The sequence below is a fragment of the Ipomoea nil genome, unplaced genomic scaffold, assembly GCF_001879475.1.
Source record: "Ipomoea nil cultivar Tokyo-kokei standard unplaced genomic scaffold, Asagao_1.1 scaffold1317, whole genome shotgun sequence".
Lineage (NCBI taxonomy): Eukaryota > Viridiplantae > Streptophyta > Magnoliopsida > Solanales > Convolvulaceae > Ipomoea > Ipomoea nil.
The window spans coordinates 3,354,187-3,498,365 of record NW_017617745.1 but is presented as its reverse complement, the minus strand read 5'-3'; the positions used below and the strand labels follow the sequence as shown (position 1 = coordinate 3,498,365).

The 144,179-nt window shown below is 39.5% G+C and overlaps 6 protein-coding genes, 3 long non-coding RNA genes and 1 pseudogene across 10 annotated transcripts in view; 6 read left to right on the top strand and 4 right to left on the bottom strand.

The window, feature by feature from the left end:
* LOC109185379 overlaps positions 1 to 19,834 on the bottom strand; it is a 23,532-nt gene extending 3,698 nt beyond the window's left edge. Inside the window, exons 1-2 of the long non-coding RNA XR_002054973.1 lie at positions 19,753 to 19,834; positions 10,247 to 10,254 (exon numbers count right to left, since the gene is read on the bottom strand). This is a non-coding gene — a long non-coding RNA (uncharacterized LOC109185379). The remainder of the gene's footprint in view (positions 1 to 10,246; positions 10,255 to 19,752) is intronic.
* On the bottom strand, positions 10,714 to 13,901 carry LOC109185378 (S-norcoclaurine synthase 1-like). The gene is made up of 4 exons (XM_019335375.1): positions 13,535 to 13,901; positions 12,884 to 13,128; positions 11,967 to 12,291; positions 10,714 to 11,077 (listed from the first exon to the last, which is right to left on the bottom strand). Exons 1-4 carry the CDS (start codon positions 13,778 to 13,780, stop codon positions 10,835 to 10,837), a joined length of 1,059 nt encoding a protein of 352 aa, XP_019190920.1. The 5' UTR covers positions 13,781 to 13,901; the 3' UTR covers positions 10,714 to 10,834.
* A 21,245-nt stretch (positions 19,835 to 41,079) lies between the features above and the next one.
* LOC109185324 lies at positions 41,080 to 41,475 on the top strand. The gene is made up of 2 exons (XR_002054963.1): positions 41,080 to 41,163; positions 41,253 to 41,475. It is a non-coding gene; the product is annotated as an uncharacterized LOC109185324 (long non-coding RNA).
* Positions 41,476 to 51,933: 10,458 nt separating this feature from the next.
* LOC109185382 (type I inositol polyphosphate 5-phosphatase 2) lies at positions 51,934 to 55,385 on the bottom strand. Of its 2 annotated transcripts, none has more exons than XM_019335379.1 (9): positions 55,098 to 55,385; positions 54,908 to 55,007; positions 54,612 to 54,798; positions 54,404 to 54,508; positions 53,335 to 54,166; positions 53,045 to 53,238; positions 52,677 to 52,934; positions 52,364 to 52,586; positions 51,934 to 52,276 (listed from the first exon to the last, which is right to left on the bottom strand). In XM_019335379.1, exons 1-8 carry the CDS (start codon positions 55,131 to 55,133, stop codon positions 52,385 to 52,387), a joined length of 1,914 nt encoding a protein of 637 aa, XP_019190924.1. In that variant the 5' UTR covers positions 55,134 to 55,385; the 3' UTR covers positions 51,934 to 52,276; positions 52,364 to 52,384. The 2 variants fall into 2 exon arrangements, with proteins under 2 accessions (XP_019190924.1, XP_019190925.1); XM_019335380.1 differs by having other exon boundaries at positions 51,934 to 52,278; positions 52,372 to 52,586.
* Positions 55,386 to 74,044: 18,659 nt separating this feature from the next.
* LOC109185255 lies at positions 74,045 to 74,853 on the bottom strand (annotated as a pseudogene).
* A 32,388-nt stretch (positions 74,854 to 107,241) lies between these two features.
* Positions 107,242 to 107,777, top strand: LOC109185315 (E3 ubiquitin-protein ligase RHF2A-like). Its single transcript, XM_019335291.1, has 3 exons — positions 107,242 to 107,434; positions 107,521 to 107,567; positions 107,743 to 107,777. Exons 1-3 carry the CDS (start codon positions 107,276 to 107,278, stop codon positions 107,759 to 107,761), a joined length of 225 nt encoding a protein of 74 aa, XP_019190836.1. The 5' UTR covers positions 107,242 to 107,275; the 3' UTR covers positions 107,762 to 107,777.
* A 324-nt stretch (positions 107,778 to 108,101) lies between these two features.
* Positions 108,102 to 108,498, top strand: LOC109185317. Its single transcript, XR_002054960.1, has 2 exons — positions 108,102 to 108,223; positions 108,310 to 108,498. It is a non-coding gene; the product is annotated as an uncharacterized LOC109185317 (long non-coding RNA).
* Positions 108,499 to 112,481: 3,983 nt separating this feature from the next.
* Positions 112,482 to 113,276, top strand: LOC109185254 (uncharacterized mitochondrial protein AtMg00810-like). Its single transcript, XM_019335236.1, has one exon. It carries the CDS (start codon positions 112,482 to 112,484, stop codon positions 113,274 to 113,276), a length of 795 nt encoding a protein of 264 aa, XP_019190781.1.
* A 19,081-nt stretch (positions 113,277 to 132,357) lies between these two features.
* On the top strand, positions 132,358 to 133,317 carry LOC109185253. Its single transcript, XM_019335235.1, has one exon. The coding sequence runs from the start codon at positions 132,358 to 132,360 to the stop codon at positions 133,315 to 133,317; it is 960 nt and encodes a 319-aa protein (XP_019190780.1).
* A 24-nt stretch (positions 133,318 to 133,341) lies between these two features.
* On the top strand, positions 133,342 to 134,745 carry LOC109185252. Its single transcript, XM_019335234.1, has one exon. It carries the CDS (start codon positions 133,342 to 133,344, stop codon positions 134,743 to 134,745), a length of 1,404 nt encoding a protein of 467 aa, XP_019190779.1.
* Positions 134,746 to 144,179: the final 9,434 nt, after the last annotated feature.

The following is a 144,179-nucleotide window of genomic DNA, read 5'->3' as shown; positions in this document are numbered from 1 at the left end:
CCTTGGATTTCTTTGAGAGTTATCATTTTGTGAAAAGGACAACAGTCAATCTACCTGATGGGAAACAAGCAGACGTTACACATGCAGGGCACATAAAACTGAGGAATACTCTCTCTCTGAAAAATGCATTGCATATACCCTCTTTTCAAATTTAATATCATATCTGTTAACATGCTTCTTCGAGATTCTCCTTATGAACTGATTTTTAATTCTCATTGGTGTCTTCTACGAGGAAACCATGGGAAGGCAATTGTTTTTGCTAAAGAAGGGAATGACTTATATCTGCTGCTTGAGACACTAGAAGTTCAAACACCTAATCATAAACATTTTGCTATGCCTTGTAGTATTGAAGTTTGGCACCAAAGACTAGGTCATTTTCCTTTGAATAAGATGCATCTGCTTAATGATGTTCATATTTCTCATTCCAAGAAAACAGCATGTGATGTTTGCCATTTTGCAAAACATAAGAGATCACCTTTCCCTTTAAGTAATACAATGTCCAAAGCCTGTTTTGAATTGATTCATGTTGATATTTGGGGGCCTTTTGTGGCTCAATCTTTGGGAAGGGAAAGCTATTTTCTAATAATTGTAGATGACCATTCACGATATACATGGATTCACTTGATGAGAAATAAATCTGAAACACAAAGCCTAATTAAAATGTTTCAAAGGATGGTTCATACACAATTTGGCCTCATAATCAAGACCATTCGAAGCGACAATGGACTGGAATTCAATATGAGGGAATTTTTTGCCGAGAATGGAATAATCCACCAGAAGACTTGCGTCAACACACCACAACAAAATGCAGTGGTTGAACGCAAACACCAACATATATTAAATGTGGCCAGGGCTCTGAGGTTCCAAGCTAGCTTCTCACTGGAATTTTGGGGACAATGTGTTCTGCATGCAACCTTTCTCATCAATCGCCTTCCGTCACCCGTTACTGAGTGGTCAAACCCCTACAAGAGATTATATGGAAAAGAACCAGATCTTAATGTCATCAAGGTCCTTGGTTGCTTGTGCTATGCTTCTACCTTATCTCAATCAAGACACAAAATAGATCCTTGAAGCAAAAAATGTATTTTCATTGGAATACCTGGAAACATAAAGGGCTATATATTATATGATTTACATGATAATTCTACCTTTATCTCACGAGATGTGATTTTCTATGAAGGACAATTTCCCTTTGCAGAGAAGGAGTGCCAACTTGCTGCGAATAACTACCCACCAGCTGATCCCCCTCTGCCTATAATTCCCACATCCAACGATGATGAGTTCAGTTTTCAAGAATCTGGCAATATCCAATCCTAGGCAGCTAAAGATCCAATGGATATTAGAGAGCCCTCAAACAATAGTCCATTATGTCACTCTCATTCCATGCAAGCTAACCTTGGAGATAATCCCCTCCATGTACCAATGGATAATATAGTTGATGAACCAATGGAGTTTGCAGTGCATGAATAAACTGACGAAGGCAGCCCTATGAATGTCAGCTCTCTAGTCAACGCTAGCAGCTCCACGCACTCTATCCAAGGTGGCAGCATTGATAATATAAGTGTGCATCACTCTGCTTTTCCCATGCAACCCAAAAGATCCATAAGGAAACGCCACATGCCAAGTCATCTATAAAATTATTATTGTGAGTCTATCGTGATGAACAAAACCACTCCTCATCTTCTATCAAAGGTCATATCATATGATAGTCTTAAACCACCACACAAAATATTTTCAATGGCTATTACTGCTATCAGTGAACCACAGACTTACTCCCAAGCTATTAAGCACAAATGCTGGAAGGAAGCCATGGATGCAGAGATAGATACACTATAGCAAAATCAAACTTGGGAGTTAACCGATCTTCCTCCCGGTAAGCACCCCATAGGGTGTAAGTGGGTTTACAAAACCAAGCTGAAAGCATATGGAACTATAGAATGACACAAAGCAAGATTGGTTGCAAAAGGCTATACTCAACAGCTCGGGATAGACTATTTGGAAACATTTTCTCCAGTAGCAAGGATCACAACCATCCGTACCTTTCTTACAGTAGCAATCTCCAAGTCTTGGCATATTCACCAAATGGACATCAACAATGCTTCCTCAATGGGGACCTCAATGAAGAAGTATACATGGTACTACCCCCGGGTTTTGAGAGTGAAAAACCCAACCAAGTCTGTCGGCTGCTAAGATCCTTATATGGCCTCAAACAAGCCAGTAGGCAATGGAATGCAAAGCTAAGTGCTGCATTGTGCAATATCGGGTTCACACAGTCCAAGACGGATCCATCCCTATTCACAAAAGGGAATGCCAATGATTTTATTGCTTTGCTCGTTTATGTCGATGACATTCTAGTCACGAGTGTCAGATTAGACTTAATGCAAGAGCTGAAATCTTTTTTGGACAACACCTTCAAAATCAAAGTCCTAGGAGCTCTTAGTTACTTCCTGGGAATTGAAGCAAAGACAACTGAGAAGGGGCTAAACCTATGTTAGCGAAAGTACGCACTGGAAATTCTGGAAGAAACTGGCTTCCTTGGATGCAAACCTGCAAGCACGCCAATTGTGCAAAATCTAAAACTCAACCATGATGGTAAACCTTTTGCTGATTCTAGTAGTTACAAAAGGTTTGTAGGCAAGTTGCTGTACTTAACAGCCACAAGACCTGACATTTCATATGCCACCCAACAATTAAGCCAATTTGTGGATGCTCCTACAGATCAACACTTAGCTTCTGCACATCGAGTGTTGAGGTATATTAAGAGCTCACCTGGTCAAGGTCCATTATGTCCCACAAATATGGGGATGCAGCTAAAAGTGTTTTCGGATTCGGACTGGGCATCATGCAGTGAGACAAGAAGATCAATAATAGGCTACTGTGTATTTCATAGACCAGCCTTAATCTCATGGAGGTCTAAAAAGCAAGTCACAGTATCCAGATCATCTTCGGAGGCCGAATACCGTGCCATGGCTACCACAGTTTGTGAGGTACAATGGCTCACAACTCTTCTTCAAGATTTACAAGTAAAGTTGGATAGACCGGCTACTATGTATTGTGATAGCAAATTCGCGATAGCCATTGCCGAGAATCATGTGTTTCACGAACGCACTAAGCACATCGACATTGACTTTCACATTGTTCGGGAGAAGATAAATCAAGGACTAATCAAGTTGCTACCTGTGTCATCCTCAAACCAAGTAGAGGACGATTTCACCAAGCCATTACCAGTCTCCTTATTTTGCTATTTCAAGTCTAAGCTAGCCATACAAGACTTGCATGCTCCAACTTACGGGGGGGGGGGGGGGGGGGGGGGTATTAAGCAACAACGAATAGGGGAACTTATGTAATATCCCTTGTAAGGGCATTCTTGTAAAACCCCTCCCTTGATTAGTTGTAACAGACCTTACCGTCACATTCCTTCCATATATCCATCATGTAATATCCAGTGAATATTACCAAGAATAATGAGATACAGTTTTCCTCTCTCTACATTTCTTTACAATCGCTTTGCTTCATACCGCACCGCCGCTCTTCAACAACAGCAAATGTCATCACTAACCGAGTGCAATTTACTTTCATTATGAATCCTGGGTTCATTTGAAAGGCAAGCACAAATTGCCCAAACATTTTAAACGGGAAGGACTGTGAATATAGATGTGTAGTAGGGGAGAGTGTGAAGGTTGTCGTGTAAATGTATGTCTATATATACCTAAAAATTGTGATAGATGCACAACAAACAATAAGCACGTCGGCGTAGAACCGAGAAACTGAATAGGCATAGGTAATACCAATCGTTTTCCAAGAACGACATTTAATACGGATCAAAATTAAAACACCAATGAGATTAAATATAGTAATAAAAAAGACCAAATAGGATTAGATTTCTAATTAATGTGAATGATTAGAATTGATAAATAAATATAATAATTACTTTCAACCAATCACAAAAAAAAAAAAAAATCAAAAAATTAGTAATGGTTACAAGCTACACGTTTTATAAAACCAAAGTTTTGGAAACCCAAATCTCTCAAGCCACATTAAATCTAAATTGCAAGAGCTGAAACTTCATCCCTAAATAAAAGGAAAAATAAAACAAAACTAAATCTAAATTGCTTAGGCGGGAAAACTCACAAATTTGATTGGCCGAAAAGTTATGGCTTTATTATATAGAAGGATTGTCTAAAAAACAAGCCATAATTTTTACTATTTGAAATATTTTACCTTTTGAAGACTGTGGATCTCTCGTGTGCCTTAAGCGTTGAGGTATTACTTGATAGGCAGGATACAAAAATCGTCTCTGTCACACCCGACATTGTAAGTTTTACTCATTTTTTAAAAAAACAAGTTCAGAAAAGCTTATAAAAGTATTTCGAGGATTTATTGTCAATGCATGCATGCTAGTGGTTCATAATCAATTATATTAAGTAGAAATAGACTCATCATTAACTTAATTCCAACATTATTCAACAAGGCTCCAAATATTAAGTTTTTACTGAGGGAAGGGAAAAACAACACATTCTGTAAAAAAAAAATAAATAAATAAAAATAAATAAATAAAAATAAAAAAATTCCAAAATATAACATAAGCTCTACTGTCCATCTACTTCTTACCTCGGAAACACTAGAGTTTCCCATAAATACTTGCTCTCCTTCGGATGCTAGCTCGAACACCTTGAATAGATCTTTACTTGAACAGAAGTGGCGAGAAGCTCCAGTGTCTACCACTCACTCTTCTGGATCTCCTATGATGTTAGCCTTAGTTATCACAGCAACAATTACTCATATACCCATTGGCTTGATGTTTGGATTCTTCATTACCAAACTCCTGTGTGTTTTGATTGGAGATCCCTTTGTGAAAGAAACACTGAGCAACACAGTGTCATTGTTTCTCGCAAACAAAGCATCCGCCTCATTTCCTTTTTTTTCTGTGTTTTTTCGTTCTTGAAACAATTGTTATTATTGTTGGATCTCAAATTCTTTTTGTTGTTTTTTGTTCTGAACACCAACATTTGCCATGTCACTAGTTTTTATTAGACTATGTTATTAATATATATTTAATTATGCAACATTATGTTAGTGATCTAGTCTCTAGCCTATTAGATAGCTCTCTCTCTATGAGAGTATTAATGTAATCATAATTCTGTAACTGAATGAATTATCTTTTCCATTCTCATCTGGTATCAGTTAGCCAGTAGGGATCTGACGATTGTTCTCTCTCCTCTCTTCGATCGATCCTTTCGACAATGTCGTACAGTTCCGAACGTACACTCACGACCAACACCACTTTTCCATTATCATCGTTTTTACAATGTTAGCATTTAAAGGTGTAGAGATATAACAGACCTATTTCGTTGTCGTATTGATTCTTCGATGTTGATAGAATTCACTAGTTGCTCCATGGTTTACTCTTTTGTTTCATGTTTCAGCTTATTTTGAAACTCTGACCAAGATTTAGGCAATTTTTCTATTAGAGCATCAACAGAAAGTTAGCATTCACCTATGAGCCTTTCAGCCACCATGTCTGCTACTAAATTTTCATAATTGTGAACTTGTTCCACTGTTGACTTGGAATCTATCATCCTAAAATTCAGCCAACGTCCAACTACGTACTTTCTTCTCCCAGCACCATACTTTTTGTACAGTAAGTGCCATATCGTTTTGGCAAACTAATGTACAGAAAATATGTCAAACAGACTGATGTAGTATGGTGGCCTGAATAACTTTGTTGTCTTTCTAGTACTTCGTACAAGCCTCATGAGACTGTGCAAGTGTTATCGTTGCAGGAGACTTTGGATCAGGAATTGCATCAATGATGGTGACCTGGGTATCTGCAGGAGGCTGCTGTTGAGGTTCAGACGAGACCTGATACTTGGAAGGATCATCAGATAGTACGTAATCCAGTTCTAGTGCCTCAAAGTGCATGATCATTTTCGAAGAACATTTGTGGTAGTTTGGACCGTCTAGTAGGGCAACCTTGGTGAGATCGACGATAGACTTGCCTGCTGAAGTCGAGATTGTTGACGAATGAAACCGGAAAAATTTACTGTAACACCCCCTTTTTCTAAACTTTAAAGCCTCGATTTAAGTAGTCTAAAAAGACAAAAACAAGGAAATAACGATAAACTAGGATATATAAAAATCCAAAGTCAACAACTAAAGGAGAGTGTCACTGCCACAGTTACCCATCCTCGAGTAACTGCACATGCTAAAGCTACTAACAAACTAGAATCAAAGCTCAATACATCAACAGTAAGGGGTATGCGAACCCCGGTGTCTACGCACCAACCAAAAGAAGGTAGTCTAGCTACATCAATATCTAACATCAATCACCAAAAAGGGAAAAAAGGATAACCAAGGCTAGCATTTACTAAGCTCTAGAGCTACACACTACTACAACGAATGCGTGCTCTCATCATGCATCAAGTCCACCTGAAAGGGGTTATAAAAAAAAAAAAAAAAAGGAAGATAACCCGTTAGCTTAAAAATGCTAAGTATAAACCACTCAACCCTGTAAAGTGAATATAGATATAGGTTTGGAAAATAAATAGTTTTACACTTATAACACGTTAAGCCAAACAAGATCATAGATGTAAGACAAATAGTTTCACATGTATACAGACACACACACACACACACATTTCACAATAATAATGCTTGTCTATAGGCAATAAACTCACATGCAAATATCATCCACATTCAAACACTTATGCAATTCATACTCAAATATACATACTTATTACACATTAGCAAGATATGAATCAAGTTTGATTTAATAGATCAAGGAATAGGTAAAGTGACGTGCCATCAAGGGAGTAACCAAAGCCAAGCAAGAATGTAACACATCACATTATGCATATCATTGGAAATCAAGTGGCATGACAACTTAACAATCAATTATGAACCAATGGAACACATGGTGAAACTAGTACTTGGCATGAATTCAATATTATACACTCTTTTCAAGTAACCTTCCGGGAATTCTCAACCGGATCTCATCACCACACTTTAATATACACTTCCTGGAATTCTCAACTGGATCTCATCACAATACTTTGATACACACTTTCGGGAATTCTCAACCGGATCTCATAACATATCTCAAGGAAGCCTCCGGGAATTCTCAACCGGAATAATCATAACACTTTAGTACACACTTCCGAGAATTCTCAACCGGATTCATCGCAACATATATCAAGAAAACCCTCTAGGAATTCTCGACCGGATTTACCATAACGTAAATCATGTAACCTTCCGAGAATTCTCAACCGGGTTCATCACAACATATTTCGAGTAACCTTCCGGGAATTCTCAACCGGGCACATCACGATATATTTCAAGTAACCTTCTGGGAATTCTCAACTGGGTACATCACGACATATTTTAAGTAACATTTCGAGAATTCTCAACCGGGTTCATCACATCATATCTCAAGTAACCTTTCGGGAATTCTCAACCGGCTTTCATTTCATCACAACATCTCATAGGCATAGAATACACATAGTTAGTAAACATAGTCACAATATGAGAAATGATGTGTAATGATTTATGCACAAATGATCATGTAATCATGTCAACTTGATTTATAATGCAACTATTCAATACAATTTGGGCATTTAAACAAATCCATCAACAACTCATACTTTAATGTCAAATCAACATATTACTCAACCTTCTTAATTATAAGTACTCAAGAAATACTTAGGAAGAAGTCATAAATCATGCTTACTTTGAAAAGTCGATTTTACTCATAAATCAACTAGGCACATTTCATGCAAACATGTCGTCACGGTCCCAAGTCTCTGAGCCTCAAGGGCTCACGAGTCACGGACCGGAACGAACTTGACATTGGGCTGACCTTCAAGGGCCCGACACCTAAACAAACCCAACACCATGACATGGTTCAATGATGATGTCAACATATACTCAGAATTCACAAACCAATGTGCTCAAATACTTAGAAAAATCATATCTCGTGCTTTGGTTGAAAATGGGTTTTACTCACAAATCAAATAGACACATTTCATACTGGCATGTCGTTACGAGCCCGAGTCTCCGAGCCTCACGAGCCCACGATTCCCGGTATGAAACAACAAAATGGGCTGAGCCTCAAACGGCCCGACCCTCCCAGAATGACCTGGCGGGGCTAGGTAGCGGACCATGAGAGGCCCCGCCACTTGGCTTCGCCAAGTCATGGCCCTGAGTGGCGGATCCTCTCAGGGATCGCCACTTGGGTCCGCTGGGCAACGATGCTTACCAACGGATCCCTCCGGGGTCCGTTGGTAAGCCCCACAAGGTCAAAACAGAACTCTAGGCAATGAGCTCAGGAAATTGCATCAAATGAACACAATCCCATTTTCAGATTTCAAAACACCTTCAACACTTCTCCAAACAACCAAGAACAACAAGATAACAATACCAATACATAAAAACACATAAACATGCATTCTTAATCATTAATAAGAGCATCCACTATAGTGTTTTTTTTTGGAGCATTTTCAGAATGAATTCTTCCCATTAAAGGAACATAGTTGATGTGGGGAGGAGAAAATGCAAAAAGAATTCATCTGTGCGCGTTTGGTGCACAGCAAGTCCACAGCACGCGCCCGGCTGCGCGTCAGGCGCGCCGAACAGCGCGCCAAACATACTTTTGTTTTTAATTTTTTTCATTTTAAAAAGTCAATTTTGATTTTTTTTCTCTCCCCTCCCACATTCTCTTTCCTAATCACTCTTACATTCTCCCATCTAATATCCCCATTGATAAGGATGCTCTAAGCATCAAAACACCAATAACACAATAACCCAATAGTTTTACAAAAATAATAATATAAGCTTCAAATATCTATATTAACAAATATATACAAAATACATAATTATATATATACATTTTCCCCAAAAATAAAGTATAACATTTTCCAACACACACACACACACACACACACACACACACACACACACACACACACACACACACACACACACACACACACATATATATATATATATATATATATATATATATATATATATATATATATATATATAAAATTCTAGAAATAGATTTTTCTTGGCAAGTCATAGATTTTAGTCGTTTAAACCCTTTCCCAAAATATTTATGATTTTCTTTATAAATATACTTTTAAATATAAATAATCTTCCAAACCAAAATAAAGATTTATTTAATCCAAAATAATTTCTTAAAGGTTGAAGTTGTTCAATTGGAAAAGGATGTTGGCCAAAGGAATCAATCCCGGGCCCTAACACGTACACACTAATACTCAAACTAATGAGCCACTCCGAACCATTATGATAAAACTCATGTAGTTCCATTACTAAGGTCCGTGGCTTTACAGAACTAGCACTGCCTCACGAGGCAGTGTTCTTCCTCCCTTAACAACATCATAATAGATACACCAAAATCCCACAAAGATCACATAGCATCACAACAACAAATAACATACATTTCATCATTCTAAATACACAATATATATACACACATTAACAACTATAGCACATAACTTAGGGCATAATAATAGATTTGGGAATCCATGGATTATACCTTGGGCAATCTTTTTCTAGCCAAATCCATTCCTAAACTCATCTCTAACTTTATCTTCTTCAACCATCTCCATTTCTCAAGCAAGCCACCACAACAACCCAAACAAACACATCTAGCTTAGATAACCTCATCTTAAAACAAGCTAACCAAAGGGAATGGGAGGAGAGAAGGAGAGAAGATATCTTACCAAGTCTTGAACCTAGGGTTTTGGAAGATGAAGATGATAGAGAGAGGAAGAAAGATACGAGAAATTAAGGATGTTTAAGTAGTAGGGCTCAAAACCCTAGGGAAAGCTGATGGAATTTTCGGTCAAGTGAGGTTAATTTGGTCATTTCGTGATTAAAATCTCGGGTTATAATTTTGGATCAAGTTATGATAAAAATATGTTTCTAAATTTTTAGGAATAAACTCGGTTCATTTGTAAGAATATTCCTAGGCCAAAACACTTGAATCAGTTTCACAGGTTTCACTCAGATTGACTTTTTGGGTCAAAACTTGGTACATAAATATACCTAATAAATAGGATTTTTAAAATATAAGAATATTTGGTGTTGGATTATTCGAAATAAGAAATTTAAAAATATTTAATTCATACACCGATTTAAAAAATTGTCGTAGGAGTAAAAATAATTTATTTTGAATTTTATAAAATAGAATTTAAGGAAATATATTTTGGATTGTCACATTTACACTTTTTACTGCTGAGCTTTTGAGGATGACACAACAACGTCGACTAGAAGCTAGAACAACGAAGGTGGTGCCATACTAGGGAACGTGAACAGAAATTGGAAATGGAGAGAAAATAAAACTTTGTGTCGTGTTTAATAAACACTATCTTAAAAGCGTAAATTATGCAACACAGATGCAGAGGGTGAAGAATAAGGAAGCTATAAAATCGAAATTGAAATAATCTATAATTCTCCACACCTCACGCGCATGCAAACCAAACAGGCAAGTTGCCTCGGCACACATAGTTCCCCTGCTTTCCCTCACAAGGTTTTAGAGAACTTAGAAGAATAGTTTATTATAAACGGAGAGAAAGATTGTTGTGAAACAAATGTGGCACAAAAATATGTCAACACGCCTTCTTTATTGAATGCTCTGTCAGGCCGGGGTTCGGGATTTAACTTTTTGGGAGAAGCTACAAACACATTACATAGCATAATTATGTGATTCTTCTTTATTGTTGATGGGTAAAGTTGGTCAAAATACACATCTCAATTAATTGAAAGAAAGTGCGATATTTTATTAAGTTATAACGCCAAATTGAGCTTGAATTCACTGCTGAATTTTCATATGGTGCACTAAGCTTTTGCCATCAAGCTTACTCGAAACAACCAATCTCACATATTCCTCAGAGCTCAGTGTCTTATACTTTGTACCATTCTTCACAAGATCAGACAGGGGACCAACATCTGTCCCTATGTTTGAACTGTGAAATGCAGCTATTGAAAGCCTCTCCTTTTGGCCACTCACAATAGCTCTGTGCTCAATGCTTCTATATTCTCCATTACTCATTATCTGCATTCAATTTTTTTAATTAAAATGTCACAACCCTTTTAAAAGTACTAAAAAAGTTAGCTCTAACATATGTATATGTTCATGGATATCTGAAACTTTTCCATCTTAGGCTAATTACACTTATTATTTTCTGAATCCTGAAAGAGATTGTGGAGTGGTACTTAAACTTGAGGAGTTTTCTCACCTATTATGTTGGACTATAGTGTTTTGGAATGAGCTCTTCCCTTAATTAAGTTTGAATACCTATCATTGATGTTCTTGTTGAAATGTTGATGTATGGGGGAAAAATGGCTATGTGATAAAGGGTTATCCAAATCCTAAGAAAGGGTTCAAATAAGCTATCTAGATCGACTAAAAGGCTATCTGGTGCTCGTGTTAATTAACCACAAGTTTGAACTCCAAACTTAAGGGCCATTCACATCCTCTGTCCTAGGGGGCAAATTATTGTGTACATTTTAATATATTAAAAGTACATTATTTTTGTACTGAAGGTACATTATATCGCGAGATCACTGGTGGAAATTATGGAATTTCCGACCACCTGAAAATGATCTTAAATTAAGTCGAAAGTCTTGTTCCGACCACTTTTGGTATCCGGAAAAAACCTTTGTTGCTATTTCTACCACTTTTTGTTTTCGACTTAATATAAGATCACTTTCAAATGGTCGGAAATTCCATAATTTCCAGCCGTGAATGTGCTTCAATGGCACAATGATCGGAGTGCTTGGTTATTTCTTAGGATCTTACACCTTGCAGGATTCAAATCCGGGCATTTGCTAACCACGGTACGCACACTCAAACTTTCACCATTGAGCTATGTCCTGGTGGCTCGTGTTAATTAATTAACCATGCATTTAGATATAGGGGTCCTTTTTTTCCCCTTATTTACCTCCATGATATCACCAATGTTGATGATAATTGCACCCGGAATAGGTTTAATGGGAACCCATTTAGCATCCTTCTTGATTTGTAATCCTTGAACTTCATTGACTTGAACCAGCAGTGTTAAACCAGTGGCATCAGAGTGGGGAGTTAGGCCAACCACCTTCTCTGCTTGCATACAAGGTGGATAATAGTTCATTCTTATACCTTGGTTTCCATCTTCAAACTTGCTGGTCAGATTACCCTTCTCAATCCCAAGGTTTATTTCAAAGAATCTGAAGAGTCTCATTGCCACTTTCTGCAGCTCTGATGAGTACCTATCCAAGGTTGGCCTGCTCAAAATACACAAATAATAATCTTATTAAAATAAGAAGCAAAGTGTTGTTTCCACTTTTCACATTCCCACTTATAATTCTTTATTTTTTACTATTAGTTTATTAACTTTGAATTTATTATATCATTTTAAAGTCTTTTTGGCGAGTTTTCTTTCACTAAACATCACCTAAAAGTGTGCAACAATTAATTCAAGTGATATTTTGCCAGAATTAAAAGTAGTAAAAAAAATTCAAAATCATTAGACTAATACAGGAAAAAAAATCATATTCTAAGTGAAAAAAGTTATCAGTCAAAAAGTCAAGAAGGAAAAAAACGGAATTGCTTTTAAGTTTGAACCCTAAACTTAAGGATCCTCACCTCTCCTGTCATAAGCTTATGAGAGGATGTAAATTACGGAATGTGTCTCAATGGCACAGTGAGTGATTAGCTGGTATATTTCAAGATTTTACACCTTGTTGGGTTCTTACCCAAACATTTGTTGGCCACCACAATCACACCCAGACTTTCACCACTGAGCTATGTCGGGGCAAAAGGGAATTGCTTTGATGATGTGATGAGTTGAATCTATCAAAGAATTTTGTGAATTACCTAAATGAAGAGGGATTAGTTGGCCAAAACCTCATGTCTCTTCCAGATACAGGGAGAGTAAGGATGAAGAGCATGTCACCCCAATCAAGCTTTTGATCCTCGGACACCACAAAGGCTTGCCCATAACCTTCAATTGTGTTTGGTAGTTGTCCACAGCCCATCTTCTCCTTCAATGGCAGCTTAAAGAATTCCTCCGTCACACACTTCATCTCCTCTATTGCTTCTCCAACACCATGGTTGATCAACTACCATGCATTTTTCCATCATATAAAAAATGAACTCATTATGGGTTCAAATCCCAACTTTCTTGATTCTTTTTCTGGATATACCTAGAAATTTCACCGTCGAACACAGTGGACTAATTCCTCGCTGAATTATAGGCACCCTTTTTGGATGGAACAGCCCCGGCTACTCCATACCTAAAACCAAGGATCGAACCCTTGACCTTTGGTTAAGGATGGATGAGTCCCTTCCACTCAACCACACCTTCCAGATTATTGGCAACCTAAACTGATTTACCTTTCTTGTGATCTTTTGTCAACTAGGATTTACCCTGTGTTCAACTTCAGAAGTGGCTGTGGTTTCCTCGTCACCCAAAAAATAACTTACAAATAAATAAATAATTAACTAAAAGTAGTGTATGATAGTTACCTGAAAGAAGCCCCAATCCTTACAAGCCTGGTGAAGTTTAGCCAATTCCAAGTCATCGGCGTCGAGCTTGCTCAGATCCATAACCGGAATTTGCAAGGATTCATCAGAGCAAACCTCGTCCTGTTCCATCTCCGGTCGGATGTAACGTTGAGGAATGTGTGTGAAGTTGTTGGAAGCTAATTCCTGCACATTTTGAACGGGAAGTGAGCCACCATAATCCTTGTTGTTCCTCACCTGTGTCTTCATTTTTTCAGTCAATACTGGATCCTTAGCCTTGGTCTGAATTTAATGGAATTCTTGTCCCAACACAACTAACATTGGATGGTATATCGCCACGTCATTTTTTGTTAATACCTCAGCTTTTTGAGCACCGTACTCTACCCAAACTATTTGATGGATATTTTAAAAATGGGTTGGGGAGCAGCTCTAGTATATATTGGGTTGAGCAAATCTCAATTTTGGCCTCACGAGTATTAATAAAATGACAGTTTTGGTCTACATATTTAATTCCTACAAATTTTTATTCACTATTATTGTTTTAGTACCAATTTTCATCCACGACTATTGTCTTAGCACAAATTTTCATCCACGACTATTGTTTTAGTGTCAAAATTTGTCACACTGGTCACTATCTGCTTAATATATGCCCGAAATATGAAATTATTAAAGATATTTTCAACTTTTTCAAATTAAAATCTCGATTTGAGCATGAATAAAAGTATTTAAGCCCTAAGATCGATCACAATTCACAGTTCTCATACTCAAATTAAGGTAGGATGAGGAGGAGAACTGCGAATTGGGATCGATCTTAGGGCTTAAATCTTATTATTCATGTTCAAATTGGGATCTTAAGTTAAAAATGATAAAAATACCCTTAATTTTTAGATTTCGGCATGTCTTAAACGAATGATTGACCAGCGTGATGAATTTAACCACTAAAACAATAGTCGTAGATGAAAATTGGTACTGAAATAATAGTCGTGGATAAAATTTGGTAGAAATTAAACATATAGATCAAAACTGTCATTTTACTAATATTCGTGGGACTAAAATTGGTATTTGCTCATATTGGGTTGTTCCTTGTCTTTGTGGATCATCTTCACCTTGTGTTATCATTACATAATTTAATTTATTATTTTCCGAGGTTAAGATATTTTCCTTATGCGTTTTCCTTGCCTTATTCTTTTAATTATTGGATTTGGTTGATTTGGCCCACCCGAGATAATTAATTCCGTCACCATTTATGTTTTTGACAGAAATTAAACATCTACCTTTCTGCTAAAAACAAATCACAAATGAAAATTGTCGTCCACTATACGCTTGGGCATCACATCATTTAATTGTTATTGTGAATTTGTCAAAACATATATTTTAATATGAATTACTATTGGTGGAAAAATTCAAAGATGCATGCTTTGTGATGGAAAATCTAGTCATTCATGACATTTGGAATGCTCTAGTTTTGGGACGGTAAAGCATCTTTGAGTTTTCCGTCAGTGTTCGGCTAATCAGTGTGGGACAAACTACAAACTGATTGCAACATAATATATGGTATCGGAACATATAACGCTTGGGCAATGATATATATGATGATATTTTGTGGGTGACTTGGTCAAATCTTTGGAGATGTCAACACTTGCATATCTATATCTATATCTATATCAACAGGGCCGATCCAGAAATCTTTATCAGTGGGTGCAAAAGATTAAAAATTAATGAGATATTTTGAAAAAAAAAATACTCAGAGAGCAAGTCATAAATATTGTTAATTAGGATGAAAATTTAAAATACATCAAAATGAGAAAAAAATATGAAATATAATTAATTAGATAAACTAATTTAAATAGAAAACATTTTTTTTTGAAGAATAGAAAACATATTATAAAACACTCATATCACTATTAATATTAAAAAAACGAGAAAAAACACAATGTTACAAATAAACATTCCACAAAATATGAAATATAATTAATTAATTAATTAGATAAAATAGTTCGAATAGAAAATATATTATAAATAACTATTAATATTTTTAAAAAATGAGATTAAAAAACACAATGTTACAAATAAAAAATTCAATTAGAATTAATCTCACTATAAATTCATACGATAGGATTTGAACTCCTAACATTTATGGAAAAACCAAATATCTTATCATCTAAGCTAAATCATACTTTGATTAGATTTATGTAAATTTAGCATTTGTAAGTTAACTATGTATACACAAGGGACCTATGCATACATTGATACACTATATATAAATGGGATGGGACTGGGGCAGCTGCCCCATTGTGGCTCCGCCAATGTGTGTGTGTGTGTGTGTGTACATATAGGGAAGGGATCACGTGCATTTGTGGCTTCCCGTGCGGATGTGCGGTGGATCAATGTGCTTGAGGTTTATACTTAATGTGCGTGAGATTTGTACTCAATGTGCCTGAGATTTATACTTCATGTGCGTCATGTTAATATGCGTGAGTTTTGTGCTTAATGTGCGTGAGTATTTCAGAATTACGAGCTCAGAAGGAAGCAGAACAGAAACTCACGCACATTAACGCCCAAGCTTCTTGTTACTTCTTCCTTCAATTTGGCCATGGATTTTGGATTATCAGCTACCTTCAATGCAGTTGAATGTTTATATAAATGACGCATGCACAATAAAATTTGCACAGCAGCTAAGTGTGATTTCTGTTGTATTATTTCCATAATTCTTAACCACCATAGCTCGCCTCCGCATCATCATCATCAGGGAGGGGGCAAATGGCTACTAGGGATGGGGAAGAAGCTGACATCAATATTTTATGCTGCATTTTACACATTCACGCACATTAAGTACAAATCTCAGGCACATTAAGCACAACACTCACGCACATTAATCCATCGTACATCCGCACGGGAAGCATTCAACCGCACGGGAACCTTTCAAAAAAAAAAAAAAAAAAAATATATATATATATATATATATATATATATATATATATATATATATATATATATATATATATATATATATATATATGTGGGTACCTTCTACATGAGATCATGGGAGTGCATCCTAAACATCCAATGAATAAAATCTAATGATCAAGATTTATTGTCAATCCCCAATTAAACAAGGATAGATTTAATAAATAGGGGTGACATAGTAATTTTGTTGCCTTCTTTTAATGAGATTATATTTGCCAGGTAATTCTCTCATTTTTTTTATAGGAATTCTAAGTAGGTATCAAAATAAATCAAAACAAACTGATTTGAAGCACAAAAACCAACGTAGAGGTTGAATAAACAGTTTGTAAACTGGAGATCGTGTCAATGGAAGAAGACAACAATGGGTTTTTTCTTTATTCGCTCCTTGTGTAGATTTATAAAACGCTATTATTGCGCTTTTGGTGTGAGGCTTGTGCGATTGTGTTGGTTTCTACATATGTCGAGCGTGTGCAGCCCAGTGCAACAAAGTTGATGTTGGAAACTAGTGAACGGATTGTGTTGGGGAGGATAGGGTTGTGCAAATTTGGTAACGACCGTGTGCAGAGACATGCAATACGTTGTAGTGGGAAACTAGTGGGTGTGCCTTGTGTGCGAATGTGTACATACATGTGCATTGTAGTGTGTGTGGACTAATGTACACTCAGAACAAAAATAATGTACATCCCCTGAATACAATGTACATTATTTTTGTACTGAATATACATTATTTTACAGTAGACAAAATATGGTCCACACAATAATGATTGGAACGGTAAGACGTTGCACATAGTTTTGTGGACAAAAGCACTATGTTCACGCATAAAAGCAAAAACCATGATGTACACGTGTTCTAAAAAGTTGGTGCAATACACTGTACGGTTGGCAAGTCATAACCAACGTTATGTGAATCCAAAAGTAGCTATAATTTTGTCATGATAGTCATTTTCCTATTCATAAGGAGGAAGTGAGGGGAGGCCGACCTCCAAGGTGGCCCAAAAAGCCCTTAGCCGACCCCACAACACATCCCTTAGGGTGGTACGGGGTCCTCCGGACGGAAGAGCTTAATGGTCCAAGGACGAATGACCTCGACCAAGCGGCTATTACCCTTGGAGTAGTACGAGGTCTGACCTCACGTACCGTTGGACTGAAGAGCTTAATGGTCCAAGGTTGAATGACCTCGACTAAGCGGCTAGTACCCTAGGGACGGTATGAGGTCCGACCTCGCTTACCTTCGGACGGAAGAGTCTTTTGGTCCAAGGTAAAACCTTTCCAAAAAAATGACTAACACCCAAAAAAAAAAGGAAAAAAAAAAAAAAAAAAAAAAGAGGAATCGAGTACATGACGTGCGAAAGCCGACCTCCTTCGGTAAAAACTAGGCCAAGCTCTGAGCTTGACCCGACCTCTTTAGTTAAAAACTAGGCCGAGCTTTGAGCTTGACCCGACCTCCTTAGGTCAAACCTATACTGAACTCCGAGCTCGGCCAGGCTTCCTTATGTCAAAACTAGGTCGACCTTCGAGTTTGACCCGACTTCCTTAGGTCAATCCTAGGCCGAGCTCCGAGCTCGATGCGACCTCCTTAGGTCAAGCCTAAGATAAGCTCTGAGCTCAACCCGACCTCCTTTGGTCAAGGCTAGGTCGAGCTCAGAGTTCGGTCTGACCCCTTGGGTCCAAATCCAAGTTGAGCGTAGGGGACTTGAATCTAGCCACCTCGAGGTAGCCATGCACACGAATCTAGGTAAGGTCCAACCTCCATAATTAAGCTAATTTTGAGCTCATCCCAAGGAGCTCAAGTTAAAGAGCTTAACAGGAATGAAGTCCAAGTTTTTGCGTTTGTTGAGGTTGGACCTCAAGCCTTTAGAGCTCATCTAGAGCGAAGCCCTAGTCTTTGCGTTTGTTTGGGGTTGGACCTCAAGCCTTAGAGCTCATCCCAAAGAGCACAAATTAAAGAGCTCATTTTAAGGAGTTTTAGTTAAAAAGCTCGAGTTAAAGAGCTCATCTCAAGGTGCTCAAGTTAAAGAGTCTGAGTTAAAAAGCTCATCGTGGAGAGCTCAAGTCGAAGAGATCGTCCAAGTAGCTCAAGGTTAAAGAGCTCATCACGAGGAGCCCAAGTTGAAGAGCTCATCAACGGGCTCGGGTTGAGGAGGACAAGTTGAAGAGCTCGACGCATGGAGCTCAAGTGGAAGGGCTCAACACGAAGAACCCAAGCCAAGGAGCTTGGGTTGGGGAGCAAAAGCTCAAGTCCTTGCATCCGTAGAAGTTTGGACCCCAAGCTTTGGATCCCAACCCGAGTAAGGTGTGGAGCTTAGGACCTTTCACTTGTTAGAGGTCGGACTCCAAACTTTGGAGCCCACTCACGCAATACAAAGAGAATAAAACACAATATGTTTAAGGAAAATTATACATATACGCGTGTGACTTTGAGTACTAGAGGAAACCCGGTGCCGGACTTGGCCGACCCGGACATGACTGAAGCCAAGTGCTCGACCATGTGGTCAAGCTCAGCCACCTCGGCCAAGGTCGGCGACTTGGGCCGAGCTCCATGCTCGGCCGAGTGATGAGTCTTCACGTGGACACTGTTTTTGCGGCGTTTGTTGCAGTCCAAGGTAGTTATAACCCACCCCTTTCTTTTATGGGGCGGTTAGGGGCGATTTGGAGTATAAAACACTCTATTATATCTTGTTGAGGGATATCCAATCTTAATCTTCAACCTTGTCTTGTTATTACATAATTTATTCCTTGTAATAGCATTACACTTTACCAATATAATTATTATCTATGGGACTTATCAATATTTATCCCTTCATTACATTACCTTTATCATTATCCTTGTCTTAATCCTATAGTTGTCATATCTATAATTTTATCAGGTTAATTGATTCGGACCCCGGGTCAGGGCTGATTTTTCAATTTTTGTGGCTCCGTTCTGGTAAATAAATGAGGCTCTACCAAAATCACAATCTTTAAAACCAATACCGTAATCTTTTCTAATAATAATAATAATAATAATAATAATAATAATAATAATAAGGTGGTAAAAATAACAACAATAACAACAACAACAACAATAATAATGGTATGCGCAAGCTCGCAATGCAAAAGGATTAAAAAAAAAAAAAAAGATGTCCAAAGCTGGAGCAGCATGCAAGTTTCAAACCTCTGACCTCCAAATGAAAACACAATAAACACACATTACTACCATTTCTCCATGGAACCTTTTAAGTTTAATTGAAAACTTTTAGTTTTTATTTCTAAACTTGCTAGGTAAAATTTAAATATTGAGCCCTCAAAAATTTGGGATCCTATGCTGTAGCCCAGCTTGCATAGCCCAAAATCCAGCCCTGCCCGAGTCAATATAATACATCACATGTATATAAACATTATGTGGAAACCAACCATTCATATAAATATGAATACATAATGTGACACCTTGGAAAATTATCCCTTAAACGGAATTAATTATTTAATTAATTCTAAACTTGCTTTGCAAAATTCCTTCCTAATTCTTTAATCAAATAGTTGGAGAACCTAAATTGACCAAATTCCTTGGTCAATGAATTGTACAGTTGTGCTTTGTGCCTTGTACCAAGTCTTTGAATTCTTCCTAGCTCTAAATTGACTGAAGGGGGACCCACCTTACAACTTTTCAGATTTTTGCCTAAAGACCTTACCCCAACCAAGAGAATCCCCAATCATTCCAACATTTCCATCTCTCTCTACATTTCTCTCCATCTTCTCTCTAAAATCTTAGCTTCTTCCCCAAGCTAAACCAAAACCCTTCCCCAATCTCACCAAGAACCCTTCAAGATTCCAACTTTCATCCATCAAGACCTTAGGAAGGGTAAGGCTTAAGCTTAGCTAGTGTTTTAGTTGGTTTCTCCTTATCTTTATCTAAGTTTTGGTTGTTTGTGTGGTTTTGGTTTGTATTTGGAAGACCTTGTGGAAGAAGAGTTCCAAGAAGAGGATTAGAGGTTGAAGGAAGTATTTCTAGGCTTAAGGAGGTAACTCATGCTCTACAAAATGTATTTTACATTGCTATTGATGATTTCTTGATGACCTATTGGTGTTCTTGATGTTCATGAGTGAAATGATGCATATCCTTCTGTTTATGCATGTTAGAGCTTGTATCTAGGGTTCATAAATGTTATTCCTTTAACTATTCTTGTTGTTCAAGTTCCTTTGTTGTTGAATGAAAGATTTTGGGTGCTTTGGATTAGAACTTAGCATTGGTTGCATTTTTCCCCGAAGGGTTTTTCTCTCCTAGGTGTTGCTGTTCAGGGTCGTCCCTGGCCAGGGCCAGCGCACAGGGCCCCCAAATATTACATACGTAGTACAGTATATATGTGTGTTGTGCCCCCAAATTTTGGGGGTACTTTTATTATAAAAAAAATATTATTTTATATTTATATTTTATATATTAGTGTAGGTGTAATTTATATATAAAGATATCAAGACGGTCTAAAATTTTAAAAAAGGGAAAATGACATTTTTTCCCCCTGTGTTGTTTACTAATAACACATTTCCCCCCTGTGTTGTTTATGTAACCACTTTATCCCCCTCAATTATTTTTGAAGTGGCTATTTTCCCCCCTCTCCGTTAAATAAGTGTTAGGGATGTTAAATATGAGGGTAAAAATGACATTTCACTTATTATTATTATTATTATTATTATTATTATTATTATTATTATTATTACTATTATTATTATTATTATTATTATTATTATTATTATTATTATTATTATTATTATTATTATTATTATTATTATTATTATTATTATTATTATTATTATTATTATTATTATTATTATTATTATTATTATTATTATTATTATTATTAATGAATTTGGTTTGCAATATAACTGTGCATTTTAAGCGTGGAGTACTACAGTATATTAGGGCGTTGGGTGGGACTTATTATTATTATTATTATTATTATTATTATTATTATTATTATTATTATTATTATTATTATTATTATTATTATTATTATTATTATTATTATTATTATTATTAGTAATGAACTTGGTTTGCAATATAACTGTGCATTTTAAGCGTGGAGTACTGCAGTATATTAGGGGTGTTGGGTGGGGTCATTCATTAATAATAATAATAATAATAATAATAATAATAATAATAATAATAATAATAATAATAATAATAATAATAATAATAATAATAATAATAATAATAATAATAATACTAATAATAATAATAATACTAATAATAATAATAATAATAATAATAATAATAATAATAATAATAATAATAATAATAATAATAATAATAATAATAATAATAATAATAATAATAATAATAATAATAATAATAATAAGAAGAAGAAGAAGAAGAAGAAGAAGTGAAATGTCATTTTTACCCTCATATTTAACAACACTAACACTTACTTAACGGAGAGGGAGAAAATAGCCACTTCAAAAGTAATTGAGGGGGATAAAGTGGTTACATAAACAACACAGGGGGAAAATGTGCTATTAGTAAACAACACAGGGGGAAAAGGTGTCATTTTCCCTTTAAAAAATTTATATTCCTAATTCTTAAGAACTTGATTTACGTATAGAGTTATAGTCCTATAACTTATAGGAATTGAGGCCGGCCTATTTGATTATTATAAAAATTATTATATATAAAGAGTAAAAAATGGACATACACGCAAGATTTGTATTTATAATGCAAGAATTCGGTCTCAGTAATCATTAATTTGAAGTGCGTTGTTTGTGCATTTGACATCCTAAATTTTTTTATTCTTCACGATAAAAGGATGAAGGTACGTAAATAATTAAATATTTTAATTCTTTAATTGTATTAAAAAATTTAAAATTATTAATTCAATAACTAACCCTAGCTAGGAATTTTTTTGATTGGTGAATAACAATCTAATTTCTTGTATTTTGATACTACAATTGCAATATCAATTAGTCTTGACTATTTTCATTATTGTTGTTTATGCATAAAGAAGTTTTTTAAAGTTAAAGTTGTTGAAATCTTACTTATGATCAACTATATTGTAAAAAAAGACTCAATGGATTGGTGAATAATTTTGCATCTAAATATGGTTGAAGAAGAAGATGAATGTCACTTTTCAAGTGAAATTTTGAATAATAAATTTTTTATAGACTATTATATATTTTGGTACAATACAATATATCTTTTATATATTTACAATTATACAAAATGGGGGGCCAATGTTAATTTTCGTACTGGACCACAATTTTCTTAAGAACGGCCCTGTTGCTGTTGGATTTTGAGGACGAAAACAACAATGTTGTACGTAACAGTACTTTGAATATGGCTGTATCGCATGAGTGGAAATGGGAATTGTAGGTTACTATGTCATGTTGTAACACTACCCTAAAAACCTTTACGACCAGGGAATCGCAAGTTTTCGACAGGTAAGCACAGAACAACAAAGCTCAGGTGATGTATCAGTTCGGGAAAAAAGGATGCTCACAACGATGGGGAAGGGCAGTTTATATACTGGAAGCTATAACCGCCCAACCCCTCTCAGGCATAGAGACAGTGCGAAAAGAGTGGAGTGTGGACAAGACCAATGCTTTGTTCGCTCACGTTCTGTAGTTTAGAAAGAAGAGCGACAAGGTGATCTGTTATCCCACAAAAATAGGGGTTAAAATTTATAGAGGAGTGCAAAACTTTGACCCCAGCGACGCGCGTGTCGAGCCGAGTGGGCGGCGGTGGCGGCGCGCGCGTGGTTTCCCCTTATTTCCCTCCATAACACTTCAAGCCTTGTCAAAGGAGTTGGTGTTTAAAACGTGAGAAAAGATGGGCTAGCTTTCCAATGTGGGATACTTAGTAAAGACACCTTCTAATGCCTTTGCCTCATTAATGTTCCCAACAATCCCCTACACATTTCATGGGGCAAAGCAATACCCAAGATTACCTGAGCCAGCTCAAGAGCTAATTTCCATGTCAGTGTACGAAACTTGAACTTCCATGAAGTGACATTTAAGTAACTTGTCGCCCGAGAGTGAATCGAATCTTGAACTCGTCGGTTTATTGAGTTTTGAACTTGAATGCACTTATTAACTCTTAAAGAGTCCCTGTTTGGTCTAGCTCAATCTAGACATCAACTCTGTCAAGTCTATCTCGATATAGACCACCCATAGCCGGCTACAGAGTACATACTGTTTTTACAGTTTTCCTTGCAGTAAGTTTTTCTGTGACTTTATTTGGCCACCGAAGTGGTTCATCACGAATTGCTTACCTCATTGGGTTTCAGACCCATCTCCCTTGAAGTATCAAGGATGGCTTTCCTGTTTAAGCTTTTTGTGAAAGGATCTGCAATATTCCTTTCAGATCTCACAAACTCCATTATGATTACCCCATTCAATATTAGCTGCCTTACAGACTCATATCTGACTCTTATGTATCTTCTTTTCCCATTATAGACGCTATTTTGTGCAACACAGATGGCAGTTTGTGAATCACAATGCATAGGAACAGCCGGTGCTGGACACCCCCACAATGGCACGTCTGCCAGTAGGTTTCTCAGCCACTTGGCTTCTTGGCTTGCCAGGTCCAGAGCTATGAATTCGGCTTCCATAGTTGACCTAGGAATGCATGACTGTTTGGTTGATTTCCATGAGATGGCTGCTCCACACAGTGAAAACATATCCACTAGTTGAGCTTACATCCTCACTATCATTTACCCAATTTGCATCACAGAACCCTTCTAGCACTGCTGGGTATCCTTTGTAATTAAGACCCCAGTCCACGGTGCCTCTCAGGTATTGCAATACTCTTCTCAATGCATCCCAATGCGGAGTGCTAGGGTTGTGAGTATAGCGACTGAGTTTATTTACTGCAAATGCAATATCTGGTCTAGTGTAATTCATTAAAAACATTAGACTCTCAATTATTTTTGCGTACTCATCTTGAGACACACTATTCTCTATATTTTTCGGCAGTTTGACACTTAGATCAAAGGGGGTTTTAGCCGGAGTTACTTCATAACTGTCAAACTTCTTCAGAAGTTTCTCTGTATAATGACTTTGTGATAGCAAATAGCCATTACCAGTCTTTGTAACTTTTATTCCCAGAATTACATCGGCTTCCCCTAAGTCCTTCATTTCAAACTTGTTACAAAGAGTTCTTTTAGTCTCATTTATAGCCTCAAGATTTGAGCTAAAAATCAGCATGTCATCTATATATAGACATATTATCACAGTGCTTGACTCTATCTCTTTTGAGTATAAGCATGCATCTGATCTATTAGTAGAATAACCCAAATCTAGCAACGTTTTATGAAATTCTTCATACCATTGTTTAGGGGCTTGTTTTAAGCCATATAGAGACTTCTTAAGTCTGCACACTTTCCCTTCATGTCCTGGATCAACACAGCCAAGAGGTTGTTCCATGTAGATTTCTTCTTCTAGTTAACCATTTAAAAAGGCTGTCTTTACATCCATTTGATGAACTATCAACCTGTGAGAAGAAACCAGAGCAAATAGAACACGAATGGTTGCTATTTTTGTTACTAGTGAGCAGGTATAGAAATAGTCCTCACCGAATTTCTGTGTGTAGCCTTTGTCTACTAGTCTGGCCTTGAATCGTTCGATTGACCCATCTAGTCTCAACTTTCTTTTGAAAATCCATTTATAGCCAATTGGTTTACAACTCTTAGGTCTATTAACCAGTTCCCAAGTGTGGTTAGACTGAATGGAGTTTAGCTCACTTTTAACTACTTCTTTCCACAATGTGGAATCTACTGAGCGCATTGCTCTTCGAAGCTCTTGGGCTCTTCTTCTAGGACTAATTGACATTTGAGCTGATCGCAAAGTTCATTTAGATCTTTCAACTCAGTTACATATGTTAAGAAGTCAAAGCCAAAGCTTTTCTCAACTCTAGGCCTTTTGCTCCTCCTTGGCTCCTCAGAGTTGGTTGGAAAGCGGGGAAATATATTATGCGTATCTTGAAGTCTATCAACAGGTGAATCATTAGCATTCTTTAACGGAAATATGTGTTCAAAGAATATGACATCTCTAGATTCACACATAACACGATTTTCCAAACACATAAATCTGTATGATGCGCTATTTTCGGCATACCCTACAAAAACGACATCTAAAGTTTTAGGTCCTAAGTTGGGCCTTTTGAAGGATGGTAATCCTACTTTGGCCAAGCAGCCCCATACCTTTAGGTATTTGAGATTTGGAGCGTGCCCTTTCCAGAGCTCATAAGGGGTTTTTTCAAACCCTTTGTGCGGGACTCTATTTAAAATATGGTTTGCTGTTAGAACAGCTTCTCCCCGCAAGGAGTCTAGTGCACCAGAACTGATTAACATTGCGTTGATCATTTCTTTGAGTGTTCTATTTTTCCTTTCGGCAATGCCATTCTGTTGCGGGGTATAAGGGGCAGTTACTTCATGAATAATGCCCGAGGATTCACACAGAGATCTCAAAGTATTGGATTCATATTTTCCCCCTCTATCGGAGCGGAGCCATTTAATTTTCTTGTCTAACTGATTTTCTACTTCACTTTTAAAGACTATAAATTTTTCTTTGGCTTCATCTTTTGTTCTTAGTAAATATACTTTTGAGAATCGGGAGAAATCATCAATTGAATGTAATATAATACCGTTTTCCACCTCTACTTTTAGTAGTTTTAAAGTCAGCTAAATCGGTGTGAATTAATTCTAATACAGATGTAACACGAGAATTCACATTTGAAAATGATTTTCTAGCAAATTTTGCTTCAGCACAGATTTCACATTGTGTACATGCATCATTAGACAAATTTGGCAACAAGTTCATGCTTCTCATTCTATTTAAACATTTTGTGCCAACATGTCTTAACCTACCATGCCACATATCTAAAGAAACAGTAATGTAAGCAGAAGAAGAAGCATTGTTATTAATGTTTTGAACATGCCAAGCTGGGATGTGGTTTTCAATACCAATTACATCAGAATGCTTTCTAACTACTGTAACATCTAGTACAAAAAGCCATCCACGCAAGTATCCCTTACCCAAAAAAAATCTATGTCTGGTCATGACCATTCGATCAGACTCGAAAACCAATTTAATTCCGGCCTTATTAAGCAGGCCTACAGAAATCAGGTTTCTACGAAGGGAGGGAACAAAGAGCACATTTTGTAAAATTAATTGTTTCCCAGACCTGAGCATTATTTCTACTTTTCCTCTACCACATACCTAGGATACGCTGGAGTTCCCCATGAACACTTGTTCACCTCCAGTGATTGGCTCGAACTCTTTGAACATGTCTTTATTGTTGCAGAAGTGGCGTGACGCTCCTGTGTCTACGACCCACTCGTCTAGATCTTCCACCGTGTTAGCCTCGGTTATTACTGCTGCTATTTTGTCTGAGTTATCTGCATCTTCCACTATGTGAGCTTGGCTTTTAGGCCCTTCAGTGGATGGCTTTTGAGTGTTATGACTCGTGCTTCCTTTGTGGTGGTAGCATTGGGCAGCACGATGGCCACGTTTACCACAAACGTAACACTCCCCAGAACTTTTCCCCTTTTTCTGAATTTGGCCACTTTTGACACGATTATTGTTGTTGTTGGTTTTGAAATTCTTCCTTTGGTTTCTACTGTTTTCATCAGCTTTAGGCTTGTTAAAGCCTGCATTAGTTTTAACAACATTTGCTTTAAAATTACCTGTAGGGGCTACAGTGCTGTGAACTAGACGGTTCTCTTCTTCAATGTTGAGACTATTGATTAGCTATTGCAAGGTATAGTTGCGTCGATCGTGCTTCATTTTGTTCTTAAAGTCTACCCATGACTCGGGCAGCTTGTCAACTAGTGAATCACACAGGACAACGTCATTGACTTCACCTCCTTTTGCCTTCATGTCTGCAACGAGGTTTTCAAATTTGTGTACCTGACCAACAATTGGTTTGGTATCTGTCATCATGAAGTGCAACCATCGTCCTACTGCATATTTCCTTCTTCCTGCATCGTCACCACCATACTTTTCCTTAAGTAAGTCCCAGACTACCTTTGCTGACTTATGCTTTGAGAACATGTCAAACAAAGGATCTGAGATGCGTTGGAGTATGGCAGTGCGAGCAGTCTTGTTGTCTTTTTCGTTTTTCGCACGAACAGCCTGGGATACTGAGGAAGGCTCTGTTGATGTCGACTTGGGATCCTTGGACATTGCTGTCGAGTTTGGATCAGTAGAGTCGTCAGAAGCCGTTATCTGAGTATCCTTCTGGGCAGATGAGGCTGGGGACTGCTTGTCAGCCACGACGAATTTTGTAGGATCTTCGATTATAACATAATCGACGTCTTTTGATTCCAGTAGCATCACCAGTTTCGCGAACCATCTTTTATAGTTCAGACCTCCAGTTAGAGGTTGAATAGGCGTGACATCAGAGGCGTGATTTGTCTCTTGAGCCATTGTTGAATTCGCAGAGTAAAGATTTTTAATTGTTGGATTTTGAGGACGAAAACAACAATGTTGTATGTAACAGTACTTTGAATATGGCTGTATTGCGTGAGTGGAAATGGGAATTGTAGGTTGCTGTGTTGTGTTGTAACACTACCCTAAAAACCTTTACGACCAGGGAATCGCAAGTTTTCGACAGGTAAGCACAGAACAACAAAGCTCAAGTGATGTATCAGTTCGGAAAAAAAGGATGCTCACAACGATGGGGAAGGGAGGTTTATATATTGGAAGCTATAACCGCCCAGCCCCTCTCAGCCATAGAGACAGTGCGAAAAGAGTGGAGTGTGGACAAGACCAACGCTTTGTTCGCTCACGTTCTGTAGTTTAGAAAGAAGAGCGGACAAGGTGATCTGTTATCCCACAAAAATAGAAACTTTAACCCCACCACACCGCGCATGCGAACCGAGCCGGGCGGGCGGCGACGGTGACGCGCGCGTGGTTTCCCCTTATTTCCCTCCATAACACTTCAAGCCTTGTCAAAGGAGTTGGTGTTTAAAAGGTGAGAAAAGATAGGCTAGCTTTCCAATGAGGGATACTTAGTAAAGACACCTTCTAATGCCTTTGCCTCATTAATGTTCCCAACAGTTGCACCCACGGGCGGAACAGCGAGCGGAGAGCCTACCTCCGTTCCACCCGCGGGAACGAGGTGGATGGTGGCGGGGGGAGCCACAGGTGGCTGCCTCCCCGTGGTTCCACCCGCTGGTACATGTGTATGGGGGTGGCGGGTGGTTGACCACCCACCGTTCTGCCCACTGGTACGTGATGTTTTGGACTCCGTTTTGTTGAATCGTTGTGCAATTGTGTGTCTCATTTAATGTTTCGTATGTCTAGAACGATGTCCTAAGCAACCATGATAGGATTATGAGTCTTGAATCATGTTTAAAGGTCCAACTTTGTGAATCGTTGGATTAATGTGAAGTCTTGATGTTCGTTTGAACCGTTATGTCTATCTTAATTGATGTGCATGCTAGTTATGATGTTGTTGATACTAGTATGTGTTTGTTCATTCGTTCTCAATGAAGATTGGTAACTTGTATTCACCAATCATTGAAATCTTTGGATTGAAGCCTATCGTTATTGTGACATTGTATTGAATGTTCCTTTCATTTCTATCCTTGAAGTCTTTCGATTGAATCTCTTGTTGTGATCTTGTACATATGTTGTACCCTATTGTTGATTCCTTGATTGGGCTATTGATGAGCCTCAATCCTCTATGTCAATGACTATGTGTTATGATTAAAAGCTGGCGAATATGAGCTGCGTGCTCAAAATGATTGGCAGGATACTATCACGTGATACGTATTATTATATTATTATGACATTGCGATGTGTATGAAAAGCTGGCGGAAAAGTAGGCGGGGAGCAATGGCTCCGGAGGGATAAGGTTGGTGGAGTACAGGGTGGCCTGGAGGTACAGGTTGGAACTGTTATAAGGATGAAGTGGTGTAAGGTTGGAACATGGTATAAGGTTGGAAATGGCCATTGGTTGCGATCTTTGACTTTCATTTGCTATGAGCATGTATTCATGTTATCCTTCACGTTATGATGTTACCTTGATTGATATTGATGATCATATGTTTTTGGTGATTTTGTTGTTCTTAACGTTGTATTGACCTCTTGATTTATCGTATGATGGTCGGTTGATTGAGAGTGTTCTATGATGAGTTATACATTGTTTCTACTCCTTGTTTTAAAGCTAAAGTTGCTAAGTTATATCTATGTATTCCAAGTCTCAAATGATTTTCTTATATCTATACTATATTGTACTCAACGAGTAGTGGTGGGTTACTTAGCATTATTCACTAACGGGTGCTACCCCCCTTATGTTTTACAGGTACAGAGTATACCGTTGTGAGCGCGCTAGATGAAGACGTAGTTAGCGTAGCTCTCTCTGTATCCTTTAGTTTAGACTTGTGGCCTGTGAGCCTTAGACTTGTGAATTGTTGAATTATTGTAGGATTTTGATATTTAGTACTTGGTTTCAAGCCTGTGCATCTATAGATTAGATAGATGTGGCATAGCACTTTCCGATTGACTTTTAACTTTCGCAACTTTTAATGCTTAATGTTTAGTTTTATCTCTATCTTTAGGCTTTAATTACCTTTGTTATTGCCTAAAATCAGGGGTGTTACACATAATATATGCCCACATGGGTAGCTCAACTGGTCATAGGGGTGAAGTTTAGGAAGAATGATCAAGGATCGAGTCTCACCAGTGGCAGGGGATCAACAAAACTACAAAAAAAAAAAAAAAAAAAAAAAAAACTGAGCCTCTATCAAGGCTATCACTATCAGAGCCGCCTCTATCAAGGCCATCACTGTAACACCCCGAAATTTTGAAACTTTTAAAACTTATATAACAAAGGTCAATTCTCATTAAATCCCAAAACAGAGTAATACTAAATGTACGAGTGCGGGGTGCTATGCCACATCTGAGCTGGAGAACTCAAATGCACAGGCTAAACTAACTAAATCCTCAATACATCATCATGGCACGCAGGCCTAAAGGAAAACTATCTATCTACTCCAAGTTCTTCTAGCGCGCTCCAGGAGCTAATCATCTGTGCCTGAAAGCCAAATATATCTGTTCAGCGAATGATGCCGGTAACCCACTCCAATGCGTTGAAATACATTATAGATAGATATATGAAAATCATTTTGAAGCAGGAAGATATATTCTTAAGAGACTCTAGTTTTAAAACCAGGAATGGACTCAGCAAATAGGGGTAAGCACAATATTCAATAATAACAGTTAAGGAATCATCATAAAGAATACGCAACTAAGGCCACAATCTATTTCCACATCAATCATATCATCATTCAATCATCATTTGTGACACTCAATCACACTGAGCTGGCGCCACGGGACCAATCGCATGCCCCGAACATGAGGGTTAGTGCATATAGCACTAACACGGCCCCGCATCACCCTACCTCATACCGCAGCATGAAGGGAGTTGATCGCAACCAACCCTATAAAGACCGCTGACGAACTCAACGTCGGACCACAATCCTACACACCGCTGACGCGCCCAGTCAGTGGACTGTGATCCCCTTTACAAGGGGGGACATACGACCCTACACACCGTTGACGGGCACAGTCGGTGCACCGTAGCGGATCAAACCCTACACACCACTGAGAGACTCAGTCGGTGGGCGAAGATCCTCGGAGACTACGACCCTACACACCGCTGGCCCATCACTCGATGGATCGCAGCCAGCCGTAGCCCTACACACTGCCTGATTACTCAGGTCGGTGGACTACAGCCTTCCTCGGGTTTATTGGCCCTACACACCGCCTGGCGCATCCAGTTTGGTGGGTCATCGTACCCGAGGCCCATGTGGACCACAGCCCAAGAAGTGAATCACTGACCGCAACCAGGAGGATGAACCGCAGCTCATAAGTAACCATCAGTGGACCGCAGCCCTATATAATATTTATATACCTAACCGATCGCAACCGGCCTGGTTAACAGTTGGGATGGTTCTCAACCCATCCAACTGCCCGTATAGCCAATTTGATCGCAACCAAATTGGGGAATCATGCATCACATAACACACAATAGCACATAGTAGCACATAATAGCACATTGGGAAGGGGAAGACACACAAATAAGCTTATGTGTGATCATTCACATACTAAGAATAGTCCTAAGGGATTCATACGACTTCCACCTAGGTCAACGGGTTACCGATTCAACTAGCATGCAATCCCTAAGACTCTTTTATCCTACGAACGGTACCCAAAACATCAAACTAGACTCAAGCACGACAAACGGGGTCCATTGGGACACCACGGGGGAATGGGGAACATCAAGCGGGGAAGCCGAAGACCCGGGGTGGGTACGGACCAGCGGGTAGCCGGTGGGTGAGGGTCACCCGCCGGCTGCCCGCCGGAGATCATCGCCCGGGCAGCGGGTTGCCGGCGGGCGAATGCCTGCCCGCTGCCTGGCGGTGATTTTCGGGCAGCGGGTAGGTGGCGGGTACCCCTACCCCCACCTACCCCCCACTGACTCTTTCATCACAATTGCGTCCCGGGATCCTTTGTGGAACTCGAAACCATGCTTAGACACTTTTAAACGCAATTAACGACACCACGTAGGCAATTAATGGATCAGAAGCAAGAATCACATATAGATCATCCTATTACGACTTCTAAACATAAACAACACCCGAACATGTGAATTTCCACCCAAATATATATCAAGAACATTATAACTCAAATTCCCAATCCACCCTAGGGCTCTAATCCCTCCCAAATCATCAAGATCACAATTTATCTTTAACATCAAGAAATACCAAGATTTGTCAAGAATCATCACATCAATATCAATGACCTATTTTCAACATCAAGATCACCAAGATTATCAAGAATACACATAAATCATCTTATCAATCATCAAGAATATATCACAAATAGCATAGAGGAATAAATCAAGACACAAGCATATGGAAGGAGGCCAAGGAAGGAGATTATAGCGAAGAAAATAGGTTTTGTTGAGACATGGGTTACCTCTTAGCCTTAATTAATTTCCTTGCTATGAAGGGTCTTTCTTTAGGATTTCTTCTTTCTTGATTTCTCCTAAGGGAATTCTTGGAACTTCTTGTGTGGTGAGAGATTATTGTGGTGTGAGTTCTAGGTGCGTCCTATGTCCCTATTTATATAATTAAGAGTCCTAATTAGGGTCTAAGTGGCATGGGTTTGCTAATTCTATTTCTTATAGGACTAAGGGATTGGCTTTTAGGGATAAAGGCCCATGGACTATGGTGGACCCCTTTTTGACTAATTAATGGATTTTAATTCCCTTTTTAGGGTGGATGATAAATTAATTAATTTGGTTTAGGGGTCGTAACACGGGGTGTTACAATCACTATCAGAGCTTATAGTAATGTATATAACTGAGCCTCTATCAGAAGCTATGTCAACCTCTATCAAAATTTAAGTCTAATGTAAGTTTTATTTATCAGTTTATGTGTTTATTTATAAAAATAGATATAAAAAAAACTGAGCCTGTATCAAGGCTATCACTATCAGAGCCGCCTCTATCAAGGCCATCACTATCAGAGCTTATAGTGACCTATTTAACTGAGCCTCTATCAGAGCTATGTCAGCCTCTATCAAAACTTAAGTCTAATGTAAGTTTTATTTATCAGTTTATTTGTTTATTTATAAAAATAGATATAACACTTTAATTTAATATATTTAGGAAAATTTTGGTGCTAAAGGACAATAATTTGCAGGCTACCCACATTCTATACCGGTTACGAGGTATTTACATATCATGTTATGAAATCAAGAATAGTCTACCTCAGAGGCTTTGGGAGTACTCTGCGTTCTGCAGAGATTATATCCTTGCCATATCGAGTTATCAGTATAGGAAATTTATAATAATTTATAGGAGTTTTTAAGGATTCATTGAATTTGTCGTATTGTACTTATAATAGAGAAACGAGAAATTACATTCGAGATTTTGGCATCTGCACAACATTTGATTATCTTTATCGTGGTCACAAGGCGGCAAAGCCTCGATCCACTGATAAGGTAAGCACGTAAAAATATAATTAATTAATTACTTAATTAATTTTAATTAACACTATAATTTAAATATTTTACAGTTTTCAAAACATTAATGTGAGAAATTTGTACAACTAGAGACAGCTATAGATGAGAATAAAATACTAACATAAATAAGGAGAAGTCCAATTGTAGGATTGGTATGCAGAGATAATAGTCCAATAGAGGTTCGTGCTGATGTAAATTTATTTATGTGTTTATCTATAACTATTTATTTATATTTATTTATTTTAATATGTTTAGAAAATTTATTAAACTAGTGAAACAATTAAATTGAGAGGACATTTCATATTGATTATGGGATATGCCATTATAGGTGGTATTCCGTGTTGTGAAGGCAAGAACAGCTAGGTTATCTATTGCGCAGCTCAAGGATACGACATGATAGTCCGCGTGTCATGCCTTAGGTAGTAGTTTTTAAATTAGCATATATTGAAACTGCGAAAAGTTCTAATAAGGGTTTAGCTAAGGGAAGAAGGATCATATGGTGAAGAAAAAACCAGCAATTGAGTCAAATGTTTTTTCTATGTTGTTTTTACTTACTTTTCCTCAAAGAAAAACTATAACAAAATTGAGCCTCTATCAGAGCTTATAGTGACGTATGTAAGGTAACTGAGCCTTTATCAGAGCTATGCCAACCTCTATCAAAGCTTAAGTATAATGTAAGTTTTATTTATGTATTTATTTATTACAATAAATATAACACTTTAGTTTAATATATTTATAGTAAAATTTTGGTGCTAGAGAAAATTAGGAGACCATCCACATTCTATACTGATTACGAGGTATGACGTAACCATGTTATGAAATCAATAAAGGATATGGTATTATAGCATACCAGATAGCTGGTTTGCTATGTCTACCTCAAAGGCTTGGCGAGCACTTTGCATTGTGGAGTGATTATATCCCGGCCAAATCTTCACTACAGGAAATTTATATAATTCACAGGAGTTTCTTTAGGATTCACACGAGATTTTAGAAAATTTGCTTTATCATACTTCAAATAGAGGAGTAGGAAATTATATTCAAGATTTTGGCATCTGCACAGCATTAGACTATCCTTATCGTGGTCACAATGAGACAAAGCCTCGATCAACCCAAAAGGTAAGCACGTAAAAATGTAATTAATTAATTATTTAATTAACACTATAATTTAAATTTCAAAACATAAATGCGAAAATTTTTGGCAATTAAAAATTGCTACAGATGAAATTGAAATACTAGATGAAATAAGGAAAGTCCAATTGTAGAATTGGTATGTGGAGATGATAGTCTAGCAAAGTTTCGTGCTGATGTAAATTTATTTATTTATTTATGTATAACAATTAATTTATAACTATTTGTGTTAATATCTTTAGGAAGTTTATGATTATAGTGAAAATATTAAATTTAGAGGATATTGTGTATTGATTATAGTAATTTTTAAATCAGCATATATTGAACACCCGAAAACTCCTAATAAGGGTTTAGTTAGGGGAAGAAGATCATATGGTGAAGAGCAAAACCAGAAATTGAATCAATTTTTGCTTCTATATTATTTTATTTGCTTTTCATCAAACAAAATTACAACAAAACTGAGCCTCTATCAGAGCTTATAGTACGTAGGTAACTGAGTCTCTATCAGAGCTATGGCAGCATCTATCTGAGCTTAAGTCTAATGTAAGTTTTTATTTATCTGTTTATGTATTTTATTTATTAAAATAAATATACCACTTTTGTTTAATATATTTAGGAAATTTTTTTGTACTAAAGGAGAAAAATTTGAGAGCCACCCATTCTATATTGACTACGGGGTATGGCATATCATGTTATGAAATCAATAATAGTTGATGGGTTCATAGGTAACTAAAGGGTATGGCATTATAGCATACCAGTTAGATGTTTTGCTATGTCAACCTCAGAGGCTGGCTTTGGGAGCACTAAGCGTTGTGCAGAGATTATATCCCTACCAAATGGAGTTATCAGTACAGAAAATTTAAGATAATTCATAGGAATTTATTAACAATTCACACAAGATTTTTGAGAATTTATCGTATTGTACTTCAAATAGAGGAGCAAGATATTACATTCGAGTTTCTGGCATCTGCACAACTTTTGACTATTCTTATCATGGTCACAAGCCGGCAAAGCCTCGATGCACCAATAAGGTAAACACGTAAAAATGTAATTAATTAATTATTTATTTAATTTTAATTAACATTATAATTTAAATATTTTTTAATTTTTAAAACATAAATGGGAAAATTTTTGGCAAATAAAAACCGCTGAAAATAAAATACTAGCAGAAATAAGGAGAAGTCCAATTGCAGGATTGGTATACGGAATGATAGTCTAACAGAGCTTTGTGCTGATGTGAATTTATTTATTTATTTATTTTTCTATAACAATTCATTTATAACTATTTGTGTTAATATCTTTAGAAAATTTATGATCCTAGTGAAGGAATTAAATTGAGAAGACATTCCGTATTAATTATGAGATATGCGACTATAGGTGGTAATCCGTGTTTTTAAGTTAACAACAACTGGGTATCTGTTGGGCAGCTCAAGGACACAGCATGATAGCTCGGCGTGCCATGCCTAGGTAGTAGTTTTTAAATCAGCATATATTGAACCTCCGAAAACTCCTTATAAGAGTTTAGTTAGGGGAAAATGATCATATGGTGAAGAGCAAAACCAGAAATTGAATCAATTGTTTCTTCTACATTGTTTTACTTGCTTTTCATCAAACAAAATTACAACAAAACTGAGCCTCTATCAGAGCTTATAGTATGTATATAACTGAGTCTCTATCAGAGCTATGGCAGCATCTATCTAAGCTTAAGTCTAATGTAAATTTTATTTATCTGTTTCTGTATTTTATTTATTAAAATAAATATAACACTTTTTTTTAATATATTTAGTAAATTTTTGGTACTATAGGAGAAGAATTTTGGAGCTACCCACATTCTATATTGATTACGGGGTATGGCATATCATGTCTGGCCTTGTTACGGTAAGATATAATAGGCGTCCTACCAAGTAACGATACCGAGAGGCATCAACAAGAGCCCCATCACAATCAGCACATAGTTTATGATTTTGCTCAATGGGGAAAGCACTTGGGCGAAATGCTTCCAATCCACCCTCAGCTAATATGTCACGCGCATATTTACGTTGGCTTAAAACCAGTCCATGGCGAGTTCAAGCGACCCCAATGCCAAGGAAAAAATTAATGGAACCCAAATCTTTGATTCCAAATTTATCATTAAGGGGAAGGCCTTAAAGGTGTGTATCTTTCCTTTGTCATTGGCAACTAAGAGCACATCATCGACATAAATGAGGGCAGCCACATAACTAGTACCTTGTGAGTATATGAATAAGGAGTGATCAGGATGAGATTGAGTAAAACCCACACTGAGGAGAGCTGTAGTGAATTTATGGTACCAGTTTCGAGATGCTTAGTAGAGACTATATAAAGATTTCTTAAGCTTACATACTCGTGTTTGCAAAGCCTTGGGGAACATGCATGTATACATCTTCATGAAGGTCGCCATGGAGGAAAGCATTATTGACATCAAGTTGTTGAATTTCCCAACCTTTCTTAACTGTTACTGCCAACAAACAGCGAACGGTGACCAATTTCGCAACGGGAGCGAATGTCTCGTGAAAATCTACACCCTCAACTTGGGAAAAGCCTTTGGCAACAAGGCGAGCTTTATAGCGTTTTACCTCCCCATTTAGTTTGAATGTTATTTTGTAGACCCATTTAGAAGCGATGGCCTTCTTCCCGGGTGGTAGGGATACAATTTCCCACGTTCCATTTTGTTCAAGAGCTTGAATGTCCCTTTGCATGGCTTCACGCTAATAGGAATGGCAAACTGCATGAGAAAAGTGCTTAGACTCATCATGATTTGTGATGGCCGTCAAAAAAACACGACGTGAGTTTGAAAATTTATCATAAACAACAAAAGAGGATAACAGATTATACCATGTTGTTAGTAAGACATTTTGACGACTTGTTGAGAGATTGAGGTAACTCAACTTGAAAATGTGCTAAATGAGCAGGTTGACGGCGTTCCCATTGGCTACGACGGGGAGCAAGAATTTCTGTTAGCCGTTGGAGATGAGCTGATTATTTCTAGTGAGCTTGGTGATGCAGAAGCAGTGGGTTGTGGATCATGTGTGGTTTCAAGAGTAGCTAGGGAACTTGGTCCATCCGTCTGTGTGATATCCTCCTTTTGAATGGGTGTGCCTTCTCTACATGTTTCAAAGTTTGCAGGATATTCATCATCAATTATCCTAGGTTGAGAGTGAGTGGTAGAAGTGTGGTTTAGATCAATGGTTTGATTTCTGCAAGGAAAAATATCTTCCAAGAAAACAACATCTCGAGATACAAGAAACTTTTGATCTGTAATGTTATAAAGCTTATATCCTTTATGTCCACCAGGGTCACCAACAAAAATGCATAGGTGACTACGAGCTTGAAATTTATCATTATCATGAAAAGTGCTCATAATCCGCAATTTTACTAAAAATAATTTCAAATGGTGTCTTGTGACTAATTGCTCGGGATGGGAATCTGTTGATAATATAAACTGCAGAAAGAATACATTCTCCCCAAAATTTAATGGGTAGATTGGATTGAAATCGGAATACACGAGCAATTTCAAGTTTTTGTCTGTGTTTGCGTTCTGCTACTCCATTTTGCTGAGGAGTACCCACACAAGAAATTCTACACCATTATCTGTACGAATTTGCTTAACACGTTTACCAAACTGTGTTTCAACCATTTTGCAAAAAGAAATAAGATGGAGTTTAACTTTGAGATTTATATTTTAGTAAATAAACCCAAACACCTCTACTATAGTCATCCACAATTGTGAGAAAATAATGAGTCCACATGAGGACGGTGTACGATAACCACCCCAAATGTCACAATGCACCAATTCAAAACAAGATGTAGTTTTAATGTGACTAACAGGAAATGGTAAACGAGTTTGTTTTGAACGCATGCAAGAGTCACAAAAAGAAATTCTATCACATTATTATTGAAATTAAATAATGTTCAGATTTTCTCACTAGGGGCATGACCCAAACGTCGATGCCAAAGTTTGATGTCCTTAGTCTTAGATTGTGCAGTGGCCGCCATGGTTGGTATCATTGTTGGTTCCAAACAGTATAAGCCGTCACGTAGCCTACCCATTCCAATCAACTTCTTCGAGCGTAAGTCCTGCATGACACAGAAATTGGGAAAGAATATTAATATAGAATTAAAATCTCTAGTTAATTGCACAACAGATAATAAATTGCATTTGAAATCAGGTATGTTTAAAACTCCATTGATTTTAATTCCATTGGGAAAGGTAGCTTGTCCTATATTTTCAATAGGTACTTTGTCACCATTCGGAATGGTCACTGGGTAACTCACTCAACCTTCTTCAATTTTATTTAGACAAAAGAGTTGGATTATTGACAATGTGATCTATGGCTCCAGAATCAATAACCCATGTTTCATCATGCTCTTGCTTACCCGCCATATTGACGGTGGGGTTCGCAGAGCTTTCACCTAATTTTCCAACCTCCGAATTCAGAAGTTGCATTAATTTACTCATTTGGTCTTGTGTTAACTTGGCTAAGGTTCCTTTTCCACTACCAACATGCGCAGCTTTCGGACCCATGGTTTGTCCGCAGTGATTGTTTCTTTCTCACGTTCCTTTGTGCCAATTAGCTGGGTAGCCAATTATTTCAAAACATTGTTCTTCTTTATGCCCAAATTTTCCACAATGACTACAAGTGGGCATATCCATTCGTTTATTCTTATTATATATGGGTTTCCCACGTGATTTTTCAACACGCCGATTTTGCACATGGAAGGCTGTCATCTCTGTTCCATGTTTAGTCATGGAGGAAACAAGCCGTTGTTGTTCATCTTCAAAGACCATGTGATAAGCAACACCAAGGCTTGGTATTTGCCTCGTGCCAAGAATTTGACTCTTCACTATATTAAATTCTTCATCAAGACCCATAAGAAAATCATAGAGTTGCTCCTTTTCACGCAATTCTATGTATTTCTTTGTTAAAATTGCACTTGCAACCTTGACAATTATACATGGGCAAAGGTGTTGTGCAATTCATCTCATCCCACAAGCTTTTAAGCTTGGTATATTATGCTGAAACAGTAGCTTTATCCTGGCGAAGAAGTGTTACTGCCCATCTGATTTCAGAGGCCCATGGCGCACTTTCACTAGTACAAAACAGGGCATAGGAGACTGGCATTTAGCTACTGTTTTTAAAAAACAGTAGTGTGTTCTTAATTCAAAAATTCACGGTGGCAATTTCGTAATAATTGATAGATTATCCACGACTGTTCTTAGCTGTAACGGGAGCAGATTGAAAATTTAAAATAACGCTTTTGGATTTCGCTACTGTTTCTAGTTGAAACAGTGGCGAAATAGAAAAATAAAACACCACCGTTTTTCTTTGAAACGGTGGTGGAAATTATTTTAAAAAAAATAATTAAAATTCTTTTTTATTTCGCCACTGTTACTTCTAGAAACAGTGGCGAAATATCAATTAAAAACCCTAGCTACGTACCCAGCCTGGCCAGGAGCAACGACAAACCACTGTTATGTACCCTAGCATCTCCTCCGATCCGACAAACGCCCGAACACTACACACTCATCTTCAACGGCGAACGCTGCCACAGCCGGCGAACGCCGCCGCAGCCAGCGAACGCCCTTTCCTCCGCCATAGCTGCGGACGCGAACGCCATCTCCAGAGCCCCAGCGACGACCGTCGCCTCCGCCCGCCATAGCCACCGTCTCCGCTCACTGAAAGTGGAAAAAGCAAGCAGGAACAGACAGTTGAGGGGATCAGCAATAAGGTTCCCCCTGAAATCAAATATATTTGGTAAGTCTTCTGATTTCTGATTTCTGATTTTGATTTATATAGTTTAGTTTATTTTTGGTTTGTGTCTGTCTGAAGCATCCATAAACTTGATTTATATAGTTTAGTTTATTTCTGTCTGAAGCAGGAACATCAACATTTTTGATTTATATAGAAGATTGTTAAGCGTAGCGTTAATTGACTGAAAACTGAAAATGCAAATGGTGTTTTAGTCAAGGAAACCGAGTAGCTGACTAGTAATCACAAACAATCTAAGGGCCGGGCAGAGATGGAAATTGAAAATAGATGTAATGTTTCTGAATTTCTTTCATTCTATTAATTAATCTGTAAATAACTTCCAGAATTGCAAATTTTATTAAACAATTTTGGCTGTGCTGTTGTAATTACAAAAAAAGTGTTGAGGCAGAAAGTTGGTTGGCAAAGAGGAAAATGGTTTTGGTGTTGGATTGAAAATTTTAGTTTTAGTTTTAGTATGAGTTGTTATTCAAGTGATGATAGTTATCCCCAAAACTAACTAGCAAGGAGTGTAAATAATGGATTGGATTGTAAGCCACTCGATTTGGGTTTCAGCATACACTGGCCCCTTGCCTTGCTCATCTCTTAATTCTTATCCTCACTGATATGAACTAGAAATAGGGACAGTGCGGCAACTCACAGCTTTTTCAGCAGATTACATTAACTGGAGATTATGAGTGTGGATATTATGTCATGCGATACATGTTTGATATCGTGACAAAATATTTATCTATTGATGATTTGGATAAGGTAAGTGAATTTAAATACAACTATGTATAGTACAGTTAAGTTATATTTTATTAATTAACATAAATTTGATTACTTAAATTTTTTTGTAGGCATTTGAAAGCGATAGTCCGTACTCCATCAATGACATAAATGAGATTCGGGAGCAATGGGCAAAATACTTCTTTTCGGAGTGCGTGTAACTTTTGTTTTATTGATAAATAGTTTTGTTTTGATGATAGTATTGTTTTGTGCATGTTTTGATGATATTATTATATTAAAGTGTAATCGAGGATATAAAGTAGTATTGTGTTTTGATGATAGTATTGTGTTCAAGTGCATTTTGTTAAAGTATTGATGATTGTTTTGTGTTAAAAGTATTGTAGTGTTTTTAGGATATTAAAGTGTGGTGATATAAAGTAGTGTATTGATAGATAAATTGTGTTGTGTAGGACTTTAACTGTAACAGGTACAAGAATTATTTAAAAAAAAAATAGTGAATTTAACAAAAATAAATTAAATAATTAAAAAAAAATTATTCCACGACTGTTTCTATGTTAAAACAGTCGCGGAAGACCACTGAATAAAGAAAATAAAAAATAAATAAAAATACAATTCGCGACTGTTTGGCATCAAGAACAGTCGCGAATTAATACCCAATTCGCGACTATTTCACAACAGTCGCGTAATGTCCGAGGCTTTTTGTGACGCTAGTATCTGCGATTGTTGTAGAACAGTAGCTAAATGTCATTTACAACAGTAGCAAATGATCAGATCTGTACTAGTGTTTCTTTGTCAAACCTCTCTTCTAGATCACACCATATATCTCTAGCAGTAGTAGTAAATCTAACGCTACCACGAATATCATTGTCCATGGCGATTTTAAGCCAACCTTTGACCATTGCATTGCACCGCATCCATTGCTGAAGATACGGTGAATCTGGCGTTGCCATAATAAGAGTTCCATCCACAAAACTCATTTTATTTTTTGTAAACAATGCATCACGCATATCATTCACCCATACACCATAATTTCCATCTCGTAATAACTCTGCAACGTAAACTTGTCCAAGAGAATCCGAGGCATGTAGGTAAAAAGATGACATTGGATCAATCATCATTCCAACCACCTTTTGTTGCTAACTGTCCTCCTTTTCGTTTGTCTCTTCTGCCGTTGTCTTTACTTGATTCGACTTTGGCGATGGAGGCTCTGATGCCATGAAGAAAAGGAGACGCAAGTATGAGACAGAACAAAATGAGGAAGGTTAAAAGAAAAGAGATTTTCTTTATTGCATACTATGTATTCTGCTATTGAAACAATCCAATGAAGGTGTACATATATATATATATATATATATATATATATATATATATATATATATATATATATATATATATATATATATATATATATGAGATCTCATGATATCCATTGATTCATTTTCCATATATGGTTGAGATTGAAAGATTCTTTTAAACTAATTATGGATATTATTAAAACATAAGAATTAAAAAGTAATTCTAGTATTGAGTTTATTTTTGGTTAGTATTAAATTGTAATCTTGAGCATAATATTAGGTAGAATATTAAAGGTAATAACTAGTAATGACAGGATAATAGGGCTGGCACCCGACCCGGATCACAAATGAGCATCTGACTCAGCATCACATGGGAACCCAACGGGCAGAACTCCAACGGTTAGAATCCAACAGGTGTCACATTTATTGTTATTGAAGCCACCTTTGATGCCACCATTGATGAGAGAGAGTTAAAGCCTCAACGCCTCATTCATGACTCTTCATATTCTTGCCGTTAGCTCAGCTCCCCAAGGATGTCTCTTCATGTTGTTACCGTTAGGACCTAGTATAAATAGAACTTCCCTCAGCTGAGCAGGGGACACTGTACTTTCTATACTGAGACAAAAGGCAATACAACTATTGCCACTTTCTTATTCGTTACTTTACAATATATTTCCGGTAACATTATTACCGTCATTGGTGCTTTCATTGAGAGCCTGAGTCCAATACTCAAGCAGGCTACGACACACACAACTCATTCCTCTTTCAACAGCAAGCTTGAAAGAATGGTGTCCCGCAGCTCCTATGGTTCCCGCAACGTGAACAATGGCAATGCCTCAGGTGACCTCCGGGACCAACTCACCAACAATCGCGGAGGGGACCTTCGAGACCAACTCAACAATGGAGGGGACCTTCGAGACCAAATCAACAATGGAGGGGTGAACCAAGCCGTGAACCTCCAGGCGACTGCCGATGTCATTCAGCAAGCAGTGACGGCGGCGCTAAATCAGGTGGCGGGGGGACTGCAAGGCTAAGTGCCCCCGCCGCGGCCCCAGGAAATAAGGGTGGAGACCCAAAGAAGTGGACCGGCCAGACGACAACCAGGCCCTTCCCAATCTGCACCAGAACGATTAGGACAAAGGGCGCCCGTGCGGCAAAGATTAGGACCACGGGCCGAGGGATCCTCTACCAGAGGTCCTCGCCAATACGAAAACAGAGAAGCCGAGAGATCACCCGGAGAGGAGGTGGGCGAGTCTCGGGAGCCGACCCCACGCCAACACGTTGATGAGTCGGCCTTATGTTGACACTTGGAGGAGCGACGCGTCGAAGAGCCGGCTCCGCGACGGCACTCGGCGGGGAAGCGACGCGTTGATGAGCGGGCTCCACACCGACACTTGAAGGAGCGGCAGCCGGCCCCGCGCCGGCACCCTGATGAGTCGGCCCTGGTCGAGAGGCTGTAGAGAAGAATCGAGGAGTTAGCAAGAAGGGTGGAGGCACGGGAGCAGTCGCCGGAACCCGAGGTACGGATGGCAGCACCATTCTCCCCAAGCATCATGGACGTACCTTTGCCGAGGGACTTTAGGTTGCCCGCCATCAAGGAGTACACGGGGTCACTGACCCACACGTCCACATGACGAGGTACAAGGCTGCTATGGTAATGATCGGGGCAGGGGACGCCATCATGTGCCGAGCGTTCTTGTCCACCCTGGATGGAGCGGCCCAAGACTGGTTCAACACCATCCCTGATGGGTCGATCCAAAACTTTGGGGAGTTGTCCAAGAGCTTCCTGACATACTTCTCCGGTAGCATACAGCGTAAGAAACCCTTCTCTCACCTCTGTGTAGTGAAGTAAGATAGAGGCGAGAGCCTCAAAGACTTCCGATAAAATGGAAAAAGGAAGTCAATAATGTCTACGACTTCGACTCCAAGGCGGCGATCCCGATATTTATCCATGCTTTAAGATCAGGGTATTTCCACAAGCAGTTGAACGCCCACCACCCCCGCTCTTACGAAGATCTGATAAGGACGGCTAGCCGCTATGCCGAAGCAGAGGACGTCGACAGAAAGAAGAAGGACGAAGAGGATGGAAGGAAAGGTGGGAAGCCTGGGAAAGCGGGTCCGCCCAGCCAGGCACCACCCTCGAACCACCCGACCGCAGGGAAAGGCCGAGACCACGAACGACCTCGCCTGGTCCCCTTGCGTAATCTAACTCCTCTTACCCATCCCGTCAGTGTCATTCTACAGCAAGCTGAGGAGATGGGAATGGTAGAATTCCCCGAGGAGTGCATGAAGGTCTCCCCAAAGGCAGACCAAACAAAGTACTGCAGGTTTCATAGTCAAGCCGGCCACGATACAGATGAGTGTCACGTTTTGAAGAGACAAATAGAAGAACTCATCCAGCAGGGCTACTTTCGGCATTTTGTCAAGCGATCCAAGCAGCAGCAGCAGCCGCAGCGCGATCCATCAAAAAATCCACTAAAAAATTTCTGGAGAAATGAGGATGTCACCGAGCTGTCCACCTTGAAAAAAAGAGGACACGACCAAATATCTGAGCAGAGTGATAGCGAGAAAGAAACCGAGGTGGCGCCTAGACGACAAAAGAAGCACACCATACACTTTATCTATGGTGGACCTGCAGGGGACGACACGCCCGCGGAAAGAAAGAAGTGAAGCTGGCGGCTATACGTGGGAGAAGTGGCGAGTCTTCCCAGAGAAAAGAAACAGAGACAGGAGGACATCACCTTCTCTGATGATGACTTCCCAGAGGGCCCGTTACCCCATCGTGACGCCCTGGTAATTGAGATGGACGTCAACGATGTCATTGTCCGCCGCATCTTAGTCGACACGGGAAGCTCAGTCAATGTGATGTATTACGATGCCTTCACCAAGTTAGGGATACTTAGGAACCAGCTCAAAGAAGTACGTACCCCACTCTCTGGATTTACGGGTGATTCAGTGGAGACGGAGGGGTCAGTGGTCTTACCAGTGGAGATAGGCACGAGCCCTAACATTTGCAAACTTGACTTGGAATTCATCGTGGTAAGACTCACTTGTGCGCACAACATCATATTGGGGAGACCGACACTGGAGAACCTCAAGGCCATAGTGTCGGTGGAACACTTATGTATGAAGTTCCCCACTCCGAGCGGGATAGGGGTCGTCAGAGGAGACCAACGAGCGGCCCGCAGTTGTTACGTTAAAGCATGCAAAAAGATTGGCAGAAATGATCCATAAGTCCACACCATCTGTAAAAATAATCGATCGGGTATGGAGCTAGGAACATTTGATTAAGTATTTTCCTTAATATTCTAGTAGTCGTTTGGGACTAGTGTTTGGTAATCGCGGTCCGCCCGCTTTGCATTCTGAAATCTTTTGGAATAATATCTCGTGCTTGTGGTCCGCCCATGTTGTTTCCCAAAAAAAAAAAAAAAAAAAAAAAAAAAAAAAGGAACAAGTCGCACGCCCCGGCCACAGGTTGGCCAAGAGACGTGACTCGACTCGGATGGCCGAGGCTTGCCTCGGCCAAAGTTCAGCCGAGGAGCCCGCCTCGGCCACAGTCTGACCGACGCACGCCTCAGCCAATGGTTGGCCGAGGCGCACATCTCGGCCAACGCCGAAGTCCGTCTCGGCCAAAAAAAAAAAAAAAAAAAGGCCGGAGCCTGCCCCAGCCACGATCAGTCGAGGCTACGCCTCGGCCGCGGTCAGCCGAAGCGCACGCCTCCGCCACGAGTGGTCGAGGCGACACCTCGGCCACGATCGGTCGAAGCCACGCCTCGGCCACGATCAATCGAGGTGCACGCCTCGACCACGGTCGGTCGAGGCCACGCCTCGGCTACGATCGACCGAGGCGCACGCCTCGGCCACAGTCGGTCGAGGCGACGCCTCGGCCACGGTCGGTCGAGGCGCACGCCTCGGCCACGATCGGTCGAGGCGACGCCTCGGCCACGATCGATCGAGGCGACGCCTCGGCCACGATCGGTCGAGGCGCACGCCTCGACTACGATCGGTCGAGGCGCACGCCTCGGCCACGATCGGTCGAGGCGCACGCCTCGGCCACGATCGGTCGAGGCGTCGCCTCGACCGGAGGCACGCACCTCTGCCAACCTAGGCCAAAGCCTATCTCAGCTAGCATAAGAAATAAAATAAAATCATATGTGAAATAAAATATATATAAAATCACATACACAGGATCAAATAAAATCACATATCCTAAATCAAGCAGGATTCTAAACACGATCAAGATAGATTCAGCCTTACTCCCAAGTCAACTCAAACACGTCCGTTGACTCAGGAGTAGGGGGGACTGGTGACAGGATAATAGGGCTAGCACCCGACCCGGATCACAAATGAGCATCTGACTCAGCATCACATGGGAACCCAACGGGCAGAACTCCAACAGTTAGAATCCAACAGGTGTCACATTTATTGTCATTGAAGCCACCTTTGATGCCACCATTGATGAGAGAGAGTTAAAGCCTCAACGCCTCATTCATGACTCTTCATATTCTTGCCGTTAGCTCAGCTCCCCAAGGATGTCTCTTCATGTTGTTACCGTTAGGACCTAGTATAAATAGAACTTCCCTCAGCTGAGCAGTGGACACTGTACTTTCTATACTAAGACAAAAGGCAATACAACTATTGTCACTTTCTTATTCGTTACTTTACAATATATTTCCGGTAACATTATTACCGTCAAGTAATAATTTGTATTGAGAGTTGATGTTTTTAGTTAATTATGTACGACGGTGTGTGCGTGTATGTAGTATGCCGTGTGCAAATCGTATGGATGAATTTTTTATTTGTTATTTTTTGGTAATTTTACGAAAATAATTTATATGTGTGTTCGTGAATTTATGTATATGGGTTGATTTTAAAGAAGAAGATTGTAAGAGTAGTACGTGTAGTTATATATATATATATATATATGTGTGTGTGTGTGTGTGTGTGTGTGTACATATACATATATATATATATATATATATATATATATATATATATATATATATATATATATATATATATATATATACATACATACATACATACATACATACATACATACATACATACATACATACATACATACATACATACATATATATATATATATATATATATATATATATATATATATATATGTGTGTGTGTGTGTGTGTGTGTGTGTGTACATATATATATATATGTATGTATGTGTATATATATATATATATATACACATACATACATATATATATATATATGTACACACACACACACACACACACACACACACACACACACACATATATATATATATATATATATATATATATATATATATATATATATATATATATTCAAAACATTATCTCTCGGCCATTCATATAAAATAGGAATAAGTATTAAATAGGTCACTCAACTACACACCAAATTACAAAGTGGCTTGTAGTTCACTAGTATCGGGTTGCTCTTCTAAGTGGGAGGTGTAAGGTTCGAACCTCAGTTGAGGCAATAGTGTGTATATGTAGGGTATCCCCTTCCTAATAAAATAAAAAAAAAAACAAAAAAACTACACACCAAATTGCAATTAGGCCATTGACCTAAAAAAATTGCAATTGAGCCAAATATTTGTTTAAATAAAAACAGAAACTGTTGGGCGGAGACAACATCCTTTGTCTCCAAAGCCAGGGAGACGAAGGAACCTTCGTCTCTTGGCTATGGGGACGAAGGTCCCCTTCGTCTCTAGCTATGGAGACGAAGGTCGTCTCTCACCATAGTGACGAAGCCGGTTAGAGACGATTCGTCTTCGGCAGACAATTGTTGTTTTTTTTAGAAAAATATATTTTTTAACTAATTAATTATTAAAAATTAATTTTAAAATCGGTAACATGCTACATCAAGTAAACATGTCATTTTGGGTTAAATTGCATATTTTTGTATTGTTCAATGACTGAATTGTAATTCTTTTTAGTTCAATAGTCTAATTATAATTTGGTGCGCAATTGAATGACCTATTTGACCCTTATTCCTATAAAATATATACTATCCCTTTCCAAATCAGTCATTTGTGGCTTTCTAGATGATATAGTAATCTAGTGTTCTAAAAATTATAATAAAATAAAGTTTGATAATTTTTTATGTAATTCACTCCATGTAACCTCAAAAGCAATCATTATTATGTGTACCATGATCTACACAAGCTGTGTGGATCATATTTTGTATACTGTAAAATAATGTACATCTCGTACAATAATAATGTACTTTTAATATATTAAAAATATACGTTATATTTAAGGAATGTAATTATATTGTATATGTACATTCAGTATAGAAATAATTTAAGGGGCCGTTATATTTAAGGAATGTAATTATATACGTTATATTTAAGGGGCCGTTTGGTTCACGGAATGCTAGATTACCTTAGGAATGTTAGATTGCTGGGAATGTTAGATTACTGGGAATGTTAGATTCCTGTGTTTGGTTAAAATTGAGGTATGTAATATAATTATGTTTGGTTTAGGGTTATCTTATCTTTTATATATATATATATATATATATATATATATATATATATATATATATATATATATATATATATATATATATATATATATATATATATATATATATATATAAGCTAACATAAAATATATATCTTTAAATAATTAGAATTAAAATGACAAAATTCATAAATATGCAAGGTTATCCTACATTACCTAACAAAATGAAGGGAATCACATTCCCTTCAAAATCCTATGTGGAGGGAATGTTGCATTCCCTGGGAATGTTATATTCCCTCAGAGAAAATGAACCAAACATAGGAATGTAAGCTCGGGAATGTCACATTCCCTTGGTTATATAATATAACCTGAACCAAACGCCCCCTTAATATATTAAAAATGTACTTTTATGTTATGGTTCGTATACCACTGTGTGGACCGCAATAATTTGCCCCTCAAAATGGGCGGCGGCCTGCAGGTTCTTGTTTCGTATGGTCTGGACCAGTTTTGAGTAAGCCTTTGCGGAAATCATATGATTGCCTACTTGGCCCAATTTCAATTTTGGGGATTTCTAGAATAAATTTTGGGTATGATTGATTCGTAAGGGAATCAAAATTGGAATAAGGATTAAATACTTTGTAATGATAATAAATTTTGGTAAAAGTATTTTACATGTTTGGTTGTAAAATAGAATGATTATTAATATTGATGTTTGGTTATGTATGACCGTATAATGGGAATAAAAGTTTTAAAAATATAAAAATAAAAAAATAAAAAATTAAGCCAATTGATCATAATATAATGATATCCAAAGTATTAATATAAACAAAAAAAAAAGTAAAAACAAAATCTAAAAGCACTAATCCAAACTTAAAAATCAAATTACTAATAAGATGAAATGATAGTCATTTTTAATTAGAGAATTGAGTTTTTAATTGAAGAGATAATCAAATCCCATAGTTATGTTTTAAATTTTAAAAAGTTATCAACTAAACATTGACTATGATTTTGATTCGACCAAGTGACTTGTGGTCCACTTGTATCCGGTTTGACCCCTTATGTGGGAGGTTTAGTGTTCAAGCCTCAGGGTAGGTGAATATTGTGTATATGTGGGTGTCCCCCTTCCTTTGAAAAAAAAAAAAACTATAATTTTGATTCGTATTCCTAATGTGTAAACCCATGAATCAAATACACCTTTTGTTTTAAGAAAAGTTTGTTTGGTATCCATGCTTTGAAATTGTATTTATCAAAATACAATAATTTTATGCTTCTTTTTTAAAGTAGTATAGTTTTTATCATATTATCATTCGATCACATTATTTTTATAGTTTTTTTTTTTTTTTTTTTTTTTGGTCAGAAAGACACTCTGAGTGCCCCGCTAGAAAACTATATGTGTCATGGTGCTCTGCCAACGTCCGCTTGAAGAAAATTCTGAAGGCAATCTAGAGGTTCCTCAAGAATTATTGTTCCCAAACACGTACCATTCTGATCCAAGTTGACTAACTTGTCAGCACATTATTACCTTATCTCATCTCATGGCCAATTCTATTGTAGTCCCCATAACCATGATCATCATCTTAATAGTCGGTCACAATTGTCTCCATATTCTCATTGGCAAGGATGTCGCTCGTCACGGTTTTCACGACCACCTCCGTGTACAATTTCACAATCACCCGTCATGTTGTACACTAAATCATGCCATTCTCACTATGTCAACATTGTTATTGTCATATTATATATTTTATAAAATAATAATTATTCAAAATGCTATTAATAAGAATCAAATTATGAAATAATGTAGCCATTTAAACAAAAAATCATAACTCTATAAAGCATGTATATATCATAGGGAGGATGACATGATAGTAGGTGAATGGTATGTTGATGATGACATGATAGAGTGTATGATATTGCAATAAGAACTCATGAATGATACATAACAAGATAGTGGAATGGCAACACAATTGATGTTAGATGGTTCTAATCAACCATACAAGATTTGATATAAATTTTCGAATCAAAATCTAATCAATAATATTTTCATATATGTACCAACACAATTCATGCCACATGGAATTTTTATTAACCATACAAAATTTTATATCAATTTTTAATTCAAATTAATGTTTATACTTTACAAATTTAAATCAACCCAATCCACTTGGGGTGAGCATATGAATTCAAAAACCAATTGAGTTTCAATTAATATTTATTTTGTAATTTCTCAAGTATGCTTTTATGCTAGAGAAGCGATAGCTCATTATAATTATCTAACTTTTGAATTACTCCTGATTTACACTTCTCTAAATGATCTCGATCGAGACTTGTATAATTGTGTTTTCTTCGTTTGTATTTAAAAGTAAAACATAGAGAAAATCGTATTTATGTCCCTTCATAATAGGTCAATTATCACGCACAAAAAAAAAATAATAAGTCAATTATCAATGTCACTCTTGAATTATTAATAGTGTAAATATTGCCTTTTAATTTTCAAAATGATACATATATTGGGAGCGTTATGCTGTGCAACCGTGTGCACCACGCAAGGTGCACACGGAATTGATTCATAATTTCTATAGTATAGAAATTATGAATCCAATTCCGTGTGCACCATGCATGGTGCACACGGTAGCACAACATAATTTACCCATATATTGCCCCACCCGTACCGTACAGGAAAAAAATTGAGGGACAAAATGTACACTACAGGAGGGACAACATATGTACCGTTTTGAAAATTGAGAGACAACATTTACATCACTAAGGAGTGATATTAATAATTGGCATATTATGAGGAGATAAATTACAATTTTTCATAAACTATATTTATTTTATTGTTGAATTGAAAATTTTGTAGATAAAAAGTAATAATGTACTTGTTTTACTTTTTTGACTTGTACCCACGGCTGATTGATTATTGGTGTCTAAAATGGCATACAAAAGGTATTATGTGTGGATAAAGTTAGCCAAGAATGGACACCAATTTTCCTCAAAAAAAAAAAGAATGGACACCAATGGAAAGAAGCATTACCCATAACTGTAAATTAAAAGAAAAAGAACCACACTTCCATACATACAGTTAGTAATAATTTACAGTATTACAGACATCTTTTTATCCCATCTTTTCTCTGATACACTCCAAAAGGAGGAGCATGACAAAATTTAATGAATTTATGGTCCCTCTTTTGCCTCACAAAGTTTTATATATAGATTCAAAAATAAAAAAATATTGCAAACTATTGGACTAGGTTTGATTTAAACCAAAAGTTGGAGCATTATATTATCCCAGTCAATTCAAACAACCTTAATCCAATCTAGTTCAGATCTGCAAAAAGATAACTCAGCAAACCTGGTAATCATCTGCAAATTAAAAGACAAAAACATAAGTATTTCAGACATGAATAAGCTCTTGATGGGTGATTTTGAGATTATGTTTTGAAGCTTCACCTATATATATATATATATATTTTAAATCTCATCAAGAAGCAAAATATCAGGATGTATAGCTGCAGCTTTGACGTTGAGGGCTCGTTGGAGCTTTCGTTGGTTAAAGATTTCTACTTCGACTGTGAACATAGAACTCACTGGTCTATGGTCTGATAATCTTATGTCTGCCCTTTTGTAAAACAGCTGTTTTATGCCTTTCCCCAACCATAGTATTCGATCACACCTGAATTGAAACATCATATATATCAAAAACCTTTGATGTTTGTAACATCCTTAATCTCTACAAACCTAGCAAACATTATTAATGGCTTACCATGCTGGGGATCTCCTCTTCTCCCCTTCTCGCGGGGTTTCCCCGATGTATCTGTCTGAGTTGAACTCGTATTTGTAAGTTGGTGCAAAGTTGATGGCTCCTTCTTTCCAGCCATCGAAAACATGCCCAGTTCTTAGCTCCTTGCTCAGCTGATCATGATCGAGGAGCTCGTCCCACTGCTTTCGTGAAACGAGCTTTCTCACTTCACTATCTGCCAGGCTGATTCTGTAATTCAGATCTCCAAACCAGAATATCTGACTGTGTTTGATCAAATTAAGAAACCGGGTCATATGTTATGTTGTGAACACTGTCTAAATTAAACAAAAACTTAGTTGCATCCTAGGATTGATCAAAGGCGTTTTGCTTACTCGTGAGATGGGATCGTTAGGGGATTATCAGCAGCTTCTGTATCGAACACGGATGAGAAACTCGTTCGCCTTAGAATTTCGTTCACATCGGAGTTTCTCCTATGCTCAGCTCCATCTTTCTGCCCAGATGTTAAGTGTGAGCAAACAAAGCATAGCTGTGATTGGAAAAGAGACATGCTCACTGAAACAGATCCCTGCAATTACATACACTCTTCTGTTAATTTAAGGTTTTAACTTTAATTTCCTTAAAAAAAAAAAAAAAAAAACACAACAAAATCCTTAAAGAATACCTTATTCCCCATGTATCCCATCAATCCAACTCCAACAGGAGAGACTTTCAAGTTGTTTATGTGCCTTCTTAGCCTTCTTCGTACCCAAACCGAAACATAAATCCCAACCATCTGTTTACTCACGATACGAACATACTTGGGATGTGATTTCTTTACAACCTTAACAGGAAGAGTTTCTTTATGGAGCTCTGGGAATTCCATGAAAGAATCTTCCTCCTCCTCTTCAGAGAACTCATCAGAGCTGCTGTCAGAAAGAAAATCAACTTCTTCTACAGGATGATCTTGTTGAAGCTGTAATTGAGGTTTAGCCATAGACATCAATCCCAAGTTTCCAGAGCTATGGTGGCCTCGTTTAAGCCCCCCACCGACTAATCCACGAGGCGCGAAACACAGAGAATTGTCCACGCTTTCGAATCCAAACCGGGCAGAACTGCTCAGCACCCTTCTAAGCTTGAAGCTTGAGGAAAGAGCTTGTGTATTTGCAGCATCCAGGGGGCGTTCGGGCCAATCCAATCGAACCTCGCTGCCAATCCCATAAACCCTCTTCGAGTTCAGATTCATTGGTGCTGGCACAGCAACGCAAGAAGGGTCTATCGACTCGTCTGACATGGCGTCCAAGACGGGAGCACCAATTGCATCAGCAATAATGTCAGAAGCAGAAGAAGTCCGGAGCACGGGCGAGGGAGGAGCGCTGTAGCTCTTGACCTTAGTTTCTGCAGGCTCAGAAGTCTTGTTCAGTGTTCTCCGAATTATGGCTTCCCATTTCTGAATTGGCCTTCTGTTCTCAGCTCCCAGCACATTCCCAGCACTCAGAGGCACAACCTCTTGGAACCTGCATAACCATAAATCAACAACACATATAAACCTCAAACATCATATGACAACAACATTATTCTCGAGCGACCAGTAAAAGGCCAACTCCAGCACCCTGACTCTGTCATGCGACCAGTAAAAGGCCAAGTCCAGCATAACCATAAATCAAACACATATAAACCTCAAACATCATATGACAACAACATTATTGTCGGGCGACCAGTAAAAGGCCAAGTCCAGCACCCTACAAACTCACCCTAGGATATAAACATCTGCTGGTTCTTGCATACAAACCCAGTCTTCAATCTCGAGATCGTCACCCGGGACCCTCCCAGCAACGTTCCACGTGCCCACCGTGACTCTGCACGTACAAATCAAGAATTATGCCTCCAACCCTTGTTGGAAACCATTGAAATTCAAGAAGAAAGTAATCCCAAAACAGAAAAAGTTAAATCCTCCCAAACCTCACATCTTTTGTGCTTATGTACTGAACACGCAGAGTTTCAGATTTCCCTCTCCTGTGCCTCAGTGAATATTCCGTGGAAGGTTTAACAGAAATTTGGTCGGACAAGCAGTCATCAGAAGCCTTCCCCTCCCCTCCACCATGGCAGCCATGATCTTCATTCACCCTCTCGTCTTTCAGAGAGCAAGCTGCAGATTATACATACAGATGAGAAGGAAAGAAAATCAAGAAAACTAGAGAGAGAGAGAGAGAGAGAGAGAGAGAGAGAGAGAGAGATGAATGAAAATTCTTACATACCATCATCTTCACTCTCAGTGTCAATCTCATCTTCGCTAAAATCATACACCTTAGGTTGTATGTTGAGCCATTTCTTCATCACAATGGATGGCCAGAAGGCCTGCAAGCAAAGAAATTGCAGCCTTTGAATCCTCAACCAACAAGAATACTATACGTAGGTTACAGTACTAAAAGAAGAACACAAACTAACCTCAGAGCGCTTGACTCTTCTGCCTCTCCTATGCATAGGGTCAAAGAAAACACAAACTAGCTAAGAAAGCAGTAAACGTTTGAATATAATGGGTTCCAAGAATGGCAGCAAGTGTTAGAAAGCTAGGCAAAAAAACTGGGAGTGTTTTGGGGGGGTTAAATATGCACAAAGTCATTGTGGGAACCAGGAAAACAGGTTGGCCATGGGTAGGCAAAGGAAGATTCTTAGTAAAACACCAAATGGAAAAGACACAAAAAGTAATGGCCAAGCTTAACAGACATCCACTGCCTAGCTTCAACTTGCACTCAAAAATAAAAAAGACTTCAATGGACCAACATCTTTTTTTTTTTTTTTTTTTTTTTTTTTTTTTTTTTTTTTTTTTTTTTTAAATAAATTTAAGTAAAACCCAAAGAAGCTAAGCATAATATAATGTGATAGAAATTAATTAGCTTGGAATGTCATTATCAGCTTAACAAATCTTTAGTAGTTTAATGAAACTTGGTGGGTCAACACTGACGCCAATTGACATCATTTAGTTAGGAAAGATCGTGTTAGGATTAAAATAAGAACATGCAAATCAGATGCTTTTGGGCATGATTGAGACAAAAGACAAAATCCAAGAATCACACTGTTCAGATTATCCAATACTCGGTGTTTTAAGGATCTAGTGTAGGCTTAGTTTTTTTATTTGTTTATTTAGGCTGGATCCAGCAAGATCAGTATCCACTAAATATATGGCTTATAAATGATTTTTTAATAATAATAATAATAATAATAATATTATTATTATTATTATTATTATTATCATTATTATTATTATTATTATATTTTATGGATACCCAAAGTTAGGTACCCAGTCAGGTGTGCCCCTAGACGGTTAGGAGATTGTGGACTTGTGGTGTGATTACTTGAAGGAGTTGAAGGGTTAGGAGGGCCACGGTAGACTGGCTCCGGCCCACTACATGTTTAGCTCATCAGCTGGACCGGTCGAGCAGGCTAGGCAGTTGAAGGGATCCCGACCGGGTGCCGCACTCGGGGGCGGTGAGTAGAGATTTGGTGGAGATCCTTTCCAGTTTTAGAGCGGGAATTTCCTTTTTCAATATTAGAAAGTTTATTTAATAGTTTGAAAGCTTTCCTAAAGTTTAGATTTGTTAATTTCTTCCTCTTTTCTTTTTCCAAGGCCCATATTCTTGTATAAATACCCCCCCCCCCCCCCCGCTCCCCCCGGGTCACATTGTAAGGGGTTCTGAAATCAATACAAGCCTGTACAATTACTCTATCAATTTTCTCGTTTTCCTTAGTATTTTACAGTAGTGTTGGCCCACCGTCCGGCTACCCTAAAGCCGTAAAACCAACATTGACGCCATCCTTGGGGATCGATACAAAAAGTCCTGTATCTAAACTTTGCTAATGGCAAACACTCGATGTAGTAGACGCTCCGGCACTGGCACCAACGCCGTTAACGCTATCAACACCGATAACCGCGCCGCCACTAGCCGCATTTCTATCGGCGATCTACGAGAACAATTGAGCTGCCCTAACTCCGGTAATAGGTCGGTAACACGTACAGCAGGTACTGTCACGCCGCCTAATGAGGTACTTGTTGAAATTCCTTCCCCGTCGGTGGCACAGACCGTCTCGACTATCACAGAAGTGATGGTTCGCATGTTAGATATGTACGAGCGTGAGAGGGGCTTGGCAGTTAACGCTGCTCGGCCCCGGCCTGTCCATTCGATCGATTCCCTTGTACCAAGAAATGCATATAGTTCTCTAAGCATCTGAGCATTCTGTACGCATAGAAGGTCGCACGCCAGGCCGTGCTTGGCCAGCGCTGTCAGTATGCTCACGGTTAGGACCTGCAACTCCCACCTAGTCAGCTTTAGATTGGTTGGGCGGTCGAGCTGGACACCGCTCACCCACCGGACCAGTGGGGGGTGGGTTAGGGAGCAATCCATTGTAGAGCCCCTACGGGAGACCACCCAAAGGCGCATAGCCTCCAGACGTAGGCGAGAAACCATTGCAGTTGACTTGGAAAGTAGTGGAGAATTGCTAGCCAAGAGAGAGCGAGTGCAAAATGGCGTGCCCGACCTGGCGGTAGAGATTAAGGACTTGCCCCAGAAGCTAGAAGGGAAGGATAAACCGACTGCCAAGGCTTTACTAACTGATTTCCCTTTCTTAGCAGAGATCTTGGCTTATATGGCTCTAGTAGACTTTAAGCTGCCCGAGCACTCAGCCTATGATGGATCTGGTGACCTGCGCGGCCACTTGATTATCTTCCAGGCTAAGATGCAGGTGGTCGGGGTTGCAGACCAGATGATTTGCAAAGCATTCTTTTCTACACTGGTTGGCCCTGTGCAGCGGTGAATTTTTACCTTGGCACCCGAGCTAATTACAAGCTTCGAGGACTTAGCCGCTCGATTACTAACACATTTTGCTGGTAATATGAAGCCCAAGAAATACATCTCGGACCTAGCCTGCGTGCCTCCAGACGAAGGAGAGAGCATGCGCAAGTACATAGCGCGTTGGCATAAAGAGGCCCAAGTGGTCGAGGGTTTGGATGATAGGACTTCCCTGACCTTTTTCATCGAGTCTTTGCGCGCTGACGGACACCATAACAAGTTGTGCGATGAGAATCCTAAGACTTACGCCCAAGCCATTAAGAGGGCCAATCAGTTCGCTGACACTAAGAAGGCAATCAGGCATAAGATGAAGCATGAAGGCTCCCTGGCAAATAAGCGACCTCGGCCCGATAAATCTCGTAGTAACCGGTAGGAGGGAGTCGGTGGTGCGCACACGGATACCTGCCGAATATAGGACCAACTGGGTACCCCTGTTTACAGGCCACCCGCGTAACCCGCTCATGAGATTTGCAACCAGCTCCCATCGCCACCCCCGGTTAGACTCGGAGACAACCCGCAGGACGTAGATCCGAACACGACTCCTTATTTTTGGTATCACTGCAAGAATACCGATACGACGGAAGAGTGTGATAGAATCAGGGAAGAAATTGAGGCAATTATCCAACGTGGTTGACCGGTACGTCTAAACTAGTGGAGCCGGCCAGGATTACCCTAGCACAATGAAACCGTGTCTAGACCAGCAGAAAAAGCAATGGATAAGGGTAAACGTTAGCCCGAGAGGAGGAGAATGAGCGGAAATGGAAGCATAAGCTAGTTATTAACATGATTGTTGGCAGTCCAGAATGTGGGGATAACGCAGGAGCACGGAAAACCTGGGTCAAGTAGCTCTACGTTGGGGCGATCGCCTTGCAGGAATTAGATCGCAAGAGACCTTGCCGAGAATCAATCTTCACAGACGATGACTTACTTAGGGGCCTGACTTCTCATCACGATGACTTGGTCATCGCAATGGATATACAGGGAACCGTAATCAGAAGAGTCATGGTCGATATAGGAAGTAGTGTAAATGTGTTGTACTTGGGATTTCCTATGGAGCGACTGCGGCCAGACAGGATTCCTCTGGCCGGGTTTACTAGGGATTCAATTGATGCGGAAGGGTGCATATTGTTGCTGGTCGAGTTGGGCACTTTGGCCTCATGTGAGGAAATTGGAAATGCAATTTGTGGTAGTCGGTTGGAATGTGCCCATAATGTGATGCTTGGCCGCCTAGGCCTGGAGGTGGGTGCTTTGGTCTCCATCGAACATCTATGCATGAAATTTCGCACACTGACTACGTCGGAGTAGTACGATGTCATCAGAAGATGGCTAGAAATTGTTACCTGCAAGGATGTCGTAAGGTGGGGCAAAAAGACTTGCGAATCAAAACCATCGCTCACCAAGTGGATGAGCGGGTTATCGAACACCCTATGCCGGCAGTCGAGTTGGAAGAAGTAATCTTAGACCCCGAGTACCCAGAGAAGAAGGTAAAGATTAGAGTTGGACTGACTGAGACAGTTAAGAGAGCATTCATCCAAGTGTTGAGGGACTACAAGGAGATCTTTGCATGGGGGCTAGAGGATATGTCAGGGGTAGATCGGACAATAATTACTCATCGCTTGTCGGTCGACCCCGGGCTCAGGCCAGCCACTCAGAAGAGGCGTTATCTGTCTAATGACTGAAGGGACTTTGTGAAGAGGGAGGTAGACACGTTGTTGGTGGCCAGTCATATCCGAGAATTGAAATACCCAGTTGGCTGGCCAACGTGGTGTTGGTGCCCAAGCTATCGGCTTGGAAGATGTGCATGGATTACACGATTTTGAACAAAGCTTGCCCAAAATATCCGTTCCCGCTGCCCCGGATCAATTAGCTAGTCGACGAAACAGGAAGGCTTCCGGTGGACGGAGGAATGTCAGGCTTCCTTTGATGATTTGAAGAAGTACCTCTTATCACCCCCATTGTTGTCTAAGCCGAAAGAAGATGATATCTTATTTCTATACTTGGTCGCCTCCTAGAAGGCCAGGCAATCGGATCTGTTCTAGTTCGAAAAGAGGAAAAGGTGCAACACCCAGTTAACTATATAGGCCGGACTTTGAGAGGGGAAAAAAATCAAATATTCACCATTCAATGTGGCATATGCCTTAGTCATAACTGTGAGAAAGTTAGTCCCCTATTTCCAAGCCCATCATGTTAGGATTCTGACTGACTTATCACTAGTAAGCATCATGCGCAACCCGACCTCGTCTAGGCGGTTGCTCAAGTGAGCGATGGAACTTGCGCAGTATTGGATTGAGTATATGCCTAGACCGTCCATAAAGGCTTAGGCCTTGGCTGATTTCATATTAGAGTGCTCAGCATAGTTCGACGAGCCTCACTCGATTGAAGACTGGGTGGAAGCCGAGTGGTGAGAGGTTCACACAAATGGAGGCGCTAGTGCCCGACACTGCGGGAATGGCGTCATAATAACTACTCAAGAAGAATTCCACTTGTACTATGCCTTGCAATACCAGTTTCGCACCTCAGACAACAAGGCCGAATATGAGATAGTCATCGGCGGGCTTCGCTTAGTTCAAGCACTTAAGGCTACTCAAAGGGTTGGGAGGGCCTCAGTAGCCTGGCTACGGCCCACCACCTATTTAGCTCGTTAGCTGGACCGGTTGAGTGACCATGCTAGGCAATCGATGAGATCCTGACCGGGTGCCGCACTCGGGGGGCGGCGAGTAAAGATTTTGCAGAGATCCTTTCCAGTTTTGGCGCGGGAGTTTCCTTTTTTAAATTAGGAAGTTTATTTAACAGTTTGGAAGCTTTCCTAAAGTTTAGATTTGTTAATTTCTTCCCCATTTCCTTTTTCAAGGCGCATATTCTTGTATAAATACCCGCTTAGGGTCACATTGTAAGCGGTTTTGAAATCAATACAAGCACAATTACTCTGTTAATTTTCTCTCTAATTTTCCTTAGTATTTTATGATAGTGTTGGCTCGTCGTCCGGCTACCATAAAGTCGTAAAACCAACAATATTAGTAATAATAATAATTAGGAAAAATTGCACTTTTCGTCCCTAAGTTATACAATAATTGTAAAATCCGTCTCTAATTGTTGGTCATGCTCACTTTTCGTCCCTAAGTTATCAACTTATCATTAACGTTTCACTTTTCGTCCCTTTACTAATAAAATATTAGGGACGAAATTTACAACTTTAGTATAGCTTAGGGACGAAAAGTGAGCACGAAAAGTTAATAAGAGGATGAAAAGTGTAACACCAATGATAACATAGGGGCGGAAAGTGAACACGACTAACACTTAGGAACGAACTCTACAATTACCTTATAATTTAGGAACGAAAAGTGTAATTTTCCTTAATAATAATAATAATAATAATAATAATAATAATAATAATAATTAATAATAATAATAATTTCTTGGATGGGATGGGAATGCCCCTGCACATGATTGCATCATCTGCCTTGTACGTAAAAGAAATTATATTATTATTATTATTATTATTATTATTATTATTATATAAGTGAAAATCCTTATTATTCCCTAGTCGACTCCTCAATGTTCGTAGTCGGGAGTTGGGAGACTGGTGAAGGGATATTCAATGAGTCTGCACTTTTATTATTCTCTAGCTGACTCCGCTGTGTTCGCAGCTCAGGAGTAGGGGGTTGGTGACAGGATAATTAAGTAACATGCACCCAATCTAGAGATCCGACCCGAAGAAAACCATGAGCCACGTAACGGCCTCATACACACTTAAAGAGGAGACCGTAGTATTTACTTTGACCCACTAAAGAAGAAGCAATTATGAAAGGACAAGGCACTTAATGTAGGCTCTGTCATTAGTATTGAGCCCGTTACACTAAACAAAGAGACGTTGTACCTAGCAATATAAATAGTAGACCTTGTAGCATGCATGGTTCACTCAAAGTTATTAAACAATTATACTTACCTTGATACTCTTTCCATAATATACTCTCCGAGATCATTTATATCGTCACCGAGTCTAGAATCCAAGCATCTAACAATATCATCTCTGATACATAATCGAATGGTTCTTGCCGCGCGCTTCTTTAATTTAAATCCTCCCAATCAACCTATGCTAGATTAGCTAGCTTTTCTATCTTCAAGGTTTTCAGAAGACCCTAGTATGCTAACAAATCCTTAGCCCTAAACTATCACAACCCAAAATTGCATGTACCATCATACTTCGATACTTCGAATTTCACACTCGAACTGACCATCTCAACGATACTCTAATACCAATTTGTTGAGATTAAGAAGAAAAATAAGAAACAATAACAACGGTAAAAAGTAAAAAAGGCAAGACAATATCTACGTCCAAGGGAGTGAAGATTGTGATGGTGATGATCCAACATTTAAGGTTACGAGCATCATATTTATATGCAACCCTAAAATATGCAAGTACAAAAATACTCATGTACTATGAGTTAGACACAATATGTCCTACTCTTATTCCTTATGTGAAACATACTCAACATATATATTGTTGAAGTTTGAAAAATTAAAAACTTAATACTAGACTAATATTTGAACTTGGTAGTTTAAATTAGTAATTTAATATTTGTTTTTTTGCTTACATTTTAAAAATTATACTAAACTACTTTGAATGGTTGATTGGGAAGACAGAGATTCTTTGTCCTATAAAAATTCTCCATAGGACGGGGAGTATACTCCTCGCCCCACTCGCCTCATTGCCATCCCTACACTTTTGATTCGTTGGCAAACAATTAACAACGTAACCCTAATAACGTATATGATATATTAGGTTTGTTTTCAGTCCGAGAACATTAGACAAATGAAGTTAAGGGTAGATTGAATGTCATCATAGGCTTATTAGTAATATATAAACTTAGAATTCAAATAAATAAATGAAAACAAAATTTGGGTCGTCGTTGGACACGGAGTTGAAGAAAATTTGACCACAGAATTATAGTAAACAATAGATATATAAGGCAAGTGGTGTGTTTAGCTGTGGTGATGAATGAGCTAAACATGGATTGAGACAGGCAGAAATTAAAGTGGAAAAAGTCAGCACCCACCACCCAATTGGCAGAGGTTTGGCTAAGCAAGCGCGCATTTATCATGACTTCATAGCTCCAAGACAAGACAACCCGACCACAAATTGTGTGACTTCATTCATCAAAACAATGTTCAATTATAGATATCATAATAGTAATCAAGATGATTATTTATGCAAAATGGGTAATTAAATATAGTTGTGTGGCTTATCAACAAAGTTCATAATTGAAATTGCTGCAGAGTAATAGGTTGGGCGGCGTTGTTACATGAATAAATAAATAAGCATACTTGCTATCCATGCAAGGCACACACTCACACACACGTATTATTTAAAACTATGAGGTTGAATTTGGAAATCAACGAAAACATCAAATATAATGGATTCAAATACTAGATTTTCTTTTTTTTTTTTTGGTACATCGAAAATATATACAAAAGGTGGGAAAAAACAATTCAAGTCATCAGGAGCTAATCTAACAAAACTTTGCCCTAGCTACATCCCATAAGAGTTGTTGTATGGCCCTATTTAATTTGTTGGTTGATCAAGAAAATATGAAAATACGAGAATTTGAACGAGGGAAAAAAATTAAATTAAAAGAAAATAAGAGATATTTCATGTTCTATTCACATCTCTCAAACTCAACTAGTTTAGGTGATTATCAAGATGATTATTTTTTTTTTGAGAATCTTAATGCTTTAAATGGGGATAGCTTGTGTAAATTTGCAATGGCCTGTTGGGGTATTTGGTGTAGTAGGAACGATTACGTGTGGAAAAATACACCTTATTCCATGGATTCTATACTGCGTGCTGCTTTGTCCCTTTGGAGCAATTGGAGGAGTGTTAATGAGCAAGATTCATCGCTTGGTTCATCGTCTGGTTTTCCTCCTGATGTAGAGCGCTAGAGCCCTCCGTCACATGGCCGTTTGAAGTTGAATACGGACGTAGCTATAAGCTTAAACAGTGGAATTATGGGAATGAGTTGGATTATTAGAGACGAAATGGGTGTTTGCATAGCTGCTAAAAGCTCAACGTACGTGGGCTATTTTGATGTAAAAGACGCCGAGGCGATTAGCATACGCGAACCTCTAAGCTGGGTGAAGGAACTGGATTACGGTGACATTGATGTGGAAACACATTCCCATATTTTGTTTTATGCTTTATCTTCTATTTCATATAACTCTCCTTTTAGTTTAATTATTGATGATGTAAAAGAGTGTGGAGTCTGCATCTCAGATACATGATGTAGTCCTTCTACTCAGAACCACAGATGGTGTATTAGTGTCTATATATTGAGCAGTACCGTAACTGAATGTGCTATATAATGTTGGGAAAAATGCAACGTCAACGCGCGATCTGGAAGCCTTTTAAGAAGCACGGACACTACTGGTGTATGGTTGAAAGAAAATCTGTGCCATGTTATAATAACACTACCTTAAAAGCGTTATTTGCCCGGTAACGGTGCAGTTAGAACCCAGACACGCTTTCAACAGGCTACACAGACCAACTACAGATAGCTTGCACTAACAATCACGTAGGCAAACCTCACTATTGCTCAGACTTTAATAGGCAGACACGAATTATATTTTATATATATATATATATATATATATATATATATATATATATATATATATATATATATATATATATGTATGTATGTATGTATGTATATTATAATATATATTAATTCTTACATAGAGAGAAGGAATGAGCTTTTTTTGTGTGTTTTGGACAAAAAAAAAAAAAAAAAAAAAAAAGCTTGCCTCTTTTATAGTGTAGAGGTAAGGGGAGCTCAAATCACTCCACCCACACACTTACTACAAAAGTGGGGACCAAGTGGAAATAACCACATGCTTTGTCCGAAAACAATGTTCTTTGAATGGACAAATTCCTACAATCCCCCAGACATTCAAAGTAGAAGGCTAGAGGGAAACAATGTCTGAGCAATACAAATGAGTTGATCTTAATGTCAGTGTTTGAGAACTTGAACTGACACATAGTGACACTGAGTAATTTTCTTCCCGAGAGTGATATGAATCTTGAACTCACCGGTTAGATAAATTTTGAACTCGAATGCACACACTAACTCAAAAAGCAGGTTCTGCAAAAGTCAAACTCTTTGACTTCTTATGGACACCCTTAGTATTAAAGAATGTTATGTTTGTCTCAAATATAGACTTCTACCATGTCAAAGTCTATCACAACATACACTTTTAACTCTGACAAGTCTTACGACATTATAGATTTTTATGTCTTATCAAGTCTATCTCAATATAGACTTTTAACTCTATCAAGTCTATCTTAGTATAGACTACCATTAAAGGCTTATAGAGTAGTTAAAGACATAAATCAGTTGTAAGTCTTTTCTTTCTATCGTAGGCACTGTTATTTGCAATGCAAACGGCAGTTTGTGAATCACAATGTGGTGGAGGTGTTGGATACCCCCACAACTGCACGGTTATCACCATGTTTCTTAGCCACTCAGCTTTTTGGGATAACCCCATTATCTTTCATAAGAGGCGGTTAGCCCTTTTCTACTCAAGTTAGGGTTCTCTTTAGGTCTACCTCAACATAGACCACCCCAATTGAGTATAAGTCACCAAGAGCACTTTGTACTCATGTCATTATGCGGTGAATTCATTAGATTTGTCTCAACAAAACCACCCTTTCTCAAAGAGTTATGAATTCATTAACAGCTGTAGCTCAACCTCACAAGTACACAATGACCAACTAGCGTACTATTTTGTAACTCTTTTCGTGGCTTCGTTTGACCACAAAAGTGGGACCCACCACGAATTCATTACCACTTGGACTTTAAGTCCTTCCAATGATTCAGCGACTAATCCTCATAATTAGCCCTCAAGTAAGTTGATTCTCTTGATCAAACTTACATGCACTTTGACGAGTACTTCGTTTACTCGTAAATAATCCTTTGAGATTTTCATGCTTAACATGAAACATTCTCTTTCATCATTATTCTCAATACCACAGAGAAACTTTTGATGAAAATATAAGGAGTTAATTACCCCCACAATACAACACTTACAAATATTTTTGTCAAATGTATTTCATCTCTTATCCAGACTGATCTTTGGTGCCCAACATTAGCTCCTTTGTAGACTGAGTTTTGCTGATTTGGTTTGTGGAGCATTATAGAAGCTTTGCACTCTGCCTAATACATACTCAACAGTTGAATATATTTCAACAAACTTGTTAGTAATATGACTCAACCAAGAATTTAAATAATATATATACAAATGCTCATTGTTAGTAAGCCATAGAAATAATGTTTTCCACATGCTACATCAAGTTGAACAACATAATCACAAATTTCACATCATATTCTTATAAGAAATTAATCTCATACACAAGGAATATGTTCGAACTCATATTTATTCGGAAATATCACTCAACAATGAGACTTCAGAGTTGCCACTTGCACAATTTTCCATTCCCTTGTGGAAATTAAAACTCATATAAAGCATTCATAGGATGCAGATCAATATTACTATTGCAGTACTTCAACAATTTCTGTTTCAAGGCTTTGATTGTTTAACAACATATGAAAGTCAACCTCATTTCAGGTGAAGATCAAGTGGTGCTCTAACTAGCCTACATGATCAACGCCCTATTTTTTAAGTACTCCCAGGTCGAGTGGTGAAACCGAAGTTTACTTAAAAACCACCTTCCTAGACAGAGTATTCAAGAGTGATGACTTTTCCATGTTCTCATTAAATTACAATTGAAGTCTATGATATATGCTCTTATTTTTTATACAAATAATCTTAGTAAAAAAAATTGAGCAATATCTATGAACAAATTATTTCAATCAATGTCATTAGTATTCAACATACTAAAGAAGTAAGTACTACTAAGTAATCAAAATCTAGACAACTCAACTAGAATTCAGTACTAAGAACTAAAGAAAATATAGTTACTCAAAAATATGAGAATCTAAATTAAATCACCTTAATTAAGTTATTCATGTATAAATTTTCTCTCCCAATTAGGGTTTCTCTCCTTTTCTCCCTACTAGGGTTTTTCTACACTGTACGCTTTGTTCGTTGATTGCCGGCGACGGAACCAGCTGAGTACTCCGACTACGTCTATCGTAGTTATGGCCTCCACGTCACACCAGCAGCATGGCGTTTCTCCACAGCGGGATGAGGAAGTTCTGTCCGAACGGTGGAGCGATATGCAGATCGAAGATGAGGAGGAGGGTGTAGCTGCCGAGGGTTTATTCCAGCCAGTCGAAGGAGAGGGGGCAAAGGTGTATTCGGTTGTGGGTCATTTTCTGACTAAGAAGATGATCAAGGTTGAGTACATGCGACAGGTTTTGGCCTCGACATGGCAGCCTGTGATGGGGTTACGGGTAACGGAATTGTATGCGAACTTGTTCTTGTTTGCTTTTTATCATGAGACGGATATGCTCCGGGTGCTTCAGGAGGGGCCATGGTCTTTTGAGAATCACACGTTGGTCTGCCGTCAGGTCTGTGATGGTTTTTTGCCGGGGGAAGTTAAACTTGATACTGTGGATATGTGGTTGCAGGTTTATGACCTTCCTATGGGATACACGTCCAACGCAATTTTGGAACAGGTTGGTAATTATGTTGGTTCGTTTATTAAGTGTGATAATCATTAGGTTGGAGGGCCGTGGAAAACGTTCTATCGTGTGCGGGTTGCGGTTCCAGTGGACCGACCACTCAAGCGCAGAATGAAGCTAATACGCCGGGATAAAACCTGGGGATGGGTCAATTTGAAGTATGAACGCCTTCATAACATTTGTTATTGCTGTGGTATATTGGGTTATCTTGAAAAGTTTTGTGTGAAGGCTAGGATTTCTGGGATCAAGCCGGAATTTTATCTGTATGGAGCCTGGATGAGAGCAGGAAAAGCCAAAGGCCCGAGACCTGTTGGAGCGTCGTGGCTCTTACCGCCAATTGGAGCTACGCCGTTACCAATAAGTGTGCAGCCTGGTGTGGAGTTATCGAGTGGGGATGGAATGACTGATGTGCATATGGCAACAAGGGGAGACGAGGTGGATGAGGATGTGGTGGCTACATCCAAAAGGCGCCGTGCTGGTTTGGTGAATGATGTCGATGGGGAGGCCTTACCGGTAGGTGAGGTGGTGGAAAACAACAGCATGTCAAAAAACTTGCAGATGGCGGGTCTTGGTTCCCAGACCCGCCCGACCCAATGAGTACGCTAAACTGGAACTGTCGTGGCTTGGGCAATCCACAGACAGTTCGTGAAACTGAGGACGCGGTGTCCAAAAAGAAGCCTGATTTTGTGTTTTTGATGGAGACAAAGGTAGGACGGGACCATGCGGAACGTCTTCGAGTAAAGCTTGGGTTTGAAGGGTTGTTTTATGTCAATCCGAGTGGTGATAGGGGTATGAGTGGTGGACTGGCATTATTGTGGCGGAGAAATAGCACGGCAAGACTCATAAGTTATTCGAAGAATTATGTTGACATGGAAATCAGTATGACTGGTTTTCCACACTGACGGATAACTTGTTACTATGGCTTTCCGGACAGAAATAGACGTAGAGAGGCATGGGATCTCATTAAATCTTTAAAGTCGCAATCTGATATACCATGGGTCATGATTGGTGACTTCAACGAGCTCTGTACCAGTACGAAAAGAGGGGGGGAAATCCGCACTCGAATTATCTACTTCGTGGTTTTGGGGAAGCGGTGGAGTATTGTGGTCTAGCTCAGTTGCCGATGTATGGGTATCAGTTTACATGGGAGAAGGGAAAGGGCACGGCCAGATGGATAGTGGAGAAACTAGACAAGGTCCTGGCCATAGGGGCGTGGTGTGATATAGTTCCTGGTGCAAGAGTGGCCAATTTGTTAATGAGAAAGTCTGACCATTCCGCTCTCTTCCTAGGTATTCATGATCCTATAGGAAGTGGTGGGCCACACAGAAGGCACTTCAGGTTTGAGATGGCTTGGCTGTATGATGAGGGGTGCAGAACTGTAGTAGATGAGTCGTGGAATGAGGGGTGGAGTAATGGCTTAGCGGAGTGTATTACACATTGTGGCCAGCAGTTAGCTAGGTGGGGGGAGACCGATATCATAAATTTGGTGAGAGGATTAAGAAACTCCGGAAGGATCAATTGCGGCTCAGGGGTCGAATGGACTCAGATTCATTAGCTGAATTCCAGCGGCTGGAGGTGGAATTGAGTAATATGGAGGCCCAGGAGGATGCATACTAGAAACAAAGAGCGAAGCAGCATTGGCTCAAGAATGCAGATGCCAATACTAAATTTTATCACAGATATGCTTCTCACCGTAAAAAGAAAAATTCTTTATCTCGCATCATGAACACTGCTGGGGAATGGGTTGAAGGGAATGATATGAAGAATGTTGTTATGGATTATTTTGCAAATGTTTTTAGTTCTGGTAATCCAATTTCTGGGCATAATTTATTTGAAAAAGTGATACCAAAAGTTACCCACGCACAAAATGAGACACTGCTTAAGCCTTTTGGGGTTGATAAGGTTAGGGCTGCTTTGTTTGCAATGTTCCCTGATAAAGTGCCAGGCCCAGATGGGATGAATCCGGGTTTCTATCAACATTTCTGCGATGTGGTGGGAGGTGATCTGGCAAGCTATATTGTTGATTGTTTGAATATGCGTACTTTTCCTCCTGTATTGAATGAAACAAATGTGGTGTTAATCCCAAAGAAGGATGTACCAGAATTAGTGTCTGATCTACGGCCAATAGCCCTAAGTAATGTTGTTTACAGAGTCATGGACAAAATGATTACGCAGAGAATGAAACCCCTGATGGAGAGTATTATTTCGGACACACGGAGTGCATTTATACCCAATCGGTTAATTACTGATAATATTTTAGTAGCGGCCGAGGTGGGACATTTTTTGAATAGAAAACAGTGTGGGGCGGGTGGATGGGGGGCTCTTAAACTGGATATGGCAAATGCGTATGATCGTATGGAATGACCTTTTTTAAAAGGAATGCTTAAAGCTTTGGGTTTTGATGATAGATGGATAGAACTGATTATGTTATGTGTCACCACAGTCTCCTACAGGTTTTTGGTAAATGGTTCCCCTACTGAGGCAGTTGTACCCACTCGTGGTCTCAGGCAAGGAGATCCGTTATCCCCGTATCTATTTATTATTTGTGCAGAAGATCTTTCCCTATTACTACAGCAGGCACAGACAAGTGGTTTAATTCATGGTTGTAGAGTGGCACGAGCTGCGCCCCCAATTTCTCATTTGTTTTTTGCTGATGATAGTCTACTATTTTTTAAAGCAAATGTGCAGGAGGCCACAGAGATTAAGAATATTTTGACTATATACGAGAGCTTATCTGGCCAAATGGTCAACTATCAGAAGTTTAGTATTTGTTACAGTAAAAATACTAGTGTGGCTGACAGGGATACGGTGGAACACGCCCTCGGAATGGTTCAGGCTCCGAATTTTGGGAAGTACTTGGGGTTACCAGCTTTTGTGGGAAGAAATAAGAAAGTAGCTTTTGCCTATATCGAGGATAAAATCAAGCAGAGAATTGGGTCATGGAATAAGAAACTCCTAACGCAGGCTGGAAAAGAAGTATTATTGAAAAGTGTAGCCCAAGCTATGCCTACCTTTTCAATGAGTATATTTTTGCTGCCTATATCGGTTTGCTCTACTATTGAACGCACAATGAACCGGTACTGGTGGGGATCTGGGACAGACCGTGGTATTCATTGGAAGTCTTGGGATAAATTATGTATCCCTAAGAAATATGGAGGTTTGGGATTTAAGGATTTAAGAGCATTTAATTTGGCTATGTTAGGAAAACAAGCATGGCGATTTCTTACCAATCTGGACTCCTTGGTGGCCCGCATTTATAAAGCTAGGTATTTCAGTGAACGCCCCTTTAATGAAGCATGCCTTGGAAATAATCCTAGCTACTGTTGGAGGAGTATCATGGCAGCCAAAGATTTAATAGTTGGTGGGGTGAGACGCCGTATTGGAGATGGTAACTCAACTTTGATATGGAAGGATCCCTGGTTGCAGGATGAAATGGACCCTATGATCCAAACAAAGATGCTACCACAGTTACTGGATGCAAAGGTGTCTGGATTAATAGATCAGACAACTGGTACATGGGACCCACATATTTTAACATATATTTTTGACCCAGATGATGTGCCAAGAATATTAAAAGTCCCTATCTCCCCGGAGTATGAGGATACATGGTATTGGTATGATGATCCCAATGGATGCTACTCGGTCAAGAGTGGGTACAGGCACATAGTGGGTACAGGCACATAGTGGGCACCTATGAGGGTAGTGTGGGTTTTGATAAATGGAGCACACTATGGAAACTACGAATTCCCCCTAAATAGAGAATGTTTTTATGGAGAGCTATAAGTAATATCCTACCAACAACCAACAACTTGCTTATAAAGAGGGTGGATGTTGATCCGATATGTGCCATGTGTGGATTAATCAATGAAGATGTTATGCATTCATTAGTCTTGTGTGATTATGCAAAGTCCATATGGACTCAATCTGGCCTTCCATTACCCCATGTTGTCACAAATATTTTTCATGAATGGTTTGGGACAATCTTGAATGTTCTAGACTCTGATGAAATGTTGTTTACAGCTGGAATTCTATACAACATTTGGAGAGCCCGAAACGAAGCATTATGGAATGTGTGCCTACCATTGCCAAGAAGAGTATTATTGTCAACTATGAATGCAATGAAGTCATGGCAAATGCTGCATGGTGTCTCCGCCACCGTCCGCCATCCAAACCAAATGCATGCTGGAGTGCTCCCCGAAGCCGTGACTGCACTGACGCCAAACCCGGAGGCTGCCTCTTTGTCGCAAACACCCACTGCCGTGTTGTTTTCCCGCACCCAAAACAATGCTTTATCGATGCAAGCTACAATACCACCTTAATGACGGCCACGGCTGGAGTATTATTATTAGACCATATTGGAAGATATGTATCGGCTTACAGTGTGCCACCACAAACTTGCTTCTCACCTCTTATGGCCGAGGCCCTAGCTTGTAAGGAGGCTTTATCGTGGCTCAAACAGCGTGGTGAACGGTATGTTCAAATTTATATGGATTGCCAGACTCTACGAACCTACCTCGACTCAACTATCCGACCTCGGTCGTATCTTGGATATGCTCTTGATGAGTGCAGAAGACTTATAGCTACATTTAATTTCTTTTCAGTTGATTTTATTCCTAGATTGCAGAACGTTATGGCACATGATTTAGCATCAGCTACCTTTACTTATTCTATTGCTATGTGCTGGGGCGAGATTCCGCCTGACTCTATTTTGATTCATATATAAATGCAACCACATTGGTTTTTCAAAAAAAAAAAATAGTTACTCAAAAATAACTACTTATTTAAAGAGACTCAATACTCATCTTGTTCTATCAGATTGACTTTTGCTAGTTTTGCCCTTGTGATGGTAGCATTGATGTGCTCGGTGTCCTTGCTTTCCGCACGTAAAACACATTCCTTTGAACTTCTTGATTTTTCTACTCCTTTTGTTGTAGACGGTTCTGACACTTTGATTTTCAGTTTCATTGACACCGTACTTTTCTGACAGTGATTCTCAAATGACTTTTGCCGAGTCTTGTTTGACATAGATGTCGAACAAATCGTCATTCATTTGTGACAGAAGGTATCCTCTGGCTGCCGCATTGTCATTTCTAAACTGCATCAGAGTTACACCCGGTTCTTGACCCGGAATGTAATCTATTTCACGACTGCTTTCTCTTGATTCTTCACCCGTAGTGTAATCAGATTCATGATTAGCTTTTGTAGCACCAAAGGGAGAGAACACTGTTGGAGTAGGTTCAGGTGAAACTGAATATAGCACGTAAACCAACTTTAATTGTTCAAAGAGAATATGCATTCTTTGAGCCCACCTATTGTAATTTTTCCCATCAAGCGCGGTGATTTTTGATAGATCGGGTATGACAGAAGGTGCTATAATGTAAAGGTTGACTGTTGCACAAATAACGCTTTTAACTATTGGGAAAAATGCAACGTCAACGCGCGATTCGGAAGCCTTTTAAGAAGCACGGACACTACTAGTGTATGGTTGAAAGAAAATCTGTGCCGTGTTATAATAACACTACCTTAAAAGCGTTATTTGCCCGGTAACGGTGCAGTTAGAACGCAGACACGCTTTCGACAGGCTACATAGACCAACTACAGATAGCTTGCACTAACAATCACGTAGGCGAACCTCACTATTGCTCAGACTTTAATAGGCAGACACAAATTATATATATATATATATATATATATATATATATATATATATATATATATATATATATTAATTCTTACATAGAAAGAATGAAGAAGTTTTTTTGTGTGTTTTGGACAAAAAAAAACTTGCCTCTTTTATAGTGTAGAGGTAAGAGGAGCTCAAATCACTCCACCCACACACTAACTACAAAAGTGGGGCCAAGTAGAAATAACCACATGCTTTGTCCGAAAACAATGTCCTTCGAATGGACAAATTTCAACATATAATGTATATCCTGTACCCCATCAATCTAGGTTTATATTAGGCATATAGTCTTGTTGAATAATAACTTCTAATTATTCAGTCTAACCAAACTACTTAGTAAGCCTAGTCAACTTGCACCACTTAATTAATTAAGGCCTTAATATATAATATATATTATTAGGAAAAATCTTACACTAAATTGATTAGGATTGACTAATTGAGAATGAAACATCAAACTTTTTGAATTATTGAACGTGGGTAAAAGATGCTTAATTTCAGAGTTTAATCACATAATATTTTGTGAAATAGTTGGTATTAGATGCATTAAGGCATCCTCATCAACGATTTTTTAAGAGTTTTTTTGTAGGGCTAGGGTTGAGGTGGAAAGGAGAGAAACAGAGAGAGAAGAAATAAGGACTTTGCAGAGTGATGAGTTGTTTTCTCAGAAAGTGAGTCCCACTATCATTTAAAAAAAAAATCAATGTTAGTGCAAAACGCGTGTACCAACAACGCCCACTGCGCCATAGTTGGCAAATACCTTCGTTTGTTTATTTTATATTTAATTTTTCTTTGTTTTTTCTTCTAACAAAAAACCCAGCATTAGTACACTATATTGAGGTTGCTCTTAGCACTCAAGTATTTGCATTCAAAATTTTAAAACTTTTTTTTTTAGAATAAAGAACACTAACATTGTTAATTTCAGCACCTAACTTTTAAAATTATCAATTTAGTACCTTTTTTTTTTTTTTTTTGAATGCCACTGGCTCTATTACATTGTAGTATCTGTTCATATACTTTCTCAACCTACTGAAACACAAAGAACCAATAACGCCTCCACTGAGACTCGAACTTACAACCTTCCAAATAGAAGTCCAACCCGGGTACCATTAGACCACATAGTCCTGGTCAATTTAGTACCTTGAGTATGTAATTTTTGTCAATTTTGGTCACTCCGGCCAAATTGCCTACCAAATTTGGCCGGAAAAATTTAATCCAACATTTAGTCTAAAATTTTAGGGGCAAAATGGTCTTTTCTATCCTTTCTTCTAATTCCCTCCTGCTGCAATCCAGCTTCTCGCTCCTCAGCCCAGAGTCCCCTCCAGCCTTTTCAGAATCGCCAGCCCTCCGGGATGGACCGCCCAAAACAACTCATTATAACTCAAATTATTATTATTATTGGCTTTGCCCATCAGTTTCTTGCAGAAGTCCTCGATGTTGTGTTCAATCTTCTCCGGCAAATCCCTGCCCAGCTTGAAGTTTATCCCCTCCTCGGAGATCTGGCCGTCGATCACGCTTTGGGTCCCCGAGAGGAACTGCTGGGCGGCGAAACTGAGTTCCATGAATGGGTTTTCTACGTTTTCCCTGGAGTCGGCGCCGACGATCATTGCCGCGTCGTTGCCGAAGAGCGCCGCGCCGATGAGGTCGTGCGGGCGAAGGCCGAGGATGGTGGTTTCCAACGTGGTTAACAGGACGCGGCTCCCTGGGTTGTTCTCCGCTATACCTTTGGCGACCCGGAGGCCGGTGACGCCGCCGTAGCAGCCGAGAAAGTAGAGCACTATGCGATTGACATAACTTTTCAGGCCGAGTTTGGCGGCCAAGTAGAGATCGCCGCCGGACAACAAGATTTCGCTCGAGGAAACGTAGACGACGTGGGTGATTTCCTCCACCGGCCGCCCCCAGTCGTTTATGCAAGCTAGGCTTGCTTCTTTCGCCATCGCAATCACGGCTGGGTTTGCCACCTCTAGGCGTTGCGTGATGGGTGGAGAGCCTTTCGTGGCTAGTTCTGGGCATCTTTCCAACACATCCTTGCACATAACTTAATTAGGAGAAAGGATTGAAAAAACCATTTTGCCCCTAAAATTTTAGATTTAATGTTGGATTAAATTTTTCCGGTCAAATTTGGCCAAAAATTTGGCCGGAGTGACTAAAATTGACAAAAATTACATACTCAAGGTACTAAATTGACAATTTTGAAAGTTAGGTGCTGAAATTAACAAAGCCCCTATAGTCGTGTGACCAAAATTGAAATTTTCTCGAAATTATACTTTTTCAGTTTGGTTCATTTTCTTGAAAATGAATATATTATTTGTTATATAATATTAATAATAATAGCAATAATAATAACAATAATAGTAATAATCATATATAATAAGTGGTGGTGGTGGTGGTGGTAGTAGTAGTAGTTGTTCTGTGGTGGTGGTGGTGTGGTAGTAGTAGTTGTAGTTGTGTGGTGATGGACTGCTAGTGGTGGTGGCAGCGGCGGTAATAATAATCCAGAAACTAGCTTGAAAAGATATAAGAGAGAAGATAAATACATGGAAATAAAGAATTCCGAAAAATGTTATCCGACTAAAAAGTTAAGAAGACATTTTTTGCCAAATTTGGCCTTTTTTTATTCGTTGCTCAGAATGAATATTTTCTTTTCACTTTATTTTCCTTGAATACCCAAACATGAAAAAATTCAAAAAATGACTTCTAAAAATCATTTTTTCAGGTTTCCAAATGGACCTTTAATTATTGACTTAAAATTGTTTGAATTTAGCACTTGACTTTGAAAACTTATCCCTAGCTTTTACCGTTAGTCAAGTACCAAATTTGATATAGAGTAATGCTATAAACCCCTCATAAATTTGACAGACACTATCTTGCCAATTATCATGTAGTGTGATGGCATCCCGATTACCTTCAAATGGATGGTCATAGGTTCGAACCCTGGTGGTCGGGGCTTAGATTATTTATTATATTTGACTATAAGACCATCTCCAACCCATTACACCAAAAGGAATATTCAAGTCATCTCCAACCCATTACACCAAACTCTACACCAAATTATATTTCTACACTAAAATAATTTGTTTTCTCATAAATTAAAACTTTAATTGTTTACTTTAATTTTTTTAATATAAATTTTAATTGTAATGCAAATAATATTTTTATTCCACAATAATATAACATATAATAATTATTACATTTAATTTTCAAAATTATCATATCGTTCTCACAGATGCTCAACCAATGCATTACAATTATATTTTGTTTAATTTCGGATGTATTCAGTTTACTTTTATGAAAATTATGTTTTATGTAATTTAATTTTTAATTAATCTATATATAATATTAGATTTGTTTTAATCGTCTTGATGAGATCTTTCAAATGATATAATTTATTTTTAATTATTCAAATTTTATGTTTATGTATTTAACAAAATATATAAATTCATAAAAATAAAATAAAGATACAAAAGGAATTAAGAAAAAAGACAAAGATCAAACTTGGCATTTAGGCTTTTACACCATTTTGCCATTTCATCTATAGTGTAGCGCTAAATATGGTGCTGCACTATAGACCAACGCCAAAATGGCGGAGGTGTTGGCGCCTTCCTTGGAGAAGGCCTAAGTGAGTAAACTAATTTATGGCACCCATGGAATATAAGAAACATTAGGAGGGAAAACAATATTTTCCTTGGATATAATATTACTATTTGAAAGACTAAAAGTGAGAAGAAATAAAGTATCAAATATAATTGCTTTTGATATAAATAAATAAAAATAAAAAAATGTAATAGTTGAGGAATTAAAACTTGGATTAACGGTTGAAAAAAGCTTAACACACTCTATTAATAGATTATTACAATGGTCCATTTTCAAAGTATATTGTGGATGCATACGCACTACCACCAAATGGTAATGTAGATTTTGGACCACCTAGTAGGCCAGTACTGGGGTGGAGGACACGAAAGTATATATAAATTTATGAACATGGATGAGAGTTGAATCGATATGATAATTGTTATGGAGGGGACATGAGTGAATTGTAGCCATGAAAACAAGAAAGTGGTAAAAGATTTTCTTTGTCAATATACGAGCGTAGGTGTAAAGGAAGGATTAAATTAAAGATGAAATATATATAATGGCAGTGGCATTATTTGGTGCCTTGTACAAGATAAGGTAGAAACTCAACTTTTTTTTTTCTTCAAATAAAATTGAAACTGTACTATATAATTTACAATCTTTTATTTTAAAACAAAGATAAGAGTCAAATAGACCCTTCAACTATAAATCTAAATGTAATTAAACCCTAAACTTTTTTTAAAGGCTCTAATTAGACACCTTAACTCTTCATTTTTATACAATTTACTCAATATTTTTTAAATTTGTACAATTCGATCAATTCGTAGGTAAATTCAAGATAATAACAAGTAAAATTTTAAAAAATAATTTTAAAATAAAAAAACAATCACACATAGCTGGCTTCTCTGTCGATGGAGACTTGTAATTTTCTCCATCTAGTTGTACGGAGGAGCCAATTAGCCTCTTGTAAAAAAATTAAATAAAATATTAATTACTTAATTAGAATTTTTTTTTAAAAAGTACGTTTATTCTCTTTTTAAAAAGTTTTGATTAATTCTTAAATTAAAAATATTTTGTTACTAGTTACCTGTTAATTAACTTAGTTGCATAAAAATGAGGAGTTAATTAAGGTATCTAATTGAAGGGTCTTATTTTATTTTATTTTATTTATTTATTTTAGTTTAGGGGGGTTAATTGTATTTTGGTCTAGAGTTGATGGGTATGTTTGATCCTCTAAATTAATTGGATAGTGCAACTCAACCTCTAATTTTTTTAAAAAATTAATTTAATAAATTCCCGCAATTGAAAAAATGTAATTGGGTCCAAATAGCAAATAATTATTAGCCAATTACCGATTTACCGCCAATGTGACTTCTGTGTGATGGATCCCATATGTACATATAGTTTTTTTTAAAAAAATTAAACTCTTTAAAGATCATCATAGATGTCTAACAAAAGGTCTAGATCATACCTTGTGAAAGTTTAGTTTTAGACCTTTATCCTCTATGTTAAAAAATTAGCATAAAATAACATTCAAAGTGATTTTTTTGAAGCAATATTTTGAGTAGAGTTCACTTTTGATTTAAGGAGTCTTGAACTCTTGATAGAAATTGTTTTAATTAGGAGCTCAATTGCACTTTTTGCTTGATATATGGGCTTATTGGACTTATTTATTATTATTTTTTTATTTTTGTTAAGAATTCAATTTCACTATGTAACTAATTTAAGAGACTTATTTGACCATATTCGTTTAAAAAAATGTTAATAAGTTCTCTATTTACTAATATTTCAACTCTATTAGCTAGCAAGTAGCCTAGCACTATAAAAGCCTACTCAATTAAATTATAAATCATAAAATGCCTAACTAGCTTGGTTGGCATGAGTGACCGTGCCCTTTCATCGCTGCACTTTAATTTGCCCCTACGGCACATCTAATTGTTTAATAATATGGATTAGACCAGCATGACCTAGCTACATTTTAATGTGGGCCGAGTTAAGTCGATACCGTACATGGTTCTGCTAACGGAACATGACTCATTTAACATTACTAGCTAGTAATACATTTAAAGGAAATTAAAAACATATCACTTTTCTATCAAAAAATAATATCTTTGGAACAACAACATTTAGCTGTAAAACTTTACTCTTTTTAAGTGAAAATATATATATATATATATATATATATATATATATATATATATATATATATATATATATATATATATATATATATATATATATATATATATATATATATATATATATATATATATATATCCTTTAGAAAATAATCTCATTTTTTGTGGCCCAGATGTATTTGGAACAACGAGTTCTCTGGGCAGTTAGCATTTTGCAAAAAATGATGAACAGAATTTGGCGTGAGTTGTACGGACAACATGAAGGCCAATGGTAATGCATGCTATTGGCGTGGAGTAGTTACGTTGACTTTGCAGTCGGTATATATCATATGTGGGCATCATTAGTTCCACTTGAGTTGGTTCGAATTATTAGTTGATATTAAGGAATATAATGCAGTTGACTGCTGTGTTCTTCTTCTTGAATTGCTAGCTCTTAGGAGACTTATGGAGCCGACTATGTTTACTCATGTTTAACGTTTTCAGAGCCTACCTATCCGCCGCCGTTGTGAGTGTCTTTGGTTCAGATTTCACATCATTTTGAGCTTATCCAATGTGCGTGCGTTCATTATTATTGCGCCCTATATAAAACAATACTTGCCTATGTATGTGTACAAAAGTGTTGTTCACTTGGTTCTTTGACTTTTCTTCTTTCCCAAAAATGTTAGAATCTTCAACAACAAGGGTACCCACACCCGGGCTCGACATAAAATTTATAAAAATGTAATGTTAACTCAGTAGCTCAGCACACGACGGGACCAAACGTTGGTGCGCAGAAGAGATCCTCCCTCACACTATCGTGTTGTTGAATTTCAAACTTTGATCTTTTCTATCCCCCAGATACTATATACTGAATCGGTGAACTAAGTCCATACAAACTTCTTTGACTTTTCTCTTCACTCAAATTATGTATATAATAATCCAATTGAGTTGTAACCCTATAAATTCATTGGTTACCTGGGAAATAGCCGACCTTATTATATTAAGAATTAATATTGAAAAATTTTAATTTAATAGCACGTTAGAAAGTTATTAGTGTAGAAAATATGTTATTACTTTTTCATTAATACCATCTTGTCATTTTCACTGAAAAATCTCGATCAAAATTACCATTGACCATTCTCAACGAAATCAACCAACACTCTCAATTGGCAAAATCCCTCAAAAATCATATTGTCCCTGCCACCAAGATCTAGGCATGTTTTAGCAACATAAATTGGCTCAACTATATTATATTGCTAGAGTATATATAATGTCACATTCAAATAAGATTGCTTTGTGAGAATCCCTCCTCGAGCTAGAATATTTATTAGAGATATGAACTTATGGAGTTATTATCTCTAAAGCCCGATGACTTAACTTTGTAATAATAACATGTGAGTGTCCTACTCTCATCATGGTTGTTGCCTTGTTGGAGCTCAGATCAGATATACCTACCCAATCCAATGAAATGCAATGAAGACAAGTTTGTTTGACTCATGTGGGTTCAACCCATTATAACAAGAGCAATATAGACATCTAAATCACTATCGAGAACTTTTTTTTTGAACGCTATTGACTCTATTACATTGTAGTATCTGTTCAAACATATTTTCTTAAACTAATGAAGCACACAGAGTCAACAACACCTCACTATCGAGAATATAAAACATAAATGTATAATTCATTTATCAAATTAAAATTTTAGTTGAAACATAACATATCCTTCAATTTGGTATAAGAGTCGTCAAACTCAAACAGAAGTCTTAAACATTTATTAGTTGAAACGAAATACATCTTTTGATTATCACTCTTAAAAACTAAGTAGAAAATGAAATTGGCAATACACCATATGAAAAGTTTAGGGGGTGTTTGGTAATTAGCTTAGTTCATAACTGATACCTAATTATGTCAGAGAATAGTGTATTGTTTAAATTGTTTTGACTAGCTAATAGTATTAGATTATTAGCGATTTGTAGGAAATTTTTTGACAAATTAGATATATACTATTGGTGGGCAACTTGTAAAATGACTTTAATGGGCATGGATAGATTATTTTATTTATTGAATTATTTTTATATTATTTTTAGTTTTAGGTATAAATTTGAAAATAATTTTATTATTATTATTATTATTATTATTATTATTATTATTATTATTATTATTATTATTATTATTATTATTATTATTGTTATTGTTGTTGTTATTGTTGTTGTTGTTATTGTTGTTGTTGTTGTTGCTGTTGTTTTCACCATCGTTGTTATTTATTTATTATTTTTAACTATTTTTTATTTTTATTAAATAAAAATAATTTATTAAAAAATGTAAATTTTTTAATAAAAAATAAATAAATATAAACTCAACAATAACCAACAACTATTAATGAAAAATTAGACTTTTTAAAAGAAAGCGCAATAAGTTAATTGATACCAAATACTCAATAAACTAACTCAAAAATTTATCTGAAATCAATAAACTAACTCAAAAATTTATTTACTAAACACTCATTTAAACTATTCGATTAAAAGTTGATTGATAATTTTTTTTTTTAGCAAACACTCACTAGAACTTTAAAAGTAATGATATGTGCAAAATTCACCTTCTATTTTTATTGGTGGAGGTGGATTGTGGAACAAAGAGAAAGTGCTAGAACAATACCCAAATTACACTGTTTTATAATGCATGGTCGTTTTTCCATAATTACACTGTTACAGCAGGTACATACTTGCATGTACAATAATCATTACCTAGCCATCAAGACTCAAGAGGAGTAATCATTAACTTTGGTAAAATATCTTAGTTTTTAATTATTGCAATTAACGTTATTTTAACGAGTCGTTTGGCAGTCGTTTTCTTCAAGAGTCGGTCCGACGTTTTTCACAAAAGACAAGACTAAAGAGTCATGATACTATTCTATAACAGCAATAATATAATAAATAAAAATTCAAGAAGAAGCAAAATTGTATACCAATATATGTGTGATACAGTTCATATGCGTCTGTCTTGCATAAACATGGCCCAGAACAAATAAAAAATCTCAAAGCAACATTAAATTTCATCATGGAAATATATATATATATATATATATATATATATATATATATATATATATATGTCCATAATCAGGTGAGAACTAATTTTAACCTGCGAACTACGAATTTAATTGTGAAGAATTGCACTGCATTTACTATTGCATTGGACCGCACCCTAATACAATTGCACTACAAGGTCATCTAGCTAGGCATGTCTGAGAGCTGTAGCAGTGCAATCATGTGGTAGTTGTGGTGCAATCCTTCACAAGTTCGCAGTTCGCAGGTTAAGGATGGTTCTCACATGATTAGAAAATTAAAAAAAATATATATATATATATATGTATACGTGGTGTCATCAATTGCGTTTAAAAGTGTCTAAGCATAGTTTCGGGTTCCACAACGGATCCCGGGACGTTTATTTTGGTAAAAAGTCAGTGGGGGGTAGGGGGACCCGCCACCTACCCGCTGCCCGAGAAAGACGTCGACGGCAGCGGGCAGGCGACTGCCCGCCGGGCACCCGCTGCCCGGAGACCTGACGCCGGCGGGTGGTACACCACCCACCGGCTACCCGCTGGAAATTGTCCCGACTCGGGACTCCGGCTTCCCCGTTTGATGTTTCCCCGACCCTCGTGGTGTCCCAACGGACCCCGTTTATCGTGCCTAAGTCTAGTTTGATGTTTCGGGTACCGTTCGTAGGATAAATGAGTCTTATATATCGCATGCTAGTGAATTGGTATCCCGTTGGCCTAGGTAAAGGAAGTATGAACCCCTTAGGATTATTCCTAGTATCTGGATGACCACGCATAGGTTTCGTTATACGTTTTCTCCCCTTTCCCAATGTGTTAATATGGGTTGCATGTGCTTGTTATGTGTTATGTGTGCATGATACCCCAATTTGGTTGCGATCAAATTGGTTATTCCTGAGCTGCGATTCAGAAGCTGGCTGCGGTCAGAATTACACTCTCGGGCTGCGGTCCACCGTTTGGTTGCGATCAAACGTTTTACATGAGCTGCAGTTCATATTCCTGGCTGCGGTCAGATGATCACTCTTGGGCTGCGGTCCACTGTTTGGTTGCGATCAAACATTATGATGAGCTGCGGTTCATCGGTCGGTTGCGATCGACCCCTTCGTGTTGCGATACGAGGCAGGGTGCTGCGGGGCCGTGTCAGAGCTATATGCGCTGACCCTCATGTATAGGCATGCGATTGGTCCTGTGGCGCCATCAAACTGTGCTTGTGTGATGAGATGAATGATGATATAAATGAGATGAAGTGAATCCCCCCGTGACCATAGGATATATGCTAGTATCTTTACATGTTTGGTTATAACTGTTGAATGTGCTTATCCCTATTTGTCGAGTCTATTCCGGTTTTGAAACTAGAGTTTCCTAGGATATATCTTCCTGCTTCAAAATGATTTTCCTATATATATATATATACCTATATTGTATTTTAACGCGTTGGAGTGGGTTACCAGCATTATTCGCTGAACAGATATATTTGGCTTTCAGGCACAGATGATTAGCTCCAGATCGCGCTAGAGGACCCGAGGCTTAGATAGATAGTTTCATATTCGGCCTGCGTGCCATAATGATGTAATGATGTTGTTTAAGGATAATTAGATAGTCTAGCCTGTGCATCTGAGTTCTCTAGCTCAGATGTGGCATAACACCCCGTATCGTTATGTTTAGTACTGCTCTGTTCGAGATTTAATGAGAATTTACCTTCATTATATAAGTTTTAAAAGTTTCAAAAATCTGGGGTGTTACATATATATATATATATATATATATATATATATATTATATATATATATATATATATATATATATATATATATATATATATATATATATATATATATATATATATATATATATATTATATATATATATATATATCCTATCTATGTATGATATTTCACATGTATTGGTGGGTTACCAGCATTATTCGCTGACCGGGCGTCGTCCCATCTTTTATGTGTTTCTTTCAGGTGATGTGTAGACGAGAGTGCGGTCTAGAACCTGTTTGTGTAGATCCCGTTGTTTGAGTTGTTGTGGCCTGTGTGCCAAGGGTAGACATTAGTACTCTTATTATGTATGGATTTAGATTGTGGATTATGCAGATGTTAGCCTGTGCATTCACCTCTGGGTGGGCGTGGCATAGCACCCTTTTTATTTCCTGTTTATATAATCCTTGTTCAGTCTTCCGTTGTGTTCGATGTTTTGGTTAGTTATCTGCATGTTTAAGATTTAATTCTGCTTGGAAATTAAGGGGGTGTTACATCTAGACCTAATCAAAATACAAGATCGTTCATATAATCAATCACAATGTCAAGAACATCAAGATTATCACATAAACACAATATAAACCCTAGGCAAAGGTCTATCAAGACTCAAACACAGAATCACATATCAAAGGAGCCAATGAATAAGATATAGTAAGAAAAATAGGTTTTGTCGAGACATGGGTTACCTCTTAGCCCTAATCAATATCCTTGGCTACTAAGGTTCTTCTCTAAGATTTCCCTCTAGTGGATTCCTCTATGTTTAGTGGCAAAGGGGGGAGGGGGGGGTTCCTCTGTAGGTTTCTCTTCAGGAATACCTTGTGTGGTAGAATTAACTGTGGCAGGGTTTCTAAATGCTTCCTAAGTCCCTATATATAGATTCCGGAGTCCCAACTAGGGTCTGAATGGTCACAGTCCACTTATCCTATTCCTTATAGGATTAAGGACTTGGTTAAGGATAAGGGTCCATGGTCCATTGTGGACCACGCTAATTAATTGATGGAGATTCTAATCTAATTAAATCATTCTTAATTATATGGTCACAGAATTAATTAAATAATTAATCCGGATACGGAGGCCGTAACACGGGGTGTTACACCCTCCCCTCTTACAAGGAGCTTCGTCCCCGAAGCTCAGGTACAGATTACTCTTTTCGCTCCTAGGTGTCATGAAAATTGGTCTTCTAATCAAGAAAATGTGGCCCAAGCTTGCTTTTTTTTAACGAGTGTAGGGTGGGGGTTGATTAGGTCGGTAGTAAGTGAGGTTTGAGATTTCGAGTATACCTTGGTTTCCCGCTCTTGAGCTTGAAGCTCCACGTATGCCCAACATGGTCTCGATCGCAGCCACCCTCCTGTCCAATGAGCTCGTCGCGAGAATCAAGGATGAGAATCCATCATCCATGATCTGATCCTGCCTCGTGAGCTGCGCGAGAATGCGCTCATTGATGGACCTCTCGTCTCGGTCCTCCAAGTTTCCCCTTCCCTGTGTGGGTTCAGGCTGGCTAGGCTCGCTTTTTTCTTCCTGCTCTCGCTTTCTTGAATTGCCCGTCTTATTTTCTTGTTTGAGATCTCTAACTGATATATCAACACTCGACGTTCTTCTGGGGATTTCAGGCAAACCTCCTCGAGGGTGATGTACTGTCCCTCTCCGACATGGTAAATGTCATTGCGGAGGAGGTTTTGGGCATTGAAAACCATCCCGCTCATGGGGTTGGCTTCAATCCGGATTATGTCCACTCCCTTGTTTTCCATGATCCAGCTTAGGATCATCCCGTAGGGTAGACTGAGCCGGTTGCTAGACTTACAAAATTCTATGTGCTTCAACATAAGGGCAGGCAGATTGAACATGACCTTATGCTTAAGGAAATAGGCAAAGGTGCATTCCAAGCTCCCCACATCCTTGCTCTTGTTGTTAGTGCGTAATAAGCTGTCGGACACAATCATAACTAGCAGTTTCTGCTCGGCGGTTAGCAACTTCTTGATTGGCCTTGTGGCTGAAGTAAAACCGCATTCTCTTCTCAACAAATACCCGAGGTAGTCTGCGTACCCCGTGTATCGGGTACTGAGCCATGCCTTCCGGTCATAGTCTGACACACCCGTGGTGGTCAATTTCAAGAGTTTAGCCAAGCGGCCCTCGGAGGGCACTATCTCCTTGCCCCGGACCTTGGAGGTGATTTCCAACTTGTCCCCCCATTTGGTAGCCACCAAATGGCATTAGAACTCCTTTACCAATTCGGGGTACGTATCCCCTTTAATCGTGAGGTAGGTATCTAAAAGGCCTTGGAACCTAAGCATACCAACCAACTCCGGAGAGAATTGGTCGGGTTTGAGTGCTTTACCTCCGATCACCGTGTAGTCGGCATCGTTCCACTCCGGGACTCCGGTAGCGGTTGGCTTCTTCGGCATTGTTTAGAGTGGTTACGGTTGGGGTGGTTTTCCGGCCACTCTGCGGCGGTGTGGTGCGGCGGTGGCAGCGTCGCTCCGTCCAGGCGGCCGGCTGCACGGTAGGAGGCGGTGGCAGCGGGAGTTTGACGGCGAATGGCCGGGCAGTCGGCGGGAGGTTGACGGGGGAACGGTTGTGGGTGGCTGTTGATTGGCGCTGCGGCGAAGGGGGTGGCGGTGTCGCGTGGCTGGTGCGATGCGGCGATGGCGCGGCGCTTTGTCCAGGCGGTCGGCGGTGGTCGTGGAGGGCGACGTGGTGGTGACGGGAGGCTGGCGGTCGACGGCCGGGCGGTGCGTGAGGCGTGACCGGGGGTGCGGCGGGTTCTCGGGGGAGTTTGCGGCGGGAGTGGGTGAGAGGGAGAGAAAAAGAGTGAGAGAAGAAGAATGAGGAAGAAGGGTTTTTGATTTGGGGATTTTAGGTTTTAGGGATTTGGAGGGGGTTAAGAAGGTTGTGTTCCCTTGGGGTTTTAAGAAACAATAGTGGTTCAATGGTAAAGGCATTGGTTTAGGAATAAGAGATTTAGGGTTTGATTCCTATTAGCTACATTAGGTCTTTTAGTACACCTCTCGTATGCTATGCTTTTTAGGGCTTCCCATTATTTGTTTGATCCGGGGTGGCAAGTGTTCCGATTAGTTCGTCTTTTATTTAAAGGTACGAGAGCTTCTAAATAATCGATCTAAATAAGCGATTCTACTAAAAGGGTAGTTTACAAGGGTTCGTAGGTGCCCCGTAATTCCCCCCGATTGTTCGTGTTTCCTTGTTGGGTTATGACCGTAGGTTTCGCGCTTGGGGGTTGGGTGCACTGGAAGGCTTTATGTCCTTCTCCTCCGCAGTTGAAGCATCGTAAGGCGCTTCCAAGGCAGTCCTTGCCCCTATGGTCCTTATTGCATTTTCTGCAAAGGAATTGCCGTGCATTGGTTTCGTTATACTTCATGGATGATCCTTGATTAGGTGGGTTGACCGTTCTTGCGTTAGAGTCGTTCCTTGCTCTTTTCACAGTCAGTCTCCCACCTCCGGTATTCCTCTTGCGGATTTGTTTTTGAACTCCCTGTTGTAAAAGTTGGATCCGGTAAAGATTGGTGGCGCTGGTGTAAGCCTCGTTAAGGGTTCTGGGCTTACTCACGATTAGAGCCTTTCGAGCTTCGAAGTTGAGGCCCGTCACAAACTTCTCTATTTTGGTCGTCTCTGTAGGCACCAATTTAGGTGCAAAACGAGCTAGCTCAAGAAATCGTTTGTGGTATTCCATTACCGTGGCCATCCCCCCGTGGCGATCCTTGATTAGGTGGGTAGAACCGTCCGCGTAGTCGCACTTTTAGGGATTGTGACACCCCGTAATCCAAATTCAATTAAGGGATTAATTAAGTAATTAATCCTAATTCAATTGATAATTTAATTCCTTAAATTCCTGAAAATTCAATAGTCGGGGACTAGTAATTGACTAGTCAACCCAAAGTCAAGTGTTGTACCTAAAGCTTTGTGAGTAGTTCCCTTGTTCCCTTACACCTATTCATTTTAGTAAGGGTAATAAAGACATTTCACCCTATGTTAGAATTGCAAGCTAACCTAGAGGACACTCCTCATTCTTTCCCCTTACACTTTCTAAATTTGAGATCCTCCTTCTCTCTAAAGTTTGTCTTCAAGATTCCACCTTTCCTACCTTTGAGCATCTAGGAGGATAAGATCTATGTTTATCTTGTGTTTTTAGTGTTTTCTAAGCTGTCTTTCCTTAAAGATAGAATCTTTATGATCTTTTGGTGTGTTCTTGAAGTGGGTGTGGGAGGTGAACCCTATTAGGAGCTTGTGTAACACCCCGTGTTACGATCCCTAAAACCAATTAATCATTTAACTAATTACCCAAAAGAAAGAATTAAATTACAATAATTAATTAGGAAAAAGGCCCACCATAGTCCGTGGGCCCTCACCTCTAAACCCAACCGCTAGCCCTAAAAGGAATAGAATTAGCAAGCCTACTATATTAGTTCCTAATTAGGACTCCTATATATATAAATAGGGGACTTAAGAGGCACCTAGAACCCCCCACCACAAAAATCCCTCACCACACAAGAAGTTCCAAGAATTCCCCTAGGAGAAATCAAGAAAGAAGAAAGCTTCAAGAAAGACCCTTCATAGCCAAGGAATTAATTAAGGCTAAAAGGTAACCCATGTCTCAACAAAACCTATTTTCATAGCTATGATTCTCCTCTTAGGATTTCCCCCATATTCTTGTGTGTTGACGATTCATTATGTTAATGTTAGTAATTGGTGTTATGATTCCATGGGTGATCTTGATGGTATTAAGAGGCTCTTAATGATTATATGGTGTTCTTGATGTTCTTGATGATTATATGATGTTCTTGATGTTTATATGATATTCCTACCGAATCTTGATATTAGAAGATGAATTGTGTTCTTGTTGATTTAAAAATAATTAGAACCCTAGGTTATATCGTGAAATTCGTATGGTATTATTCTTGGTAGATTGGGTGGGAAATTCGTATGTTTGGGTGTTGATTATGTTTAGAAAAGCATGATAGGTTATGTGCCGTATGTTCTTGCTTTTGAATCCATTAATTGTCTACGTATTGTTTTCAATTGCGTTTGAAAGTGTCTAAGCATGGTTTCGGGTTCCACAAAGGTCCCCGGGGCGTTTTTGGTGAAAAAGAGTCAGTGGGGGGTAGGTGGGGGTAGGGGACCCGCCACCTATCCGCGGCCATTATGGACAACGCCAGCAGCGGGCAGCTGCCCGCCGGGCACCCGCTGTCCGGAGTTATGCCATCGACGGGCAGCCGGCGGGTGAACCCTCACCCACCGGCTACCCGCTGGAAAATACCCTACAATGGGATTCCGGCTTCCCCGTTTGATGTTCCCCCGATCCCTGTGGCGTCCCAACCGACTCCGTCTATCGTGCCTTTGTCTAGTTTGATATTTCGGGTACCATTCGTAGGTTGTACGAGTCTTATATATTGCATGCTAGATGAATTGGTATCCCGTTGACCTGGGTAAAAGGAGTATGTACCCCTTAGGATTATTCTTAGCATGTGAAGGATCACACATAGGTTTCGTTATACGTTTTCTCCCCCTTCCCAATGTGTTAATGTGGGTTGCATGTGCTTGCTATGTGTTATGTGTGCATGATACACCAATCCGGTTGCGATCAGATTGGTTATTCCTGAGCTGCGGTTCAGAAGCTGGCTGCGGTCAGATTTACACTCTCGGGCTGCGGTCCACCGTTTGGTTGCGATCAAACGTTTCTACATGAGCTGCGGTTCATATTTCCTGGCTGCGGTCAGATGACATACTCTTGGGCTGCGGTCCACTGTTTGGTTGCGATCAAACTATGATGAGCTGCGGTTCATCGGTCGGTTGCGATCGACCCCTCCGTATTGCGATACGGGGCAGGGTGCTGCGGGGCCGTGTCAGAGCTATATGCGCTGACCCTCATGTATGGGCATGCGATTGGTCCTGTGGCACCAACAAAGTGTGCTATGTGATGAGATATGGATGAGTTGTTGTTATGAGTGTCTTGGGATGTGACTTTGGGATTTATGCCGGGAATCGTACATGTTGGGTTGTGGATATTAACTGTGCTTATATTTATCTGCCTTGCCTATTTCCCTATGCTTATGAATTGTATATGCTTGATTATGACAGTTGTCTGTGCTAAGCTCTATCTGTTGAGTCTATTCCCTGTTTTGAAAGCTAGAGTCTCATAGGATATATCTTCATGCTTCAAAATGGTTTTCCGTATATCTATATATATGTCTATATGTATTGTATTTCAACGCGTTGGAGTGGGTTACCAGCATCTCTCGCTGAACAGATATATTTGGCTTTCAGGCATGGACGAGTAGATAACTGGAGCGCGCTAGAGGTTGGGGCGTAGATTAGATAGTTCTTCCCTTTCGGCCTGCGTGCCATGACTTGTATTGATACTAATTGAGATTGTTAGAATCTAGCCTGTGCACCTGAGTTCTCTAGCTCAGGTGTGGCATAACACCACGTACTCTTATAAATGTTTTGGGATTTATGATCATTTACCTTTGTTATATAGTCTTTATAAGTTTTAAAAGTTTGGGGTGTTACAGTTGGTATCAGAGCACTGTTGACCTAGGATAAGACTATTAAGACAGACCTTAGGACATGGACTTGAACTTTAGGTAATTAGGAACGTAAGACTCAGGAACCTTAGGACGCGTGGTGAGACTGTGAAACCTACACATAACCCTCCCCTCACTTATTCCCCCACTTATCACATCAAAAGAATGACACCAAGCGCTAATTTAACATTCTTATAAACATTGACCCAGACAGACAACAGCATGGCCCCAAACAGAAGACAGTCAAGGACTCCAGAACCCGCCACACATGACCCCCTAACCCAGACACTGCAACAGCTAACGCAAGTCGCCCAGGCACTAAGCGACATAGCTCTTCGCAACAACAGGCCCCACCACCTCCGGCAAACAAAAACTCAGACGTCGCCAGACAAGTTTCAAACCATCGACCACCCACGTTCTCAGGGGAAGAGGATCCCGTAATCCTGGAAGAATGGATCCGGACCCTCAACAAAATTCTCGGGTTAGTGGAATGCCCAGAGGAACGTCGTGTGGAGATAGCCTCGTTCTACTTCGGACACGAGGCCGATCTTTGGTGGATCCACGAGGGTCCCGCTTATCAACAAGAACCGGATTTCAACTGGGAAAGCCTCAAAACGCGACTACGAGAGCGATTCTACCCAACCCACGTAAAAGCTTCCATGTACGAAGAGTTCCTCCATCTAAAACAAGGGACAGCCACCGTTATGGAATACCACAAGCGATTCCTCGAACTAGCGCGCTTTGCACCAGAGCTAGTCCCCACCGAAGTAACCAAGATAGAAAGATTCGTTTTGGGCCTCAACTTCGAAGCCCGAAAAGCACTAGTGGTAAGCAGACCTCGGACTCTCAACGAGGCTTACGCCAGTGCCGCCAATCTCTATCGAATCCAACTACTCCAGCGCGGGGTTCAGGAACAAATACGAAAGAGGAACACCGGAGGGGGAGCACCACCGGTAAAAAGAACAAGGAATGACACCAACACAATACCAAGCAACCTGACCAACCAAAGACCGTCCCTAGGGAACAATGAATCAAACCCAAGAAGCTTCCCTTGCCCAAAATGCAACAAAAGCCATAGAGGGAAAGATTGCATGGGCAATCCCTGGCGATGCTTCAACTGCGGAGAAGAAGGGCACAAAGCCTTCCAGTGCACTCAACCCCAAAGGCCACGCCCCACCACCACGGGTCAACACGGAGGCACCACCCACCAAGGGAACTACGGCGCTCCCGGGAAAATATTCGTCATGAGCCACACTCAAGCCGACCTCGGGAACGAGAGCAACCTCGAGGAGGGGAACCTAACCCCAGAAGACGAGGACCACGCAAATCCCGCGGGAGAAAACCAAGAAGACGAATTCTGTCTAGGATAAACCGGCAATTCCTTGTAATCACCTTCATAGTAAAACTACTTATTTAGTGATTACTTCGGAATTATTATAAATAAAAGATTCGATCGAAATTCGATCCTGCTTATAAAGATGAAACCAAAAATTATATAACAAGCCAAGCCTCCCATCACTAGAAGACGAAAGAGGGAAAAAGACAAGGACCACACCATCAAGAAAAGCCTAGTGTTGCCAATAGGAATTAAACTCTTGACCTCCCACTTACAAAACCAAGGTCTTGACCACTAGGCTAAGGGTGTTTCTTGAAATCTCAAGGAAACACTCCCTTGTTAAAACCCCTACAAATCCCTAAAACCCACAAAATCCCAAATCAAAAACCCTTCTCCTTCTTCCCCAAATCACCCAATTACCCCTTCTCCCCTCCCTTCCAAAGCCGCCACCAAACTCCGTCGCACCACCACCCACCTCCCTCGACCGGCGCTCGCCCGCCACCGCAACCCACCAGCAGCGCCCCATCCATACGCCACCACCACGGCCGGCAATCAACCGCCGACCGCCTACCCCGCACCCGGCAGCAACCCGCTGCCACGTGACGCCGACGGCGCAAGCTAGTCGCCACCACACGCCGCCACTGCTACCGAAGAAAGCCTCGACACCAGCACGCCGTCGCCTCCCCTCGCCGAGCCAACGCCGGAACACAGCCCACCACCGCCTCCCTCGCAAACGGAGAAAAGCTGCCCGCCGGAAAACTCGCCGGAAAAACGCGCCGGAGACCGCCGGAAAAAGTCATCGGAAAAGGGTCATCCATCAAAATGCCGAAGAAACCCCTCGGAACCCGTATCCCGGAGTGGAGCAACGCCGGCTACACCGTGATAGGAGGTAAAGCCCTTGAACCCGACCAATTTTCTCCGGAATTGGTCGATATGCTTAATCATCAAGGCCTTTTGGATACATACCTCACCATCAAGGGGGATACGTACCCCGAATTGGTGAAAGAGTTCTATCAACACCTAGTGGCTACCAAACGGGGTGATAAGCTAGAAATCGCCACCAAGGTCCGCGGCAAGGAAATTATACTCTCCGAAGGCCGTTTGGCCAAACTCTTAAAATTGACCACCACGGGTGTGTCAAACTACGACCGAAAGGGGTGGATAGATACCCATAACACGGGGTACAAAGACTATCTCGGGTACCTACTCGGGAAGGAGGAAGGATTCACCTTGGCCACACGACCGAATAGAAAATGGCTATCGGCGGAGCAAAAGATATTGGTTATGATTGTAACCGATAGCCTCTTGCCCACGAACAATAAGAGCAAGGACATGGGGAGTTTAGAGTGCACCTTTGCCTATCTCTTGAAACACAAGCTCAAGTTCAACCTGCCGGCCCTCATGCTAAAACACATGGAGTTTTGCAAAACAAGCAACCGACTTAGCCTACCCTACGGGATGATCCTAAGTTGGATCATGGAAAAGAAGGGGGTGGACCTAAGCCACACCGAGGTTAAAACCTCGAATGACATGATCTTTAACGCCCAGAACCTCCGCCGCAATGATATCTACTACACTGAAGGGGGACATTACCTCACCCTCGAAGAAATTTGCCTCAAACCCGAGGAAGAGCGAAGAGAATTGGTCGACCGCTTGGACATCTCCAACAAAAGGCTCAAGCAAGCAATGCAAGACTGTGGGGGTCTGGAGGGGAATGAGGACCAGGAAGAGGATGACGAGCCTAACCCACCGTTGCACCCACGATCGGGAGGGAACCCAAGGGAGCAAAACGAGGGCTCGATCAATGAACGCATACTCGCACAGCTCAACCGGCAAAACCAAATCATGGAGGAAGGGTTCTCATCCTTGATCCATACGACACGCGCACTAGATCAGAGGGTGGAAGCAATCGAGGCCGCCTTGGGCACTCGCGGGGCGTCCAGCTCAGGAGCAGGAGACCGAGGTATACCCAAAAACTTTCCTATCACAACACCACCAGAAGTCCAGTCTACCCCAGCTAAGGCAAAACGCGGGGCCACATTCCTAACTGGGAGGCCAAGATGCGGGATGTCTAGGAGTGAAAGAATGGATTAACACACCGGACTTCGGGGACGAAGCCCCTTGTAAGGGGGGGAGAGTGTAACACCCCGTGTTACGATCCCTAAAACCAATTAATCATTTAACTAATTACCCAAAAGAAAGAATTAAATTACAATAATTAATTAGGAAAAGGCCCACCATAGTCCGTGGGCCCTCACCTCTAAACCCAACCGCTAGCCCTAAAAGGAATAGAATTAGCAAGCCTACTATATTAGTTCCTAATTAGGACTCCTATATATATAAATAGGGGAATTAAGAGGCACCTAGAACCCCCCACCACAATAATCCCTCACCACACAAGAAGTTCCAAGAATTCCCCTAGGAGAAATCAAGAAAGAAGAAAGCTTCAAGAAAGACCCTTCATAGCCAAGGAATTAATTAAGGCTAAAAGGTAACCCATGTCTCAACAAAACCTATTTTCATAGCTATGATTCCCCTCTTAGGATTTCCCCCATATTCTTGAGTGTTGACGATTCATTATGTTAATCTTAGTAATTGGTGTTATGATTCCATGGGTGATCTTGATGATCTTGATGGTATTAAGAGGCTCTTAATGATTATATGGTGTTCTTGATTTTCTTGATGATTATATGATGTTCTTGATGTTTATATGATATTCCTACCGAATCTTGATATTAGAAGATGAATTGTGTTCTTGTTGATTTAAAAATAATTAGAACCCTAGGTTATATCGTGAAATTCGTATGGTATTATTCTTGGTAGATTGGGTGGGAAATTCGTATGTTTGGGTGTTGATTATATTTAGAAAAGCATGATAGGTTATGTGCCGTATGTTCTTGCTTTTGAATCCATTAATTGTCTACGTATTGTTTTCAATTGCGTTTGAAAGTGTCTAAGCATGGTTTCGGGTTCCACAAAGGTCCCCGGGGCGTTTTTGGTGAAAAAGAGTCAGTGGGGGGTAGGGGACCCGCCACCTACCCACGGCCATTATGGACAACGCCGGCAGCGGGCAGCTGCCCGCCGGGCACCCGCTGCCCGGAGTTACGCCACCGGCGGGCAGCCGGCGGTGAACCCTCACCCACCGGCTACCTGCTGGAAAATACCCTACTATGGGATTCCGGCTTCCCCGTTTGATGTTCCCCCGATCCCCGTGGCGTCCCAACGGACTCCGTCTATCGTGCCTTTGTCTAGTTTGATATTACGGGTACCATTCGTAGGTTGTACGAGTCTTATATATTGCATGCTAGATGAATTGGTATCCCGTTGACCTAGGTAAAAGGAGTATGTACCCCTTAGGATTATTCTTAGCATGTGAAGGATCACGCATAGGTTTCGTTATACGTTTTCTCCCCCTTCCCAATGTGTTAATGTGGGTTGCATGTGCTTGCTATGTGTTATGTGTGCATGATACCCAATCCGGTTGCGATCGGATTGGTTATTCCTGAGCTGCGGTTCAGAAGCTGGCTGCGGTCAGATTTACACTCTCGGGCTGCGGTCCACCGTTTGGTTGCGATCAAACGTTTCTACATGAGCTGCGGTTCATATTTCCTGGTTGCGGTCAGATGACATACTCTTGGGCTGCTGTCCACTGTTTGGTTGCGACCAAACTACGATGAGCTGCGGTTCATCGGTCGGTTGCGATCGACCCCTCCGTGTTGCGATACGGGGCAGGGTGCTGCGGGGCCGTGTCAGAGCTATATGCGCTGACCCTCATGTATGGGCATGCGATTGGTCCTGTGGCGCCAACAAAGTGTGCTATGTGATGAGATATGGATGAGTTGTTGTTATGAGTGTCTTGGGATGTGACTTTGGGATTTATGCCGGGAATCGTACATGTTGGGTTGTGGATATTAACTGTGCTTATATTTATCTGCCTTGCCTATTTCCCTATGCTTATGAATTGTATATGCTTGATTATGACCGTTGTCTGTGCTAAGCTCTATCTGTTGAGTCTATTCCCTGTTTTGAAAGCTAGAGTCTCTTAAGATATATCTTCATGCTTCAAAATGGTTTTCCGTATATCTCTATATGTATTGTATTTCAACGCGTTGGAGGGGTTACCAGCATCTCTCACTGAACAGATATATTTGGCTTTCAGGCATGGGCGAGTAGATCACTGGAGCGCGCTAGAGGTTGGGGCGTAGATTAGATAGTTCTTCCCTTTCGGCCTGCGTGCCATGACTTGTATTGATACTAATTGAGATTGTTAGAATCTAGCCTGTGCACCTGAGTTCTCTAGCTCAGGTGTGGCATAACACCCCGTACTCTTATAAATGTTTTGGGATTTATGATTATTTACCTTTGTTATATAGTCTTTAAAAGTTTTAAAAGTTCGGGGTGTTACAGCTTGGTGAAGTGTTAAGTGAAGGTTTTTGTCTACAAGAGGTAACCCATGCTCTACAAAATCTATTTTGCCTACCTATATGATCATTTGTTGGATTCTACATGTGATTTTGCTATGAAATGTGAGTGTTCATGCATTGTCTTGTGAAAATGCATATCTAGAGCTTGTTATTAGGGTTCATGTATGCCATTGCTTGGCTATTCCTTTGATTCAAGTCACTTTGTTGTATTTGGTGAGATTTGGCATGTTTTGGACTTGAATTTGAGCTTGGAGTTGAAAATCCCCGAAGAGATTAATTTTGGTACATGAGTGTACCCGGGGGCGGAACAGCGGGTAGTGCACCACCCGCTGCCCCACCCGCGGTGTACATGGTGGTTTGGGAGGTGGTTCCCGCGGGCGGAACCACAGGTGGGGGTCCACCCGTGGCCCCACCCGCGGGTACACAATGTTGGCTTGTTGGGGATTTGTTCCTCGTGATTCTTTTGACTCGGTATTTGGTCTTTTGACTTCCCGATGTTCTTTTGTGGAACTATTTGAGCGTCTTCTTGATGTTTCGTATGTCTAGAACTATATGGTAGGAATCCATGTAGGTTTTGGTGTCTTGAATCGTGCTAAGTGTTCAACATTGTGATTCGTTGAACCGTGATGAGTCTTGTGTGTTCTTCGGAACTATGTTTGGTTTACCCGTTTGATGAGCATGCTAGTTCGGTATTTAAATGCTAGCGTGTGTGTTGTTTGTCCTTTCCTATTGTTGATGATGACTTGTGTTAATCATCGTTGTTGTTGGACTGTGATCCATTCCTTGTTGAGTATGGTTTCATATCTTCGTTGTGGTCCGTTGATTGATTCCTGTTGTGGTGTGGTGTGTGTGGCTGTACCTGGATTGCACGATTAATGGTATGGGACATTAGTCACCAAGGTACGGCAGTGGTTCTCGTGGTGGCCATGACGTGATTATGGAGTTTGTGACCTGTGTGTAAGGTTCACGTATTTGTTAAAGGGTAACATGTGTTACCAAGGCATGTGTTGCCATGTGTGATCGGTACCTCGTGTACTATGAAATCGGTGGTATTGTTGGAGATTTTCGGAGAGGGGACGACGGTCCTCGGGGGAATAAGATTGGACTTGGTGTACAGGGGTCCTGGAGGTAAAGGTTGGAACTAGATATAAGGTTGGGGTAGCCATAAGCTTGGAACCGGGCATAAGGAAGGCATCTCAATTCGTAATGGGTGATGTCACGAAGGCTTGTGTAGCCGTTGTTGTTTGTTTCTCTATTTGTGACATGCGTTGTCACAAAGGCAATATGTTCCAATGGTTGTATCCTTACGCTCTTGTGTTATGCATGTCGGGTGTTAATCTACTGTGTGATGGTAGATTATACCTTGAGCCGTTCTTGAGTGTCATTATTGCTTCGTGTCGTATTGGGATGTGTTCCCTTATCTTTTTGTGAGTGCAAAGAGTCTTGTGTTGATCTCTATCTTGGCTTTGAAATTGATATATACTATATCCTGTTTCGCAAATGATTTTGTATACATATAAACTATATACATATGATATTTCACATGTATTGGTGGGTTACCAGCATCATTCGCTGACCGGGCATCATTCACATGTATCTGTGTTTCTTTCAGGTGCTGATTAGATGAGGGTGCGGTCTAGAAGCTGTTAGAATAGATCCCCTTTTCTTTATGATGTTTCGGGCCTGCGTGCCTTTGGTTAGACTTTAGACGTTATGTCGTTGACTTTGTTTTTTAGATAGCTGGATTATGATGCAGATGTTTACGCCTGTGCGTTCACTGTTGAGTGAGCATGACATAGCACTCTACGTTTTCCATATATTTCATGCATAAGTCTTCCGCTATGTATGCTTTTATGGTTAGAATTATCTGCATGTTTAAGGTTTAAATTCGTATGGAAATCTGGGGTGTTACAGGGATTCCCAATTGAATCCCAGTTCTTGCCTATAAGCAGGTCCTTCGTGAACCCACCAAAGGTCGGCTTCGCGTCCGAAGTAGAATGAGGTTATTTCTACATGGCGTCCCTCTGGGCATTCTACTACCTCGAAGAACTTTTCGAATGTTCGGATCCATTCTTCGAGGGTCGTGGGATCTTCTTCTCCTGAGAAGATAGGCGGGTGATGGCTTGAGACTTGGCGAGCTACATCTGAGTTTCCGTTCGGCGGCGGTGGTGGTCGGTTGTTGTTATGGAGGATAGAGTTGCTTAGTGTGTGGGCGACTTGAGTCAGTTGCTATAGGTTCTGAGCTAGTGATTCGTGGGCAGAGGGTTCAGGGGTCCTTGACTGACTCCTTGTTGGCGCCATTCTGGTGTTCTACAGGGCTAACATCGATTGTAATGGTAAGTTAGAGGTTCGCATCATTACCTTGATGCTATAATTATGGGGAACTCTTAGGCTAAGCACAGAATAGAGTGAGGAAACGTTAAGCAGATAATGATAGGTAAACTCACAGCCTCATCGCGTGTCCTAAAATTCCGAAGTCCTAGGTAATTAAACACCTAGAGTTAAAGCTTAACATCTTAAAGTCTCAAACTTAGTGTACTATCCTAGATGCAGCCTAGATTCTTAAAGTCTAGCTCTTAACATTCCAAGTGTGTAAGTACCTAGAGTTCAAGCATAATGCTCCAAAGTCTTATCCTAAAGGCATTGTCCTAGGGTCGAACTTAGGCTCTGATACCAACTGTAACACCCCTAAATTTTGAGATATTTAAAACTTATAAAATAAAGGTTGAATCTAACATACAAAACCCAAACAAAGCATAATCTATTCATAAGTGTCAGGGTGTTATGCCACACCTAGGTGCACAGGCTAAACAAATCAAGCATGGTCGATCCATAATTCGATACCAATTACAACCCAAGGCACGCAGGCCATCCACTAAGCTAGAACTAACTAAACTAAGTCCACGGCTCTGACTAACGCGTTCCGTAGCTAAAGCCCATCACCTGAAAAACATTCGGTGTAACAACCGACGGCGAATAATGCTGGTAACCCACTCCAACACGTTAAGTACAATATAGGTAGATATAAGAAACTCATCTTGAAACTGGAATACATATATACTTACGAGACTCTAATTTAAATCCAAGATCAAGACTCAAGACGCGTTAACAGACTCAACAGTATAAAATAATCATAAAGACTAACATGCATCCTAAGAACGCAATACAAGGCATAATAGTGAGATAGGCATATATAATAGCAATTAGACGCAACGAAGGCATTCAAGACAGTCAATTAACAAGTAGTCACCAAAGCACACAATTCATCCTCCAACCTTATACCAAGTTCTAACCTTGTAGCTCCCCTCCGTCCTTATATCAGTTCCAACCTATGCCTCCAGGCCACCCTTATATCACCACCCCTTATGCCTCCGGGCAACTACATGCCCCCACCGACAAACCGCCTATCAACCACCAACATATCAAGATGGTGCCGCAGTGCCATTCAATGATCCGCACCTCTAGTGCCAATATCAAGGGGTTAGCGCATATAGCTCTAACATGACACCGCAGCACTTATAACCTGACACATGCTCAACGACAAGCTAGTCGAAGGTGGGTGTGTGCCTTCAGCACAGTCACCGATATGGCTTGTACCTTTAGTACAATGACCGGGCACAAGTGGTGTCAATCTCTAACAATTCATTTCCACCAATCACAAACTCATTATCATCATCATCATCAGTCACACCGGCCATTGCGCAATGACCACGATACTCATTATCATTCAATCAATCAACACATAATCACATAACAATCAAGACACAACAACAACGACACGTATGACACATGAATTCCTAGAATGATACCTAAAACACCAAACGAGACTCATACACGACAAACGGGGTACAACGGGACACAACGAAACACGAGGAAATATCAAAAGGGGGAAAACATCACCACCCTTATACATTTTCCAGCGGGTAGGTAGCGGGTGGAGGACCACCCGCCGGTGAGCACTCGCTATTCCAGCGGGTGGCCGGCGGGCAGACCACAGCCCTCTGGAACAGTGAACGCGGGCAGCGGGTAGGTGGCGAGTGGTCACCCCCTCACCTACCCCCCACTGGTACACATGCAACTTTTCGGTCTCGGGATCACTCGTGGAACCCGAAACTATGTCCAGACACATTCAAACACATAACGACAACACCACGGACTCAATTAACGGAATTAAACCAAGAATCACACCAAATACGTTCTAACATGATTCCTAAACATACCAAGACCCAACATAAATCATATAACGGTCCAGGAGCATCCGGAACCACAAGAACATCAAGAAATCTATATGCAAAGTCCTAAACACAAGTCCTATTCTAGACTTAACACCCGATCATGCATAATCCCACCCAAAAATATACCAAGAACATCATAATACGAAATTCACGATATAAACCCTAGGGCTCTAGACATAATCAAAATACAAGATCGTTCATATAATCAATCACAATATCAAGAAAATCACGATTATCACATAAACACATTATAAAACCTAGGCAAAGCTCTATCAAGACTCATACACAGAATCACATATCAAAGGAACCAATGAATAAGATATAGCAAGAAAAATAGGTTTTGTCGAGACATGGGTTACCTCTTAGCCCTAATCAATATCCTTGGCTACTAAGATTCTTCTTTAAGATTTCCCTCCAGTGGATTCCTCTATGTTTAGTGGCAAGGAGGGTTCCTCTGTAGGTTTCTCTTCGGGAATACCTTGTGTGGTAGAATTAACTGTGGTAGGGTTTCTAAATGCTTCCTAAGCCCCTATATATAGATTCTGGAGTCCCTACTAGGGTCTGAATGGTCACGGTCCACTTATCCTATTCCTTATAGGATTAAGGACTTGGTTAAGGATAAGGGTCCATGGTCCATTGTGGACCACGCTAATTAATTGATGGGGATTCTAATCTAATTAAATCATTCTTAATTATATGGTCACGGAATTAATTAATTTAGATACGGAGGCCGTAACACGGGGTGTTACAACGCAGCTATACACTCTGGGTATATTTCCAATCAAGTAGCCCCCTGGTTTGTGCCCTGATGCCGGGCTAACGTGGAAGAGTTGGACTACTGAATCCGACTAAAATCCTACGTAAAAATCTTTCAGAAAGGTTGGAGTTGGGTGCGGCGCAGGTTCATCACTAAGCACGCAAATGACCGTCCATGTTTAACACACATGTCGTAATGTCGCTACCCACCCGGCCAGGGATTAGTTTCGAAATTTTTAAATTTCGTGCCGCTATCGTCTATAAATACAGCTTTGTTTAGCGACAAATTCAAGCATTCATTGTGCGAAATCGAGATCTTCCTGAGCTTACAACTTGCAATGAATCGACTGCTTCATCAGATAATCAAGTGTTTTTTTTTATCATTTTCTTGGTAAGTGCCTTCCCCGTTCTATTTAATTTTGAACTTTAATGTTGTCCTTCGTTTCAATCTTTTATCCATCCGGCCTTTCCTTTTCAAAATGTCTTCCTCTCTTTACGGAGGAGAAATGTCGGACACGAATAGTTAGAACGTCTTTGTTCAAGACTACAACGACGAAGTGGAGATCGGGTCTTTCTCCCTATCTTCTTACGACTCGACAAAATGCGAGGTCGAGGAATTCTCTAAGGTCTTGGCTAAATCCCCGAGCATCGCAGCGGATCAGGCCGACGATAGGCTGGGGACGTCTACTCGATCAGATCAGGAGGAAGCGAGGCCTTCGGATCGGGTAACCTCTTCTCGAATTCTCCCCAACCCCGGTCCTTCCACCTCTCAGACCGCCATGATTCCCCCAATAACTTCCTCTGCTTGTGGCTCATCACCCTTTATCTGAGCTCCGACCTTAGTGAGTGGGAAGTACAAATATTTAAGTAGTGAATACGTAGAGACCTATTTCCCTTTACTCACCCATTCCAAGTTCCAGTAGATATCCACTCTCCTACGTGGTCGGTTAACATACAACACCCAACGAAGCCTCGGGAACATTATAGAACGCCATATGAGAGACTGGACCCGAATCCATTTGGACTCTCTCAAAGCCCCACTTGCTCTCCCGTTCAGCCAATTTCTTTCAGCCTTCCTCCAACTTTACGGGGCCCTTCCCGACCAGTTCTGACCAATTACGCATCATATCCTCGCCTACTTCCCACAGATCTATGCTCGGCATAACGTCTCGTGCACCTTCGAGCTATTTTGATACCGTTTCTCGGTCTGAGCCCTCCCTTCAAAGAATGGAGGGGGTTTTATGATGATTCAATCCCTGGGACACCACTGTAGTATCACGCATTTCCCCAACAACAACAAGCGTTAGAAAAATCGAATCCTCTTCATCATATACAAGTGGCGCCTTCCGATCCCGAACGTGTGGAGATCTTAGTTCCGGAGACACATCTACCTTGCTTGGACTCGCACCTTGGCAGCTCACACATAGGCGATCTCCTCCAAGTATTATGACTACCGGATCTACCGATTTCCTGAGGAATACGCAATGACTAACCTCCAAGAGCCTCGATACGATCTGGATACCAATTATACCCCCGAGATGAAATTTGTCACGGTCGCGATTTCTCCGCAACCTGCCGAATCGAGGACAGGGGGTTATTCACGATCCACCTTAATTCGCTAAATATGGCAGATCGGCTAATTTTATTTATAATGAACTTAATGTATTCTTTTGGGGTTTTGCAATGATGGGATTGGACAAGTCATTCGAGACCACCACTCCCTGAGCTCCCCGCCCTAAGGTCACGCTTAGTAGGAAGAAAGCCACTACCCCCTCTGTTCCTCTCGGTTTGCCCCTGGCTACCATATATCGTGCAAACAAGCTCGGGCGTTGATCTGCTTGTTACCCGAGCTTACGCTATGAGGGGCAATGTCATCGAGGTCAATGATGATGTCCGGCCAAAGAGGCAAAAAGGATTCATCCTCCATTAATCATACTCCGATCATTGACGCCCTTTTGTTCGGGGGCAATTAGATGGCTGCCCTACTAGATAATGTCAGCTTTATCTTGCCTGCCTCAGAGGACACATCCGAGTGAACAACGAATTGGGTCGGCGAGCGCGGAGCTCAGGACCTCATTCAAGTACATACGCATTAGATGTTTTCTTTCCTTCACAGATAACTTGACTAGTCTGTTCTATTTGCAGATGGGCTGCACATTGGCCCACCTCTTCTATCGGGTAGAGGGTGTCGAACAGGCACATCAGAAGCAAGCAAAAGTGGCGAAAAAGACCGTTGCTAAACGGGACGCAAAGATTCGCGAGCTTGAGTCTAAGGTCTCGGATCTCGAGAAAAAAAACGAGACGCATGTCCTCGACTATAAAGCTTCACCAGCCTTCTTCAATGACACTGCTGAGATTCCTAGGATTCTAGCAACTCATGTTTTCGCGAATCGGCCTAATACTAAGCCCTTCTTCAGATCGCTGCTAGGCACCGAACATCAAGAAGAATTGGTCTGGGCATACGTCAAGTGAGCATTTTTATGTGGAAAATGCAAAATGCAGGTCGACGTAAAAGATGTGTTAGCCGAAGCGTTGAATGATGACGACCTAGCAATCATCCTAAGCATCATACATAAGGAGGTGGCGGATCTTGGTCTAGCACTATACACATAGCCCACCCCAACGAGAGCGACTTCTTGGAAACCTGAGGAGATAAGAGAGATAACTCTTGATGGATCTCAGCGTTGCACAATGCTTACTTCTCAAGGGGTCACCCATCATGTAATTACTGTAAGTCAAGTACGCTTAACCACAAAGTTCTTTGCCATATTCTACTTAAAACCATTTGGTGATAAGTAGGTGGACATTAACCATTTAACCAAATCCCTCCATGGTAAGCCATAGCGCCACGTCTCGAATCAAGCAGGGGCTGAACTCAGCCAACCTAGTTGACGCCCAACAATCCCTCTCTCAGCACCTGTCACAACCTTTGATCACCAAGCCAAGTTGCGCAGTATGCCTGAATCAGTCCTTAGCCTCCGCACCCATCATCTCTGTTAGGAATAAAGTGTAATGGTTTTGATATGCCAAATTTGTATTTGTAGATCCCCCAATTTTATTTCATAGGTCTAGTAGAGTCTTAGACCATGATCGGGAAATTATTTAATTATGAAAAGAGAAAAACAGAGGAAAATGGATGAAAATAGAAGAAGAAGATATAAAGCCGAAAATCAAGAATTTGTCTGGAGAAAATGACAAATTGAAGAAGAAGATGAATGATACAATATTCACGTCGCTACTACTCAAAGAAGATATCCCAGAAGAATTTTCGTGAAGAAAATTAATATTGGAAGAATGCATGAAATTGACTTGGAGATCAAGCATCTATGGAAAGAAAGAAGTACATCAAATGTGATTGGAGATTTAATCAAAAGCTGTACGGACGAAGTGGATGATGCTTGATATATTATTCGAAATGGCTCAAGTGCAAAACTCACCATCAACAATTTTACAAGGTAAAATTTGAGAAGTCAAATTAAATTAATCTGATGGAGTTGGGCGCTAGTTTAAGCTTTGGGCGCCAATTACAAGTGGAAATTGGCTTTGGGCGCCAATTACAAGTGGAAATTGGGAAGCAATTTCACTTGGGTGGCAATTGGGAAGCAATTTCACTTGGGTGGCAATTGAGATGCAATTGCACTTGGAGCCAATTCAAAGGAATTGGGAGCCGATTTCATAGAAATTGAAATTGGGAGCTAGTTCGAAGCAATTGAAATTGGGAGCCAGTTTCAGAGAAATCAAAATCAATTGAAATTGGGAGCAAGTTTCACATGGAAATCAATTCAATATGGGAGCCAATGTAGAATTGAAATTGGGAGCCAATTGAGGTTGTAGTATGGGATGCAATTTCAAAGTTGGGGACCGATTCAAAGAAGACATGGAGATCAAATTGAATTGAGATGAAATTCAATACCAGGAGAAGTCTGGGAGCCAATTTCAAAGTCAAAGTCAACAATTCAAATTGGGAAGCAATTGAAAGCACCAGGAGCAGTTGAGGAGCAGTTGGGAGCCAATTGCAAGTCAAAGTCAATTGGGAGCCAATTGCAAGTCAAAGTCAATTGGGAGCCAATTACAATGGAGAAATTCAAATTGGGTGCCAGTTACAAGCCAATTGAAATTGGGTGTCAATTACAATGGAGAAATTCAAATTGGGTGCCAGTTACAAGCCAATTGAAGTCTGAGAAGTCTGAGAACACCCAGTTTCTGACATCTTTGCAGAAGATAAGATAAGATCTCTGACAAAAAGATATAAGATTTCAAAAATGAGAGTGTCTCTTTCCAACGGACAGATTCTCATTACCAGCTATAAAATGATGAAGATATGAAGACTTGAAGACAGGGAACTTACGAACAAGAGAGCAGAAAATTCGAATCCATCAAAGGGATCGAATAGAGCAATTAAGCTTGAAAGAGCATAGAGAAAAAATCTCATTTGGTACAGAGCATACCAAAAATCTTCAAGTGAGAAGTGAGAAAAGAAAAAGAACTCAGAGAGCTTCAAAAGAGAAATATTCTGAGAGTTCTAAAACAGAGCAAAACAGAGCATAAATATCAAGTGCTTTACTTGATATATTCAAAGAGAGAAAACACTCAGAGCTGTCAAGAGAAATCATTCCAGAGTGTTTATCTTCATCAAAGAGACCTGCGCATCATTGAAGATCATCTACAGAGTCTCAGAAGTTGGAAGCAAGACAACACTTGTTTTGGAGCAAAACAAGAGAAGGGAGGAAAGTAGCACGGAGCTGTGAAATCCTGGATTGTCACACGGAGCTGTGAGATCCGAAGCAGCAGTGTCGGAGGCACTGGGCGTGATTGGTGTGGGCTTGGTGATCAAAGCACCAGATCACGGATACGTTTCTACCGGAGTGTGGAAGACAGGGGGAAAGTAACGCGGAGTCGTGAAATCCTGGGATAGTAGCGCGGCGACGTGAAACCCGAAGCAGCAGTGTGGTGTCACTGGGCGTGATTAGTGCGGGCTTTATGATCAAAGCACTAGATCATGGAAATTCATTGTATCTTGGAACCAAGGAGTGGTAGATATAGTGAATTGGCTCTTGGAGAAAAGAGCAAGTGGAGTAGGAGGATTACACCACCTCGCGAACCACTATAATTGTCTTGTGTTCTTTACTGCTTTCTTTACATACTGCTCTTTACATATTCGCTCTCACGAAGATATACTGCTCACACAATCTCACACACACTTTATGTTTAATTATTTCCGCTGTGCACCATACTCTAACAATCTAGTTATGAGTTTTGGTTTATCTCTGTCTTAGCAATTGTTGTGTTGTGCGAAAAAGTTTGAAAGTCTATTCACCCCCCCCCCCCCCCTCTAGACTTTCACCTTACCTCTTTTGGGACCAACAATCTCCCTCCTAAGATTGGACTTGGCCCGACCTACGCCCATATCCCATCTGGGAATGGACTCGGCTTTTGCCTCACCATCGATTCGAACCCGTGACCTCGGCTCTAAATCCAATTGATGGATCTCAGCGCTGCACTATGCTTACTTCCCAAGGGGTCACGCATCTTATGACTGTTGTAAGTCAAACACGCTTAACCACAGAACTCTTTGGCTATCTGGTTCCAATTTCCTACATAAAACCAATTTGTGATAAGTAGATTGACATTAACCATTTAACCACATCCCTTCATGGTAAGTCATAGCCCCACGTCTCGAATCGAGTAGGAGCTGAACTCAGCCAACCCGACTGATGCCCAAGAACTCCTCCTTCGAAAGAAGTCTGATTGTTCGGGAGCCCGACCCCGTTGTGTCGGGTAAACCAATTTGAACTATATATTGGGAGCTCGACTCCACTTGTGCCAAGCAAATTGACTTTAATCACACCCTCTTTATTACCTATTTCATATATGTTGACAACTTTTACAACATCAAAAAGTCGGGGTTTCTCTTTGGTGGCGCTTTCTACCTTATAACCCTAAGATCCAAACTGCAGCAGCAGAGCTCCTTAGAACTCCTCGACGTCAAGCATCGTCAAACGCAGCAGAGCTTCACCCGTCGCCGTCACTGTGCAGCCGTCATCGTGCAACAGAATGCAGAACACAGAACTCCTCGACTAGTAATTCTTTAAATATTTCCTCTGATTTTTTTTTTTCTGAAAGCTAATTCCTCTTACTTTATTTCAAATCGAATTGAATAGTTCATATACAATTGATTGAGTGCCCTCCGCCTTGTTGAACCCTCCTAAAATTTATTATGATTTGAAATAGAATAATTCATATAGTTCATAACCCTAATTTGAAATATGTTGAACCCTCTGTGAATAACTTTGAATGATGAATTGAATATGAATTTTGAGATTACATAATCAACTTTGAACTGATTTTATGCATTAGAATTGTATAATGTGTAATATGTATAGAAGTTGGATGGATCAATTAATTGTGTTGTGTTTTGTTTTTTGTTTTGATGTTTGAATAAGGGTTGTATAGGACTTTGTGACTCTTTGTACTGTAGAAATTAGAATTCTTGCTAGTTTTAGAATGTTGAAGTTCATGGTTTGTTTAAGCTCTTCCTTTTATTTTTTGTAGTTGAATCACAATTGCGGGCTTTGGCTTTAACATTATCTGTTATTTTAGATAATATTATTTGGCTTTAACTATGGCTTTGAAGGTAGGTTACAATATTCACTTAAAAGTTTGATGTTAAAGGTTTATACTTTTTTACAGATGGAGGATGGAAAGGTCTCGGACAAACATTTGTCTTCAGCTGCAACATTTGTGGAAGGTGGAGTTCAGGATATCTGCGATGATTCTTGTAGCATATGCCTTGAAGCATTTTGTGACAGTGATCCTTCAACAGTATGTATTGGTTTTCACATTTTCGAATATTGTGGTTTGATATTGCATTGCTCTTAGTAATAGACTAAGTGTCATTCTCCGTGCAGATTAATGTTCGCAAGCATGAATTTCACCTACAGTGTATCCTTGAATGGTATGTTATTTCTTATTATAATGTAATAAGATATCGAAAAACTGTTTGTTCTGTTATTATGGTGGCTGGAATAGCATTTGGATGAAGTTGTATTACTTATCAAAAGTATTTATTACTCTATTCGGGAATTAGAAGGTAATAGAGTCCTGAATGGTTTTGCATTTTCGTTTTACATGGGCCAGAGAAGCTCATAGTGTCCCATGTGCTTGCAGCCTCTTAGTGTGAAAGACCCCAACTGGTATATGTTTCTTATACTAAACCGTCGACACTAGTATTCCTAAATACTCATTTGAGTAGTTTGCTGACTTGTGCTCATGCTTGCAGCCAGGAATTGTTTGATGCAGTAGAACACGAGAGGAATATCAGGATGAATCCTCCGAGAAACATTACAATTTTTCATCATCCTACTTTAGGTATCATTCTTAAGAGTGTTTTGGAAAATTTAACCTCATTTTATTTTTTGCTATTGTGTGGCTTGTGTTTAACCTTATGGTATTCAATTTATTCAATTCCGTCATTTGTTAATATTCTTGTGATGCTTTCTTTTATAGGAGATCTCCCCATTCTTCTCCTAACAACCAAGATAGAGTTGGACCATTCGATTTTCAGTTTTTCTCGGAATCTATAAAATCTCGACTTAGTGCCTTTTCAATGAGGTATCTAGATAAATATGTGTATATTTTCCACTTCTGGCTTTCTACTGAAATGTGCTTATTATTATCTTTTCTATTATCATTTATAGATATAACGAATCTATCACAAAGAGTACAAGAGGATGGAAGGAAAAACTTTTCGCTCAGAATAATTCAATAGTGAGTCACGGCTCTGAAAGTAGGAATGAGGTGGCTGCAGATATTGTCACTGTGTCACGCATGATGGATCATCTTGAAACTAGAGAGGCTAATAGGACTATGCCTTATCCTATATCAAATAGAATGGACGAGAATATAACAACAGTTTACGCGGAACAACATATCTTAGCAATTGATGGCAATCACTCATTATGCAACAACGACTTGATGCTATTGATGGCGGGATAGCGGGTACTTCATTATCATCTCCATCTCAAATCAATTGATTTTAATGGTTGTTTGTTAAGACTATTACAATGTTGTTTAGACTTGAATTGACTATTATTATGTATTATATGTGGATTGATAATGGATTGTTATGTTGTTTAGACTTGAATTGACTATTATTATGTATTAAATGTGGATTGGAAGTGTATTATTATTACTTGAACTTAATGTAGAATTATGTTCTATTTTATTTTAGAATTAATAGTATTTTTTATGTTAATATTTTAAAAACATTCATTACTATTTAAAATTTATAATTTTATTTTAAAATAATTCAAAAAAAATGCGACGCAATCGTGACAGAATATAAGATTTGCGACGGAATATTTGATACAAACAATGCGATGGAAAACATTTCCGTTGTTTTTTTTGCGACGGAATTGGCGACGGAAAAGATAATATGGCGATGGAATATTTGGTTCAGAAATAGTGACGAGAAAAGTTCCGTTGCGAAAATTGCAACGGAATTGCGACAGAACATTTTCGTCGCAAAATGGCGACGGAAGTATTCCGCTGCGAAGTCCGTCACCAAAGTTTGCAACGGAACTATTCCGTTGTAGTGGTTTTATAAACATTTTGTCGATCTACGGATCGTGGTCGGGTAACTATGTCTTGGGCCGTTGGCCAATCCGGACAAGGCAAGCAAGGGCATACCGATCTGAGAATCATTGGGAGGAATCTCCCTTTTCTCCCACTCGTTATGACGGGAATTCGATGACCTAGAGGCCAATACTAACCTGGTAATCAGCTACTTGCTAATCTAGGGATCAGGTTTTTATATTATTTTAGGTCGGGTAAATGTGACTGAGAATTCTATTGAGGGGGGAATAATATGGTTGGGAAGTTAAATAAAGGTCTAATCACATGAAGTCGAGAAGATAAATAAATTTGATTGGTGTGACCGGGAGTTAAATAAGGCCCGACCACATGAGGTCTAAAGGCTCCGAGTGGAGTGGTGTAGCTTGGGAGCATAGAAGTCCCCCCCCCCCCCCAGTAAGTGCAATAGATGTTCTTTATATAGAGTGTGGAGAGGTGACACATGTCAGTAGTCCGATATGTCCTCTATTTGACCACGTGAAGGTCGAGATGCTCATCAACCGAGAGGTCTACTAATTAATGAGACCGAGAGGTCTACTAATGATGAGACCGGGAGGTCTATTAATAAATGAGTCCGGAAGGTCTACTAATAATGAGACCAGAAGGTAGGCATGCACTCTCAAAGTCGAGAAATGCACTAGTGTGCTCAAGAAGTATACTAGTGAGGTCGGAAAATTCACTAGTGAGATCCGTAGGGCAACAGTGAGGTTGGGAAATGTACTACTGAGTTCAGGAAGTGCACTAGTGAGGTCGGAAAATATAGTAGTTAGGTAGGAAAATACACTAGTGAACTCTGTAGGGCAAGAGGGTTGCCTTGTAGCATGATGGCCTCCCGGGTTCTTTTTCAATTTTGATTAGGTCAAGAAGTGGCCTGACCTAATTTAATTGCCTATTTTGTAGGGATCAATATTTACCCATCAAGGGATCAGATTTCTATTATGACCAAGAGGTCCAATTTTATCAATCAAGGGATTAGATTTTTCACGATCTAGGGATCGTATTTACTGTGATCTAGCGATCAAATCTTACCAATCAAGAGCTTGGATTTTTCACGATCTAATGGTAGGATTTGGGCTCGAATTCTTCTGTCTCTTAACACTCGGATTATCCACGCGCCGAACACCATACCTCAACTATTATACAACCATATAAGGTTACATCTTAGGTGGATCGGACTCACAAGGATGCTGCTAACTTCTGTTCCGACCAGCCGTCTTCGTGTAACTTATTACATTTTTGCAAAACGCCTAGGATTCCCATCTAGGGAAACACGGAATTTCTGTCCAATTCCCCGGTCTCAGAACATGCCCTAACGAAGGGTAATAAGGGCAGCTCTACCAGCCCCACACTCGTGTGGTGCTAAGATCGACACCACAAATAAGTAAATGAAGTAGTTCAATAATTTTCCGACCTAGAGATCACCTCAGTTACGATTCGACGCCCAAGGTCATTCGGTTAGACAGTCAGCGATGTTCTCCTATCGATTGCTCGTGCATGTTACGATTAAGGGTTCAAATCTTATCAGCTTTGTATGTATTAAGTTTAGGTTAAACGTGGTTACAAGTTCACAACTACGGTGGTCGATCGCCTGAATGGCCTTAATTCACCTATACAATTGTTGACACTAGGATCCGCGATTGTTTTCGTATTCCAAAGGGCCAGTAGACGTCCGGATTTGAACGTGAGCGCGAGCTCAAATTCCAACAACTTTAGGGTCGAGGTTCATTCTATTGTCATAATTTTATCAATAAGTTTTACCAATAAGGTGATCAGATTTTTAACATGATATATGGATCAATTTTTATCGATCAAATGATCGAATTTTCATCGATCTAGAGACCGATTTTACTACAATCCAAGGATCATTTTTTTACATCAATATAGGGATTGAAATTATACCATTTGGTATTGACATTGATCTAGAAATCGGAAACTTAATTCGATTTAGATACCCTTTTGATCAGCATAAAGGTTAGGCTTGACGCATCTTCTTCCGACGCGAAGGTCCGGTTCTACATCGTTTAAGGGATTGAATTTGCTGCGGTTTAGGGACCGTCTTGTGCCGACACGGAGTTCAGGTTTTGCATCAATCTAGGGATCGGACACGTTACGATCTAGAGATAGTTCTTTGGATTTATTCTTCGATCAAGAGATCGAGCATATGATGACCTAACTTACATTACAATACAACATAACTAATTTCATTCACTAAACATGCATTACATCAAGGCCATTACAAAGTTTACTATATTCGAACTAAACTAAATTAACAAGTAGCCGATTGGTCGGCTAGTCGTTTTAGATACCGGTATCACTTTGCCACTAATTCAAACGACTATTTCCAACGCAGGGGGCCTGACGACGCCTTCAACTTGATATATTACCGAACTCCACATCCTCTTGTGGTTCCTCGGATGATTGCCCATCGTGTTTCCTCACTCAGAGACATGCTCCTAATCGGTGTCAAGCTAGTGACCGCGAGTCATTATCACTGTAATTAATTCCACCCTGACCCAATCGAGATTGGACTGGTCGGGGGTATGGTCGGGTGACCGATTGTGATCTTGTTGACTTGTAACTGCCATTGTCATCAGTGCTGGTGGTGTTCTAGGGATGTTTGGGATGACAACGTATATGGGTTGTGGAGGTTGGGGCTGATGTAAAATGAGTACTGGTGGATGCAGGCCAATGGTTGAGTGATAAGGGGGTGAAATCACACACCTCTGTGACGTGATGTCCCATCCAAGAATCGGACTAATCTGAAGAGGATTTATAGTTTGGCTCAGGGTGAATGGGCGAATGCTGTCCGAATTAATCGTACTGAGGTTAACTTGACATGGGTCGATCAACCCAATCTGATGCATCTGATTTGAAGGTCAACGAGGTCGCAATCGAGAGCATAGGTCAAATGATTCGTGATTGGGATCCTTTTTTGCCAACGGAGTTATGCTGAGGATGCCCACAGAATTACCTGATGGAAAAATACCCATATGCTACAAATAGGTCTACAAGGTCAAACTCAAAGCGGATGGCACTGTTGAACGCTACAAGGCTAGGTTGGTGGCTAAGGGCTACACACAACAATTAGGGGTGGACTACAATCGAAACTTTTTCCCCAGTAGCTCGGATAACCACCATTCGGACTTTCCTAGCGGTGGTTGCTTCTAAGGCATGGCATGTTCACCAATTAAACAACAACAACGCTTTTCTTCATGGGGATTTAGAGTGAGAAGTGTATATGGTTCTTCCCCCGGGCTTTCAAGCAGAGAAACCGAACCAGGTTTGTAAGTTGTTGAGATCGTTGTATGGCCTAAAGCAGGCGAGTCGACAATGGAATGTCAAACTCACGGCAGCCCTCCTAAATTATGGTTTCAAGCAATGCATCGCTGATCCGTCTTTATTCACTAAAGGAACGGGCAGCAGCTACATTGCCCTTTTGGTATATGTTGACGACATTCTAGTAGCAAGCAGTGAATTAATTCTCATCCAACAACTGAAGGACGTACTGGATAAAGCTTTTAGAATCAAAGACTTGGGTGTTCTAGGCTATTTTTTGGGTATTGAAGCCAAAGTTTCCACTGCCGGTTTGAACTTGTGCCAAAGGAAATATGCAGTTTACATTTTAAGTGATGCTGGATTCACTGATTGTAAACCAGTAAATACACCTATGGTTCCGGGAACCCATCTATTCCAAGAAGATGGCACAGCTTTGACGGATCCGGGAAGCTATCGGCGATTGATTGGTATATTGTTATATCTCACGGCCACAAGGCCGAATATCACATACACCGTTCATAAGCTCAGTCAGTTTGTTAGCTCACCTACTGATAGGCACATGGCCGCCGCGCATCGTATTCTCCGTTATATCAAAGGTTCTCCCAGTCAAGGACTGTTTTATCCAGCAACAACCACTCTTCAACTCAAAGCTTTTTCTGATTCTGATTGGGCTTCTTGCGCTGACACTCGCAAATCCGTTACAGGCTATTGTATATTTCTTGACACATCTCTCATCTCATGGAAATCGAAGAAATAGGCAACGGTGTCAAAGTATTCTTCCGAGGCGGAGTATCGGGCTCTTGCAGCCACTGTTTGTGAATTACAGTGGATCACCTCCCTTCTTCAAGACCTGCATATTACTGTAAGTGTTCCTGCCACTGTCTTCTGCGATAATAAATCGGCTATTGCAATTGCTGAAAATAGTGTTTTCCACGAAAGGAATAAGCACATTGAAATCGATTGTCATGTTGTGCGGGAAAGAATCGCTCAGGGCCTAGTCAATTTGCTTTCTGTTTCTTCTTTTAATCAAGTTGCAGGCGGCTTCACCAAGCCTCTTCCAATTTCTCAATTTGCATCTTTTGTATCTAAGCTGGGTGTTCAAAATTTATACACTCCAGCTTACGGGGGGGTATTAGAGGAAGAAAAGGAAAATATGGAAAGGGCATAAATGTACTTTCTTTTCTTTTCTGTTTGATTACAACTGTCACCACCATGTTTAAATAGGTGGCAGCTTCCCTTTCTAATATAATGTCATTTTCTCCACTTTCTCTATGAAATGAATAAACAAATAAACTTCTTCTCATCTTCTCTTCACCCGTGACCTCTGTTCCCAAAATGACCCTAGTCACTAAAGAATCACAAATAGGTAAACCAAGGTTACCTATAACTTAGCGACTCAAATCAAATGACCAATAATTAACTCCCATAGAAAGTTGAAATTAGAACATTATTGGCCCATGAATTTGAGTATATTGATTTTATTTGAGATATTCATTTAAATTTTTCATCATATTTTTTTTTGAAAGCAAAGAATTGCAATGCATTAATGTAAAAACAAAGGAATAGAGTCTGGAGGGACAGAGTCCCAGTACATAGAGCTAGCTTGATCAAAAGCTGCCGAAGCTAAATGATGAGCATGTAAATTAAAAGATCGGAGAAATTTAATCATATATTTATTTATAAGCAAATTTCACTTTTAGTCGTTGACTAATGTGACATTGTTACATTTAATCATATCCTTTTTAATTTTGCAACATTATATTGTTTACTTTTTTTTTGCTTACCACAATTTCTATCATTCCACTATTGATGTTATAACTTTTTTATAATCAATTTGGGTATTTTTATTTTATTAGAGGTATTCATTTATACTTTTGTCGGATATTTGTTTATTTGTTTATTTTAAAATTTGTTGCTTATACTCGTATTATTTAGAAGAACAAATTAACACCACCTTTGCAAAAGCATACGAGGCAGTCAAATCAATGCCAATTCAGTCAACAATAGCATATTGCTAGCTTGCTGACTGACTCAATTGTTTGGCCTTCAATGAATCTTTTTGAAATTTAAACTTAATTTCATTAGCTTACTAAATTTGAGAAATTAAATTACTTGACATTTATGCTCGTAAAGTTATTTTAGATATTTGAAATTGAATTGTGCAGTTGTATAAAAGTGAATGGAGCCTGAATTTGTTTAAATAAAGATTTTAAATTTATTTTATATAACCGAGCATTAAGCTAGACAATGTCAGTGGTGGTTGTAGCCATGAATATAAAAATGGCGAAAGAAAAAACTTTTTAGGAGATTATGACTCGTGATACCATGTGAGGAAATGAACTGTACATTTATTAATGTAAATAACTAGCTATAAGTAGTATACAGATGATAGTAAATAGCAGAGAGTTGTAACAACCACTACTGGAAATTCTGAAATTTCCGACCACCTGAAAATGATCTTAAATTAAGTTGATACCAAAAAGTCCAAAAAGTGGTCGGAAATAGCAACAAAGGTTTTTTCGGATACCAAAAGTGGTCAGAACAAGACTTTCAACTTGATTTAAGATCACTTTTAGGTGATCGGAAATTTCAGAATTTCCAGTAGTGAACTATTCATACACAACTATTCTATATGAGCATAAATAGAACAAATAATAACTAAATGTAATACTAGCCACATATAGGGCTTAACATATTTCATGACAACTAATAATAATAATAATAATAATAATAATAATAATAATAATAATATTATTATTATTATTATTATTATTATTATTATTATTATTATTATTATTATTATTATTATTAATCATCTTTTAATGCATTCATGCTTTTAAATAAGTGCCAAGAATATATGGGAGTATGGGACAGCTGTGGCTCACTTTAGACGATGATTATTATCAAATAGTGAGCAATGAGAGGGCAGGCATATATGCATTTTGTTTTTCTAATAAATAATTAAAATATTAATATTAATAATTGCAGAAATTTTGAATGGTAGGTAGCCGTTTGGTCGACATCACAACCTCAAATTGTCAAACCTAGTTTCTTAATGTAAGCAGTTGCATCATTCTACTAAAACCAAAACTGTTCTTTTCATCATTTTAACATTTTCTCCCTTTCTTTTCTGCTTGATATTCCGTTAATCAACTTCATGCAATGTCTTTTAATTTCTTATTTTTATTTATAATTATAATTATATTTATAATTAAATTGTGTGCTTTTTAAAAAATATATATAAGAGTTAATACCCAAAATCGTCCTCGACTATAGTGGTTTTTCTCAATTTCGTCCTAAACGACTTTGGTGACCTAATATCGTCCGAGACTTTTGTGTTTCGCTCAATTTAGTCCCAGACTTTTGTGTTTTTGCTCAATTTAGTCCCTCATTTGTTATTCTATCCATTTGGTGTTAAATAAATAGACAATTCAGTAATTTTAATATTGGCATCTCTTTACTCATAGACATGTGAACTGCGAAATCCCTTTTTGTTTTTACGAATTACTCCCAGAATTACTCCTAAAACTGCGAATATAAAATTAGATTTGCAGGTCTGGAAGTAATTTTGGGTGTAATTCGTACAAGAAAGAGGAATTTCGCACTTCACAAGATGAAAGTAAAGAGAGATCAATATTGACATTACTGAATTGTCCATTTATTTAACACCAATTTGACGGAATAACAAATGGAGGACTAAATTGAGCGAAACACAAAAGTCTGGGACGGTATTAGGTCACCAAAGTCGTTTAAGACAAAATTGAGAAAAACCACTATAGTCGAGGACGATTTTGGGTATTAACTCATATATATAATGACTTTAAGTTTAAATTTCAAGTCTCTATTCCTATCAGATTATGCATACACACGCACGCGTAGAAGAAGGTTGTGTTATACATGTATAGAGTTGACCGGTTATACACTCAAATATTTGAGTGTAAAACAAGAAAATTAAAATTAAATTACTAGTTTTTTTAGTACTACTGACTGAGGTTCAAATCTGTGACCATCCCATTTGAAAGTCATAACTATGCCGCTTGACCACAAGGCATTTGACAATTACCTGTTCAGTTTTAAAATATGAGGATGATATGATCCATCTATTTTGGTAGATTAATGGTTGGTGATTGTTGTAATATAAGGAAAAAAATATATGGATAGTTTTAAAGTATTGTAAATTTAAAAATTAAATTTGTAATAATTATAAAATTGACCCGACCCATGTTTTTTTACTAAAACATTCAATCATTGATAAATTTTGATGAACGGTTGAGATCAACCCCACTTTTTACAGGGGTTGTTCTCATTAACTCCATTGAGAATTGCTACTCAAGAAAGAACAAAAAACCAATCAAAGTCGTCCATTTAGAAAAAAATCTAACTGATCATATGCAATTATAGAAAAAAAAAAAAATCCTGCGGTGCATTTTTTTATAAATAACTTCAACTAAAAAGTGCAAGTAACAGCACTATAGATTGTAACTTTCAACACTATAGAGTGCAAGTAAGTAAAACTACAACGGGCATCTATTGATAAATCTAGAAAACTAAATACAAACCTAAACTGTAAAATTTAAACTCCTAAATAGTAAAAAGTTAAACATTAAATCAAATAGGAAAAAAAAACTCAGCCATAACGTTTAAAATGTGAACCCTAAGTGCAATTAACTTTACATTTAGTGCAATTAATGATAATGTTATGTGTATTTCATACCGTTCTTATGTGCACTCTAAAGACAAATAATAACTACAAAATCTAAAGTAAACTTCCAAATCAAATTAAAGAAGTTAAAAAAAAAATAAAAAATAAATAAAAGGTAAACCATAAATCGTCAAGCGTAGGTATTATTAAGATCTAATAGTGTAAACTGTGAATGGCAAATTATGGTCCACACAGTGTTGTGTGGACCATAACAAAAAATACAATTTTAATATACTAAACGTACATTATTTATGTACTAAATGTACATTATTTTACAATATACAAAATATGGTCCACACAGCTTGTATGGACCATAGGCCACACAATAATGATTGACCATGAATTGACTGGGCTTCTACGGTATAGTAATCCGGAATTCCAACGGTGGGTTCGCCACTGCTCAGAGTGGTCCAATCCGTTGTCTTAATGACCCTCATCTTGCCGAGGCCTTATCGTTATACCCTGCACCACGGCGCACATAGCACTGTGCACCCCGCGCATCCGAAAACGACGTTGTTTTGTTAAGTTGTGTAGGAAGTAGACGCGATTATGTACATTATGGTATACAATTATGTACATTTGTTTATATAATTATGTACATTTTTTTATACAATTATGTACATTTTTTTTATACAATTATGTATATCCGAAACAAGGAATTTATGTGTATTATGTTAAAAGTTTATGTGTATTGTGTATTATGTATTATGTTAGATTATGTGTATTATCTTTTCAAAAAATGTATGTGTATTTTGTTATACAATTATGTGCATTCTAATATACAATTATGTACATTTTAGTATACAATTATGTACATTTTTAAACATGAGATTTTTTTTTTTTAAAGAAAATTAACAGTCTACACGGGAAGCGGAATTCCGAAAAAAAAAAAAAAAAAAAAAAAAAGATTTCCAAAACGACGTCGTTTTGCACCAGGGCGCACAATGCAATGCGCACCCTGGTGCACGATATAAATTGCTCTTCGCAGTTAAGCCCAGTCAATTTATGGTTTATGTGTGTGTGTGTGTGTGTGTGGATCTCCTAGGTGAAAACATATGGTTAAATCTTTGCTATTGATCTAATTCAGATCAATCGTCTAAAATGAAGGAAAATTTTAAATAAAATATTATGACGTTTTGGTAATTTGTTGTGTTTCTTCATTTGTTCAAATACTTAGAAGCAATACAGTATACACTCGAAGGCACAACAATGTACAATTAAAGGCATAACAATGTGCAATCGAAAGCAACCAACATGGTAGGCGTGCTGGTTCAATACCTCGTCCCTTAAGCATGAGATTGAGGGTTTGACCCCCACTCATGTGAATAGAGCAAACCATCTGGTCAGTCTCCTACCACTTAGTGTGTGCTGACCGTTGTACCACATTTCATTCCCAATATAGCTACTTAACTAGTGCCCACTGGATCAACAATGTGTACTTGAAAGTCAGAAATTGGAATGGGAAGGTTCTATAACATTTTGTACCACATTTCAATTCCCAAAACAGTATAATAAATATGTTCTATATAGATTTGTTTCATTGGCCATTAATACGGACTAGAAGACAAAATTATGCACAAAATTGTGCACTGAAAGGCATAACAATATTTACTGAAATTGTGTGTTTGCATTATGTTCAAATCCTTGAAAGCACAACGGTATGCACTCGAAGAAACAACAATGTGCACTTGAAGGCATAACAATGTGCATTCGAGAGTACAAAAATATACACTTGAAAGTAAAAAATTAGAATGAGATTCTTTTTGAAAAATGAAAATTGATTGCCCCAAACAATATTATCTGTAGGTTCTATAACATCTTCAAATTAAAGCAGTATATATAATAAATATATTCTACATATATTTTGTTTCATTAGCCATTAATATACACTAGAATGCACAAAATTATGCACTAGAAGGCACAAAATTATGCATTGAAAGGCATAACAATATGCACTAGAATTGTGTTTTTGCATTATGTTCAAATCCTTGAAAGCACAATAATATACACTCGAAGAAATAACAATGTGCACTTGAAGGCACAACAATATGCAATCAAGTGCACAAAAATGTCCACTCAAAAGTTAAAAATTGGAATGGGATTCTTTGCAATAAAATGAAAATTGATTGTCCCAAACAATATGATCTATTGATTAAAATTGATTCAGCTTTCAACTCAAAGACGAAGAAGTGTAGAATTTCTTTTAAAATTATTGATCTGGACAGATCAACGAGATAGATCTTACTCTATTTTTTACCTATGAGTTCCTTCGGACCTTATCATGTGCTTATATATATACACACATACGCACACTGATGTTTTCATTGAAAAAAATGGTGTGTGACGATAAATGGCTACTGGGAAGATGATTACCCAATCAAGAAAGTGATCATAGTGAGAATTGTCTACTTGTTTAGTGACTAACCTTTTTAAATGAATTTTTTACTTTAAATTCGAGTTCCTATCAAATTAATTTTGTAATAAATATATTGTTGCACTTATTGTACGGATGGAAAAAAAAAATTAAACACAGTGAATTCGAAAAGAAAATCGTACCCGTTTACTAACAGGTTCTCTATTTTCTGTTTTTTTGTTTTTCAGATTTCATTCTCTGTTTTCTATTTAGAAAACTTGTTTACTAACACTTATTTTTCAATTTTTTTTTAAATTAACGTTATAAGATTTTTACATTAGATATCTGAACAAAATTAATATATATATAACATAAAAACTAAAAAAATATATCTGAACCAATAACCTACTAAGTTCACCTAAAATTTAGTTTAGATAATATTACAGTAATATTTTTTGAGCTAATATTTAAAATATTTTTGAATATATTCATTTGTGCATGTATATGAATATATAATTTTTACTTTGATTTCTAATATATGTAAGACTTGAATATCCGATATCCGGATCGAACTTGTATTACGATATAACATAACTAAAAATATCCGAACTAATTTAATAATCTATTGAGTTCAATCAAAATGTAAAACATTATATAGAGTTCGATTCTTAATTTTGACAATGTAAATAATGTCTAACTTTAAAGTGTAAGCAAATAAGTTATGTTTAAATAAGTAAGCAGAAAAAATAGAAGATAGTGATAAGTAAAAGAAGATGATAATAAATGTAATCATAGTAATGTGTTTATAATGACATATAACCAAATAGATGATAGATGATTCTGCTTTCAATTTAGAAAACAGTTTTTAAGAGTGTTCTACTTTTCTAGAAAACTGGAAAATTATTTTCAGTTTTCAAAATAGAAAACTGTGTTGGTAAATATGTTTTCTGTTTCCTATTCTCTAATTTTCTAATTTTCCAAAAAATTGGAGAAAATTTCTAGTTAATAAATGGACCCATAGTGTCTCTGTTGCGTGCAGAACACTTGTTTATGTTAATTACTCAATTAGAGCAAATGACATTTTTTTAAAACGAAAATCACAAGTTGAGTATGTGAAAACGAATATCGAAAACGAAATTATGTAAAAATGGATCAACTACTGGCCATGCACGGCCACATTTATTTAATAATAATATCCAATAAATTATAAGGGACCATAAAGAATGAGGAGCAGCCTGAGATTGCTAATCAAAAACGGCAAATATGATGTCTACGTACAAAAAGGATGATGAATCTACAGTCCTATGATAGCATACTTCATTAACCTCATTTTTAAAATCATCCAAAAATCTAACCTAAAAATATTAAAATAAATAATAATAAAAAAAAACTTAACCTTATTTTACCTTGAGTGCAAGTAAAATGTGTTACAAGTACTGCAAGTAACATATACAAATATGCAAGTAAAATCACTTAATAGTGCAATCATTTATACTTAATAATGAAAATAATTTATCATTTTACATTGGTGTACTAAATGATAATGTTTGGTGCAACTAATGATAACGTTAGGTGCAACTAATGATAACGTTAGGTGCACTTAATATTGTACGTTGCTCGATGTACATTATATTGTTGCACTTTGAATACATTTTACTTGCACTTTGAATACATTTTACTTGCACTTATGTGCACTCTATGAAATTGTTGCTTTCACTTTTAACACAATTTACGCATCCACTGCTGTACTTTCAGAGCACATTATTAAGCTTTTCAGATCATATTTTTGTGCCTTTGAAGTGTATATTATTTTGCCTTGAATTACACATTGTTGAGCCTATTGGGAAGATGATTGCCCAATCAAGAAAGTGATCATTGTGAGGATTGTCTACTCGTGTAGTGATGACTAATCTTTTTAAATGAATTTTTACTTTAAATTTGAGTTCCTATCAAATTAATTTTGTGATAAATATATTATTGCACTTATTGTCCGGATGAAAAAAATTAAAGACAGTGAATTCGAAAAGAAAATCGTAGCCGTAATCGTTATGCTATGCATCCGTGTGCACCATGCATGGTGCATACGGATGCAAAAACGACGTCGTTTTGATTAAAACGCGCGTCCCACTTAATAAAAAAAATTCAGTTTCGATTCCCCTCAACAATATTATGTTGTTCATTCATTCTGGATTTTTAGTTCATAGATTCTGGATTTTTAGTTCATTGATTCTGGATTTTTAGTTCGTTGATTGATTCTGGATTTTTAGTTCATTGATTTTGGATTTTTAGTTCATTGATTCTGGATTTTTAGTTCATTGATTCTGGATTTTTAGACGTAAATCGAAACTGATTTTTTTTTTTCATTCATGCTGGATATTTAGTTCATTCATTATGGATATTTAGTTCATTCATTATGGATTTTTAGTTCATTCATTCTTTATTTTTAGTTCATAGATTCTGGATTTTTAGTTCATTGATTCTGGATATATAGTTCAAATTATCCACAACATAATGCTGTTGCTGGGAATCGAATCTCAATTTTTTTTTTAAGTGGAACGCGCGTTTTTAATAAAACGACGTCGTTTTTGCATCCATATTCACCATGCACGGCATAATTTGCCTCTCAGTTACGTGCAGAACAATTGTTTATGTTAATTACTCAATTAGAGCAAATGACATTTTTTTAAAACTAAAATTAGCATCACTTAGTTGTGATCTAAGCATAATTAATGAAATAAATCACAAGTTGAGTATGTGAAAACGAATATCGAAAACGAAATTAGGTAAAAATGGATCAACTACTGGCCATGCACCGCCACATTTATTTAATAATAATATCCAATAAATTACGTAGTACAAGGAACCATAAATAATGAGGAGCAGCCAAAGATTGCTAATCAAAAACGGCAAATATGATGTCTACGTACACAAAGGATGATGAATCTACAGTCCTATGATACCATAATTAATTAACCTCATTTTTAAAATCATCCAAAAATCTAACCTAAAAATATAAAAATAAATAAACAAAACCTAAACCTATTACCATGCTGAGGCTGTCTCACATTACATTAATCACTATAATGGGAGCTGAGGTTGCCAATCCCCCAAAAAATAAAAAATAATAACAAAAAAATGATGTGATGTATGGAAAGGGTGATCCATGTATAGTCTTTCAATCCTTTACACTTCTTTTTTTTAATACTAGTGACTCTATTATTATTACATTAAAGTATCTGTCAAGTACAAACAACTAATATCGCCTCCACTAAAACTCGAACCCACAACTTCCCTTATGAAAAATTAATTTGGTATCATTTGACTATAATGTCCTTGACAATCCTTAACACTTTAATCAATATAATATTCAAAAACAACTTTCCATTCATATTTATCTTAAAATATACCAAATCTAAATAGTAGGGGTGGATGGGATACATACTGTTTTAGATTTAGAATAAAAATTAACACTGACTTTTCCTTCCATAATCATATGTAATAGTAATTTTTAGACATCTTTTATTTATTTTTTAAACTTAGTTGATTTCAGTTTCGTCCGACTGTCAAGTCCACAAGACCCCACATTTAGACGTCTGTTTACTTTTACTTATATGAACATTTATAAGTGTCATCACTAAGAGTGCGTTGAGTGCGATGAATTATTTTGATTTACTGATACTATATGATAACAAAAAAATTTAGAGAGAACTTTATTATTGATCAAACGGAGACTTATTTATAAGGATACAAAAGATAGTGAACATGAGTTATAAAAGTAAGGTTATAATAATATTAGATAGAATATATATCTTAAAATTGATAAAATAAGAGTTTTAATAGGATTAGATTGATGCTTCTTGACCCAAAATTAGGTCTTCAAGAATATCACTAAAAGCGATCTTGTTTGGATTATTTTCGAAGTTTTAATATTTAATTCTCTCCCTTCAATTTGAAGTTTTGCAATTGGTTATTATTCTTCCAAAAGGTTTTGGTGTGGTTAAGGTGCCCAGGTGTGATTGTGCGGTTTAATCTAGACCATCCATCTCGCTTAAATCAACGTCTAGAATTGTCAAAATTAAAAAAAAAAATGCGGTGGCAATTTTGTAATTTTTGCATGTAGGTCAAAATTAAGGTGAGCGGATCTGTGATTAATGTGCGTGGGGTTTGTGCATAATGTGCGTGAGGTTGTACTTAATGTGTGTGGGGTTTGTACTTAATGTGCGTGAGTTGTGCTTAATGTCAATAGTTGTTGAAACTTAAAATCTGTGAGTTAATATATTACAGTGCGTGGGGTTTGTGCTTAATGTGCGTGAGGTTGTGCTTAATGTGTGTGGGGTTTGTACTTAATGTGCGTGAGGTTGTGCTTAATGTCAATAGTTGTTGAAACTTAAAATCTGTGAGTTAATATTTAAAGTGCGTGGGGTTTGTGCTTAATGTGCGTGAGGCTGTGCTTAATGTGTGTGGGGTTTGTACTTAATGTGCGTGAGGTTGTGCAGACGCTATCATTTGTGTAGACGCTAACATTTGTGTAGACGCTATGTGTAGACGCTAACATTTGTGTAGACGCTATCATTTGTGTAGACGCTGTGTAGGCGCTATCTTCTTCCCGACACACGTTTTTTTTTTTTTTTTTAATTTTTTATTGATTTCAGCCGTTGATCTAAATTTGATCAACAGCTCATATCTAACCGCACAACCGCACGGGAAGCTATACCCACACCTGAACCCTTCCCTGGTTATTATTATAACGAAAATATTACTTTTACCCCCAACAATAATCTCTCTCTCTCTCTCTCTCTCTCTCTCTCTATATATATATATATATATATATATATATATATATATATATATATATATATATATATATATATATATATATATATATATATAGATTTTGATTCTTGTGAGGTCAGGTCTTCCCATGCGGTCAGTGCGGCATACACTATTAGGTATGCATAAATACACCATACAGTGTTCGAAAATACACCAAAACGAAATGCCAAAAAAATACACCACACAACAAAAAAATACACCACACATAATGATGTATTTACAAACACTGTGTGGTGCATTTATGCATACCTAATGGTGTATGCCGCACTGACCGCACGGGAAGACCTGACCTCACAAGAACCTGACCATATATATATATATATATATATATATATATATATATATATATATATATATATATATATATATATATATATATATATATATATATATAGATTTAGGTTCTGGTGCGGTTAGGGTGCCCAGGTGCGGTTAAAAAAAAAGCGCGATGGCAATTTTGTAATTTTTGCATCTAGGTCAAAATTAAGGTGAGCGGATCTGTGATTAATGTGCGTGGGGTTTGTGCATAATGTGCGTGAGGTTGTGCTTAATGTGTGTGGGGTTTGTACTTAATGTGCGTGAGGTTGTGCTTAATGTCAATAGTTGTTGAAACTTAAAATCTGTGAGTTAATATATTAAAGTGCGTGGGGTTTGTGCTTAATGTGCGTGAGGTTGTGCTTAATGTGTGTGGGATTTGTACTTAACGTGCGTGAGGTTGTGCTTAATGTCAATAATTGTTGAAACTTAAAATCTGTGAGTTAATATTTAAAGTGCGTGGGGTTTGTGCTTAATGTGCGTGAGGTTGTGCTTAATGTGTGTGGGGTTTGTACTTAATGTGCGTGAGGTTGTGCTTAATGTCAATGGTTGTTGAAACTTAAAATCTGTGAGTTAATATTTAAAGTGCGTGGGGTTTGTGCTTAATGTGCGTGAGGCTGTGCTTAATGTGTGTGGGGTTTGTACTTAATGTGCGTGAGGTTGTGCAGACGCTATCATTTGTGTAGAGTGTAGACGCTACTCATTTGTGTAGACGCTATGTGTAGACGCTAACATTTGTGTAGACGCTATCATTTGTGTAGACGCTGTGTAGGCGCTATCTTCTTCCCGACACGCGTTTTTTTTTTAAAATTTTTTTTTATTGATTTGAGCCGTTGATCTAAATTTGATTAACAGCTCAGATCTAACCGCACAACCACACGGGAAGTTATACCCGCACCTGAACCCTTCCCTATATATATATATATATATATATATATATATATATATATATATATATATATACCCCCACTACATCTACATGCATGATCTGTATAAACATTATTAAATCAATATACATTAATAGTTACACATTCATCCAAATGTCACTGTTGAAAATTATGGAATTTCTAACCACCTGAAAGTGATCTTAAATCAAGTCTAAAGCCTTGTTCCGATCACTTTTGGTATCCGGAAAAACCTTTGTTGCTATTTTCGACCACTTTTTACTTTCGACTTGATTTAAGATCAATTTCAGGTGGTCGGAAATTCCATAATTTCCACTAGTGTGTCTAATAACAATACTCTAAAAATGAAAATATGTAACATCACACGAAATAAACAAGTTGCATTGAGTACTTTGTCACGTCACCCTTGAAGCCTTACCATACACGAAAAAAATTTATCTCAACATATAATTCTAAATGAATAGTCAAAAAATCTGCGATCAAACAGAAAAACACCTATCATTCCTTTTTATGTTCCATTATTTCCTCTTTTGATTTGAAAAAATAGTGGAGATTAATAGATGCCAAAATGAAAACCATTATATTGTTAGGACCACAAATACACCAACTATGTATAGTTGGATACATTAAAAGAGCATATATATACAAGCTGAGAAATAGATATGATGTTGATGGCATTTTATTTTATTTTTAATAATTTAGTTGAAGAAATATAAATGGAAAAATCACCCCAAAAAAGTGAAATGAAAATGGCATGCACTTGAGCACTTCCACTCTTTCAAAAGACGACAGAAATCAAAGATGTTGTAAAGAGATTAACTATGTGTTTATTGATGTAAAACACAACCTATATATAGTACATGGAGGAGTGAAGATAGCAGGAAGTTACAATCAAATACAACTAGTCTATAGGAGCAAAAAAAAACTCCTTAGGGGAATATGGCTCTTGATACCATATAAAGAGATTAATTATGTGTTTATTGATGTAAATCACAACCTATATATAGTACATGGAGGAGTGAAGATAGCAGGAAGTTATAACCAAATACAACTAGTCTATAGGAACACAAATAGAATAAATAACAACTAAAAATATACTAGTCACATATTGACTTAACAGATGTCTCTTCATTAAATAGAAAATTTAACGATCGTAACTATAATCCCTAAAAAATAATACTTTTATTATATTATTATTAACAATACTAGTCACACTACATACATATGGTTGATAATACAATATGCCATTATTAATAAAAAATAAATAAAATAATTCATCACAACCCTTTATATACTATGAATATAATATACGAGTAGGGGACACAACATTCTTCCCCTACCTCTTGTTTCATGACATACGATTATCTGATTGGCATTTTTTTTTATTATTATTAAGTGTACTCTTTTTAATTCATTCTTCCAAAAGGCTGAACCCCAACCCTAAGGGCCCCCACACCCCGGCCCGACAAAGCGGTGGGAGGTTGTAAATCATGGTGACTCAACTGAACATTAATCACAGAGGCTAGACCGGTACTCTTTTTAATTCATGGTAGGCCGGCCGGTAAATTTACGAGTCAGGTTGAGAAGAGAATATTAAGAGACAAATTAAGGAATGAAAAAATAGTATTTTTTTTTTCCTAATATGACATTGAATACTGCTCAAATTTTAGACAAATTATAGCTCTGAGTTGTAACTTTATCTACTCTTAACAAATAATCGCTAATAGGTAACACTAACAAAGAAAAAGTGTAAGCTACTTGGATTACACATTTATGTTTATATATTATATATTATATGCTCAACATGTTTGCGGATTGATTATTTTTTTATTAGCTTCGAGTAACACGTGGATCATAGCCACTTTTTTTTTTTTTATCAGGTGGCCTGGTCTCTTTTTTTATACCAAATTAAAGTATGTGTTACATCTCAACTAAAAATATAAGCTGATAGTTGGATTTCACATTTATGTTTATATATTATATATGCTCAACAAACCTAATAATGCAACAACATAATGTTTACATTCATACAACATATGAGATAATGTTCAAAATTAAAATTAAGACCTTTTAATCAAATAAAAAACTTGAATGCTTAATTACTCGATTACATGGAGTTAATTAACATACCAACATGAATTTAGAAGCGACAAAATGCATTGTGCACATTGATTTTCATAGTAGATTAGATATAAATGGCTCTCAAATTACTTCAAGTAAATTTTAAAATAATAATAATAATAATAATAATAATAATAATAATAATAATAATAATAATAATAATAATAATAATAAAGCTATATGGTTTGAAAAATAATTAATGCTACAATTAATGCCACAACATCTTTTATTATAAAAAAAAAAAAAAAAAGCACAACATTTAAAAAATAAAATAGCTATATATTATATAATCATATAAAAAATATACTTTTGAAAAATAAAATATCTATATATTATATAATCATATAAAAAATGTGTTCAGTTAGAGTTTAAATTTACACATACAAAATTTGAAATTTGCTTTCCAAATGTAATTATCTTAGTTATTATTCGTATTGTGAAAATTATAATATAGATGAAATACAATTAAGAATAAATCAATGTAACTATGTAAATTCTCTCTATAAGTTTATTTGAATATGTACATAATTAGAGATTATATTAACCATACAAAATTATAATTATAATTTTAATTGTAATTTTGTATTCTATAAATAATAAATACTTGACCAATGGAAGCTCAAAAATATTATTATATTAAATAATTTATAATATTTTAGTTTTTCTATTTTTATTTATATTTATAATAATATAATTTTTTCCCGTGCATCGCGCGGGTGAATTACTAGTAATAATAATAATAATAACAATAATAATAATAATAATAATAATAATAATAATAATAATAAAATGAAAGAGGATATGGTTGTAAGTGAAATAGTAGAGGTGACCACGGGCTGGTTCAGGACCAAACCAGCCCTGAATTGGTCTGGTAAAATTTGGGCCTGGGCTTCATCGGGTCTAGTCCAGACCAGGACCGGCTAGTAAAGGACCGGTTCAAGTCCAATTTAAAAAAAGTCCAGGGCCTAGCTCAAAATCGGCCAAGGCACGAATTAGGTCGGGACCCTAGCCCAGACTTTGTCACGGATGTGTTTGAATAAATAAATAAATTATTTTTAATTTTTTTTAGATAATTTTTCTCTCAATACTAGATCTATAGATAACTTACTTGTTAATGGTCAATTATTGCACTCATGTTCTAAATTTATGTGTTTAATAGGGACATCAAATTGATCAGAAGTTTGAGTGATTTTGTTGAACCAATTAGAAAATGTACTAAATGACTTAAATACAAAAGGTAAAAATTGATTTTAAAATATTGTGTGTACATGGTTAAAAAAAAAAAAAAAAAAAAAAAAAAAAAAAAAAAAAAAAAAAAAGACATTATAGTTTATATACACCTACTCAGTAAAATTTTATATATGTAAATTGTTATGTAAACTTGCTCTATATCATGAGGTAATAACTACTTTATATAATAGTAATCAAACTAGTGACGCTAGCATAATTACAACTATGAGAGTTTTGATTCCTCTTAATTATTGATGATGATACGTATGACTCTTTATATATATATATATATATATATATATATATATATATATATATATATATATATATTATTGAATCAAAAAGTTGAAGTGCCCTCAATTAGATATAAGTTTGATTTTTAACAATGATGTTAGTGGGTCGATTTTTTTTTTAAAGTATAATAATAATAATAATAATAATAATAATAATAATAATAATAATAATAATAATAATAATAATAATAATAATAATAATAATAATAATAATAATAATAATTCCGAGCCTAACCCAAGATTGATCCACGAGAGGCACGGGTCTAGGTCCGGAACCAACCCAAATAATTCAAGGCCGGTCCCAGTCCATACTAATCTAGACTTAGGATCAGCACAAACCTGACACAGAACCAGCTCAAGCCCGGACTTTGCCACCTCTATGAAATAGAGAAGTGCTCTATACCCTATTTGAAAAGGAAAACACCATATACCAATGTAGATAAGAAGAAAAGGATATAGATGATAATATCAATTCTTTTTGTACAAATCAATTTATAGTGTATTATTGACTCTGTTACAATATAGTATATGTTTATAACTATTTTCTCAACCTGTTGAGATATAAAGAGTCAATACTGCCTCTACTGGGGCACAAATTTATGACCTCCATTTGAGAGAACTACTTCATGCCACTAGACCACAAATATAGTGTAACTAGCAATAAATATTAAATAAGCAATGATAAGTATATTTTTAGCCCAAAAATTAAAGATTAAAGTTAAAAGTGATGAAGACATTTTTGTTGTGATCATAACACTGGAAAACAAGAGCTAGACAACCAACTTCGAAAGTACAGAGTATATGCTGGAATAACTTTTTTGATAGAAACAAATCAAAAATGATTGAATGTATTTGAGTAAAACTCTCGCGATATATTTTATTATAGTGGAAAAAGAGAGAATTATATTGTTAATAATCATGATGTGAATTTATCATCTAAGTCACTTCTGACAAGCTAGTACACTTTAATATTATTATTATTTTTTTAATCTCAACCAATTATGTAAATTTTGATCAAACAATACTAACTGGCTCGAGCATAAAATAAAATTAAGGTGAAATTAAGAAAAAAAAAAAGTCACATAAGTAAAAGCTATATCATAAATGATCATGTTGTGAAACTTTAAAAGAAAAATGATAAGTCCACTCTCAGAATTTACCTTTTAAAAATTCACAACTTGTGATGATCCCGAATTGTATTCACAAATTCTCAAAACTTTGAAACACAATTTATATTCTGAAGTTTCCCAATTCCAATACTAAAAAAATACACAATTTAAGATTAAGGTTCATCTTACAAAGTGGTCCTTAGTCCATGGTATAACAACTGCTAAAAATAAACATTTATCTGCGTAAATCATATTCCACGATATAAGTTGCAATTGGCTTCACCACCCTTAGGCCCACTCTGAATTAAGAAAAATGTGGACGGCTTAAAGCACTAAGAAACGTGATTATCAATCAGAGGCTAAAGCGGTGAGCCGGTAACGTCAATAAAAATATCTATTGAATGAGGCTAAACATGGTTTACACAGAGACAGAGTGCTTTCAGATGTTAAGTATTATAATTATTAAGTGATTGATAAATAAAAGAACTATTTTAATAAAAAAAAAATAGTTAATGGCATGAGAAGGCAATCATATTAGATATGTAGTTAGCATATTGCTATGTAGTTAACATATTGAAGCAATATGCTTTGGAATCATAAGGTGGACACAATTCTATGTTCATAATTATAAAGCTATATGATGGGATGAGGACCCCGGCCCAAGGAGATGGGCCCAAGAGAGGAGTTCAAGATAGGAGATGTGGGTCAGTAGCGAAAGAAGCCCAGTGGAGGCTTGGGCCAAGTCCAGGAGTCGGCCCGGGCCCGAGCCCGGGGAGAGACCCGGCCCCGACCCGTTAGGAAGCATTCAAAGAACCTCATTTAAGAGGACTCGGCCCAGAAAGCCGTTGAAGGACGTCCAATGTAGCATTCAAGTCGGTCCAAGAACCGTTAGGAAACACTCAATGCAGCATTCAAAGAGAGCTCGACCCAACGGACCGTTGGAAGCCCAGAGAGCCGTTGGCCGGCTCGGTAACGGTGCCCGAACGGTCGCGTAGCGTAATTAGCCTTGAAAGCGATAGTTAATGTACTTCAATTCGGCTGGAGAGGAGCCTACTAAATAAAGGCCCCTCCAGCCTTGTAATCCAGGCGAGTCCATGCCAGTGAATAAGAGACACACATTCTAGCTATTATTTCGACTACTCTCCCTTTGCTAAAAGCTTTGTGAAAGGTGAATCCACCAGCCAAGGTTGTGTTGGATCTCCCTGGGCCCAAAAATCCAAAAACCAACACTGGCGCCGTCTGTGGGGATCGATACAAAGAGCTACATGACTTTCTGAGTGAGGCGAGTCCGCACGTCGACCGAAAAAGCATCACAAGCATGTCAGAAGGACGCGACCAAACGAATAATCGCGATAATGGAGCGGAAGCAGATTTGAGAGAGCAGTTAAACCAACGAAACGCCCAAAGTCAGGAAAACGAGACAGCACTGGTAAACCGGCAACCACCTATGATACCCCTCACCCCGGAGCAACTCCACGCAATCGGGCGAGCCTTCGCTGACGCAAGTCGAGGAGTGAGGGAGCAGTCGGTCTCTCGACCGATGCCTCGCCATCAGCAACCTTCCCAGAGGCCGGAAGACAGACGAGAAAACCGACGGGCGGAAAGTCAACCAGTACGATCCGTCCACTCCAGGCTAGGCCCAAACGCTGGACGACAGTCGGCAAGAGAACGACTGGGAGAGAGGGAGCACAGCCGTGCACCGGCGGGCCCTCGGGATCAAGAGGCCGGTCGCGAGAGAACTCGCACCGAAGAACGAGGACTCGGGCACGCCGAACCGAGCGACCCGCCCGCAATGATGACTGACCGGTTGAATCAGAAGTCGGCGAAAGCACCGAATCGACAGGAAACCATACTCGCAACAGGGGCGAGGTGGCGCACCTAGCCCAGGAATTGCGAAGCTTAAAAGAGCAGGTGGAGGGCAAAACCAAATCCCCAGGTCGAACGCTGTTGACCGCCTTGCCCTTCTCGACCGAGATCATGACATACAAGATACCTGGTGATTTCAAGTTTCTAGAACAGGCCACTTTCGATGGATCCGGCGATCCTCGAGAGCATCTGCTAAGCTACCAAGCCAAGATGCAAGTTTTAGGAGTTCGGGACCCTGTCATGTGTCGCGCCTTCCTGCCCATGTTAAAAGGCTCAGCACAAAGATGGCTGGTGGCATTGCCTCCGGGGTCGATTCACAGTTTTGAAGAGCTAGCCGATCGTTTCATGAGCCATTACGCGGCCAATATCAAACCACAGAAGGATCTAATGCATTTGGGAGACGTTCACCAAGAAGAAGGTGAGTCCTTAAAAACCTACTTGGCCCGCTGGCAGAAAGAAATTCAATCTATCGAAGAGGTCGAGGACCAGACCGCGCTCACCTTCTTCATCGAGTCCTTGCGATCCGGACAGCTATACCGGGATCTGTGGGATAATCGCCCGACCACCTATGCGGAAGCCATACACATGGCCAATAAGAGGGCTAACACGGAGCAGGCCATAAAGCACAAACGACAGCATGAAGTTGGAGGATCTACCGGTGGAAAGAGAACCAGGGCGCAAGTCAAGGAAAGGCATCCGGAAATGGCTCGGCGGCCCGAGGTTAGGCGTCCATATGATAAGCCCACCGTACATTCCTATAGACCGGCTCCTGAGCGTCCGGTACATGAGGTACAAGCAGTCGCTCCACCTCCGCTCCCGCCGACTAACGATCGCGCGATGAACGAAGAAACAGGTAATGCCTCTAAATATTGTCGTTATCACAAATCTTACACTCACAGCACGGAAGAATGCTTCTACTTGAAAAAGATCATGGAAGGAATCACCCAACAAGGGACCTCGCCTCCTAATCAGTGGAGGCGGAGGTCGGCGGCACGGGAGGGTAGTGACCCCGCAGTCGCCGCCGAGAGCAGTCGCGGCAAGCAGCCAGTGACCGAGGAAGATGAGGCGTAGTGGCGTCAGAAGCCGGTTATCAACATGATAGTCGGCGGACCAGAAGGGGGCGACTCAGCGAACACCAGAAAGGCCTGGGCTCGACAGTTGTATGTCGGGACAGTATACGGGCGCGAAGAAGGCTCGAAGAAAGTGTGTCGGGAGCCCATCACGTTCACTGACAAAGACCTACCCACGGGGGAGACACCGCATCGAGATGCCCTGGTCATAGCGATGGACGTAAATGGAGTAGTCGTTCGACGAATCCTGGTTGACACCGGGAGCAGTGTCAACGTGTTATACCTCGAGACTTTCACAAAAACGGGACTAACCCGAGAGCAGCTGAATCCAGTCAAGACGCCACTCGCCAGTTTCACCGGAGACTCGGTGGAGGCAGAGGGATCCATTACCTTACCAGTGGAAGTTGACAGCTATCCCGACGTACAGAAACTCAGCATGAAGTTCATCGTGGTGGACCTAGCCTGGTCACACAATGCTATACTCGGCCGACCAGGCCTGGAGGATCTAGGAGAACTGATCTCCATTGAGCACCTCTGTTTGAAATTCCGCACACCGAGCGGGATAGGCACGGTACGTTGCGATAGAAGAGTCGCCCGCGACTGCTATCTACAGGCCTGCAGGGGGATGGGTAAGCGTGAAATGCAAGCCCACGAGATCACAGAAAGGCCCCCAAAGAAAGCGATGATACCCCGCCCAGAGCCGGCCGTGGAATTGGAAGAGGTTGAGATCGACCTTGAACAGCCAGACAGGCGGGTCAGAATTGGAGTCGGTCTCCCTGAGGAAATACGAGAGGAAGTTATCAAAGTACTCCGAGAGCACCGACTAGTCTTTGCCTGGGGTCCGGAGGATATGCCAGGCGTCGACCAGTCCATCATTGCCCATCGACTCACCGTGAATCCGGACCATCGACCGGTCGTACCGAAAAAGCGGTATCTCGCCAACGACAGGAGGGAATTTGTAAAGAAAGAGGTGAGCATGCTGCTGGCCGCGGGCCACATCCGAGAAGTTAAATACCCGGAGTGGTTGGCAAACGTAGTCCTCGTACCGAAGCCCCCAGCATGGCGAATGTGCGTGGATTATACTGATCTTAACAAAGCCTGCCCAAAGGATCCGTTCCCCTTGTCGCGGATCGATCAGCTGGTCGACGAGACCATAGGGTCGGCTCTGCTGAGCCTTATGGACGCCTTCAGGGGGTATCATCAGATCTTCATGCACCCGGCTGACGAGGAGAAGACCGCGTTCCTAACACCGGACGGGGTATATTGTTACCGAGTTATGCCCTTCGGACTTAAGAATGCTGGGGCCACTTACACTCGGATGGTCGCCCGACTGTTCCAAGACCTGCTGGGGAAGTCCATGGCGACCTACGTAGACGACATGCTAGTCAAAAGCCGAGAAGAGATCAAGCACGCGGAAAGATTTGGCTGACTGCTTCCAGGTGATGCTAAGGTATAATCTCCGACTAAACCCGAAAAAATGTGCCTTCGCGGTGCAAGGTGGGAAGTTCTTAGGATACATGGTGACAAAACGAGGCATCGAGCCCAACCCTGAGAAGGTTCATGCCATCATTGACATGCAGCCTCCTAGCACCGTCAAAGATTTACAACGGTTAACTGGCCGACTGGCTGCCCTCAGTCGCTTCTTGAGCAAGGCGGCAAACAAAATCATACCGTTCTTTGAGGCCATGAAGAAGAAGGAAGGCTTTGCATGGACGACCGAGTGCCAACAATCGTTCGAAGAACGGAAGCAGTATCTTTCTACACCTCCGGTGTTGTCCACCCCTCAGGTGGGTGAGCGCTTGTTCTTATACTTAGCCGCTTCCCCCAAGGCAGTAAGCTCAGTACTGGTTCGGGAAGAAGAGCGTACCCAGCACCCGGTAAATTACGTAAGCCGCTCCTTGAAGGCCGCCGAGACGCAGTACACGGCCTTGGGAAAAATTGTCTATGCACTAGTAATCACCGTACGCAAGTTGGCGCCCTATTTCCAAGCCCATACCGTCCGGGTCCTAACCGACCAGCCTCTGGGAAGCGTATTGCGGAACCCTATGTCGTCAGGTCGACTGGTAAAATGAGCCGTGAAATTAACCCAGTACGGGATCGAGTATCAACCACGACCGTCCATAAAAGGGCAAGCCTTGACCGACTTCTTGGTCGAGTGCACAGTAGGGGAAGGCGAGAAAGATGGCACCATGGAAGATAGCTCAGGCGAATGGTGGGAGATGCACGCGGATGGAGCGGCAAGCCGACAACACTGTGGAGGCGGAGTCATGCTAATTACTCCAGAGGGCTTCCGGCTTTACTACGCCCTAAGATATTTGTTTCCAACGTCCAATAACGAAGCCGAGTATGAGGCTGTGTTGGGCGGTCTTCGACTCGCCAAAACGCTAGGAGTGGAACGATTGCGAATCAAAACCGACTCCGGTTAGTGGTCGGACAAATCTCCGGCACCTGCGAAGCTAAGAACGTCCGGATGGCCCAGTATAAGGAGAAGGCGATAGAAATGCTGAAGGAATTCGGAACATATGAAATAGAGTACATCTCCCGGGCGGACAACATCGAGGCCGACATATTATCGAAAATTTCCTTAGAAGGAATACCAGATCACCTCGTCAAGATTTTCCAAAAGGAAGAGTTAAGTCGGCCAAGTATAGAGGAAACGCCGTTGGAGGTCCGACAAGTAATAATCGAGGAGTGGGATCGAGAGAAAAACCCCGAGATGTTCTGGATAGAAGACATCCGGCGATTTAAGGAAACGGGAGAGTTGCCAGAAGACCCAGGAGTCGCCGCAAGGGTTCGACGAAAAGCCCTTTCATTCCAGATCATTGACGGGCAAATGTACAAGCGGTCGTTCGGAGGTCCCCTCTTGAAGTGCCTACTCAGGCCCGAAGCTAGGAAGATAATGGATGAAGGTCATCGAGGAATCTGCGCCGCCCACCAGGGGGCTCACACTCTAGCTCGAAAACTAGTCGTCCAGGGGTACTATTGGCCGACCATGATGCGAGATTGCATTGAGTGAATAGCTAAGTGCGGCGTTTGCCAAGCCTTCGCACGGAAGGATACTCGGCCGGCCACCTTCTACACGCCGGTCACCACGGCCATCCCTTTTGCTAAGTGGGGAATCGACTTGTTAGGACCGTTACCAGTCGCCCCTGGAAGCCTGAAATTCTGTGTCGTGGCCATCGATTACTTCACCAGATGGGTCAAGGCCGAGCCACTAGCCACCATCACCGAGTACCAGTGTCGACGTTTCCTGTGGAAAAAGGTGATTTGTCGCTTCGGCCTGCCCGAGCACGTAGTTAGCGACAACGGCCGACAGTTCGATTGTCAAGCCTTCGCCGACTTCTGTCGCCGGCATAGTATACGACACACCAAGGTATCCGTCGCATACCCCCAGGCCAACGGACAAGTCGAAAATGTAAATCGGACCATAGTGGACGGGATTCGGAAGAAGTTGGAAGACATCGGAGGAAATTGGGCGGATGAGCTTGACCGGGTCCTGTGGGCTTATCGAACTACGCAAAGACGGTCGACTGGAGAAAGCCCATTTTCCTAGCATACGGCTTCGAAGCCAAGGTTCCGATAGAAGTCGTGGAACCCACCCACCGAGTCCGCGACTATTCCGATGAGGAGAATGAGGAGAGCCTTAAAATTGAGAAGAATTTCCTGGAGGAAAGAAGGGAGGCCGCACACGCCCGGATGGTGGAATACCAGCAAGCCGTAAAGAGGTATCGTGATCGAAGGATTCGCCCATGAACCTTTCAGGTTGGCGATCTCGTGTTACGGGACCGACAGGCGAGCCAGCCTACGGAAGGGGGTAAATTCGCGATCAAATGGGAAGGACCGTATCGCATTACAGCCGTGGTCCAAGCCGGTACCAACAAGCTGGAGACCCTAGAGAGAAAGCCCGTGGACCGAATCTGGAATGCCATCCACTTGAAGAAGTTTTACCAATAAGAGGTTAGCCGTGTATGAGTATCCGAGTTTCTAAAATTAAATAAAAGAGCGCCAATTACCATCGATTACCGCTTTCCACTCAGCGAGAAGAGATAGGAAACAAGGGCCCAGATCCTTAGTTGTTTCCGTGAAAAAGCCAAAAGAAGTCGCCTCGACTGAAGGACTCGGCGAGAAATTAAAGAAACGACGGGGCACTAACCCTAAACCGTTTCTATGACAAGAAAAAGCCTAAGGAAGTCGCCTCGACTAAGGGACTCGGCGAGAAGAGATAGGAAACAAGGGCCCAGACCCTTAGTCGTTTCCGTGAAAAAGCCAAAAGGAGTCGCCTCGACTGAGTGACTCGGCGAGAAATTAAAGAAACAACGAGGCACTGACCCTAAACCGTTTCTAAGAAAAGAAAAAGCCTAAGGAGTCGCCTCGACTGAGGGACTCGGCGAGAAGAGATAGGAAACAAGGGCCCAAACCCTTAGTCATTTCCGTGAAAAAGCCAAAAGGAGTCGCCTCGACTGAGAGACTCGGCGAGAAATTAAAGAAACAACGGGGCACTGATCCTAAACCGTTTCTAAGAAAAGAAAAAGCCTAAGGAGTCGCCTCGACTGAGGGACTCGGCGAGAAGAGATAGGAAACAAGGGCCCAGACCCTTAGTCGTTTCCGTGAAAAAGCCAAAAGGAATCGCCTCGACTGAGGGACTCGGCAAGAAATTAAAGATACAACGAGGTACTGACCCTAAACCGTTTCTAAGAAAAGAAAAAACCTAAGGAGTCGCCTCGACTGAGGGACTCGGCGAGAAGAGATAGGAAACAAGGGCCCAGACCCTTAGTCGTTTCCGTGAAAAAGCCAAAAGGAGTCGCCTCGACTGAGGGACTCGGCGAGAAATTAAAGAAACAACGGGGCAATGACCCTAAACCGTTTCTAAAACAAGAAAAAGCCTAAGGAAGTCGCCTCGACTGAGGGACTCGGCGAGAAGAGATGGGAAACAAGGGCCCAGACCCTTAGTCGTTTCCATGAAAAAATCAAGAGGAGTCGCCTCGGCTGAGGGACTCGGCGGGGAATTAGACCGTTTCCAAGTATTAAAAGAGAAGAGAAGTCGCCTGGATCACAGGAATTCAACAAGATGGAAGAGTCCAATACCTTAAGTTATTTTCATTGATTAAGATCGAAAAGAGATAAAAGCAGTCGGAAGAAGCAGAAAAGAAATTTCATTAAAAAAGGACCCGAGAGGGGGGCCAAACCTTACAAAAAGGGGGGGGGGGGGGGGGGGGGGCTAACAAGAAATAAACCCTAAGCTACCGGGGAAGGGGTGTCGACGTCAACTCCTTCAACTCGGTCTTCCGCCGTTGGTCCAGCTGGAAGAACAGGTGGAGAGTCTTCTGCCTGAGGAAGTGGTTCAGAGAGCTCGGAAGGTCCCACCGCAGGAAGAGCCGCCGGATCGACAGTCGCCGGCAGAAGATCTAGCACTGGCTTGAGGCCCCAGCCCTCGGGAGTGAAGGTAGAGTCGCGGGCCAGCAGGGCGGCATGGATTTCCGTTTGGGCTTCGCGAAAACCCAGACGATAGTCGCGCTCGCCCAAGTCCAGGAGATAGTCGTCTCCTTCCGGCGTTGCCAGCCACTCATTGGCGATCTCCTTTTGTCGAGCCGCCACCGCCGCCTTCACATCCGCTTCGAAGGCCGACGACTTCTTATAATCCTCCACGGAAGTGGTGTCAATCGTTGCGACCTTGTCCCGCTCCTCCTCCCATTGACGGGTGACCCTCAGTAGCTCCGAGGTGTGCACCTCCACTGATATGGCGTGCACAGCCTGCTCTTCCAGACGAGCGTCCTTTGTTTGACGCAGGCGAGTAGCAAGAGATTGCAGCGCAGACTTATACCCCCTCAGCCGTTTACTTAGCTCCATCTGGAAGGTGAGGTTCTGCAAAATAAAAGTGAAAAGTTAGATAGAGAAAAGAAAAAAGAAGAGGCGAGGGGTCGGAACGCTTACGCGGTACGACTGGCGGAGTGAGGCTTCCAGGATGTAGTCATCCTGCATCGAGCCGGTCATCTCCACATCCATAGGCAGAAGGACGTGGTCGGCCCAAGTCCGGACCGAAGAGCTGCCCTGCCAGATCTGGGCATTCTCATCCAGCTCGATACCTAACCGGATCCTCTTTGGAGCCGGCGCATCTGACTGCTCCACGGGCCGCTTGGAGCTCGGGCTCTCAGAAGAGGGCGGAGGCGGCTGCCTGGAAGGCGAAGCGACCGGAGACGGCGTCAAGTCCACCACAGTTCGTGGTGGTGGTGGAGTCGACCTCGAGGTCGGAGAAGGAAGCGATGAAGAGGCGGCGGCGGCGCCCGAGGTGCGTTGAGATAACCGGCGCCTCATTTTTTCAGCACGGTCGGCCATTTCCGGAGTCAGAGCCTCGGCTTCGTCCGAGCTGGTAGAGACGGAGTCGTAAGGACCTGCGAAAAGAAAAAAGAGACAAGTGTTAGCAGTCGAATTGTACGGGGACAGAAAAGGAAAAAGTCAAGGGAAAACTACCTAAGGTGGCTGCGCCGGCTGGCAGTAGGCCTCATTTCGCCATAGCTCGAACCCGAGACCAGTACTTAACGGAGTAAGGTCCCCAGCTCTTCAAGAACTCGCCACCCTGGACCGCGTCCTGGGTAAAGACAGTGCGTCGAGGGCAGGGCTTGAACAAAGCAGCCGGCCACAGAGTCGGGAAGGTGAAAGGGGTGAAAGCAGGACGAACAAAGAAGAAATAAGGCTTCCAGTCCTTAATGGAATCTGGAAGACCCTCGAAAAGTTGACGCCCCGGGCAGGCGGCAACCTGAACAAAGCCCGGCGAGTGCGAACCGACTTTGTTCACGGTGAACAAATACTGGAAGAGGTCCAGATCCGGTTCGCAAAGCCACCAGTGGCATAGGTTGATAAAGCAAGAGAGGAGACGATGGGAGTTGGGCACTAGCTAACCCCGAACAAGGTTATAATGGCGGTAGAAAAGGGAGAGAAATGGAGACGGAGACACTCGAAAGCCAAAGGCAACCAAATGCAAGTGAATACCCACACAACCCTCCGGTGGGTCAAAAATGTGCCGGCTTTTCGGAGCAAAAACAAGGGCCGAAGGCCCTAGAAGAAAGCGGGCCATGTCTAGGTCCGCCGCAGAGATCTGCGACGGAAGCCCCGCCGGCCGGACAATGGGGTCGAACTTGCCTCGCGGCCGTCCAGCGCCATCAGGAAGAGCCGCCACCATCGTGAGAGGGGCTGGGCTCAGAGGAGTAGCCGCCCCCGAAGAAGAGGGGGTCAGTTGAGAAGGAGACGCCGATGGGAAACCTGACGGAATCTCCATACGGTGAGGACTAGAAGAAGAAGACGAGGACGTCGACGGGGGGGTTCCCGCCGAGCGACGGGAAGAAGAAGAGTCAGAGGAGGAAGACATTGTACCAACCTGAGGATGCCAACGGAGAAAGAACGCAGGGAGGGTCCGAGAGCCTTGAAGATTATTGAGAAGTTTGAAGAAAGTGGGAAGAAGAGGGAAGAAGAAGGGCCTTTAAAGGGGGGAGAATCCCAAAGAGCGGCCACGTGTCACCCTCTCATTGGGGAAGAAAAGGGTGACAAGAAGTGAAGGGACGCCGTATTTAATGCTTGGGAAATCGGGGTGACGGTTCAGGCCTAGGGTTAGCTTGCAAACGGCGCATCTACCCTAGGCTAGAACCGGGTAGCAGTGACTCGGACTGTTAACCGGAGGCCCATTATAGGCCCTGGCCTCTGGGCCCACCGAATCTGGGTCAGAAGCTTCCCGAAGGATCCTGCAGAACCCGACCCGTCAGTTGGCGCGAGCAACATTTGTGAAAAGATCCAAGTTCAGGAGTCGGACAATTGGGTTTTGGCGACTCCTAAATGAGAAAGGCCCCGGTCGCGGAGAACCAGGAGTCGACTAACGAATATACAAAAATAAGGAAAAACATTACAAGCAGACAAAAGGACAAACAGTTTATTCGAAAAACAGCAAAGGCCTAAGACTCGGCCAAATACAAAGTACAAAGGAAAAGATGGATCATGGCTTGGCTTCATCCTCCTCTAACGGACGAGCAGGGGGAGGACCCTCCAAGAAGTACTGAGGGCGGAAAGGTGGAGGACTCGGCTCAGGCTCCAGCACCTCGTCCAGATACACGGCTGGCTCATGATCACAGGATTTTGAACAGAAGTAGTATGCGTCACAAGCATAAGAGGCCCTTATATAGCCTCAGAAGGGCGAATACCTAGGCGAAAATCACGGAGCTGGTCATAACTGCCGTAACCAGGCCGGATTGGACGGGAGCGGGAATCTCTGTCAGAGAACGGTTCCATCGAATCCGCTCGAGAAGAGTGAGATTCGCAAGTTAACTGGAAAAGCAAGATTCTCCAGAGATACGGGGAATATTGCAGATGTCAGACTGAAAAGGTCCGCCAAGACGGCCGAGTTACAGGTCAGTCGGCCAGAAAAGTGTGTCGAGCCCAATATTAAGAGGGAGAACTTTCCAGGATAAAAATATAGTTTACTAATCGAGGAGGGGATAAAGTAAAGAGCTTATTACATCACAGCTAGAAATAAATAAAAATGCTCCTGTGTAGCCCTCTCAAAGGTACGAAAGCGGATTCGGGGCAAGACCATCACTCGCAAGGAGAAGAAGAGTCGCTCCCAAAGAAAATCTCCCCCGATGGTCCAGTGGGAGATGGAAAGAAGGAATCCCAAAAGGCCGGCATGATTGGTGGCACCACCGGCTCCTCGTCATCCGGGTACATTTCCAAATACTGAGCGAAATCGGCTTCAGTCATCAGGTCCGTGGCCGGCCCATCCAGGTCGTCAAGAGGAATGGAAAAGGTCATGCGAAAGGTCAACTGTTCTGCGACGACCACCTCCACGAAGGACCCGTCCTGAACAGTAACCCTGGCAGTGGCCGGGGGCGGCGGATTGAGTGAAGTCGGAACATCCTCCGTACGAGTAGGGGTCGGCGGCTGTTGAACAGAGGAAGTAGCGCCGGTGGGAGGACCTCTGAGAAACCAGTCGAGGAGACTTCTTCTTGTTTTCCCTCTCGGGCCGGGTTCGCTTGGAAGGAATAGGGCGTCGAGGCGACCCGAAGTCAATCCGCTTTCCCTTCAAAGGCGAGCGACCCATGGCTGATCAGTGAGGTGATGTAAAGAGAACAAGAGGCTACTTATCGGAGCCATCCGGAGCTAGGAGAATCCGAACGGCTCCGTTGAATCTGGAAGATGGCGAAGGATCAGGGCGTTACCAGGTCCATTCAATACGGAGATTCGATGATTAAGAAGGCAATCAGTTACTACTTTCCCACACCTGGATTAGGGGATCGGGTATGAGAAAGTGAGGGACTAGTTGATGGGATGAGGACCCCGGCCCAAGGAAATGGGCCCAAGAGAGGAGTCCAAGATAGGAGATGTGGGTCAGTAGCGAAAGAAGCCCAGTGGAGGCTTGGGCCAAGTCCAGGAGTCGGCCCGGGCCCGAGCACGGGGAGAAACCCGGCCCCGAGCCGTTAGGAAGCATTCAAAGAACCTCATTTAAGAGGACTCGGCCCAGAAAGCCGTTGAAGGACGTCCAACGTAGCATTCAAGTCGGTCCAAGAACCGTTAGGAAACACTCAATGCAGCATTCAAAGAGAGCTCAACCCAACAGACCGTTGGAAGCCCAGAGAGCCGTTGGCCGGCTCGGTAACGGTGCCCGAACGGTCGCGTAGCGTAATTAGCCTTGAAAGCGATAGTTAATGTACTTAAATTCGGTTGGAGAGGAGCCTACTATATAAAGGCCCCTCCACCCTTGTAATCCAGGCGAGTCCATGCCCAGTGAATAAGATACACACATTCTAGCTATTATTTCGACTACTCTCCCTTTGCTAAAAGCTTTGTGAAAGGTGAATCCACCAGCCAAGGTTCTGTTGGACCTCCCTGGGCCCAAAAACCAAAAACCAACACTATATATTCATAATTTTTGAACTTCATATTCATAATTATTGAACTCTATATTCACAAAATAAAACTCTATATTCATAATTATTGAACTATATGTTCATAATTATAAAGTTATATATTCATAATTTTTAACTTCATATTCAAAATTATTGAATCTCTATATTCATAATTACAGAACTATATTTTCATAATTATAGAATTATATGCTCATAATTTTTGAATTATATATTCATAATTATTAATTATGAACAATTTTGGAACCGTGTCCATCCACAGCATAATTTGCCTAATATTATATGCTTTCAATCTATTTATAGACATATAATCTATTAATTGCAAACACATAATCTGAATGTCATTTTAAATCAGTATCCACAATGCAAGATGGTCATTGTTCCATGGCATAATTGTCATTTTAATGTAGGGTCATGTCAGTACATATTAAAATGTGAGTTCTACATGCACAATCCACATTTTTAAAATGTTGGTTTGTCTCAATTTACTTTACCCTATTAAAATATTTAAATTAATATTTTAAATTAAAATAAAGTCTATCATTTATAATTTATACTTTTTAAAATTAAAATCATAATAATAAAATTTTAAATTTATTACATATATTTGTATTTTTTTTTAAGGCTATTACATACATGGTATGAGAACTAATACATCCTTGGGTTACAAACCGCCAATCATTATTGCATAGACCATAGTCCACAGAATTGTGTGGATCATAAATGAAAAGTACATTTTTAATATACTAAGGGTACATTATTTATGTACATAAGGTACATTTTTGAAAGGACATTTTTAATATACTGAGGGTACATTATTTTATATAATGTACCTTCAGTACAAAAATAATATACTTTTAATATATTAAAAATGTACCTGATATTTATGGTTCATACAATTGTGTGGACCATGGTCCATGCAATAATTTGCCACAAACCTCACAACCCCATTTACAAG

Excerpts from the sequence above, each read along its gene's own strand:
- LOC109185378 (XM_019335375.1), bottom strand. The coding sequence starts at position 13,780 with ATGAAGACACAGGTGAGGAACAACAAGGATTATGGTGGCTCACTTCCC. Across the intron at positions 12,292-12,883 it reads ACTAATCCCTCTTCATTTAG|GCCAACCTTGGATAGGTACT; the intron begins GTAATTCACAAA and ends TATTTTGAGCAG. Across the intron at positions 11,078-11,966 it reads ACATTGGTGATATCATGGAG|ATAATGAGTAATGGAGAATA; the intron begins GTAAATAAGGGG and ends AATTGAATGCAG.
- LOC109185382 (XM_019335379.1), bottom strand. The coding sequence starts at position 55,133 with ATGCATAGGAGAGGCAGAAGAGTCAAGCGCTCTGAG. Across the intron at positions 55,008-55,097 it reads GAAGAGTCAAGCGCTCTGAG|GCCTTCTGGCCATCCATTGT; the intron begins GTTAGTTTGTGT and ends CTTTGCTTGCAG. Across the intron at positions 54,509-54,611 it reads ATAAGCACAAAAGATGTGAG|AGTCACGGTGGGCACGTGGA; the intron begins GTTTGGGAGGAT and ends TTGTACGTGCAG.
- LOC109185315 (XM_019335291.1), top strand. The coding sequence starts at position 107,276 with ATGTTAAAGGTTTATACTTTTTTACAGATGGAGGATGGAAAGGTCTCG. Across the intron at positions 107,435-107,520 it reads GTGACAGTGATCCTTCAACA|ATTAATGTTCGCAAGCATGA; the intron begins GTATGTATTGGT and ends TTCTCCGTGCAG.
- LOC109185254 (XM_019335236.1), top strand. The coding sequence starts at position 112,482 with ATGGTTCTTCCCCCGGGCTTTCAAGCAGAGAAACCGAACCAGGTTTGT.
- LOC109185253 (XM_019335235.1), top strand. The coding sequence starts at position 132,358 with ATGACATACAAGATACCTGGTGATTTCAAGTTTCTAGAACAGGCCACT.
- LOC109185252 (XM_019335234.1), top strand. The coding sequence starts at position 133,342 with ATGATAGTCGGCGGACCAGAAGGGGGCGACTCAGCGAACACCAGAAAG.